We start from the raw sequence: 113,386 nt of genomic DNA, 5'->3' as shown, positions 1-113,386 counted from the left end.
TATTTATAGGGACTAGGCACTAGTCCATAAATAGCATAGGAAAGTAATCTTTAAAAAAAAAAAGTATTCTAGCATATTTATTTCAGTTCTCTCAACAGCCCTGAAGGACAAATAAAAAAATAATTTGTAAAACAGGAAAGAGAGTGATAATTATCTTCAATCACTGATCCCTACCCCACCTCCACCTCCCCCCCCCCTCGGCCCCCACAAAGACCCCAACCTCCTGAAAGTAGGAGAATCTAGGATGCCTTGAAAGATTCTACTTACTGGAAACCCAGTGGCAGGGTAGAGGGACGACAGGCCGGAGGAGGACTTTTATAAGTCTCATAGAAAGTTTACTTATGTTCATTTCACCCATAAAGTTTGGAAAGTTTTAACTCAGAAATTATAACTAGTTTAAAAAAATCAATATTGGATCTTTAATAGAACTTACTTTGGTGGGGAGTGGGGACAATCTTCTATTTGAATCTTAAAGTAGAATCTGTTCAATATTTTTAAATAGAATAATAGAAGTACTATTTTTGAGTCCTAAAAAAATCCTTCCGTGGAGGTTATAAGTGAAATGTTTCACAAAATCCTTTCTTTCCCACATGTTTAACTGTAGTGTGGCGGAAAGTCTATTTTAACATCCTCTAATGTGTATTAGAATACTTGTGAACCTGAATTCTTTACCCATGTTCTGTAATTGTAGGTACTAATGCCTTTAATAAGACTAGTGAACCAGAAAAGTCAGTCAGGAATCGATCTTTTCCATTGCAAATGATTGAAGTCCAATTGTCACAGGGATGGGGATGGAATATACTGATCAACCAGTATTAAGTACTTCTCACCCTTGAATTAGGAATGTACTCACCTGAGCAGTGGCATTTCCCTCAAGAAAATCAGTGAAGACGGGGTGGGTAGGAACCAGCAGATTTCGATGATGCAAACATGCTGTTATCTAAACCGATCTTTTACTAATGAAAGTATACGTTAAGAAGCCCCGATATACAAAGAACCCAAAACAGAAGTTTTGGCATTCGTATTAAAAATGGATTTTTTTTGCCATTATAAACTGCTTTAAAGAATTTTAAGAGAATCAAATTTCCTTCTATATATAAAACTTTTAGATTCAGACCAATTCAACCTTTATATATCCTTATACAAAAAGCATATGGGCTTATACAGATAATCTAGTTATGTTGTTTTCAATACCTCACCCAGTACTGTCTCTTGATCTTTGGGCAGGCTGGGAAACCAATCCAAAAAGTCAAGTTCTTACAGATGAGTGACTTGAAATTTGTTGACTTTCATTTTAACTAATAACTAAAACTAGTAAGTTACATAAGCAATATTACACGAGTTAGAGGATTTTTCAAATTTGGTATTCAGTTAAAATTATGTTACAAGTTTGCTGTAGGCTAATTTAACTTTTACAAAGACTAGGCACTAGGCTGGACCACGTTGCCAAGTTCCTCAAGCCTCAATGTCCATACAGATATTGAGAGTTAGTTAGTTAGTTAGTGAAACCCTTGTGAAGATGATTTAGTATCAGCCTTGTCATTGGTTGACTGATTTTCAATCATTGCTATCATTTGATTTTAATTATAAATTGCTGTTAACCTCAACTTGGGAATTTTCAATTAAGATTTTGGTGGGTTGTTTGGCTAACTCTAATGTATGGCTAACTCTAATGTATACCTAAGACGTCTTTGCATCAAAAATATTTTGGCCTAAAATTTTCTAATACCTACTGTCTGGCTCTTTACAGAAAAAGTTTACTGACTTTTTAAGACATTTATGCCTTGTAATTCAAGTAGGAATTATCCACATCCCCCATTTAAAAACCATAGCATGGTTTGCTAGTGGTGTAACACTTCATTGTTACAACCAAGTTCTTTTTTCCTCTGCAAAGTGGGAGTGAGAGGAATGGGTGAGCCAGCCTTGGATTCCCCAACCTCACTGGCCCTCAACAACTAGCCTGAACAGTAACAATAAATATAAACCTAAAAGATTTAGGTGTTTCCTTTCCCCAGCACACCTAGTCTAGGGGAGTGTGGTATACAAAGACACGCATGCAGCAGTTGCCAACAAACAACATATAAATTACAGTGTAGGAAAGCTCACTGCATTCTTCATTCTCTGTCAAATGATGGGACTGAAAGATTTCCCTCATAAAATAATGAAATTAGAATGGAAAAATGCATTTCTGGCTTCTTGGTGACTATATACTCAGCTTATGCTAATTTAAGCATATTTTAGCAGTAGGAAATGATGATTAATGAACTATGGAGACCACAACTTAAATATACTAACTTTAATTGTTAATGACTATTCTAGTTGTTTGAAAGGCTTGATATTAATTCTTGACTACAAAATTTCAGGCCAACTTCAGCTACAAACTTTATGGGGAAATATCAATGTATATGCATTTTATCTGATATTTAGGATTTATTCATATAAAGATTAACACACTTGATGTTAAAAGCCACCTTCCACCACACACCTTTCCAATTTTAAAGACTACTTTAGAAAAGTTCTTTGTATAGAGTGTCCCAGGGAAGAGATCAATTTACAGTTAACTGCTCCATCCCCTGTGTCTTATTTTTTTAAAAACACATAATCAGCTCCTTAATTACCTAAGTAGCATACAGAAATAAAATTTGAGTTTTAAAAAATGTGAAGCTCTTTGTGAAAACTAAAGTGCATTTTTCTTCTCTGGTAGACATAGCTTTTGCAGATCTTCATTTAATTTGCTGGAAAAAAAGTGATTTAATAAATTAATTTTTAGAAGTGTTCTCCATTCATACTTAGCTATCTGACAGTACAAACTAGCAATAAAAGATAGGTCCTTTAATAAATTTGCAAGGAATTAAGGTCCTAGCATTTATTTTTGTATACCTGAAAATGCAATGCTAGCTTTATATTTCAATTATTTTCTAGTGCAGTACAGATATATAGAAATATTTGAATTATGGATATCCTCTAGATTTTATTGGGAGATTTAGTTTACCAGACTAATCGAAAGGAATGTATTTCTTACAGCAGTTCTTAAATGGAATTAATATTACCTATAATATGTTGATCAAGTGAAGTTAAAAGAATGCTGTGTGTGTTGTTGGAAGGAAGTTAAATTTTTTGGCATACTCTAAAAATCTCTAGAAGCTTTGTGTCATATGTTAAGTCCTCACAAAACTAAGGTACGTATGTTAACACCTTTTTTTGCAAATGAGAAATAACTCATGCTGAGATTAGGTTCACCCAAGAATTTTAAATCTGTATTTCCACTATCTTACTGTTACCCTGTCAATCTTGAAATTCATAGCATTTTAGAGTGAGAACAGGTTTTTAGGAATAATCTAGTCAAATCTTTTCAAAAACAAGTCAAAATAATTTTTAAAGTTTGCCCAAAGGCACATAGCTATTGAGTGGCAAAGCCACCAAGGGCTTATGTGCCCATTCAGTTCTATTTATTACATATTAAAGTTGTACAAAAATATTTAAAAAGCTGTTACGAAGATACACAAAGTGATTTCATCACAGTACTAAAACCAAGTTCCACAACAGAAAAAGGAAATAGTTCTTTTTAAGGGGATGTGACTTGAATTGGACACCCATAGGACACATTAGATGGCAAGCCAGACTTTATGTATGTGTCGTTATTTGTAACACTACTTAAAAAATAAAATCAGCATAAAAATTTATCAGGGAATGGAAAATTAGCATAAGATTTATCATCATTTAATTTTGCAGCCTTGTTAAAATCCCAGCCCCATTATGTGCTGGTGTGCTCCTTTATACAAGTTACTCATGTGTGTAAAGGGTATGCTAATCTGTCCCTTGTTTAAAGGGAAGCATATGAATCATCTAACACAGTCTCTGGCTTTAAGCATTCAATGAATGGGTCACCTTTCCAAATAAGAAACCTAAATAAAGCCCTAAATTCATAACTACATGACAGGTCTAATCTATGACTTAAATGCATAGTACTTTAAACAAGCTAGGACAAAAATAAAATAGCACATCTTGGATCTAAAAGCGAAAAAATAAAGACCATGGTGTAAGCCTTATTTTTTTCTTTACTCAATAGTGCCTTCCTCATCTACATATACTCACAACAAAATACATCTGTGCCAAGACGAAAGTTAACGTGTGTGTATACTATAAGTAGGGCGAGGGCGAGAGGACAAGTCGCAGTCAGCCATAGAAGCATCGTGACTTTCCACAGCCCCATTCAGAGGCAGCAGCTCAGGGTCAACCTAACTAAATAACCTAACTACAACCACCACCACCCCTACCACATGCATACACACACCCTGGCATACAAGCAACAAGCCTTGCGTTTTGTAAGGCCAAAAAAACATCTGAGCCAGCACCTGTATTTTGCAATGACCATTTTTCACTGAATCCAAGAATAAGGACAAAGGGCTGGTAGAGAACCTTCCATTGACAGTTTTGTCCCTGGAAGTATGCCTTATACTTTTGGGCTACCCTTTTTTTATGACTTTTGCTAAATAAAGTGAAGAGTTGGTGTCCAGCAATTGTTAGTAATATTGGATGACAACTAGTGCAGCACTGAAGCTTTCAATTCAGCTATTATCACAGGCAGCTGATAGTACATTAGGGGGAAGAAGGCCTGGACTAATATGTAAAAACCATGTGACTCTAAGGAAAACAAAAACAGCTTTTTCTGTTCCATGGTCCTCTTTAGCTCTGCATCAAAGTTTATACACAGATAGAAAAGTAGAAAGTGTTGAATGCCTGAGCAACTATCTTTCATCCTAATTCCTGTTATTCAAGCTACAACTTTTACCGTATGCATAGGTTTGTGCTTAGTAAAATCTGGTAAGCCCAACATGGAGGTGTCCATGCTAAGCAAGCCCCACCTCAGCAAAACTAAAAACCTAACAAGTTTCTATTTCCTGTAAGTGCCCAGCTCATCCAGAAACCCAAATTAAAATACAGTCAATCAGTTATCACCATCTACCTTCCTCACTCCTAAGCAACCACCTGCACAAACCGTATTAGGAAATGTATTCCGCACTAACCAATAAAAGTTCTTTCCCCTTGTATCTGCTTATTCTGCCTATAAAAATCCATTGCTCTCTTTGTTCAGCAGAGCTCCTCTCTACCTCGTGGCCATTAGAGTTTCCCCAGTTCATGAGTTGATTCAATAAATCTGAAATTAACCAAAATTTGCTCGAGTTTTTATTTTAACAAAAGTGAATTATTGGTTGTTTTAACTTTGATGATCCTCATGCAGGGCAAACTGGGTAACCCAGAAGGAAAACTATCATTGTCCACTAAACAAAGATAACATTCTGCTGGCACACACTTGGATATCATCATGTCTGCTTAAAAGAAGGATGCCTGTATACCAATTCATTTTCTTTGATCAAAATTGGTAGTTAAGAATGCTTAGTTTCATGCATCACTTACCTGCAAGGCCCGTCCTCTGGTCTCAATGGGGAGAGTAAATGCAGAAATGGCACATACAAAGCAGACAGATGAGAAGAGACACAGGGCCCCCAGGAATGATGCACTCATAAGAACCTGCAAGCCACAAGAAAATGAAGCAAGTTATTGTAACCCAAACCACTTCTAAACTGAGCCTTTATGTCAAAGGGAAAATAAAGACAGACTCCACCAAATAAATGATGGCCCTTTACAGCCATTATGTGAGTTGTGCATTCCTGAATCCTAGATCTGTTATTTCTTTGGGCCCTGAACTGGGAATGACATTAACACACACCAATCAGCTTATTTCTCTCCTATGTCCACCCCTTAAATATCTCCAGAGTAAAATTTCAGTGTTTGGGGAAGACAGGAGACCTACCTGTTTTCCGACTGTCTCTTTCATACCAATTCAGCTTGTGTGACTTCTAACCCTTTCATTTCATGCTATAGCCCCTCCCCCACACCTCCATTCTCCCCTTCAGTCCTGACAGAATGCAACAGGAGAAAAGATGTAATCTTTTTAGAAAAGATGTGATCTCAGGGCCTCTGAAAAAATTACTAATGTTTCTGGTCCCTGTTCATAAAGCATAACAAATCAATGTTTTCTGTTTGGTATCCATTTTTCCACAGTAAGAATTGTTTTCTGCTAATCTATTTGCATCCTTTGACCTGGCACTTCTCACCCTTATCCTGGTTAATGTGAATACTCCATCTCACTTTTCAATTTCTCCATCACTGTGTCCAAAGATGGCAAACAGCAATGCGTAATTGTCAACTAATCTCACAACAATAGTTAACCATAAAGTGATTAAGGAACAGCAAATCTCTCTAGAATCACAGAATATTGCAATTTGGAGAGACCTTAAAAATCATCTAGTATAGTGCAATCTTCTGACTTTACAGATGAGCCTAGAGCAAGGGTAAGTGACTACTTTTCCACAGTCACATACAGGTCCCTGACATGCAACCTAGTGTTGTTACCACCACTCAGGTTCCTCTAAAATACACAATAAGGAAGCTCAACCCCTGTGTATAAAGATGGTTGTCTTCCAAACCAATAAATAAATGTCACTGGTCAAATAAACAGAACCCATCATACTAACCTTTTTTAACTGTTTCGTAGTTGAACTGGCAAGTGGTTGGTACTACTCTCTGATTTTGGCTCCTGAAATAAATTATAAAACTCCCCAAGCAGGAGTCTGTATAACTACAAATATGCTTGTTGCTAGAAGGCTGGAGAACCAGGCTCAATAAAGGATTAGAAACCAAAAAAAAACAGACAATCCAAACCACAACCCACCATGCCACAGTGCGGTGTGTGACCAGACTCTGCCTTTGCCAGCACTTAACATTATTGGACACCAAAATTTTGGCGACCACCAGAATGAATTCTGAACTATCCCTATTTCACATCCCTTGCACAAGATTCACATTTGGGTGATGTGAGACCCTGATGAGTTGAGTAGAGGTCACGTAACTACACCAGCCAGGGTCACAAGGAGAGCAACGGCTTAGTCTTTTTTGCTTTCCTATGGGGACACAAGGCTTTGCTTCATACCAGGATTCTAGCAATCCAGGAGATGTCACTGGGTATTCTTCCAGTAAATTCCTTTTATGCCCACATTGACCAACATCAATCTCTATTGTTTGCAAACAAAAATTCTGAATAATACCCAATTATAACAATCATCTTTTAAAATGGTGTTAAAATGCAGATTGCCATGTCCTACTCCAGATTTGCAGTATTGAAAGAAAAGAGATCCGTCATCTCTAAATTTAAAAAGCAACCCAGACAAGGGGCAAAGAGAATATTATTACATAAAGATAAAAAGTTCTAACTACCTGTGCCAGTTTAAATGTATTATGTCCAGCAAAATGCCATTATCTTTGATGCAGTCTTGTGTGGGCAGACGTATTAGTGCTTAGAAGATTGGAATTCTTTGATTGAATGTTTCCACGAAGATGCGACCCACCCAACTGTAGGTGATAACTCATTAGATAATTTCCATGGAGGCGTGGCTCTGCCCATTTAGCGTGGACCTTCATCAGTTTACTAGCACTATATAAGCTCAGACAGAAGGAGCAAGCTTGCTACAGCCAAGAGGGACACTTTGAAGAATGCCCAGGAGCTGAGAGAGGAGCTGCAAATGAGAGACAGTTTAAAGACGGCTGTTGAAAGCAGACTTTTGTTTGCTCCAGAGAAGCGAAGAGAGTAAAAAACCCCCAAGAGCAATTAAGAGTGACATTTTGAGGAACTGCAGCCTAGAGTGGAACATCCTGGGATAAAGCCATTTGAAACCAGAACTCTGGAGCAGATCACAGCCACGTGCCTTCCCAGCTAACAGAGGTTTTCCAGACACCAATGGCCATCCTCCAGTGAAGGTACCCGATTGTTAATGACTTACCTTGGACACTTTATGCCCTTAAGACTGTAACTTTGTAACCAGATAAACCCCCTTTATAAAGGCCGATCCATTTCTGGTGTTTTGTGAAAAGGCAGCATTAGCAAATGGAAACACCACTCAAACTACATGGCAATCCTAAAGTTGTATGCACAGAAAAAAAAAAAAAGAGAGCTTCAAAAAATACATTAAGAGAAAACATGGCGGCATAGAGAGAAGTGGAAAACTGTTAGTCCCCCCAAGAACAATTCATAAATGACCAAAAAACTAGTAAATAACCAGGAATAACTGCGGGGAGACAAACGTGATTGCCCACTCATCACCCACCAACCTGAATTGGGAGGAATGCCCGAGATCACAGCATAAAATCTGTAAGTAAAACTGCGGACCCGCGCTGAGAGCAGAGAGCCCCTCCCTCACAGAAGCCGCACGGTGCTAGAGAACAGCACTCTCTCAGCCCAGCTCCAACTGGGGTTTTAATGTTAACTGCTAAATATAGACATTGAATCCTCAACGAGCAGACAGAGGCTTTTGGGGACAACTGACCTTGGGAGAGTCGGGGGACATATCTGTCTCAGGACGAGAAGCCCAGAGGCTGACGGGTGAACCTGGGAGCTTTTCTGTCCCTTTTGCTTTCTGTGGAGAAAACTGCAGCCGCTTTCAGCCCGCAGCACTTTACAGTAAAGACTCAGCTATTTTAAAATCAAAATACTTTGATCAGCAGAGTCAAAGAAACAAAGAACTTCCTGATAGGCGGTGACCTCTTTGGAGGGGGCATAGCTTCCCAAAGGAAAGGGAGGGGCCCAGCTTTACCGCCCACCTTTCTAGAACCAGACCCCAAAGCCTGGGGGAGGAGAGCCACAGGCCACACCCCCTTACACAGCTGGTGATAGACTGCACCTGCCAAACAGAAAAGCACAGGTGTTATTAATCCTCTAAGAAAAACCATCAGGGGAACCAGATACTGAATATTTCCTCCTTCTGTGACCTGAACCTGTTCTCATCTGGGAAAACCTTATTGGGGTGGCCTAAGAGGTCAGATGCCTAGACAACAGAAAACTACAACCTACACTAACAAAAACGAAGCTATGACCCAGTCGAAGGAACAAACATACACTTCAACTGAGATACAGGAATTTAAACAACTAATGCTAAATCAATTCAAAAACTTTGGAGAATATTTCACAAAAGAGATAGAGGCTGTAAAGAAAACACTGAGCATATATACGGCAGAAATTGAAAGTTCAAAAAAATAACTAGTAGAATCTAAGGAAATGAAAGGCACAACACACGAGATGAAAGACACAATGGAAACATACAACAGCAGACATCAAGAGGCAGAAGAAAACACTCAAGAACTGGAGAACAAAACAACTGAAAGCCTACACGCAAAGGAGCAGATGGAGAAAAGAATGAAAAAATATGAGCAACATCTCTGGGAACTTAAAGATGAAACAAAATACAAGAACCTACGTATCATTGGTATCCCAGGAGGAGAAGAGAAGGGAAAAGGGGTAGAGGCAATAATAGAGGAACTAATCAGTGAAAATTTCCCATCTCTTATGAAAGACATAAAATTACAGATCCAAGAAGTTCAGCGTACTCCAAACAGAATAGTTCTGAATAGGCCTACGCCAAGATACTTAATAATCAGATTATCAAATGTCAGAGACAAAAAAGAGAATCCTGAAAGCAGCAAGAGAAAAGCAATCCATCACATACAAAGGAAGCTTAATAAGACTATGTGCAGATCTCTCAGCAGAAACCATGGAGGCAAGAAGGAAGTGGTGTGATATATTTAAGACACTGAAAGAGAAAAACCTCCAACCAAGAATCCTATATCCAGCAAAGCTGTCTTTCAAATATGAGGGAGAGCTCAAAATATTTTCTGACAAACAGACAATGAGAGACTTTGTGAACAAGACACCTGCCCTACAGGAATTACTAAAGGGAGCAATGCAGAGTGATAGGAGAAGACGGGAGTGTGTGGTTCAGAATACAATTTTGGGAGATGGTAGCCCAGCAATGTAAGTACACTGAACAAAGATAGCTATGTATACGGTTGAGAGAGGAAGGTTGGGAGCATGTGAGACACCAGAAGAAAGGAGGAAAGATAAAGATTGGGACTGTGTAACTTGGTGAAATCTAGTGTTCAACAATTGTGATAAAATGCACAAATATGTTCTTTTATGAGGGCAACAAGCAAATGTCAACCTTGCAAGGTGTTAAAAATGGGGAGGCACTGGGGGAGGGATGCAATCAGCATAAACTAGAGGCCGTAACTAATAGAATCATTGTATTATGCTTCCTTTAATGTAACAAAGGTGATATACCAAGGTGAATGCAGATAAGAGGTGGGGATAGGGGAGGCATGTTAGACACTTGACATTGGTGGTATTGTCTGATTCTTTATTCTACTTTGATTTAAGGTTATTTTTCCTTTTGCTGCTTCCTAGCTGTCTTTTTTTCCTCTTTCTTTTGCCTCTCTACCTTCTTTGACTCTCCCTCCTGCCTTGTGGAAGAAATGTAGATGCTCTTATATAGATAATGGTGAAGGTGGTGAACACATAAATGTATGACCATGCAGAAAACCATCGATTATTTACTTGGGATGGAATGTATGGTGAGTAAACAAAACCATATTAAAAAAAAATGGGTTGATGACAAAACCTCGAGGGCAATATACTGAGTGAAATAAGCCAGACACATAAGGACAATTATTGCAGGGTCTCACTGATAAGAACTAATTATAATATGTAAACTCATAGACATGAAATATAAGGTACCAAGATATAGGATGAGGCTTAAGAATGGGGAGTGGTTGCTTAGTATGAGCAGAATGTTCAACTAGGACAAACTTAAATGTTTGGAAATAAACAGGTGTAGGTAGCAAGATGTGAGAATAACTAACAGCGCTGAATGGCATGTGAATGAGGTGGAAAGGGGAAGCTCAGAGTCATATATGTCACCAGAAGGAAAGTTGGAGGTCAAAAGATGGGAATGTATAAAACTGAATCCTATGGTGGGCAATATCCATAATTAACTGTACAAATATTAGAAAACTCTTCCATGAACCAGAACAAATGTATGACAATACAACTAGAAGTTAACAATAGAGGGACATATAGGGAAGAAATATATACCTATTGCAAACTATATACTACAGTTTGTAGTACTTCAACATTCTTTCATAAACAGTAACAAATTTACTATACCAACACTACGAGTCAGTAATTGAGGGGGGTTGGTTAGTGATATGGGAGGATTCGAGTTTCCTTTTCTTTTCCTTTTTTTCCCCCCCATCTTTCACTTTATTTCTGGCCTGGAGTAATGAAAAGTTTCTAAAAATTGAACAAAAATTAAGTGTGGTGATGGATGCAGAGCTGTGTGAGGGTACCGGGGCAACTTATTGTACACTTTGGATCTTTGGATAATTGTATGGTATCTGAACAATCCCAATAAAAATTTTAAAAAAAAATACATTAAGCAAAAACTGATAGAAATGAATGGAGATATAGACAAATCCATATATGGTTGGAGACTGGAGTACCCATCTCTCAACAATTTATAGAACTACTAGACAAAACATCAGCAGAGATACAGAAGATCTTAACAATGCCATCAACCAACAGAATATAACTGACATCCATGCAACAATAGCAGAATACATATTCTTTCCATAGAACACAGATAGACCATATCCAGGGCCATAAAATGAACCTCAACAAATTTAAAAGAACTGATATTAAACAGAGCATATTCTCTGACAAAAATGTAATCAAAACAGAAATAACAGAAAGGTAACAGGAAAATCTCTAAACACTTCTAAATAATCCGTGGGTCAAAAAAGAGGTCGTAAGAATTAAAAAAAAAATACACACACACACACACACACACACACTGAATGGAATGAAAATACAACATATCAAATTTGTGGGGTGCAGCTAAAGCAGTACTAAGAGGGAAATTTACAGCACTAAAAGCTTACATTAGAAAAGAAAACCTAAACTATCACCTTAACAAACTAGAAAAAGAAAAGCAATCTAAAGCAAGCAGAAGGAAGGAAACAAAAACAAGAGCAGAAATTAATGAAATGGAAAATAATAAAGAAAAAATAAATAAAGGCTTGTTCTTTGAAAATATCAATAAAATTGATAAAATTCTAGCTAGACTAACAAAAACAGAGAGAAGACACAAATCACCTATGTCAGGAATAAAACAGGGGATATTGCTAGAGAACCCTCAGATATTAAAAGAGTAATAAGGGATAAGTAGAAACAACCCCATGCACATGAATTCAAAAACAAATTCCTGAAAACGCACAAACTACCACAACTTACCCAAAATGAAATAGATAATTTGAAAAAACTCTGTAACTATCAAAGAAGTTTAATTTATAGTATAAAAACTTCCACAAAAGAAATCTCCAGGTCCAGAGGGTTTCCCTGGAGAATTGTACTAAGCATGTAAAGAAGATTTAATACCAATATCACACAATCTTTTCCATAAAATAACAAAAGAAACATTTTCTAACTCATTTCATGAGATCAGTAGTACTCTGATGTAAAACCAGACAAAAATAGTATAAAAAAAGAGTGACTAGACTAAATTCCTCACTAATATATCCTCAACAAAATATTAGCCAATAGATTCCAGCAATGTATAGAAAAAGAGTTATGCACCAAGATGAAGTGGAGTCTACTCCAAGGATACAAGGCTAGTTTAATATTCAAAAATCCAATTAGTGTAATCCACCATATACGCTAAAGAATTAAAAAAGCATTATCATTAGAGACAGAAAAGCATTTGTCAAAATTCAACTCTCCTTCATGATAAAAACTCTCAGCAAACTAGGGATAGAGGGGAACTTCCTCAACTTGTGAGAATGAGGTTAAGTTTAGCTTTCACACAGGATAGGTGTGACTTGCAGGGTGGGGCAGTTAAGAAATTGGCAGAAGGTTAAAAAGACAAACTGTACTCCACAGTCAGTCCCCCTGCTTATCCGCCCACTATCCACAGTCAGTCCCCCTGCTTATCCACCCACTATCTACTATCCTTGCAAGGTGGAGACTCGGGGTAGAGTTTCCCAAAATAGCCTCATAACTTGTTACCAAACTAGCCCAGACTGGCTCTAAGGAGGCCTGGGCATAACCATGATAGTCAGGAGTGGAGATTTGTTCCAAGGGTTGCTAATGTTGCAAATTTGCATGGGAAACATATTTCAAATGTTTCCAATTTGGGCAGGCTGCATGTTTCAAATTTGCTGGGCTAGTTAGGCTTGTCGAATAGAATGTAACCTCTGGAGTATCCAGCCAATGGAGAAACAGGGGAGGGACTTGCAGTTAGGTATAGGGAATAAATACTGCTGGGTCTATTGTTCTGTGCACCAACCACCACATTTGGTTGGGTGCCCGTTCTTGCAAGACCGTGAATAAATTCTTTTCTTCTCCACAATCGGGTGAGCGTTTATTCCTTTTTAGGAATAGTGCTTGTTTCTCACAAACTTGATAAAGACCTACAGCTAACACCTTACTTCATGGTGAAAGAACGAATACTTCCCCCTAAAAATCAGGGAAAAGGCAAGATTCGGCTCTCACCACTCACATTCAGTGGACTGAATATTAGGACTGGAAGTCCTAGCCAATGCAATAAGGAAAGGGAAAAAAGGTATACAAATTGGAAAGGAGTAAGAAAACTGCCCGTTTGCAGATGATATGATAGTCTGCATAGAAAATCCCAAGGAACATAAAAGAAGATGAAAACTAATAATTCCAACAAGGTTTCAGGATACACGAGCAACATACAATTATCAATTGTACTTCTATATACAAGCAATGAACAAGTGGAAACTGAAATTTAAAACACAATACCGTTTACAATCACTTTTAAAAATATTTAGGTATAAATCTAACAAAACAGAGACAGGAATTTTAGGCTGATGAAAAAATCAGAGGACAAATACTTGGAGAAACATATTGTATACATGAAGGATTGTCTGACTCAACATAGTGAAGATATCAAGCCTCCCCAAATGGATCTAAATGTTTAATTCCCATCAAAATTCCAGCAAAATTGACTATAGATATAGACAAGCTTATCCTAAACTTTATATGAAAAGGCAAAGACTAAAACAAATTTGAAATAGAAGAATTCATGAGAAGAATCACTTTACTCTTTTTGAAGACTTATGTAGATACATTAATCAGCAGTGCTGTACTGGCAAAGGGATAAACACGTAGACGAATGGAACAGAAAAGCAAACTCAGAAATGGACTCAAACAAGTAATGCTAACTGATTTTTGACAAAGGTGCAAAAGCAATTCCATGGAGAAATGATCATCTTTTCAACAAATTGTGCTGGAGCAATTGGACATACATAGTAAAAAAACAAAAAAAGAACCTCAACCTAAACATCACACCTTACACAAAACCTAACTCAAAATGGATCATGGACTTAACTATGAAATGGAAAACTATGAAACTTTAGAAGAAAATATAAATTAAAATTTTAGGACCTAGAGCTTGCCAAAGAGTTCTTAGACTCACATCAAAAGCTCAATCTATAAAAGAAAAAATTTTGATACATAAGGCTTTATCAAAAGTTAAAACATTGCTCTGCAAAAGACACTAAGAGGATGAAAAGACAAGCCACAGACAGAGAGAAAATTTTTTGCATACCACTTATCTGACAAGGACTCACATCTATAATATATAAAGAACTCTCAAAGCTCAACAACTTTAAAAAAATAACAACAAAAAATCCAGTTACAAAATGGGCAAAAGACATGAACATATTTCACCAAAGGGGATCTATAGATACCAAACAAGCACATGAAAACATGTTCAACATCATTAGCCATTAGGTAAATGCAAATTAAAACCTTAATGAGATATCACTATACACCCACTTGAACTAAAATAAAATAAAAAATTAAAAAATTATGACAATACTAAATGCTGGTGAGAAATGGAGGAACTGGATCTCTCATATGTTCCTGAAGGAATGAAAAATGGCACAGCCACTCTGGAAGATAGTTTGGCAGTTCCTTAAAAAAACTAAACATATGCTTAGCATGCAACCCAACAATCTCACTCCTGGGCTTTTATTCCAGAGAAATAAAAACTCATGTTCACGTAAAAATCTGTTCCCATGTATTCACTTAGAGCAGCTTTATTTGTAAGAGTCAAAACCTGGAAACAACCCAAATGTCCTTCAACCCAAATGAAATGGTTAAATGAACTGTGGAACATCCCCCATGGAATACTACTCAACAATACAAAGGAACTAATTGTTGACACAACTATTTGGATGACTCTTAAAGGCATCATGCTCGGTGAAAAAAAAAAAAAAAAAAAAAAAAACCAAAAGGTTAAAAACTACATAATTCCATTAATATAATATTTTCGAGACAACATAATCATAGTGATGGAGAACAGATTAGTGGTTGTCAGGGGTTAGGGCCGGAACAAAGAGTTATGCAATGAGTGTGACTATAAAGGGTTAGCAAAAGGGATCTTTGCTGTGATGGAAGAGTTCCATATCTTGATTTTGATTGTGGTTACACCAATCTATATATGTGATAAAATTACATAGAACCATGCACACACACTCTCAAACAAATAAGTTCATGTAAAACAGGGGAAATCTGAGTAAGATCCATAGATTGTATCAATGTCCATTTTCTGGTTGTGATATTATACTATATTTCAGTAAAATGTTACCATTGGAGAAAATCGGGTGAAAGGTTACAGAACATTCCCGTACTATTTTTTGCAACTTCCCATGATCCTGTAATTATTTCAAAAGTTAAAAAAGAAAAAAAAGCAAACGATTTTTTTAATTTTGTTTGTTTCTTTGTTTGTTAGTTTTGGAAACCCTGAACTAGGCAATGCTATTAGGAAAAACAATGGATAAACAGGCAAAGCATAAATATCGGAAGGGAAGAGACAAAATTAACATTCATTGAAGATATAACTATGTTTAGAAACAAGAGTAGCAAATGACAAACTATTAGAAAGAAAATAATTTAGAAAGGTAGATACAAAATTCAACAACTTTTCTGTATACAAAAATAAATAATTTATCACCAGCTAGAAAAAGAAAAAGTTCTATCCAAAACAGGAGCAAAAATAAAATGCTTATGAATAAACTTAACAAAAAAGCATATGACACATATAAAGAAAATTATAACTTTACTGAAGGACATAAACTGAACATATTAATTTTAGTTCTTAGAAAAACGCAGTATTGTAAAAATACAGCTCTTGCCAAAGTACTCTGTAACTCTAATGAATTCTCAAATTCCCAGGATTTTAGAATCAATTTGACAATAAATTGATTCTAAAGTTAATTTGCAAGAATTTATATGTAAGAAAAATCAGGAAACTTCTGAAAACAAGTATGAGGTGGAAAAAATTCAAATCACATAAGCAATTTACAAAAGGAATATAAATGGATAAACAAAGGAAAGATGCTTAACCTTACTAAATAAAGAAAAATGCAAATTAAGTCAAGATATAATTTATTGTTCACCAGATTTTAAAACTTACTATCTTTTCTGGTCATGGTGAAACGGGAGAAACAGGGATGCATGTTTATAATATGTTACTTTATTGGGGGAGTGTGTCAATTTGACAAGATCCACCACAGTTTAAAATATATACACCCTTTGACTTAAAAATTAGCCAATAGACTTTTTCTATAATATTCTGCTCTTTCCTCAGACATTCTCCTGTGTCTCTCCCTTACTTCCTACATGTCTATGCTCAAATGTTGTCTTATTGTAGAGGCCCTCCCTAACTGCCCTTTATAGCAGACCAGCCCCATCACTATCTTCGTTTCCCTGGTTTACCTTTTTTCATAGCACTAATCGTATCTGACTTGTTATTTAACTGTTTGTCTTTCACTCACTCCCCACTAGAACATAACCTCCATGGAATACGGGACCTTGACTGTTTTATACAGTGTCTGGAACATAAAAGGACTCAATAACTGTGTGAACAAGGATTAAAATAATTGCACATGAATAAAGAGGTATTGCGTATAATGCTTAATGTTTGTAAATAAAAGAAATAAAATGGAAACAACTTAAATATTCATCCAGAAGGTAATGGCACATTCACACAATGGAAAAGTATGCAACTTCTTTGAAGAATGAAATTGATCCATATGTATGGACATAAAAAGATTACAAGTGAGAAAAGGCAGTTTCAATATATATATATATATATTCATATATGAAGATATGTATGCAGATGTGTGTAAATATGTATAGATACAGAAATATATGTAGAAGACAGTTATATATGTGTGTGTATTTATATTTATATATACATACATTTATGGATAATATAATACATGTAGTACACATATCTAAATATATATAAAATACAGAGAGAGAGAGAATGTACACAGAGAAAAACATCTGGAAGAATATACGCAAAACTATTAACAGTGGTTATCACAGCGGATGGAATTATAGGGAATTTTTCTTTGTTATTTACACATTTCTGTATTTGAAAGTTTTACAAGCATATTTTTATATTCAGAAAAAAATATAAAAATGACTATAATCTTATTGATATAAAATAGGAAGTAAGGGAAAAAATGAACTATACATCTAACAAGAAGTTTAAAAAGAAATTAATAAACCTAAGAAATTAATACAAAAGAATTTAAAGAAGGAAAGCCTAAATGAATAAATCAGAAACAGTTACAAGTAGATATCACACATTTATCAAAGTGCTGTATTATTTTAGAAGAAAATAAACTAGTTATGTATTAAAATGAAAATCATTTAAATGCACAGATTTAAGATTATGAAGAGAAAATAATTACTAACACGGAGAAAATGAAAAGAACCACAAAAGAATACATTTCATAGTTGTTTGCAAAAAATTTTAAAACATGAATAAAATATGTATTCATTAAAATATTTCCTGACCCCTACCTCCCACCATATACAAAAGTCAATTCAAAATGGATCAAACTCTTAGAAGAAAAGTTAAGGATGCATCTTCAGAACCTTGTGTTAGGCAGTGGTTTCTTATACTTTACATCCAAAGCGCAAGCAACAAAAGAAAAACTAGATAAATGGGACCTCATCAAAACTAAAAACTTTTGTATCTCAAAGGACTTTGTCATGAAAGTAAAATGACAACCTACACAATGGGGGAAAATGTTTGAAACCACATATCCAATAAAGGTTTAATATCCAGAATATATTAAAAAGAAATCCCTCTACTCAACAACAATAAGACAAACAACCCAACTTCAAACATGGGCAAAAGATGTGAATTGACATTTCTCCAAAGAAGATATACAAAGCACCAAAAGCACATGAAAAGCTGTCCAACACCATCAGCCATGAGGGATTCTTTACCCAGAACTCCAGTAGACTAGGGATGGGTGCAGCCTGATTGGAAGAGTGAAGGAGGGAGTGGAGGGAAGCAAACGGGCAGAGTGAGGACAGGGAATTCTTTAAAGTAGTTTGGCTGAGAAGAGGAGAAAAGAAACAGGGTGTAGTCAATGAGATCCATTTATAGTTTGTAAACTGAAATCTTAAACACATTAAAATGCAGACTGGAAGAATTCTGCATCAAGGGACAAACTGAAATCACAGGGGTGATACAATTATAAACCTGAAAAACTCAAGCAAATCAAATAAAAAACCATTAGAAATGAGTTCAGTAAGCAAGTTGGTTAAAAAAAAAAAATCAGTAGACAAAAAATCAATAGCCTTTCTAAATACAAAAAGCTAGTTAAAATGTTATAATAGAAGTTATAAATGGGAGAAAGCAATCTATTTCCAATAACAAAAGCCATAAAATGCCTCAAGTACACTTAACAAGAAGTATAGGATCTATTTGAAGAAAACAACAAAATGCCAGCAAGAGGCACAGAAGGAAAACTGAACAAATGGAAGAAAAATCTGGTTCTTAGATAGGATGACAGCACTGTTTAAAAAAAAAAAAAAAAAAAAAAGGCTGTTTTTTTTCCCTAAATTAATCCATAATCCATACATTTAAAGACTCTTAATAGGATTTGTGCAGGCAAGGGAAGCAGAATATAGCTATATGATTAAATGAGTCTAAAGCTTTTCTGAGAAAGAAGGGCAAGAAGATGGGGCTCAAAAAGCCAGTTTTGAAAATGTGCTATAAATCTCAGAGTAATAAAAAGAATATATTAATGGCAAGACCAGCCAGATAAATGAACTAAAATAGTGAGGCCAGGAATAGATCAAGTAATTGTAGGAACATAATCAGACATTTCAAATCTATGAGTCAAAAATAGATTGTTCAATAAATAGTGTTGGGATAACCAGCTTGCCACTTAGGAAATCGTAAAGCTGTTTCTTGCTCTAGACCTCACCCAACAGACTCCAGAAGCCTGGAAGAGGGCCTGTCGGGGATTTCTGCATCAGAGAGTTCTGGGTTTCTTGATCTGGGAGCTGCTTACACATATGTATCCACTTTCTAAAAATTGGTTAAGCTGTATACTCATGATTTTGGAAGTTTGAAGTATGTTATACTTCAATAAAAAGTTAAACTCCCTACCCTTTTCACCCACACCCACCCCCAAAAAAGAATAGGTCACAGAAGGATTGGAAGAAGACACATGTGTATTTTCATAATCCTGGTCTCAAAACCCAGAAATTATAAAGGAAAAGAGTGGTACATCTGAGTGTCCATGAAATCTGAGTGTCCATGAAGTTCCTGTACAGGGTGGGAGGGAAGCATCAACAATGACCAAAGATGAATGGAAAATTGAGGGGAATGTTTGTAATATGTCAGAAAAATGGTTAAAATCCTTAAATCTATGAAGCACTCTTACAAATAAATGTTTTACAGACTGAACTGAAAAAAAAAAAAAGGGCCAAGGATTTGAATGGGCAAGGTACCAAATGTGAAATATCTAATTAAAATATGAAAAGAACACTCAGTATCATTCCTAATCAAAGAAATACTAATTACAATTTAAAAAGAAGTACCATTTATTACCAGTGAGATTGGCAAAGATAAAAAAGACTAACAAAACCATTTGGCAAACATGTGAAGCCACGGGACTCACACACATTGGTACAACCTTCCCAAAGAGAATTTTAGCACAGTGTACCAACATGTAAAAGGAGCAGACCCCATGACTCACCAATCCAGTTTCTAGGAATTTACCCTAATAAGAAGATAATTGCATGGTTGGATAAAAATGTAAACTGCTAATGATGCTGTTATGCAAAATACCAGAAATGAACTGGCTTTTATAAAGGGGATTTATTAGGTTACAAATTTACTGTTCTAAGGCCATAAAAGTGTCCAGATTAAAGCATCAACAAGAGGATACTTCACTGAAAGAAGGCCAATGGTGTCCGGAAACCTCTGTCACCTGGGAAGGCATGTGGCTGAAGTCTGCTGGTCCTTTGCTGCCAGGTTGGTTTTCAAAACGGCTTCCTCCAAAATGTCTCTGGGCTTCTGTCTCTCTTAGCTTCTCTCTCTCAGCCTCTGTGCATCCAGGCTTGTTCTCCCAGGGCATTTCTCTCTAAGCATCTGGAGGTCCTCTCTTAACTTCTCTGGGACAAACTCTGGGCTTCATCTCTTAGCTTAGCATCTCCAGACATCCTTCTGTCTGTATCTCCCAGCGTCTCCAAGCATCTGGGTCTGTGTCAGCTGTTAGCTTCTCCAGGGGGCAAACTATGGATTACAAATCTTAGCTTCTCTCCAAAATGTCTCTCTCAGCTTCTCTGAGCTCCTTGTATCTATGAGCTCACTTAAAGGACTCCAGTGATCTAATTAAGGCCCAATCAGAATGGGCAGAGTCACACCTCCACGGAAATGATCTAATCAAAAGTTCTCACCTACAGGTGGGTGGGTCATATCTCCATGGAAACATTCAAAGGTCCCGCCCTAATCAAAAGACTAATAAGTCCGCCCCCATAAGATTGCATTAAAGAACATGGCTTCTGTAAGAGACATAATAGATTCATAATATTATTTGTGATCTTCAACTAGTGAGATATTAGGTGGTTTTTATTCCACTTTGTAATTCTTTGTTTTTTCCATGTGGAAGTAAAAATGTCATATGTGGTCAAAATTGCCTGAAAATCTCTTAAATCATCCAAAATACAAACATATTTATGAACCACACTTGAGGTACAGTTTTTCAGTAAGTTCATCACTTATTGAAAATCACATATGAAAATATTAAACTGACATACTTTTCATTCCTGTTAACTTGTGGGCTTCTTATGCCATCTACGCATTGATTCATTAGGATTCCATGCTTCATATGAAGGGACATGTGATATACCATTTGATAAAATAGCAAAATCACTACTCAGCTATGAGAACTAAATTGGGATTCTTTGAGGCCCATGAAAGATAAGGGTTTTTCTTTCATCCTTATCTATGGTAGGTTTTTTTTCTGTGCAGAAATTTAAAGTCTTTATGCAGTCAGACTTATCATCTTTTCTTTATCTTTATACTACACAGAAAGGGTCTTCCAGAATTCTTAAATCTCCCTTTACAGGAAATTTACATTCACATTCAATGGCAATGTAAAATTAGAGTTTTATTATAAACTTGTTCCATCCTTATCTACCTCTAGTTCATTCTCTGTACAGTAGCCAGAGAGATCTTTTTAAAATGCAAAACTGATCGTGTCACTCACCTGATTAAAGCCTTTAAATTACTTCCCACTGCTTCTAAGATAAAATCCCAAGTCCTTAATGTGCTTGTGAGGCTCTCCATTCTCTCCCTGTACTGCTCTCCATTTTGGTCAAGATGACTATTTTGTCTTTTGGAACACAGCAATCTCTTTTCCATCTCAGAGCCCTTAGACCAGCTGTTGTCCTACTTGAAATGCTCTTTTCCCTTACAAGGTTGTGAACTTCTCATTCTTCAGGTCTCAACTCCAATGTCAACCTCCCAGAGGGGTCTGTCACCCCTTTATTATATTACCTCCAAAAGCACTCAATGCTATCTGAAATTATCTTAATTATTTGCATATTTATAAGTATTCCTACTTAAATGTAAATTTCTCCAGGGCAAGACCCTTATTAACATCAGGCTCTAAAATTGTATTAATTAATTAATTAATTTTTAAAAAGATCCCTGGCTTGTAGTGTTTGCCAATTTCCATGGTACAAATACTGCCATCATGACCAAAGTCAAGTTACCAACATGACATCAACAGCCTGCAAAATTCCTGAAAATTTAACAATCAGCTTTCACAAGCCAGTACGGACCAGTTCCAACATACCACTGGAATCTTGTCTCACTTATTTACTACTGCAAATAAATAGAACTAAAACAATAAGTGTTGGTTGAATGTTGAATTGGAATAAAATAATTTTTATCTATGTTATCAAACATAGCTTATAGCTAATTGAGTCCTTTTTGGTGTTCTAAGTGCCAAACTGTTTAAGAGGGTATCTAGAATTTGTAGAGAATTACCCTAGAAACAATTTGTTGAGTGGGTCATCAAAATAGATTCCTAAATGAAGACACTCTCCTGTCTCTTAAGAAGAGTCTGTCTACCTGGCTCCTTTTGGAATCCTGAGAGGCTAAAGGATTTTAAATGGATCAAAGAGCTGCTCAAGAGAGAGCAAGCACACAGATTTACTTCCACTTTCCATGTGGAAGTAAAAGTGTCATATGTGGTCAAAATTGCCTGAAAATCTCTTAAATCATCCAAAATACAAACATATTTATGAACCACACTTGAGGTACAATGGGGGGGGGGGTAGGAAGAGGGCCCAGAGAAGTCAGTTTGAGCTGTGTTGTGGTGGAGTTTGAGCTTTACGGGGGTGATGAGACGGAAGGGATGAGACGAGCTTGGGAACAGGTGCTCTGCCACTGGCGGCAGGAGAAAGAAAGTAGACAAAGAGGATTTCTCAGTTTTTCTGGGGGTTATAAACAGACTTCCCTTTGACATCCCTTTGAGAGGCTTTGGTGAAGATTTAAAAAAACTTTTCAATGCTTTGTTTGAATGCCGGACTGTGTTTCTTTTGCTGTAACACTGTGTTAGATCTGGCCGCAAGGGAACACAATCTTGCTTGCCACAGGGCCAAGGGCTCTAAGGGCCTCCCAAGCAAACCCGGGGTGTAGCCCAAAGCCACATACACGCTTGAAGGACTCAGCAGGCCTTGCCTCACTGAACCAAGTGATGCCTGGCTGGGACTAAACCACCTGGCTTCTTCAAGTTACCCAGAATGAGTGCGGAGACAGTCCTGAGCTATACAGCAGGGGGCATTTTGTACTAGTACCAACCTGCTGTATTTTCATAAGTTTTTAATACTTCTGTAGCAAAATTCCCATTTGTTTTCTTGGACTATATACCCACGACTCCTATTATTTCTATTGCCATTAAGGTTTTTAACAACCAGTGTCTTGAAACATTCATTTTTAAAGACATACTTACATTAAATGTACAAATACAGCCATTAGAAATACTAATTGATGTGTAAACATTTTAACTGACTTAATGGACTGTTGCAGAAAGGAGGAAGAGGAGGAACAGGAAGGGGAGGGGCACAGAAGGACAAGAAAAACAGCAGCAACAACAGAGAGAAAGCATAAGCCAATCTCGTCCTTCCTGTTTACAGCTGTGCATCTTGGAGGGTGGTCACAGACTAACCACACTGGGTTCACTCGGAGTACTTGTTTCAAATGCAGGTAGTTGGTCCCCATCTATAGAATCAGAATCTCTAGACGGAGTCCAAGAATCTTTATATTATCAATTATCCTAGTAATTCCATATGCACTAACATTTGCAAGCCACCTCCAAGGGAAGGCTGACCGATTAGCTCATGAGACGGACATCAAGCCCTACTGTGTGCCTGGTGCAGCTCCCCCCACCCAACCCCGGGCAAATACCCTGGCCACGATCATAAGCTTCCCAGACTCTCAACTTCCTACTCCAAACTTGTTAAAGAAAGCAAAACATTCCAATTGCATACTGCTTCATATAACTTACCTGGAGTTCAAAGTATTTTTGTTATTGCAAAATATTTATTTGAACAGCATTTGGTCTTTGTTGTTACTATCATTGTTATCATGATCAGCTAACATTTATTGAGTGCTTACTATTTGTCAAATATTGGACTAAGGGCTTTACATTGTTTTCAATCTCATTTAATCCTCAGAACAAATCTATGTGGCGGGTGTTTCATTTATTCCTATTTTGCAAATGAGGGTTACGCAGAGATGAGGAGACTTCAATGTGAAGTGCTGATAAGTCCCTGGCTGTAGGATGCTACACAGAGCTGAGCCTTATGGCCCTCGGAGACCTGGTCCTGGTTGAGTTCTTTCCTAATCCATGAACCCACCAAAAGCCGTGTGGCTTCCAGGATCAGTACCCACAAGTATAGCGAGAAAATATTCCTGGTGGTTGAGAACCAAGAGGCTCACTTCTAACTAAAGCTTGGGAAATGAGCTTTGCCTTGGTTTGGTCACACTCTTCTTTAGGCTAGGTTCTTCTCTGAAGATGATGAAATAATAAGTATGAAAGAATTTCGAAAAGCAAAAACACAAGACAAATGTTGACCCCATTTTTGTTTAAGGCATACAGGCAAAACACTCCCAAGATAGTTAAAAAGCTAGCGGTGACAAAGTCCGAATGTTAAACTGTAGCAAATATACTTTAAAGTCTGCTCAGCCCATGACAGTCCCATTTTTCTGAAAGTTGCACCTCCCTTAGCTGCATTTATACGTGACCCCAACTCTTGGCCACAACTGATTTAGCTCAAGCGTGGACAACTGACCAGATCTGAGCCAATCAGAGCACCCCTTCCCTGGGATTCAGAAAGGGCTAAGCAGCGTCTTCTGGGGGCTGACTCTAAGTTACATGTTTGGGATTTGTGGGACTGCCATGTCCACAGGCAGGTAGCACACACCGGTTTTCAGGGAGAGAAGAGCAAAGCCTACCTGCTCAGAGAGGTGGAGACGAGTGACCACGAGCCCAGACAGACATGCAGGGCAGGGCCTGCATTCTTCACAGCCTCCCACCTCCTGCATCTGGCACCCCAGGGCCCAGCTGCACCCTGCCTTTTTTGCTGCAGCCAACTCAGAGGATTTCTATTGCTTGTGGCCAAAAGAAAATGACCAGGGTGCTGAGAGGCAGGCTGTCTGTCCCCCAGAGGAACTACCGCAACCAAGAGTTAAGAGTTAAAAAATAAAAATAGTTACTGAATCATTATCTAGTTTCTTTCTAATTTTCTAATATATTTTAGGGTAGCCAAAGTAAATACCTGTAACTCTCTTGGAGTGTAATCTTCATGTTTGTTAACTTTTTGATATATCCAAGAGCAAATTTCTGTTGTAACTCGCTGAACTGTAACCCAGATGCCTTGATGCTCTGATGATGATGCTTTATTGTGTAACTGTATAGTCTCATGATAACTCATGACTGTCCCACTTACATCCTCTTATCTTGTTTTGCAAACTTTGAAGTCTTGTGATCTTGTAGGCAGCCCCTTAATGTTTGTTAATGAAGGAACTTGAGTCAGCCCACCCCAATTCCTAAGCTACCTTGCTAGATAAAGCTAGTTCTAACCAGAATTGGCCCACATGAAATGAGCAGTAGCTTAACGCTTAAACTATGGGTGACTTATACCTTATTATAATACTAAAGATCACACTCTTGTTCATGTTAAGCCACCCTTTTCTTACACACACCCTGTGGCTAAGCAAGTAATCTATCTGCACATGCTCAACAATTAGATTATCTCTAATTTCAACACTTTGAGCCATAATCCTCATTCTCCTACACCTGCCTGCCTTTGTTGGAATATAAAGCTCTCAGAGTAGCCGCAGTTCAGGGAGACAGATTTGAAGCTCATAAGCTTTCTGTTCTCCTTGTTTTGTACTTCGCAAAAAGGCTCATTCTCTATTTGAAGCCCCGATGTCACAGGATTAGTCATTGTGCTCATTGGGCAGCCTACCCACGTTTGGTCCAGTATCACTATGACCCTGAAGGTTACTGTTAGGTAGAACTCCCCACCCCCAATACACACAACCCACCTCCAGCAAATATTCCAGGAAGCTCCCTGCACCCACAACGAACATAACTGTTTGCATGGAGCCCACCCTTAGCTGATGTGACAGTTTGAGCAAGAACAAAAATTTTCCATAACATAACAACACAACCTTCCAGACCTTGAGCAAACCAATCCCCTAACATCAACTCTTCACTTCTCTGTCTTACCCAGCAACAATTGCTCCCCCAAGCCCCCTCCCAAAAGCTATAAAATTATACTCCCACCTTCGCTAGGGGCTGTCACCATTTTTTGACTTCAGCCTGCCTGTCCATAAATAAAACTTTCTCCGATCAAGTTTTGGTCTCTTCTCTTCCCAGTCAAAAAACTTAACAGTTACTACATGTGCCTCTGTTTCCTCTCCTGAAACAAGGTCCCGTCCATGGTTCTAGGTCACCCCTGGATTTTATCCCAGCCTTCGCCTGGTGTGCCCTGCACTGGACTTATTCTGCCCAGTGCCAACTCCCTGTGCCTCAGCTCAACCTCCATGCACTTTTGTGGTCCCTCAGCTGCACAGCCAGATGGCGTCAGGGTCAGAGCCCATCATCATTCAATTGCTCAAGCTCCTCGTGTCGCCCATTTCTTCTGCATCTCCCTCCAACGATGCCTCACCTAAAGCTGGGCAAACCCTGCAATGTGCTCAATTCTCCTGACTGATTGAAAGCCTGGAAGCCTGTATAATTATTAATTTGGCCTCTTTCCCTACCCAAATTCACCCAACAATGGGAAAATGGCACCTTAAGAAAAGTCATTAAGTAAACAGAAATCCTTGGTTGTAACCTTAACCTAAGAGACCCAGGGTCTCTCTTTCTCTGCCTCCCTTAGTCTCACTCCCCCTGCAGAAACCCCTCCCGAGTACCTGTGATATGAACGGGGCCAGCATCGCACCAATGCGACACAGAGAGCCGCTGGTTCCCATCCCCAAGGCGCGGATAGTCGTGGGGTAGACCTGAAGAGAAGGCACAGGGAGCACCCGTTACTGAGTTCACACCTGCTCTCTCTCACATTCTACTCTCACCTTTCTCCCCAGGGCAGATGTTGGACAGAAAGGTAAGCTCTTGAATCACATGGAAGATTCCAACTTTAGAGCTATATATGCAATTGAGGTGAATATTGAACAGAAAGACAGTTCTCCCCAAATAATAATATCCAATGAAATAAATCTTTAACACAGATACAATAAATTGACTAGAGCACCAAGGGAAACTGTCACATGTCACACCATTCACCATATTCTCTTCCAATTCACTTGACTCTTTGCTGTTGCAATATCTTATGGCATATTCTACTTTCTTGATGCAACTTTTCTACATTTAAAATAAAACTTCATTAATCAGCACTTCATTGATTCAGAATTCTTGATAATTTTAATAGGAACTGGCATAAGTTTAATAAGTAGGCAAATATTTATAATTAAGACTTCAGGGAGAATATGTAAGAATATAAAAGAATATATTAATAAATATTTCAAAACTTGGGAAAATTTTGTTTTCATTCTGTACAATACTGATACAACAGCTTTGATCAGTGCACTAAAGCAAAGCATGTAACACCTTTGGCAGCCACATCTTGTTAGCCACAATCTGTCCGAGGCTTTCCTGCTGCCAGAGGATTCTCCTATGTCTATAAGACAAGGTCTAAGGGTCGAGATTTTTTTTTTTCTTTTTTTTCTTCACAAATGAAGCTCCTGGCTATGACTGAAAACAAAGGATTCAGATACATGGTAACTTTCTTTTCTTTGCTGTAATATCAATAATGACTTTGGTTCAAGCTTTGACCCATCTGGGGGATGAAACAATAAAAGACATTCCTTTTCTTGGGCACATATTTTTGAACATTTTTAACAACAGAGTATCAGAAAAAAGTACTAAGAAATTATTTTAAATAAAAGAGCAAATTCCAAAATATAGGTGTAATCAGACATTCCAAATACAATTTTTGAATTATATTTCATGAGAGACTTTTAGGTTTGTAAATTCACAAAATAATTTCAGAAGAATTTACTAGAAATGAATGAATCTTAAGCATATGCAAATATCTCAATTTCCAATTTTTATCTGGGGAGAGAGAGGATGGGAAGAAAGAGTATTTTCCTCTGTGACTTTAACAGTTCTGGACATGCCACATTTTTAATCTGGACAGACCCCTACATTTTCTGTGATGAAAATTAATTCATCAGTCCCTGTAGCATTGTTTTCTCTAGCACAATGAAGGATGAAGCAAGTTAAAATTCTGTTACATTTCCTATTCAAATACTGTTTTATTTCTAGAAATATTAGCTCTTTAAAGTGAGGGTTTATGATGAAATCTTCTGGCTACCTCAGGCAATGCTTTGCATATGGTAGATGCATTAAATAAATTAACGAGTAAAGAGAAAATCGCTTTTATATTCAAATTTAAATCACATGCAGCAAATAACAGAAGGAGAAGGAAATAATCTTCCAAAAGAAAAAAGGTGAAAAAATAGATTCTAATTTCAAAGAGAGAGAAACAGAGGATTTTACATTTTAGCAGCAACATGTTGCTACTTGCCTCTGTTTCTTCTAGAAGCATGGTGCCAAGACAATAAGGTGTCTTTAATGTACATCTTGTTTACTGAGAAAGGGTGACAGTCTTATCTTTCTCTAAGAGACCAGCTTTCAACAGCCTAAGTGGGGGAAGGAGAAATCCGCATGAAATAAACTTTTGGCATCATTTTGATGGAACGCTTTTAGAAAATCGTCAAAAGTCAACAGAAGCCAGAGGTATATTATTTATGGACGGACGCCCTCTCTAAGCAGCTCATTTTTCATACTCTGCTGTAATAAATCCCTTCACAAAAACGAACCTCCGCAGTGTAAATGTAGATGGTGTTGAAGTTGGCAGCCACGAGAGCCCTCAGCATGAAGAGGAAGCCAATCAGTCCAGCTCTAGAGAACAGAAAGGGAGGGAAGTTATGAAAAGCAAATGGAGGGCCACACGTGGCCCAAATCCAAGTACGTTATGGATGCTAAAACAGACACCCCTCCCCACCCCAGATAACTGAGATCCCAAGGGAGGAGCTGCTTCACAACTGGCCTGATGGGGTGGTCCTAAAGCAAATGCCAGACGCAAACCTCTCACCCTCCTACTCCCCACCCTCTCCACTCCCCACCTCTCCCAGGGTGCCATTCCAGCTTGATCCCCCAAGGTAGCACTCCCTCCACCACCATACCTGCCCCCACCCCCAAAAATGAGGCTTACAATGTTCAGAACAAAATGGTATATATTACATTTGAGGCTACTGCAGGGTTGCAAAATAAGAGAGAAAAGAATTTTCACACTACAGTTAGGTTATCTGTATCATTCAACTCTCTTGGCAATGGTCTAGAAGATTTGGCAAGCAACTAGAGATCTGATTCTCCAGGAAGCTTTGCATAAAAATCCCAAGTATTTTGGTGGATGAAGTGAGCATACCAATACCCATATCCTGCAATACCCATATCCTGCAATCGAGGAAGATGGGCAGGGTCAATAGAAGAGAGAAGTAGAGGTGGCAAGTAGGGGGCAAGATGACTTCAGCTCAAACAAGCAGCACCTTTCTCTACTCTCCCTAGTGAAAAGGACTTGCCCCCAACCCCCACTGAATACCAGGGGTATGGAGATTGTATATTTAAAACCTCTGCACAAAACTCAATTGTTGTGAAGGAACCAGAGAAAAAATACCTGGAAGTGCAAATATTGAGGAGAAGGAAGAATAAAGCTGTGCATCCCATGGTAATAGAAAGACTCAGCCGTCTTCCCAGGAAATTGATGCCCAGGATATTTAAAGGATTCACTAGAAAGTAAATGACAAATACAATTTCTGAAACCTTGGAAAGCAGATGGCATTTATCAACACTGGCATGGATCCATCCTTGTCATTTCAAAAAGAAGCAACTTTACCCAAACTCTATGAGTATTTCAGCCAAAACCCAGTTATATTTTCGTCAACTTCATGACTCCTTCAATGTATTTTTCACATTTGGGTCAGAGAATGACAAGCAGTAGTATATATAAAGCATTTTCATGTCCAGAATTCTTAATATATCATGTAGATCTGTTGCAATTTGCCAACTTGATAGAACTATATTTTAAATGTTTTAGGCTGATTTTAATCAAATTCAAGACAGCACTGATTTTTAAGTGCTGTTATGTCTCCTAAAACAGAAATAACACTGCCAATTAAAATCAAACAAGCCATTTTAAGACACATCCCAATTTCAGAGATGTTACAATATTGAAGAAATAAATTGCACCTTAGAATTGATAAATACAGTAAATCAAAGCTTCACACCTCCAGACTTCCCCTCCTTACACTAATCCAAACTGGAGACATGTCACCATAATTTGGAGACTTGTACTTCTACAGGCAGGAGCCACGTCCATGACAAGGTCACACTTCCCTGAGATTCTACCCCACCCAGAGCAGAAGGACCCAATGTACAGAGAGAGGTTTACGAGCAATTTCGCCAACAGTGCTGATAATCATGGTCTGGTAGTCGGAGGGGGCAAACATGTGGCAGTGGCAGGGGCTCTGACTCTCCTCCGAGTCCCCCACGGTCACCACCACCTCGGACTCTGACCGTGAACCACAGACCAGGTCTCGCTCCAGCACCTCGGCACTGGCCAGGATGACCCCGTAGTAGGCGAAAGAGATTCCCAGCCTAGAAACAAGGAGAGAATGTCTTTAGGAAAAAGTTATGCTCAGCCTGAAGGATGGGTAGCACCATGAGAGGTGGGGATAAGCAGACAGGGCACTCCCACTGGAAGGCAAAGTGGAGTGAAAGCCCGACTCACATATCAGGGAGAGAGAGACTGGAGGGTAGTGTCCTCAGGAGATGGGGTGTGGTGGGAGATGGATTTACAAGAGCAGGATGGGACTAGATGGTGGAAGATCCTCTGTGCCAGGCTAAGGACTTTGAAGTCTGGCTTAATTTTCTATGACTGCAGTAACAAATCACCGCAAATTCAATGGCTTAAAACAATATGAATTCATTATCTCATAGTTGCGTAGTCAGAAGTTCAGTGGCCTCTGTGGATTGCCCTTGCTCCCTATTTCACAAGGTATAGGCAGGGCTGCATTCCTCTCTGGGGGAAGAATCCACTTCTAGGCTCCTTCAGTCTGGTAGTTAGAGGGTGGAACATATGGGCGAGGCAGGGGTGCTGATTTCCTCCAAGCCCTATGGCTCCATCCCCAACCCCCAACGCCCCGTGATCACCACATCAGCATCTGAAACTCTGACCCCTGGTCCATGCAGCTGGAGGACTGTTCCCCATTTCCTTGTAGCTTCTAGAGGCAAACTGCATGCCTTGACTCATGGAACCCTCTGTCTCCAAAGCCAACAGCGGTGGATTGAGTCCTTCTCATGCTTCAAATCTCTCTGATCTCCCCTTGCTTTTGCTACATATTTCATTCTTTTTTCTATCTATTCTTTAATAGATATTAAGATATAAAAATCATACAGAAAGTTTATATCAAAGTAAAAAAAAAAAAAAGATTATCAGCCTTCCAGAAGCCCCCTTGTGCCACTTTCAGTCACCATCCCCTTTATTTTCCCAAAGGCACTTTCCTGAATTCAAACACTACAGATTAGTTTACATATCTTCTATCTTTATATAAATTGAATCATATAATATATATTTTGTGTGTCTGGCTTCCTTTGCTCATTACTACATGGCTCATTCAGTCATGACAGGTATAACAGGACATGTCATGTCATCTTGTTTTTACTCTTGTGTAGTATTTTATTTTATGAATATACCGTATGAGTATAGGCACATGTGGGTGGTTTATAGTTTTGGGCTATTACAAGTAAAATAATGCTGCTATGAACATTCTTTTAACTGTCTCTTAGTAAAGATATGTATGCCTTTCTATTGGGTATACACTAAGGAGTAGAATTGCCAGGCGATGCAATATGCATAATATTCAACAGTTTTCAAAGTGGTTGTACTAATTTGAACTGAAATCAGCAGTGTATGAGAGTTGTAGTTACCTCACATCCTTCTAGCACTTGGTATAGTCAGTCCTTTTAATTTTAGCCGTTCAGGTGGATTTCTAATGGTATTTCATTGGGTTTCAATATGCATTTCCCTGGTGATTTTAAGGTTGAGCATGCTTTCATATGCTTATTTGTTATCTTGCTTTTTAAACTTTTTATTTTGAAATAATTTCAAACCTCTGGGAAAGCTACAAAAATAATACAGAGATCTCCAATATACCTCTGTCTTGGTTTGCCAGTCTGCTGACAAATACCACATGATGGGTTGTGAACAACAGGAATTTACTGGCTCATGGTTTTGAAGCTAGGAGAAGTCCAAAATTAAGGTAGCGGCAAAGTGATGCTTTCTCCCCAAAGTCCGTACCATTCTGGTGCTGGCTGCCAGCAGTCTTTGGGGTTCCTTGCCTTGAATTCCTTTCTCATGTCATATGGCGATGCCCTCTCCTTGCTCTTTTTGATTCCACTGACTTCTGGCTGCTCCCCATGGTTTTCTCTATGTCTGAATTTCTTCTGTTTATAAAGGACTCCAGTAACCAGATTAAGACTCTTCCTCATTCAGGAGGGCCACACCTTAACTAAAATAATATCTTCAGGAGATCCTATTTATAACACGCTTAAACCCACAGGAATATGAATATTAATGTTAAGAACATACTTCAACTGGGTACATAATTCAATCTACCACATCTCCCTACCCAGATTTACCAACTTTTAACATTTTGCTGCATTTGATATATCATTCTATCTTCTAAATATTTGAGAGAAGGCTGCATGCATCATGCTCCTTTACCATTTATACTTCCATGTATATTTCCTAAGAACAAGGATATTCATGCAGAATATCTCCCACTTGGCAGCTTGCCTTTGTCTCTTCAAGATATCTCATGACACAGGGTTCCTAATTCAATGTGGTCAAGCATCAATATTTTCCTTTATAGTTAGCACTTTCTGTGTCCTACTTAAGAAATCTTTGCCTATGTCAAGGTCATAAAGATATTCTCCTATATTATCTTCTAGAAGCATTATTTCTCTAGCTTTCCTATTTAAATAAATGCTGCCTGGTGCTCATCTCTATGTATGATACGTGGTAACAGTCAAGATTTGTTTTTTCCATAAGGACATCATGTTGACCCAGCGCTATCCTTTCCCACTGTTCTCTAGCGCCACTTTTCTCACTAATTCAGAATCCATATATTTGTGGATCTGAGTTCTGTATTTGGTTTCATGGGTGTATTTATCTATCAATATCACAATCTTAACTGCTATAGGTTTAAGACAATATGATGTGTAGTAGTGAAAATTCTCTTTGTTCATTGTCTTCAAGATTATGTTGGCTTTTATTGTCCCTTTGCATAATTTTAGAATCAATTTCTCAATTGAAACAAAAGGCTATTGGGAATTTTATTGAGATTGTTTTGTATCTGTACATCAAATTGAATAGAATTGAGAGATATAATTTAGGTTTTCCAATGAATGAAAATTTAGGTCACTTTTATTAGGTCACTACTATTTTTTAGGTCATTTTACTATTTTTCAACAACTTCTTAAAGTTTTCTCTGAGAGATCTGGTACATATTTTGTGGTATTTGGGTGAACCATATGAAATTTCGATTTTTAAGGATCAAAAGGATAAAATACAGGCAATTTCATATGAGTCAACAAAATATTCCATTTTTGATGACATGGAATCATTTCTAAAATTTCATCCTCTAATTATTGCTGCACAAGATTTACAATTATACATTGACTTTATGTATTGCTGTTTATATATATATATACTAAATTTAATTTTATATATACACTAAATATATTGTTGTATATTTATATATTTTATATATTCAGTTCTTTTTCTAGTTTGAGATGGAAGCATAGATCACCGAATTTTACTTCCTTCCTTCCTAATATGTATTTAGAAGCTATATATTTCTTTCTGCTTTAGCTACATCCCATATGTTTTCATATGTTGTATTTTTATTATTCAATTCAAAATTTTCTTAAATATCCATTGGTATTTATTCTTTGATCCATGGTTGATTTAAAAGTAAATAATCATAATTTTATAATTATCTTTCTGATATTGATTTATAGTTTAATTCTGCTGTGGTCAGAGAACACGGACCAAATGATTTCAAACTTTTGAAATTTTTTAGACTTTGTTTTTGGCCCAGCATATGGTTTGTTTTTCAATTTTTATTTTAGTAACATATATACAACCTAAAATTTCCCCTTTAGCCACATTCATATATATACTTCAATGGTTTTAATTTTGGGAAATGTTCCATGTGTGTACTTAAAATACATTTGTATTCTTCAGATGTTGGATGAAGTATATGTCAATTGGGCCCAGTTTATTTGTGTTGCTTAAAATTACTATATTCTTACTCTTTCTTGTCTGATTTTTCTAACATTTAATGTGAGAGGTAAGTGTTAAAAATCCTGCTAAAATGTAAATATATCTATTTCTTGGTTTAGTTAAGTTTTGCTTTACATATTTTGAGGCTGTATTATTAGGTACAAATAAATAAAGAATTGTTAAAACTTTTTGGTGGACAGACCCTTTATCACTATGAAATACCACTCTAACTCTAGTATGTTTCTCTTAATTGGATATTACTGTAGCTAATCTACTTTCTGTTGATCAGTGTTTGTGTGTTTTATCTTTTTCCATCCTATGCTCTCAACCCTTCTGCATTCTCCTGTGTAGAAGGGTCTCTTGTAAACAGCATACAGTTTTTATTATTATTTAGGCTGAACATCTTAATTCTAATTGGAATATTTACCATTTATATCAAAATCTAGATTGGCAGTTATATTCTTCTAACACTTTGAAGATATTCCTTTGACTTTTGGCTTCCATTATTTCTGTTTCTGTTGAAAATTAACCTAGCAATCTCATTATTGTTCCTTTGAAACTAATATGTTCTGTTTCATTTGTTCAAGCTGCTGTTAAGATTTTCTTTTGATTTTCAGCAGTTTATGATATCTAGGTAGAGTTTTCTTTTTATAGTTTTTCTTAAATCTTTGGCTTGACGTCTTTCATAGGTTTTGGAAATTTCCAAGACGTTACCTTTTAAATTATTGTTTCTGCCTCATTCTCTTTCTCCTCTCCTTCTGGGACCCCAGTTGCATGTGTCTTAGACCTTTTCACTGAGCCCATATGTCTCATGATTCATTATTTTCCATCTTGTTGTCACTCTATGTTTAGATAATTTTTTCTTCTGAGTGATCTTTGTTTACTCTTTCTTTCTTCAGCTGTGTTTAAAATGCTGTTAACTCCATCCACTGAGTTTTTACTTTCAACTTTTTTTTAATTTCTAGAATTGCCATTTGAGTCTCTGCCAGAAGTCTTCATCTTGTCATTTAATGACTTAATCACAGTTACAGTAAAGTTGTCTGGTAACACCAATATCTGTATCTCCTTGTGGATCTCTTTCTAATTGTCTTTCTTTATCGAGGTTTTTGTCAATTCTTGTCTTCTTATATGTTTTTAATGGAGTATATTATGTATGAAAAATAATAGAGATAACTGGATGCTCTGGATGATGGTACTGACCTCTACAAAGAATTTAATCTTGCTTTTGGTAGCCTCTAAGCTAAGAGCAAATCACCTTAATTCATTCAAGGATTGAGCTGGTTTAAAGCTGGGCTTCAACCTTGTGAAAACTGGTAGATTTCTGGATCACCCTTATACCTAGGAAATAGTTCTCCAAAGTTCTGCCTGAAAATCTGGGTGTTTCCGAGGGTCTCTCCTCCTTGGTGTGCCCTGAACTCTGATTTTTATCTTCCAGCTTGAAACTGCTGAAAGCACTTCTCAGTTTCCCAGCTACCACTTTCACTTCCAGAATCAGCAATTGCTTTAAGAGGGAAAGCAGCCCCAGATGCTGGGATCTCTCTTGGCTTACCTCTTTTTCCTCATCTTGGTCTTACAAATTCTTAGCACCTTCATAGCTCTAGTGTGCTTTCAAACAGACATGAATTTCACAAAAATTTTTACAGCTTTTCTAGCTGTTCTTAGAAGAAAAGTTACTGTGAAATAACCAAGTCAGCCATTTCTGGAAGCAAAACCTGAAGGCTTTCAAATAACATGATCAGATTTGATGACAGTTTAGTGAAGTATCTGGCAGAGGGCAGAGTATGAAGGCTGCCACAGTGATGGCTATGGGAATCGGAAGGGACCGTTTCAAAGGCTGCAGAGAAATGAAGCAGAGAGAGGACTCCAAGAGACTGTTCTGTTCGATTTGATTATCGGTGACTTCAATGGATCCATTCCTGGCACTTGATAAGAAGCAGCGCCAAGCTGCATAAGGTTTTGAAATGAGCACGTAATAAAAATTTTTAAAAGATGATTGTAGACAAATTCCTTTCCTTCCTTCCTTCCTTTGCGGTTGGTGGGGTTAGAATGGGCAAGACATTTCCATAGGAAGTATTTGGAGTCTACCTCATGTTTCTCTACCCAGTAGCACTCAGTGTAGATTTCCTAAAGCAGCTTTTTTCAATACGCTTATTAAAAACAGTTTTGAAATAATCATATTTCTTACCATATGACCCAGATCTGTAATGTGGTCCTTAGATACTTGGCATCCAAAAGGTCTGCAAATCTTCCTCTTTTTTCCTAGGGTAATGAAAAGGGCGGAGACAGAATACATTTAATAGGTATAGGAAGAGCTAAAGCACTGCAACGGAGAAGTTAGGATTTAGGGAATGATTATGATTACCGAATCATTATATAGATAATCCTATTTACTTTCTGTTATATTGGAGTAGATTGCCTTAATCTCTGATAATGATTATATAGCATTTATCTTATATCCTTGTGATCCTAAAAACCTTGTGACTGACCCTCCTTGTACCACTTTGATCTGGTTTTTCAACTTTAGAGTCTTATGATCACTAAAGACAGCCCCTAATGTTTATTAATGAAGAACCTTGAGTCATCCCAGAACTAACCCAACACAAGTCCAAAGTTATCTTGATGAAGTTGGATCTAACCAAAATGGGCCCACCTGACATGCACAGTAGCTTAAACTTTAACCTCATTATAATACTAAAAATCATGCCCATCATCATATTAAGGTCGCCATTTTCTTATAAACGTTCTGTGACTAAGTATGTAGTCAATGTGTGCATGCTCAATAATCACATCACCGTTAATCACATCATCTAGAGCCATCGTGCTCATTATCCTAAAACCTGCCCATCTTTTGATACAATAAACTATCAGAATTACTACAGTTTCGGGAGACAGATTTTTAGGCTGATAGGCCATGTGATCTCCTGCTTTATGCCTAGTAATACTCCTCCTCTCTTTGAAAACCTGGATGTTGGGGACGCTTGCACCTTCTGGGACACTTGCACCTTCAGCAATGCCGGAAGCACAACATGGCCGCTAGAGCTAAGAATAACCTTGAATAGCGTCAGCCTTCTTTACGGAAGTAGTTTGCGCCAAGAGTTCACACCTAAACAAGTAGCCGCCCATCTACCATCCACCCCAGCAACAGCTACCACCAATCCCAGACCCCCAGCAACAGCTACCACCAATCCCAGACCGCCACCTGTCCCTATTAGCCACCCCCTCTCCCTCCAGGGCATATATACCCTGCCTTTTCAATAAAGTTTTGCAGCTTGATCAGGATACTTGTCTTGCTGTCATTCTTCGTGTCTCTTGTCCCATACCATTCCTCCCTCACACGTATCAGAGCCTCCGTTGATCGTCCCGCGGGCCGGGACAACTGGAGCCTCAGGAATTGGTCAATTTAAGTGCATCAGACAGAGAATGCACTGCTTTTGATTGGTATCAGCACTTCAAATATTTTACATAATAGAAATCAAGACTATGGGAATACTGTGGGCAAAATAACCACTCAGCTCCCATGAGAACAAATTGTCCAAATGAATAATTGTTTTTCAACACATTCATCTCAGCCAATCAGTCTTTTCCAAGCTTTTTATTTTTATTGGCAAGTACCAAAGCTCATTGAATTTAACATTCTAACCCTTTCATTCTTTTCAGTGCCAGCAGGAAAGGGGGTGGAGTAGATAGATGAAAAGTAACTAATATGAAAGGGAAGCCCTTAAAGCTGATGGGAGATTCCTTTAACATTAACATTTAACAAAACATAAAATGTGGGACACTTGTGTGAGGAAAAAGGAGTGGCATAAAATTGAAAAGGGGATAGAATGCTCACTTCCTCTTTTTATATCCAAGTAAGAGCAGTTAGCAAAAGCTTTTCTCCGTAATAGGAACACAAATATTTTTGAAAAAACAAATAAGGTTGGGTAACTACAGTATAAAGAAAAACTTGGCTGGTTTTTGTCCTCAGTTCCTGGAGAAGCAACTTCTGAGTCTTTGGAATTTCCTGTGACAGAAGTATCTTTCTTCCTCTTGATGGGCCCAGAAGCACCCTGATATTCATATGCTAATGAACCACAGGGTGGGACAAGCTGCACTTTGGGTCTTAGGGTGGGGGCTGACCACACCAGAAAGACCACCCCTGTGATTAACAGGTAGGGGCTTTGTGCCACCGCATGTCAGCCCACCTCCCAGGCCTCTGGGAGGAGAGAGGGGCTCAGAAGAAATTCCTGATTGAGAAAATGCATCTCTGGCCAGGAGGGTGATGCTCCACGTGGAGGACACGAAGTTTCCCTTTGAGACCCTCCCAGACCTCACCCTATGCGTCTCTTCTTTTGGCTTATTTGTATACTTTTATTATAATAAAACTATAATTATAAATACAGCACTTTCAGTGAGTTCTGTGAGATGTTCTAGCAAAATACTGAGCCCAGGGCAGCGGTGGGAACCCCCCAATTTGTAGCCAGCTGGCCTGAAGTGCTGGTGACCCTGCAGGGCCATCTCCTAGTGTGTTGCCCTGAAGGTGTGGAGTCTGGCCTGACTCCAAGCAGAGTCAGAATTGAATTGATTGAGTTATTGCAATATTTGCAGTTGGCAGTGGAAGTTGTAGAAGTTTTTGGTAACCTATGCAGTTTACATATGCGATTGAACAGTAATATGTTTTTAAGTGAAGCTAAGAATATTTCAGAAGGCATAATTGAAAGCTAATTACACTTTTCTCACGAATAGACCTGGGAGGGAAGGTGTCAAACAGGAATTAGGTACTTTCTGCAAGATTTTTCTGTAAAACTACAACTGCTCTTGAACAAACAAAAACACAGAATTATAGGTGATCTCTAAAGTGACTAGGATTTTGGCCTTGGGTGTCTCAGATTTTATCCTCACAGAAAGTTAGCATCTGAAGGGAATTTAGAGGTCTGCTCCAGTAGCTTTTAGATTCAGCTCCTCAAGTCATTGGGTGGAGTAGAGCAATAGACACTTGACTTTTATTTATTTTACATACTAGGATTCTGGTTACTCCTCTTTGGGAAACCTCTGGTATAGTCCCAATCTCCCATTTTCGAACAGGGAAGATGAGATAAAGTTATTTGCCTGAGGTCACAGAGCCAGTTGGAAGCAGAGCCACTCTGCAGCCTAGATCCCTTGAGCTCCAGTCTCAAGCCCCACCCAGTCACCTCTGCCGAGTCTCCTTGAGTTTCAGTGTGACTTTGGTCCTCTCACCCCTCAAATGGTACCGGAGATTCAAAAAACTGAGCCTACAGCGAATCACAATGAATCACCAGTTTCCTCCTCAGAAGCCATTTGGTCTGAACCTTTGGCTACAGTGCAAATGGGCGGGTGGACTTGCTCCCCTCCTCTATGATGTGGCCCTTCCTCAGCTGGCCCCCAAAGCCTTCATCTCTCGTGTCTTTGGAGTGAAGCCACAGATGTCCCGCTGCCCACAGCACCTAGTCCGGCCTCCTTCGGTGGCCTTCTGTCGGCAGCCAATCTGACCAAGCCCCACTGCACATTCCTGCCTCTTAGGCGGTGGGTGTCATTCATCCTTCCTGCAGTGCCTGCTGCCCTCTGCTAAGGCTTACTCTCTTTCCGGTGCCGGATCTACAACCTGTGTATCCCCTGAGGGTGGCTCAGACCGCCCTGGCTCAGGGTCACCTACTCCCTGGCTCCGGGCCATCTGTGGTCTGCAGTGATTCTTCCTGCTGTGAGTCATCTCTTTAACCAGATTACAAGCCTATTGCTTGTAGGTCTATTTCCAAAGGGCCTTGCTCAATAAATGGCTGTGAGGAGGACAAGATCACTTAATGGGCATGACAGATGGAGGCTAGAAGCAGAAGGCTTGGGAAAGAAAGCAAAAGGAAGGAGAGAGAAGGATGGAAGAGAGAGGATAGAGGATAGAAAATGTGGAGGGAGGAGGGAATGAAGGAGGAAAGTAATGGAGGGAAAGTGGAAGACATGGGATGTGAAGGGAGGAGGCCACATGGAGGAGGGAGAATGGAGAAGGAAGGAACAAAGATGGAAAAGGGAGTGAGGATAGAGAATGTGCAGGGAAGTCTGAGAATACAGAAGGAGGAAGGAGGGTGGTAGAAGGGAGGTAGAGGAGGGAGGATGTGGATGAAGGAGGGGATGAGAAAGAAGGGTGGAAGAGGCAGGAGGGAGGGAGGGGGAAAGAAGAGGAGGAGAAACTTCCTCCTGGATTTCAGTGGTCTGTCCTGGATCACACACCAAAAATGGTACACTGAGTCCCTCAAGATCATACTGATGGTTTTCAGTTAGTTATGTCTGCTGAGATTTTTTTCTTTGTACAATAACTTTTATTTTGTAAATCAATCAAAATTTTATAGCCACATAAAGATTATGTGCCAGTCTGTACAAAGCGTAATAGCTCCCTTCATTTAATCATAGTTGCCTAGCAACTAATTAGTCCTCCCACCATATTTTGCACAATAAAATGTAATTGTGAGCAACGTGGGAGGAAGATAGAACATATCTAATGCTACATAATAGTAGCTTCCTGAACTCTGAACCCTCAAGAGCTCATTTCCAAAATTCAAAAAATAAGTGACAATGATGGAATCATCCTTAATCCTTTGGAAGAAAGCTCAAATTTCTTGTTACACAATTAGGCTTCGAGAAATGTGTAGTAACTGGGGGAGAGGGGAATCCCCAAAGCAAAATGAAAATACCAAAATACAATTATGAGTAACTATCAAATGCTGCTGAGAAAATACTTGTAGCTGGACAAGAATATTTGCTATTATAAAGGTATCAATTCTCCCTAAATGAGACTATAACTTCAGCACAATCCCAATTAAAGGCTCATACATGATTTTTTGTTTTTGTGGCGGGGTTAGGGGTGGGGATGGGAAGTCTTGACAAAGTGACTCCATGGCTGTTCTCCTCAGAAAAGAGCTTGGAAAATTCTGAAAAATAAGTTTGATGAGGAACACTTACCCTACCATATATGAAAAATGAATTATAAAATATGCAATTAGAAGTGTCATATTTGACCAAAAATAGACCTATCCTATTCCCAACAATTTGAAATGTCCTCTTTATTACACAATAAATCCCCATATATATTTGAATCTACAAATCTAATCATTAGAACAGAAAAGAGTAGTCAAAAATAGATTCAAACATACAAGGGATGGATTATTCAATAAAAATATATCAGTGTAACTGGTCAGTCATTTGGATATGACAAAGCTAGATTGGGACCACGTTTCTTATACTCCAACCCAGATAGACCCAACATTTTAATATTAAAATGAAACTAAATTAACCCACTGGAAAGGAGTGAGGTTCAAATATCAGTTGTGATACAGTATGCCAAGCCCTAACAAACAGCAGTCTCCAAAATACTAAAGAATATCTAGGTCCCTATCAGAGACTCTTTAAAAGTTTCACTTACTAAGTTCACTTTTCGGAAATTTAAATCCCAGAGTGTTCCTATGCCAGATCAATTCCAAAACCCAGAGGCAACAGCTTCTTCAAGAACATCAACCAGGTGCATCCCCCTTAGCCATACTGTCAACACCCCTTTTCAAGATGAACAAGTTAGGGGTTCACTGCCCAGATATCCCTGAAGACTGAGACAGTGATCAAATGAGAGAGGGGGGTAGCAACAGACAAGACAGGATTCAACAAAGGATTATGAATACTGAATCTTTACATTTTTTTTTCTTAAGTTTCTAGGGTACTGGAAGAGCTAGAAGGAAATAACGGATGGTGGAAATGTAACATAACATGCTTTGAAATTTGCTCTATAGCAACTTACTAAATTACACTTTGAAAGTCATCACATTTCTGTATATATGTTATATTTCACAATAAGGAAATAACTGAAATGGTGGAACTGTAACCATAACATTCTTTGAAATTTGCTAACTACTTGCTAAATCATACTTTGAAAGTTATCACTTTTCTGTATATATGTTATATGCCACAATAAAAAAAACAACAAAAAAAAATCAGTTGTGATAAAAATTAAGCTAGAAATCAATAATTAAAAAGACAGCACTGAAAATGTTAATAAATCCAAATAAATACTAGCTTAAATAATGACTAATTTAGGGAAACTTATAAATAATTGAAACTAAAATACTAGAAAAAATGATGTAGAAGGTAAGAATGGGGGGTCAGAGTTAACATTTTTAAGATCCTTGTATGGTTGAGAAGGCAGATAAAAATATTAAGCAACATTAGATATTATGAATGAACATTTTCAATAGTTAAAGACCATCTCTTTTGTAAAATTAAATAAAATACATAAATTTCAAGCCAGTAGAACAAAATATAGCAGAAAGAAGGTAAATTCAATCAATCTAATAACAGATAGGAAAAGAGAAAAGGGAAGACATGGTTAAGAGAAAACATAAAATAAAATAACAAAAGCAAGTCTAATATGCCAGTAACCATATAAGACATAAATGGGTCAAATCTATTATTAAAAGACAACGAATATCAGATTGGGTGAAAAAATAATCAGCTATATATTTAAAATAAATAAATTTAAAGCAAAACAACACAGAAAGGTTAAAAGTAAAAGGCAAGAGAAAGATATACCAGGAAAAGACTAACCAAAGCTAATTTAGGTATACAAGCATGAGAGAAAATAGAATTTAAGGCACAAAGCAATATTGGGATAAAGAAATACTTAAAATAACAAAACTAATCCACACACAAAATATCAGTCTTATACTAGGATGCAATAACAAGACAGCCTCAAAATGTATGAAGCCAACTGTCAGATCTATAAGGAGGAATGGACAAAGCCATCTTCTTATTGATAAACTGTTAGCTCAAGCATGGAAAATCTAGTACAAGTATCAAATTTTTGCATACACAATTAAAAATATACAACACTATATATATATTCACTGATAACACATTCTTTTTAAGCACGCATACATGGAACGTTAACGAATAGTCATGATGTTGAGGACAAATGAAAAGTCTCAATAAATTCCAAATAATCGATACAGAGAATACATTCTCTGACCAAAATGCAATTAAATTAGAAACATATAAAACTCATTGTTTAAACAGAAAATAGCAGAAATTACAAAATATTAATAAAAATTAAATTACTCAAAAACCTGTTGAATAAATGAGCCAAGTTCTGAACTCAAGAAGCTAGAAGAACAAAAGAAATTTAAAAAAAAAAAAGCCAAAGAAAAATAACACAGGGTAGAATTTAATGTGGCAACCAAAAAAATCAACAAAGAGAATCAACAAAAAAAAAGCTTGTTCTTTGTAACTTAATAAAATAGACAAATCTCTAGCAAGATGGATCAATAAAATAAGAGAAAGCGCAAATAAACATTAAAAATGAAAATGGGGACATACGCTGTAGAGATTTTATATCGATAAATTTGAAAATGTAGATGAATTGAGCATTTTCCTAAAAATAAATGGATTACAAAAATTGACCCAAAACTATGAAACATAAGTAGATAAACTCAATAAAAAGTATAAGACCTAAGTAGACAAAGTATAAAACAAAAACATAAGACATACATATGAAACGTAAGATTCAAATGAATTGAATCAATAGTTTAAAAAACTCCTCCCCCAAACTCTATCCCCAACCACTCCTCTCAAAACAGATATTAGGTCTAAACTGTTTTGTAGGCAAGTTCTAACAAATATTCAAGGAGGTAAATTCCTACCTTATATGAATTCCTACGTTTTTTCAGAGATATGAAAAAAAAATTCATTTAATGAGGTTTATAACTTTGATAGTAAAATAAAACAAGACCAGTACAAGAAAATAAAATTATAAAACAATTTCACTTATAAACACTGATGTCAAATCACATGTTTACTTCTGCAAAGTAGGTGGTGTTGTTCCCACTTTATGGATGAGAAGGTGAAAATAGGTCATTGCCCAGGGTCATATGGCTTGTGGCCAGGACTGGGATTTAGACCACAGCTGCTCATTCCTGTCACGCTGCCTCTAGGTGTGGGGCTAGAGAGCTAAGGTCTCCTTCCTTTCGACTTTCCAGGAATCTCCCAGCAGCCCCTGGCTGCAGGAGAAAACCCCGCTACTTGAAACTCACCAGTATGGGCTCCACCAGCTTCCCCTCTGGCATCACTGAGCGGTTCATCTTGGCAATGCGCTCCAGAGTGGCCAGGGCAGCCTGCGTGTTCCCAGTGGAGACGTTGTACCGAGCAGATTCAGGAATAAACTGGGCACAGATTACAAACACATCAGAGCCCCTGGGGTACAGCTGTTGCTCCATACCCTACACTGTCCTGGCTTCCTGAGATGGGAAACGAATGTAGCAAGCTTACAGGAACAAAATGCAGCAGGCATTCCATTGAACTGGAAGTTGATTTGGAACAAAGAAAGGATCTTTTTCTCCTGCAGTCCCATCTTACCTAACAGCTGGGTTTTCACTACGTTTCTCACCAGCATTGCCCAACCTAGTTAACAATGAAATTCTTACATCCAGTCAGTAAACAGCTGCTGTCCCAAGGCTCTGAGTGCCACTCCACCACCCTAACCCTCCCCAAGATCCCCAGACCTCCCCATGATGCAACAACCTAAAGTGTGGAGGTGTTCATCCTGATGGGTGAGGCCCTCAACCTGAGTGTTGAATATCGTGAACATCACACTCAGAAAACAGTATAAGCCTCCACTGAAGCTGGGCACTTGAGAATTAACTTTGTCTCCTGCCTCTGTAACCTGCATCCAATCAAGACCGGATAGTTCTTTCTCCCCCCTAGCAGCTCCCTCCTCCCCATTCCCATCACCAGTGAACAGTTGAGATTGTTCCCAACACCTTCTGACTGCTTTTCTGGCTTGTCACCTCTGCCCACCTGCCCAGCCACCACCCCAGGCACCTCAGTCCCCTCCTTAAACACTCCCAGAGCCCGTGGCCTACAAGGTGCTTCCTAATCTAGCCCCGCACCTGCCTCCCCAGCCTGCCTCCCACGTGCACTCCCTCACCCCCGCCATTCCCGGCTCCCTGCTCTTCCCTAAACATGTTCTGTAGGTCCACACCTTCATGACTGGGCTTATGCTTCCGGCCCTGCCAAAAGGCCCATTCCTCCCTCTTCTGGCTGGCCACAGGATGCCCATCTCACAACCCCAAATCCGACATTATCGCCCCACTGAGTAAATCATTCTTGCCTCTGAGCACCCAGAGAACTTCAGCTGTGACGGCACTTTTCCAAGTCTAGTTTGTACTATCAATTTTTGCCTTCACTACTATTTCCCACTGAGTGGTGGGGAGCTTCTTGATGGCTCCGTGTATCTTATGCAGATTTTTAGCCTGGGAACCTAGTACTGAGCTTGGTACATACTCAATGCAAGTATGATGAGTTAAATGATGGGATTAAGATTCAAAATAATTATTTAAAAAGAGCATAGCTCAAAAACTAACAAATATTGAGCACTTATTATGTTGCAGGCACTATGCAAACAATGTTTTACGCTATTTAATCCTTACAACAGCCTGTGAGATGTGCACTAGCCATTTGGCACAAAGGGGTGGACTGACTTGCCCAGGATGTTGGGGCCAGGACTCATATGCAGACAGTCTTGCTCCAGAGCCAGTATTCCCAACTGTCTCCCCAGAGGCGAATCCAGGAAAGATGGTACACTGGCTAAAACTAAAGGATTAAATTTAACATACTTGAATGCAGAGTCCTACATTTAGATTTAAGAAAATACGTCAACATATGGACCACACTCCCCTTTGTCCAGTGTATGGATGGATGAGTAGAAAAATGGGGGGTGGGGGGGGGGCACCCAGTGTTTTTTTTTTCCAATTTAATTGTTCTTTTTCACTTTAATTTTTATTCTTATTATTTTTGTGTGTGTGGTAATGAGAATATTCAAAAATTCACTTTATGGCCTTAAGACTGTAACTGTGTAACCAAATAAACTCCCTTTTATTAAAAAAAAAAAAAAAAAAGAAAGAAAGAGAATGTTCAAAAATTAATTTTGGTGATGAATGCACAACTATGTAATGGTACTGTGAACAACTGAATGTATGCTTTGTATGACTGCATGCTATGTGACTATATCTCAATAAAATTGAATTTAAAAAAAAGTAAAAAAAAAAAAATGTCAAAGTTTGAGCAGAGGTCTTCAAATCTTGTCCAATACCTGTTTTTGTACAGCCCTCAATATAAGAATGGTTTAAATTTTTAAATAGTTGAAAAAAATCAAAAGTAAAGATAATATTTTGTGACACCTGAAAAAAAAAAAAAAGAAAAAGAAAATACGTCAATTACAATTAAAGGTTTCCAGTAACCTGGTTTGGAAACAACTCCCACAGAGCAGGCCTTGGGGTTGTAGTTTGATTCTAAACCCAACAGGATCCCAACTACGGGATATAGCTGGCTAAAAACAATGCAGGCAAGTCTACATCAACAGAGGCAGATGTCTGCTCACAGCAAGTAACAGGCCCACTAAGACACTGGTCGCAAAGCACCTGAAGGCTTGGGTGTGATTTTGGGCAACAGTTCACTGTCTAGAGGACACGAACAAACTGAGTTTGTCCAGAAGAAAATGGATAGGGCTTTGGGACCAGGTATCCTGTCATAAGAATTGAAGGTATGGAATTGTTTAATTTAGAGAAGGGAAGTCTTAGTGAGGCAAAGATTCTTTAATATTTAAAGGGATGTCGGAGTGAGAAAATAGATGTCTGCTCTTCCAGTGAGAAGTACTAGAAACAGCAGATAAAATTAGAAGAAGGCAAATTTGCTGAACATTAAAAAGAGCTTCCAATTTGCTAGGGCTACCTAGAAATACAATCTACTGCTCCGTACAGTAGTCACACGCCCCAGGCTGCAAATATTCTGGCAGAGACCTGCTGCTATATGGGATATCTGCATTGGGTTGAGGTTTGGAATAAGTGATTGCTAAGGTCCCCTGTGAATTCTGAAATTCTTTTGATTACATAGGGCAGGTGACAGAGAGGTGACAGTGCCCAGTTCAAATGGAGTGCCAACCTTGTTTTTGAACAAGGAACGAGAACCCAGGGGGGAGATTCTGATTCTGTGTTTGAGTAGCTCATAGATAGTAGGTGAGCAAGAGGGCAACCAGAAGGTCTGAGGTGTCCTGAGACAGCCTGAGAACATGCAAAAGTCATCCAATATTGAGCCTGGACCTGACATTATAGGATTGAGAAAGCCTTCTGGAACAAAAGGGGAGAGAAATGAAACAAAATAGTTTCAGTGGCTGAAAGATTTCAAATGGAGTCGAAAGGTCATTCTGAAGATTATTTTTATGCATTATATAGATATCCCTTTTATAGTTTTTAGTGTATTAGAATAGCTAGAAAGAAATATCTGAAACTGTTGAACTGCAATCCAGCATCCTTGATTCTTGAAGATGATTGTATAATTATATAGCTTATAGAGCATGACTGTGTGATTGTGAAAAACTATGGATCACACTCCCTTTATCCAGGGTATGGACAGACGAGTAGAAAAACGGGGACAAAAAGTAAATGAATAATAGGGGGAAGAAGGGTATGGGGTGTTTCAGGTGTTTTTATTTTTATTTTTATTCTTATTTTTATTTTGTGGAGTAAAGAAATGTTCAAAAATTGATTGTGGTGATAAATGCACAACTATATGATGATACTGTGAACAACTGATTGTACACTTTGTATGACTGAATGGTATGTGACTGTATCTCAATAAAATTGCATTTAAAAAAAAAAGGCATCCAACAGGTGAGAGCTGAAGGTTAGAGGGACATAAATAGGGTAGGGCTGCCAGATAAGACTTCCAGGAATAAATGATAACGAGGCAGCTAAAGTTAGTGAAAGACACAAACAGGTTGAGACAGACTCTTGAATAAAGGAATAGGGTGGGCAAGAGAAACATATCTGTGGGGTAAAAGGCCACTGCGATGGCTGAAGGGGAGGACAAGGGTGAGCCTCACGAGCTTCCTCACCTTGAAGGCCATGACGAGGATGATGCCAGGAATGGAGGCCACGCGGATGAGCCAGCGCCACCCAATGGTGGGGATGATCACAGACGCCAGACCAATGATAAGCAGGGAGCCAGCCAGCCAGAACACCTGGGGAGAGAAACCAGAGACTGAAACTCCACCTAGAACAGGTGCTGACCATTTCCTCTCCTGAGAGCCAGGCTGTCCAGTATTTTATGACTTGTAAGATGGTGAAATGGGAAAGACACCTTCACTGAGGAGTACATGAGACAGGTTCTACACCCAGCACTACCTCTAACAAGTTGGATGAATTGGGCAGGTCACGTCACCTCTGCATGACTCAGTTCGCTTGTCTGTAAGTGAGAGCTTCAGCTAAAGAGAAGGTCAGTAATCCATTGAGGTTTAAAAAATCTGTAACCCTTTGAAGTCTTAGACATTGGAAAAGTTCTACTTTTCTTATACTCCTATTTATTTTGTAGAATAAGTAATATATTCACATGGTTCAAGACTCAAAAATTACAAAGGAGAACACTGAGAATTCCCCTTCCCTCTCCTAGTCCCCTATGATCCAGTTTCTCTTCCGAGAAATAAACCAATGTTATCAGTTTCTCATGTACCCTTCCAAAGCTGTTCTAAGCATACACAACCTAATAAGAATATATATATGTTATTCTTCCCTTTTACCACCAATGGTACAATGTCCACACTTTGATTTTTGTACTTAAAAATATTTCTTGGATATCATTTTATATTAACAAATAACATGGCAGCCAACTATAGTCAAGCTCCATTGGTTGGGAATTAGAATAACTCAGTGTTAAAAAGAGCATTATTTACCCCTTCTGAAGACGGGGAGTAAACAATAGCTCTGTTCCATGTGACTAAGATAGAAAGAAGATAATGTAATAAAAGACCTTTTGAGAAGATTAATTAATGGTGACTAGATCATTACCAAAGGATTCTACTTTAAAAATATAACCAGAATGCTTATTCATTCAATATCTAAACAAAAAATAATTATTGAGCTTCTATATCCACAGTGAAAGTATCAATAGAACACAGGCCCAGCTTTCTACAGTCTACAGTGTCCTTTAGAGATGAATTATTTTAGGAGGCTTAATAGTTTGTTTATAGTCACCTGACAGATACTTAAATAATAAAAGAAGACAAAGTATTTGAGGGTTTTTTCCCTGGTTGCTAAATATGTCCAAGAAGATAAATTCCCTCGAAACCCAACCCCTGCCCTCTAGCCACACCCATGAAAAGAAAGCTACACAGTTTTTGGCGGACCAAGACGGCAGTGTAAAATGCTCCAGGGTGCCATTTTCCCACCAAATCTTGGAACAACTAGCAAAAACAGACAGAGATATCTTCCCCTAAAATCTGGAAACTAGTTAATGGATGGAAGTAACTGGGTGAGCTGAAGGTTAGAGAGGCATAACACAGCTTTAAAAACAGTAAGAAAAGCTTACAGTGTGTTTGCTGTTCCCTACCTCACCTCCTGCCTGGCGTGGGAGCACCCACTAGAGGTCCCTTGCCTGGTTCCAGTGGGAGCAGAGTAACCCTTATGTATGCACAGGTGTGCCTTTATGTTGGTGCCAAACAATCAGCTGAACTAGAAAATTCATTTCTGGCTCATCCTTCCAGAATTTGCCACAAAGGCAGAAGCATCTTGCAGACAGCTAAAGCACTGTAATAATAATAACGATAATAATAATAATAATAATAATAATAAAGGACAAAGCAGCTTGGGGCAAAGGATTGCCTGCTTTAAGTCATACAATAGAGTCCCCAACAGAGGGAGAAAATCTATTTCATGGAGACTGGAAGGGGCATTTGAATTCCCATAAACTGCAGAAATTCCTAAGGCCATAAGAAGCACAAGTCTGGAACAAGCACAGGGTCAGAAAAGACAAAGTGTACCCTGCACTTTGCATTTGCCTCAGGCTAATCTTAACAGGAGGACTAAACTCAGAAGGAAAGCCCTGGCCAATGCAGAGCCAATTTGCAAAAATTATGAAAGGTGGTTTGTGAATTTGTTCATTTGCTTTTGTTAGCTTCTGGCATTCAAGGAAATCACTGTCATTTGACTAGCTGGATATAAATTTAAGGAACAGACAGCTCAGAAACTAAATCTCACGTTAGCATACTAAATGTACAGCATACAACAAAAGATTACAAGACTAACAAAGAAACAGCTGCTCTGGAGGGCAATGTGGCAGTTCCTCAGGAAGCAAAGTATAAACTTGCCATATGATCCAGCAATCCCATTTCTGAGTATGTACTCAGAAGAACTGAAAGCAGGGACATGATTAGACATTTGCACACCAATGTTTATGGTGGCATTATTCATGATTGCCAATGGATGGAGGTGGCTCAAGGGTCTATTGACTGATAAGTGGAAAGGCGAACTATGGTGTATACATATAATGGAATATTGTGCAGCTGCAGGAAAAAGTGAAGTCATGATGCATGCAACAAGATGAATAAAACTTGAGGACATGAGGTTGAGTGAAAAAAGCCAGAAACAAAAGGACAAATGTTGTATGGTCTCATTAATGTGTATTAACTATAATGAGCAAACTCTGAGACCTAAATTCAAGAGCATGGGTTATCAGGTGATAGAAAAATGGCAGAGATTGAGCAATCGATACATAAGGAGCACAGAATGTTTAGTAAGGTTGATTGTAAATGTTCAGAAATGGACAACACAATACTAACTGATGGCAGCACAATACTGTAAGTGTAATTAACAAAGCTGAGTGTGCATATGCTTGAAAGAGGAAGGCTAGACTCACATATGACACCAGAAGGAAAGCTAAAGGATAAAAACTAGGACTGTATGACTTAGTGAAACCTAGAGTGGACAATGTTGGTGGTTAATTTTACAACTATAAGAAAGTTCTTACATGAGTTAGAACAAATGTATGTCACTATTACAAGGTATTAATTATAGGGTGGTACATGGGAAAAATACAATTAATGCAAACTAAGGTCTATAGTTAACAGTAACATGAAATATTTCATTAATTGTAACAAAGGCACTATACCAAAACTAAATAATAGGGGGATAGAGGGATTTGGGATTCTTTTTTTCAGAAGAAATGAGAGTGTTCTCATACTGACAGTAGTAGTGAATGCATAACTATGTGATTGTACCAATAGCCACTGGTTGTAAACTTAGGATGAATCATACAATATGTGAATAAAACAGGTTTTCAAAAATAGGGAAGATAAGGGAAAAGGGATGTTTAGGGTTTTCTGTTTTCTTTTTATTTCTTTTTCTGGACAAATAAAAATGTTCTAAAATTGATCATCATGATGAATGTACAGCTATGTGATAATACTGTGAGCCATGGATTGTACATTTCAGATGGATTGTATGGCATGTGACTACATCTCAATAAAATTGCATTAAAAAAAAGAGCTAATGGATATCAGGAAAATAATCAATGAACAATGTGAGAATCTCAAGAGAAAGATAGAAAATTTTAAAAGGAACCAAACAGAAATACTGGAGTTAAAGATCACAATAAGTGTAATGAAAAATTTCCCAGAGAGTTTGAAGAGCAGATTGGAGCTGGCAGAAAAAAAGAATCAGTGAACTTGAAGATAAGACCATTGACATGAGGAGGAATGGAAAGAAAAAAGAATATAGAAAAGCCAACAGAGCCTAAGAGACCTGTGAGACACCATCAAGTGCACCAATATAAGCATTATGGGAGTTCCAGAGGAAGAAGAAAAAGAGAAAGTGGTAGAAAGAATATTTAAAGAAATAAAGGAAGAAAACTTCCCATATTTAGTGAAAGACATGAATATGCACACCCAAGAATCACAAACAACTTCCAACAGGATAAACACAAAAAGGAGAAACATGCCCAAGCACAGAGTTGTCAAACTGTCAAATGCCAAGGACAGAGAGTTCTGAAAGCTGTAAGAGAAAAGCAATGTGTTATGTACAAAGGAGTCCCAATAAGATTGAGTTCTAATTCCTCATCAGAAACCATGGAAACAAGAAGGCAGTGGGGTAAAATATTTAAAGTACTGAAAGAAAACAATTGCCAACTAAGTATTTTATACCCAGCAAGAATGTCTTTCAAAAATGAGGGGGAGGAGAGAACCTAAGATGGCGGCTAGGTGAGACAGTACAAAAAAACACCTTTGTGAAAAATACTAGATAAAAACCAGAAGGTGACCCAGAATACAGGTTTCAGCGATGCACCAGCTGGACAAGGTCTGCTAGAACCACAGGGGCCATACACTTGGTGAAACCGGGAGTCTGCGTTCTGAAACAAGTGAGTAAGCTGGCTGAAAGACCCAAGACCTGTGGCCACGCTGTGGTTGGGGAAGCCAGGGGTTGGCATTTGGAGATGGACTGGTTCTTTTTCTTAAAAAAAAAAGGGAAAAACCCAGGAATGGCTGCAGTTGCGATGGTGCAAACACAGCAGGAGCGGGCTGAGCCGGCCTCTCGGTGTCTGGCGTGGAGGATAGCCCGCTGCAGATTCCCTCAGGGCCAGGGGAATGGAGGGGAGAGCCAGACAGAGAAAGAAACCCCGCTGTTTGCAGCTGGCCCCCCAGAGGGCTGGAGACACTCCTGCCCGGGGCCGTGCCCACAGCCCAGAGCAGCGCCAGTTGTCCCAGAGCTGGGAAGGAGGAACTGTGCAAGGAGTTGGGAGAGGTTGAGATGCCCCATTCAGCCATCTTTGCATCAGGCTGGGAGCGCCCCTGCACAGCCCAGCAGCCCAGGGATTCCCTTGAGGGACAGCGCGCACTTGTGATGTAGCACAGCATTCCCTTAGCAGAGGTCCTGGAAGATCACAGCTGAGAAGGGAGGCCCACTCGGAAAACCCAGGGACACTACGTCAATGCCAGTGGTTTGTGGGTCAGTGACAGAGAGAGTCTGGGGCAGAACTGAAATGAAGGCTTAGATTCTTGCAGCAGCCTTGAATCTCCAGGAACACCTGGGAGGTTTGAATATTAAAGCTGCCCTGCCTCCCTAGCTACCCAGACACACGCCCCACATTTGGGGCAGATGGCTCCAGCAACACACTCAAACTGAGTTTACCAACTGAACCCCACAAGAATCATTTCCCCACACACCACAAGGACAAAGTTGAGGAGAACTGACTTGAGGGGTATAGGTGACTCGCAGACTCCATCTGCTGGTTATTTAGAGAAAGTGTACACCACCAACTTGTATTTCTGAAAAATTAGGTTGGTACTTTTTTTTACAACTTGAAAGAACCCTATCAAGCATAGCAAATGCCAAGAGGCCAAAAACAACAGAAAATCTTAATGCATATGATAAAACCAGACGATATGGAGGACCCAATTCCAAACACCCAAATCAAAATATCAGAAGAGACACAGTATTTGGCACAATTAATCAAAGAACTACAATAAAGGAACAAAAACATGGCAAAGGATATGAAGGACATGAAGAAGACCATGACACAGGATATAAGGGTCATAAAGAAGACCCTAGAAGAGCATAAAGACGACATTGCAAGAGTAAATAAAAAAATAGATGATCTTATGGAAATAAAAGAAACTGTTGGCCAAATTAAAAAGACTTGGATACTCATAATACAAGATTAAAGGAAGTTGAACAACTCAGTGTCCTAGAAGTCCACAGAACAGAAAATGAAAGAACAAAAGAAAGATTGGAGAAAAAAATTGAAAAATCAAAATGGATCTCAGGGATACAATAGATAAAATAAAATGTCCAAACTTAAGACTCATTGGTGTCCCAGAAGGGGAAGAGAAGGGTAAAGGTCTAGAAAGAGTATTCAAAGAAATTGTTAGGGAAAACTTCTCCAACCTTCTACACAATATAAATACACAAAGCATAAATGCCCAGTGAACCCCAAATAGAATAAATCTAAATAAACCCACTCTGAGACATATTCTGATCAGACTCTCAAATACTGAAGAGAAGGAGCAAGTTCTGAAAGCAGCAAGAGAAAAGCAATTCACCGCATACAAAGGAAACAACATAAGACTAAGCTGTGACTACTCAGCGGCCACCATGGAGGCAAGAACGCAGTGGCATGACATATTTAAAATTCTGAGAGAGAAAAATTTCCAACCAAGAATACTTTATCCAACAAAACTCTCCTTCAGATCTGAGGGACAGCTTACATTTTTCACAGACAAACAAATGCTGAGAGAGTTTCCCAATAAAAGACCTGCCCTACTTCAGATACTAAAGGAAGCCCTACTGACAGAGAAATAAAGAAAGGGGAAAGAGATATAGAGAATCTTAACAAACATATATAGAACCTTACATCCCAAATCACCAGGACACTCATCTTTCTATAGTGATCATGGATCTTTCCCCAGAATGGACGATATGCTGGGACATAAAACAAGCCTCAAGAAATTTAAAAAAAAAAAAAAAATTGAATATATTCAAAGCACATTCTCTGACCACAATGGAATACAAATAGAAGTTAATAATTTTTGAATTGTAACTCCACTATTTACTTCCTACATGATATAAAATACACAAACTCTAATGACAAATCAGTGGTTTTGAACTCAATGTAAAATATGTAATTTTTAACAAGAACTATATAAAGGTGGGGGAATGGAGGAGTATAGGAACATAGTTTATGTGTCCTATTGAAGTTAAGTTGGTATCAAAGAAAAACAAGTGCTATAGATTTAAGAGGTTTATTTTAAGCCCCACAGTAAACACAAAGAATTTATCAGAGAATATGACCATAGAGATAAACAGTAGAGTATGGTTTAAGAGAAATGGGGGAAGGGGCAATGGGGAGTTAAGAAATAAGTGTAGGGTTACTGTTTGAGATGAAGGGAAATTTCTAGTAATGGATGGTGGGAAAGAGATAGCATTACAGCATTCTAAATGTGATTAATCCCACTAATGGAATGCTAGGGAGGGGGTGGAATGGGAAGATTTAGGCTGTATATATGTTTCCACAATTGAAAAAAAGAAAAAAGAAAAAAAAAAAAGACAGTCTAAATAGATGACAATTGAATGCCAAGGATGATCCTGGATGGGATCTGAGGATGGAGGAGAGGAGGCTCAAAGGGGCACAGTTGAGACATAAGAAAAAAGAAAAAAAGGAAATATAGAATGTAAGCTTTGTATGAATGTTGAATCTCTTGTACTTTTTAGCTGCGTTTAATGGGACTGCATAAAAGAATGTTCTTGTTCATGGGAATTGTATACATAAATTATAGTGTTTGTCCAAGGATGTGTGCAGCTAGCTCTCATATGTTCAGAAGACAGAGCAATAGATGATGGATGATAGATAGGGAGGGAGGGAAAGAAATAGCGGTGTGACAGCAGGTTAAAATTGGCAGATTGGGGTATCAGGGGAGGGGAGGTCAGGGTATGCTGGAGTTCTGTGTATGGGGTTTGTATTGTTTTTGCAACTGGTCCTATAACTTTGAATTTATTTCAAAATAAAACAAAAATTAAAAAAAAATTATCTGGGGAAAAAAATGAGGGAGAGATTAAGATATTCATAGATAAGCAAAAGCTAAGGGAATGCATCACCACTAGACCTGCCCTACAAGTAATGCTAAAGGGTGTTCTTCAGACTGAAAGGAAAGAACACGAAACAGTGGAGCAAAGCACCCAAAAGAAATAAAGCCCTCTGGAAAAGGTAACCAAATGGGTAATTATAAATGTATGACTGTATTGTATTTTTTGGTATATAACTCCACTTTTTACGTATTACAGTTTTCAAAAGGCATAAAAAGTAATGATAAAACTATAGTTAAGGACATATAATGTATAAAATATAATTTGTAACAAGCACAACAAGAAGGTAAGGGATGGAGGACTATAGGAACAGTGCATGTAAAAGCTATAGAAGTTAGGTTGGTATCAAATAAAACATGATTGTTATAAATTTAGGGTATTAGATTTAAACACATTGCTAACCATGAAGAAATTAGATGAAAAATATGTACAAAAAGAAATGAGAAGGTATTCAAAACTGTACAATATAAAAAATCAAATATGAAAGTAGGTATTAACTGGAAACTTGAGGGATAAAAAAAAGGTATAATTTAGAAAGACCATGTAGCAAAATGGCAAAAGAAATTCCTACTTTATCAGTAGATAGCTTAAATGTAATTAGATTAAACTCTCCAATCAATTGGCAGAATGGATAAAAAAGCATGACTCAACGATATGCTATCTTTAAATTCAAAGACACATGTAGACCAAAAAATGATAGAATGGAAAAAATGTGCCATGAAAATACTAAACAAAAGAGAGCTAGGATAGTTATACTACTATGAGATAAAACAGACTTTAAGTAAAAAAAACTCTTACAAGGGGCAAAGAAGATTATTATATATCAATAAAGGGTCAATTCAACATGAAGGTATAAAAATTACAAATCTATATGCACCTAACAGCAGAGCTCCAAAATATATGAAGCAAATATTGACAGATTTGAAAGGAGCAATAGACATTTCAACATTAATAGTAGGAGACTTCACTACACCACTTTCAATAATGGATAGAACGTCCAGTCAAAAAATCAGAAAGGAAATAGAATACTTGAATGACACTAAAAACCAACTAGATCTAGAAGACATACACAGAACACTTTATCCTAATAGCAGCAGCATACACATTCTTCTTTAGTGCGCCTGGATAATTCTGTACACTAAAACCATATATTAGATCAGAAAACAGTTTCAATACATTTTAATACAATGCATTTTCTCTGAACACACTGGAATGAAGGTAGAAATTAATCACAGAGGAAGAAATGGAAAATTCACAAATATGTAGATATTAAACAATTCACTTTGAAACAATCAATGGAGCAAAGAAGAAATCATGAGAGAAATTAGGAAATATCTTGAGTCATATGAAAATGAAAATACAAGGTTCCCAAACTTATGAGATGCAGCAAAGAAAGTGCTGAGAGGGAAATTTACAGCTCTAAATGCCACTGGCCTTCCTGTGCTGAAGGTATACTTGTGTTGTTGCCTTCATTTGGACATTTTCATGGCCTTCAGACTGTCAATTTGTAACCAAATAATGCCCCTTTATAAAAGCCAATCCATTTCTGGTATTTTGCATAGCAGCAGCATTAGCAAACCAGAACAACTAGCAAACCAAATACAACTGTACATTAAAAGAATTATAGACCATGATCAAGTGGGTTGAAATACCCATATGCAAGGGTATTTAAACATGAGAACATCTATTAACATAATACGGCACATTAATAGAATGAAGGCAGGAAAATACAATGTGATTGCAATTGAAGCAGAAAAGCCATTTGACAAAATCTAGCATTTCTTCTTGATAAAAACACTGAGAAAACTAGGAATAGAAGGAATTTTCTTCAACATGATAAAGGACATAGATGAAAACACCCACAGCTAAGATCATACTAATGATGAAAGACTACAATCTTTCCCTTTAAGATCAGGAAAAGACATGGATGTCCATTATCACCACTGTTATTCATCACTGTAGTAGAAGTTTTAGCCAGAGCAATTAGGCAAGAAAAAGAAATAAAAGGCATCCAAATTGGAAAGGAAGAAGTAAAACTTCCCCTATTTGTAGACAACATGATCAGATATACAAAAAATCCTGAAAAATTCACAACAAAGCTGCTAAAGCTAATAAACAAATTCAACAAAGTGGCAGGATTCAGGCAAAAACCAGTAATGTTTCTATTCAACAGTAATGAACAATCTGAAGAGGAAATCAAGAAAAAATTTCATGTACAATAATAACGAAAAGAATCAAATACCTAGGAATAAATTTCACTAAGGGTGTAAAGGACTTATACATAGAAAGCTACAAAACACTGCTAAAAGAAATTTTTAAAAGACCTAAATAAATGGAAGGATATTTATGTCGGGGATTGGAAGACTGTGCCGGTTTGAATGTATTATGTCCCCCAAAATGCCATTATCTTTGATGTAATCTTGTGTAGGCAGATGTATTGGTATTGATTAGATTGTAATTCTTTGAGTGTTTCCATGGAGATGTGCCCCACACCCAACTGTGGGTGATGAATCTGATTGGATAATTTCCATGGAGGTGTTACACCACCCATTTTGGGTGGGTCTAAATTAAATCACTGGAGCCATACAAATGAGCTGAAAAACAGAAGAAACTCAGTGCAGCTGTGAGTGACATTTTGAAGAGGAGCTACAGCCAAGAGGGACACTTTGAACAACGCACAGAGGCTGAGAGAGTAGCTGCAGATGAGAGGCTGTTTGAAGACGGCCATTGAAAACAGACTTTTGCTCCAGAGAAGCTAAGAGAGGACAAACACCCCAAGAGCAACTAAGAGTGACATTTTTGAGGAGCTGTAGCCTAGAGAAGAATGTCCTGTGAGAAAGCTATTTTGAAACGAGAAATTTGGAGCAGGCGCCAGCCATGTGCCTTCCCAGCTAACAGAGTTTTCCGGATGCCATTTGTCATCCTCTGGTGAAGGTACCCAATTGTTGATGTGTTACTTTGGACACTTTATGACCTTAAGACTTTAACTTTGTAACCAAATAAACCTCCTTTTATAAAAGTCAATCTGTCTCTGGTGTTTTGCATTCCGGCAGCATTAGCAAACAAGAACACATCCTATAAGGATGAGAACCAGATGGTTGAAGACAAATAAGAGAACCACAGGTATGGTTCTATTTCTGTAACTGAATCTGACTGATACACTCTGTAGTCAGAGACTTTTGATATCTGAGAAGTCATGGTTACAGCAAATTGTTGTTTGGAGAGGAGGGTGCTGTAGCTTTCCTCCTCTCCTTTCCTGTGAGAAGAGGAGACCTTCTCCTCTACCCCAGATAAAGCTATGACCCTGTTAAAAGTTCTTAGGCCATGAAAATATCCAAATTAAGGCATCAACAGGATGACACCTGGATTCTAAAGAAAGGCCAACGGCATCTGGGACATCTCTGTCACATAGGAAGGCACATGGCCAGCATCTGCTGGTCTTTTACTCCTGGGTTTCATTGTTTTCAGCTCCTGGTTCCAGTGGCCTCCTCTTTGAGCATCTATCCTCTCCTAGCATCTCTGAGGCTATTTCTCTCTCTGAGCTCTCTTGGCTTTTTCTGCCTTTTATCTTCTCGTAAACTACTCCAGTAAAGAATTAAGACTCACCTTGAATTGCATGGGTTACATCCCCATTGAAACAACCTAATCAAAAGGTCCCACCCACAATAGTTCTGCACCCACAGGAATGGATTAAAAGAACATGGTCTTTTTCTGGGGTACTTAACAGCTCCAGACTACCACAATCTAGGATGTAAAATTTAAGCCCCATGGTAGCCACCAAGAAAAGATCTGAAAAGTATTAACAGAAGGAAATAAAGGACTCTAGAGGTTTCACTACAAAAGATCAACTAAATATAAAAGTAGGCAGTAATGGAATAATTGAAGGTTAAAAAAATGTATAAGACTTACAAAAACCATATAGCAAAATGGCAGAATAAAGTCCTGCATTATCAATAGTTAGTTTAATTATAAATGGATTAAATTCTCCAGTCAAAAGGCAGAGATTTGCAGAATGGATAAAAAAGCATGACCCAATGATATATTGTTTACAAGAGAATCACCATAAATTCAAAGACATGAGTAGGTTGAAAGTGAAAGGCTGACAAAATAAATTATTCCGTTTAACAGTAACAAACAGAGAACTGGGGTAGCTATTCTAATATCAGATAAAACAGACTTTAAGTCAAAAACTGTTAAGAGAAAAAGAAGAACACTACACATTGATAAAAGAGTCAATTCATCAAGAAGATATAATACTGTTAGATAAATATATATATTCCTAACAGCAGAACCCCAAAATATATTAAGCCAATATTGAAAAATTTGAAGGGAGAAAAAGACAGTTCCACATTAATAGTAGGAAGCTTCAATATACCACTTTCGATAATATACAGAACATCTAGACAGAAGAGCAATAAGGAAATAGAAGACTTGAACAATATTATAAACCAACTAGACCTAACAGACAAATATAAAACACTTCACTCAACAGCAGCAGAATATACATTCTTCTCTAATGCACAAGGATCATTCTCTAGGATAGACCATATGTTAGGTCATAAAACAAGTTTCAATAATTTTTTTTAATTTTTAATGCAATTTCATTAAGATATACTCACACACAATATAATCCATCCAAAGCATACGACCAGCGGTTCACAGTATCATCATATACTTGCACATTCATCGCCACAATCAATTTTCAAACATTTTCATTAGTCCAAAATAAAGAAAAAAATATAAAAAAAATAAAAAAGAACACCCAAACCATCTGTTCTAGTTTGCTAATGCTGCCAGAATGCAAAACACCAGAAATGGATCAGCTTTTATAAAGGGGGTTTATTTGGTTACAAAGTTACAGTCTTAAGGCCATAAAGTGTCCAAGGTTAAGTCATCAACAATCGGGCACCTTCACCAGAGGATAGCCAATGGTGTCTGGAAAACTTCTGTTAGCTGGGAAGACATGTGGCTGGCGTCTGCTCCAAGTTTCTGGTTTCAGAATTGCTTTCTCCAAGGATGTTACTCTCTAGGCTGCAGTTCCTCAAAAATGTTACTCTTAGTTGCTCTTGGGGTATTTGTCCTCTCTTAGCTTCTCTGGAGCAAGAGTCTGCTTTCAACGGCCATCTTCAAACTGTCTCTCATCTGCAGCTACTCTCTCAGCTTCTGTGCATTCTTCAAAGTGTCCCTCTTGGCTCCTCTTTAAAATGTCACTCTCAGCTGTACTGAGTTCCTTCTGTTTGTCAGCTCATTTGTATGGCTCCAGTGATTTAATTTAGACCCACTCTGAATGGGTGGGGTAACACCTCCATGGAAATTATCCAATCAGAGTCATCACCCACAGTTGGGTGGGGCGCATTTCCATGCAAACAACCTAATCCAAACATTCCAACTTAATCCCCACCAATATGTCTGCCCCACAAGACTGCATCAAAGAGTATGGCTTTTTCTGGGGGACATAATACATTCAAACTGGCACACCATCCCATACCCCTTATCCCCGCTATAATTTATATATTTTTGGGTGAAAGAAGGGAGCCCACTGCGTCTTTCTGTTCCTGCAAGAAGTTCTTTATTTGCTTTTTAGTACAAGGTTATATAGCATAAGCATTCTTGACTACATGATTGTTTTCCCGTTTCGCAAGGAAACTGTGTTTTTTCTAAAATCACAAGACTTACATGCTTACAGCCTTAGGGAACAAACTTCAGGGTCACAATAACCTTCAGTACAATCTCTTCTAGGCAGGGTGGGAAGCAGAGGCACGGGAGGAACCCAGTGTCGTTCCTTATCATAGTTGCCTGCCTTCAGGCACACACTGCCTTGGCCTTCTCCTAACCTTTTAGGATGCAGCCTCCCTGACTAACTTGCCAAGCCAGGAAACCTTCCATGCCTCCACATTTTTGTTATTATTTTTCAGTTGAAATCATACAAAGTATCTTCTCCAACCAAAATGGAATGACGCTAGAAATCAGTAACAGAGGGAGAACTGGAAAATTTACTAATATGTGAAAATTAAACAAAACACTCAAACAACCAATGGGTCAAAGAAGAAATCACATCTGTGGCATCCTGGGGCTCGGTCCATCTCAGGGTCTGGGAGAGTTCTGCAGCTCTGTATGGGGAGCTCCATCTGGGGCCACGCAAGAGAGGCTGAGGCTCAGGAAGCCACCTGCTTACTCAGTTGAGGCCATGGGTCTCAGATCCCCAGCCCCTCTCTCCATCAATTTCCTTTTCTTTGCTTCATATGATCTAAACCCTCAGTATTGCTCCCCTAGCCTATCTTCACACTTGTGCTCAGGACCCTGCAGTCCCAGAGTCCCCACCCCACCCCCTAGAGCCATGCAAAAGCCACCCCTGTCCCTAGTCCATAAGGTATCTTTGTGCAAATTAGAAAAAGACACTCCTTCCCCAAGATGCTTGATTTCCATAAATTGGACTGCTGTAATAGATTGATTCTGTTACCAGTCCCTTGAATGTCATTGTCAAAAACTGTCATAATAAATAAACAACTTTAAAAAAAGAAAAGGAATGAAGTCCTGATACATGCACCAATAAATATGGATGAACTCTGAAGATGACATGTTGAGTGAAATAAGCCAGATGCAAAATGACAAATATTGTATGATCTCACTTAAATGATGTAATTTGAATATGTAAATTCAGTGTCAGAAACCAGAATAGTTTATCAGGGGCTGGGTGGGGATAGGGAACGGTGAGTTAATGCTTAATCAGTACAGAATTTCTCTTTGGGGTGATGGGAAAGTTTTGGTAATAGTGATGATGGCACCACAACATTGTGAATATAATTAGCACCACTGAATTATATATAAAGATGTGGCTAAAGGGGAAATTTTAGGTTGTGTATATGATACTAGAATAAAATTTTGAGAAAACCGTAGGAATATAGAACATAGTGAACCCTAATACTAACTATCAAAATTATAATAATATTCTTTTATCAAGTGTAACCAAGGAACCAAACACTAATGCAAAGTGTTAATAATAAGGGGAGGGTATATGGGAACTCTGAATTTTCTGCACAATTTTTCTGTAAGCCTAAAACTTCTATAATAAATTATTTTTAAAAAAATTTTTTAAAGAAAAAGAAAAGAAAAAGTTACACCTTTGGCCACCTAAGTAAGAAGATGACCACTGTCATTAAGCTTTCACTACCACTAAGGAAGTAATCAACTCTAGAATTAAAATACCTCTGAATACACACTTCTTCATAAAGGAGACTGAAATCTATTTTAAAGACCTTGCTTAAATCTTGTTAATAACAATATATTATCAAGATCATAGTCTTTCAAAACATAGTTCTCCCAACTCTAGTCCAAGATGGGCACGTTCCTGAACTTCTTTTTAAAAATTCCTATTAGAGAGTAAAGAGGTTGCCCTGGAGGTTACTCCTATGCAAGCTTCAGCTAGATATGCCAAATGGTCACAGTATGGTAAGCCCAAGTCAACAGGAGTCCCGAAAACCTTAAAGAATACCCGGATCCCTATCTGAGACTCTATAAAAGTTTCACTCACTAAGTTTATTCTTCAGAAACTTAAATCCTCCAGAGAACTCTTATGCCAGTTAAGCCCCCAAAACCAGAGGTAACAGCCTCTTAAGAACATCAACCAGTTGCGTCCCCTTTTCCAATGTTGACACTGCTTTTCAACACAAACAAGTTAGGGTGGTCACTGCCTAGACATCCCTGAAGATCGGGAAAGTGACTAAACTAGAGGAAAGGGTAGAAACAGACAAGAAACAATTTAACAAAGGATTATGAATACTGAATCTCTATATAATTTTCTTTTTTTTTAGTTGCTAGGGTATTAGAATAGCTAGAAGGAAAGAACTGAAATGGTAGAACTGTAACCCATAACATTCTTTGAAATTTGTTTTATAGCTACTTGTTAAATTGTAATTTGGAAGTTCTCACCTTTTTGTATATATATTATATTTCACAATAAGAAAATAACTGAAACTATGGTACTGTAACTCATAACATTATCACATTTTACATCTATGTTATATTTCACAATAAGGAAATAACTGAAACTGGGGAACTTAACCCATAACATTCTTTTAAATTTGCTAACTACTTGTTAAATTGCACTTGGAAAGTTACCACTTCTATGTAAATATGTTCCATTCCACAATAAAAAAAAAAAAAAGCACTGACACATGCTATAGCATGTACCTTGAAAACATCATGCTAAATGAAATAAGCCAAGCCCAAAAGAACAAATACTGTATGATTTCACTTACAGTAAATAGCTAAAATAAGCAAATTCATAGAGACAGAAAGGAGATTAGAAGTTACCAAGGGCTGGGGGGAGAAGCAATAGGGAATTATTGCTTAAAGGGCACAGAGTTTCTATTTGGGTGATGAAAATGTCTTAGTTTTGGAAGATGGTATTGGTAGCAACATTGTAAAAGTAATTGATGCCACTGAATTGTAAACTTAAAAATGATAAAAATGGCAAATTTTTTGTTATATATATCTTACCACAATAAGAATATGTATCCCCCAAAAAAAACAAAAAACAAAAAATTCCTATTAGGACTTTGATACAAAAGTCTTGATGTTTATGAGCAAATCTCCCAGAGGAAGCTACACAAAATTGAATAAAATGGAAACTCTCTACCTTGCTAGTTGGACATTACTGTCTCCTTTTTACAATGAAGAGACTGAAGTTTTGAGAGGTTAAATAACTTGCCCAGTGCCCAGCACTAGAAAGTGGCAAGTTTGTCGTGTGAATCCAGACTCTTGAACCCCAGTGACTGTGCCACACCATCCTGCCCCTTGACTTCATGGAGAATCACAAGCTAGAAATGAACAGTATCATTATAGGTTATGATTTGTTCGGGATATGTGGATAATCCTAATATTGACAGCATTAATTAAAACCATGTCAATTTCTTTCATTGTGATCCCTCTAAGAGTTTACATAGAGTAAAATTTTGCCATGGTTTCTTTATCAGTTATTTTTAAACAGAAAATTCACACTAGTAATCTAAAATCAGAAAACTGAAAATGCACTATTATCACATGGAAGGAACTGGCACCACCTAGCAGAAAGCAAGTTAATTGTGAAAAAAATATCTAGGAGGGGGAAATAAAAGCTGTTGTTACTGAAACTGTACAGTCAACAGTTCTACAGCCACATGCTCACATGACACGCTCATCTGCGTATATATTGGACATCCAAACAGGCCCAATAATTGGTGAGCTCCACCCAACTTAGGGAAGAAGGAAAAGAATCATCCTTGACGGCCATTTGATAAATGGTCCAACGTACCAAGAAAGCTTTAATTTGTCACAGTGAGGCACAGTATGAAGGTTATTAGTTTGGGAATCAGAACCTGGATTCTATTTCTACCCTTGCCTTAACTGGCGGTGAGCACGTCCCTCAACACTTCTGGGCCTCGGATTCTTCATCTTGGGGTAGATGGCCTGGAGCTACTTTATAAGTTCTAAATATCTATGATTTCTACAGTTGGTCCCTAGGACCTAGATATGCTATTTCTGGAATAATGTAGAAACTCCCTTGACCTAACCAGAAAATGGGAGAACGGAGCAAGGCAAGAGAGGAAAAGCAAAGGCTTCCAAAGTATAGGTTCCCAGCCAAGGCCTCCCTGGGCAGATGTTTGTGTCACATCTTACTAATTAGCTGCCACTAATGACTTGAAAGGAGCCAGGAGAAGAAATCTTCACCACGAAAAGGGAACATGTTAAACACCAACAGAGCTAAATGTGCTCATGTCTCCAGAGGGCTGAGCTGTTACCGCTATTACGTACAAGAAAACGGCCACCTGCGATGGGCATCCCTGGGAGGAACTCCTTCCTGAAAAAGGACTTTCCAGAAGACGAAAACACTTGACCTGCAGGGGCTTTCCAAGGAAATGAAACAATGGGATGCACCCTACAGAACTGCAGATAAGCTGGTGATAAGTCAGTTTGGGTCCAGGAGAGATAGTTTATCAGATTGGACACACCATACTAACCAAAGTATATCTGCTCTCCCTCCTAAGTAGAATGAAAACTTAGCATCACCCAATCAGAACATTTCCTCACTTGTTCTGCGTTTGCCTATATAAAATTCCCCTTTCCACTCCCTCAGCAGAGCTCCCGTCTACTTTATGGATGAGATGCTGTCTGAATCATGAATCATTCATTAAAACTGTGAGAGCTTAATTTTTACATTGTTAAAAGTCTCTCTTGTGACATCACAAAGACCCCAGATGGTGAGGTTGCACCAGTGCAGCCAAACCAAAGCCAGCGCAAACCACCCTGATGACAGGTAGAAAGGGATCCTGGAGGACCCAGGAAGTTCTTCCAAGAGATATGTGCTAGTTTGGATGTATTATGTCCCCAAAAAGCCATGTTCTTTGAAGTAATCCTGTAGGGGCAGACATATTGGCATTGATTAGGTTGGAACCTATTGAATGAGTGTTTCCATGGAGATGTGACTCAATCAACTGTGGGCAGGACTTTTGATTGGATGGTTTCCATGGAGGTGTTACCCCACCCATTCAGGCAGTTCTTAATTAAATCACTGGAGCCATATAAAAGAGCTAACAAACAGAAAGAGGAACTGAGAGTGACATTTTAAAGAGGAGCTGCAGCTTATAGAGACATTTTGAAGATGGGCGTTGAAAACTAATGCTTTGGAGAAAGCCTTTTTGAAACAGAACCTGGGAGAAAACAGACACCCGTCACGAGACTTCCCAGCTAACAGAGGTTTTCCAGATGTCAATGGCCTTTCTCTAGTGAAGGTATCCTATTGCTGCTGCCTTACCTTGGACACTTTATGGCCTTCAAACTGTAACTTTGTAACCAAATAAACCCCCTTTATAAAAAGCCAATCCATTTCTGGGGTTTTGCAAAACAGCAGCATTAGCAAACAGGAACAAGATACAATTCAAGAGAGAAAAAGACTCCAATGTAGGGGCCAAAAGAAACAAGGAAAGAAAGCATTTCTGGAGAAAATTTTCAGTTTATGAGTTTTGAGTCCCTTCCTCAACAAAAATTCTTAAAGAAAACTTCTCAGACACCTACTTCTCAGGTTTTTTTAATTCAAAGACCAAACATGATCTTGGAAACTATTAAAAAGCAAGTTTTGGGCGGGGCAAGATGGCAGACTGGTGAGCTGTAAGTTTTAGTTACTCCTCCAGGAAAGTAGGTAAAAAGCCAGGAACTGCGTGGACTGGACACCACAGAGCAATCTGTCTTTGGGCATACTTCATACAACACTCATGAAAATGTCGAACTGCTGAGATCAGCGAAATCTGTAAGTTTTTGCGGCCAGGGGACCCGCGCCCCTCCCTGCCAGGCTCAGTCCCGTGGGAGGAGGGGCTGCCAGCTCCGGGAAGGAGAAGGGAGAACTGCAGTGGTAGCCCTTCTCGGAAACCCATTCTACTGATTCAAACTCCAACCATAGATAGACTGAGACCAGACACCAGAGAATCTGAGAGCTGCCAGCCCAGCAGAGAGGAGACAGGCATAGAAAAAAAAAAAAAATAACACGAAAAACTCCAAAATAAAAGCAGAGGATTTTTGGAGTTCTGGTGAACACAGAAAGGGGAAGGGCGGAGCTCAGGCCTTGAGGCGCATATGCAAATCCCGAAGAAAAGCTGATCTCTCTGCCCTGTGGACCTTTCCTTAATGGCCCTGGTTGCTTTGTCTATTAGCATTTCAATAACCCATTAGATCTCTGAGGAGGGCCCTTTTTTTTTTTTTTTTTTTTTTAAACCTTTTTTCTTTTTCTAAAACAATTACTCTAAGAAGCCCAATACAGAAAGCTTCAAAGAATTGCAATTTGGGCACATCAAGTCAAGAGCAGAACTAAGAGAGCTCTGAGACAAAAGGCAATAATCCAGTGGCTGAGAAAATTCACTAAACACCACAACTTCCCAAGAAAAGGGGGGTGTCCGCTCACAGCCACCATCCTGGTGGACAGGAAACACTCCTGCCCATCGCCAGCCCCATAGCCCAGAGCTGCCCCAGACAACCCAGTGTGACGGAAGTGCTTCAAATAACAGGCACACACCACAAAACTGGGCATGGACATTAGCCTTCCCTGCAACCTCAGCTGATTGTCCCAGAGCTGGGAAGGTGGAGCAGTGTGAATTAACAAAGCCCCATTCAGCCATCATTTGAGCAGACTGGGAGACTCCCTACACAGCCCAGCAGCCCAGAACTGCCCTGGGGGGACGGCACTCACCTGTGACATAGCACAGTCATCCCTCAACAGAGGACCCGGGGTGGACGGCCTGGAAGAGGGGCCCACTTGCAAGTCTCAGGAGCCATATGCCAATACCAAAGACTTGTGGGTCAGTGGCAGAGACAAACTGTGGCAGGACTGAACTGAAGGATTAGACTATTGCAGCAGCTTTAAAACTCTAAGATCATCAGGGAGATTTGATTGTTAGGTCCACCCCCCCTCCCCGACTGCCCAGAAACACGCCCCACATACAGGGCAGGCAACACCAACTACACACGCAAGCTTGGTACACCAATTGGGCCCCACAAGACTCACTCCCCCACTCACCAAAAAAAAGGCTAAGCAGGGGAGAGCTGGCTTGTGGAGAACAGGTGGCTCGTGGACGCCACCTGCTGGTTAGTTAGAGAAAGTGTACTCCACGAAGCTGTAGATCTGATAAATTAGAGATAAGGACTTCAATAGGTCTACAAACCCTAAAAGAACCCTATCAAGTTCAGCAAATGCCACGAGGCCAAAAACAACAGAAAATTATAAAGCATATGAAAAAACCAGATGATATGGATAACCCAAGCCCAAGCACCCAAATCAAAAGACCAGAAGAGACACAGCACCTAGAGCAGCTACTCAAAGAACTAAAGATGAACAATGAGACCATAGTACGGGATATGAAGGAAATCAAGAAGACTCTAGAAGAGCATAAAGAAGACATTGCAAGACTAAATAAAAAAATGGATGATCTTATGGAAATTAAAGAAACTGTTGACCAAATTAAAAACATTCTGGACACTCATAGTACAAGACTAGAGGAAGTTGAACAACGAATCAGTGACCTGGAAGATGACAGAATGGAAAATGAAAGCATAAAAGAAACAATGGGGAAAAAAATTGAAAAAATCGAAATAGATCTCAGGGATATGATAGATAATATGAAACGTCCAAATATAAGACTCATTGGTGTCCCAGAAGGGGAAGAAAAGGGTAAAGGTCTAGGAAGAGTATTCAAAGAAATTGTTGGGGAAAACTTCCCAAATCTTCAAAACAACATAAATACACAAATCATAAATGCTCAGCGAACTCCAAATAGAATAAATCCAAATAAACCCACTCCGAGACATATACTGATCACACTGTCAAACACAGAAGAGAAGGACCTAGTTCTGAAAGCAGCAAGAGAAAAGCAATTCACCACATACAAAGGAAACAGCATAAGACTAAGTAGTGACTACTCAGCAGCCACCATGGAGGCGAGAAGGCAGTGGCACGATATATTTAAAATTCTGAGTGAGAAAAATTTCCAGCCAAGAATACTTTATCCAGCAAAGCTCTCCTTCAAATTTGAGGGAGAGCTTAAATTTTTCACAGACAAACAAATGCTGAGAGAATTTGCTAACAAGAGACTTGCCCTACTGGAGATACTCAATGGAGCCCTACAGACAGAGAAACAAAGACAGGACAGAGAGACTTGGAGAAAGGTTCAATACTAAAGAGATTTGGTATGGGTACAATAAAGGATATTAATAGAGAGAGGGAAAAATATGGCAAACATAAACCAAAGGATAAGATGGCCGATTCAAGAAATGCCTTCACGGTTTTAACGTTGAATGTAAATGGATTAAACTCCCCAATTAAAAGATATAGATTCGCAGAATGGATCAAAAAAAATGAACCATCAATATGTTGCATACAAGAGACTCATCTTAGACACAGGGACACAAAGAAACTGAAAGTGAAAGGATGGAAAAAAATATTTCATGCAAGCCACAGCCAAAAGAAAGCAGGTGTAGCAATATTAATGTCAGATAAAATAGACTTCAAATGCAGGGATGTTTTGAGAGACAAAGAAGGCCACTACATACTAATAAAAGGGGCAATTCAGCAAGAAGAAATAACAATCGTAAATGTCTATGCACCCAATCAAGGTGCCACAAAATACATGAGAGAAACACTGGCAAAACTAAAGGAAGCAATTGATGTTTCCACAATAATTGTGGGAGACTTCAACACATCACTCTCTCCTATAGATAGATCAACCAGACAGAAGACCAATAAGGAAACTGAAAACCTAAACAATCTGATAAATGAATTAGATTTAACAGACATATACAGGACATTACATCCCAAATCACCAGGATACACATACTTTTCTAGTGCTCATGGAACTTTCTCCAGAATAGATCATATGCTGGGACATAAAACAAGCCTCAATAAATTCAAAAAGATTGAAATTATTCAAAGCACATTCTCTGACCACAATGGAATACAATTAGAAGTCAATAACCATCAGAGACTTAGAAAATTCACAAATACCTGGAGGTTAAACAACACACTCCTAAACAATCAGTGGGTTAAAGAAGAAATAGCAGGAGGCGGGGCAAGATGGAAGACTGGTGAGCTGTATGTTTTAGTTACTCCTCCAGGAAAGTAGGTAGAAAGCCAGGAACTGCGTGGACTGGACACCACAGAGCAATCTGTCTTTGGGCATACTTCATACAACACTCATGAAAATGTCGAACTGCTGAGATCGGCGAAATCTGTAAGTTTTTGCGGCCAGGGGACCCACGCCCCTCCCTGCCAGGCTCAGTCCCGTGGGAGGAGGGGCTGTCAGCTCCGGGAAGGAGAAGGGAGAACTGCAGTGGCTGCTCTTATCGGAAACTAATTCTACTGATCCAGACTCCAACCATAGATAGACAGAGACCAGACACCAGAGAATCTGTGAGCAGCCAGCCCAGCAGAGAGGAGACAGGCATAGAAAAAAAAAAAAACAACACGAAAAACTCCAAAATAAAAGTAGAGGATTTTTAGAGTTCTGGTGAACACAGAAAGGGGAAGGGCGGAGCTCAGGCCTTGAGGCGCATATGCAAATCCCGAAGAAAAGCCGATCTCTCTCCCTGTGGACCTTTCCTTAATGGCCCTGGTTGCTTTGTCTCTTAGCATTTCAATAACCCATTAGATCTCTGAGGAGGACCCTTTTTTTTTTTTTTTTTTTAATCCTTTTTTCTTTTTCTAAAACAATTACTCTAAGAAGCCCAATACAGAAAGCTTCAAAGACTTTCAATTTGGGCATGTCAAGTCAAGAGCAGAACTAAGAGAGCTCTGAGACAAAAGGCAATAATCCAGTGGCTGAGAAAATTCACTAAACACCACAACTTCCCAAGAAAAGGGGGGTGTCCGCTCACAGCCACCATCCTGGTGGACAGGAAACACTCCTGCCCATCGCCAGCCCCATAGCCCAGAGCTGCCCCAGACAACCCAGTGTGACGGAAGGGCTTCAAATAACAGGCACACACCACAAAACTGGGCCTAGACATTAGCCTTCCCTGCAACCTCAGCTGATTGTCCCAGAGTTGGGAAGGTGGAGCAGTGTGAATTAACAAAGCCCCATTCAGCCATCATTTGAGCAGACTGGGAGACTCCCTACACAGCCCAGCAGCCCAGAACTGCCCTGAGGGGACGGCACTCACCTGTGACATAGCACAGTCATCCCTCAACAGAGGACCCGGGGTGCACGGCCTGGAAGAGGGGCCCACTTGCAAGTCTCAGGAGCCATACGCCAATACCAAGGACTTGTGGGTCAGTGGCAGAGACAAACTGTGGCAGGACTGAACTGAAGGATTAGACTATTGCAGCAGCTTTAAAACTCTAGGATCACCAGGGAGATTTGATTGTTAGGGCAACCCCCCCTCCCTGACTGCCCAGAAACATGCCCCATACACAGGGCAGGCAACACCAACTACACACGCAAGCTTGGTACACCAATTGGACCCCACAAGACTCACTCCCCCACTCACCAAAAGGGCTAAGCAGGGGAGAACTGGCTTGTGGAGAACAGGTGGCTCGTGGACGCCACCTGCTGGTTAGTTAGAGAAAGTGTACTCCACGAAGCTGTAGATCTGATAAATTAGAGATAAGGACTTCAATAGGTCTACAAACCCTAAAAGAATCCTATCAAGTTCAGCAAATGCCACGAGGCCAAAAACAACAGAAAATTATAAAGCATATGAAAAAACCAGACGATATGGATAACCCAAGCCCAAGCACCCAAATCAAAAGACCAGAAGAGACACAGCACCTAGAGCAGCTACTCAAAGAACTAAAGATGAACAATGAGACCATAGTACGGGATATGAAGGAAATCAAGAAGACTCTAGAAGAGCATAAAGAAGACATTGCAAGACTAAATAAAAAAATGGATGATCTTATGGAAATTAAAGAAACTGTTGACCAAATTAAAAACATTCTGGACACTCATAGTACAAGACTAGAGGAAGTTGAACAACGAATCAGTGACCTGGAAGATGACAGAATGGAAAATGAAAGCATAAAAGAAAGAATGGGGAAAAAAATTGAAAAAATCGAAATGGACCTCAGGGATATGATAGATAATATGAAACGTCCGAATATAAGACTCATTGGTGTCCCAGAAGGGGAAGAAAAGGGTAAAGGTCTAGGAAGAGTATTCAAAGAAATTGTTGGGGAAAACTTCCCAAATCTTCTAAACAACATAAATACACAAATCATAAATGCTCAGCGAACTCCAAATAGAATAAATCCAAATAAACCCACTCCGAGACATATACTGATCACACTGTCAAACACAGAAGAGAAGGAGCAAGTTCTGAAAGCAGCAAGAGAAAAGCAATTCACCACATACAAAGGAAACAGCATAAGACTAAGTAGTGACTACTCAGCAGCCACCATGGAGGCGAGAAGGCAGTGGCACGATATATTTAAAATTCTGAGTGAGAAAAATTTCCAGCCAAGAATACATTATCCAGCAAAGCTCTCCTTCAAATTTGAGGGAGAGCTTAAATTTTTCACAGACAAACAAATGCTGAGAGAATTTGCTAACAAGAGACCTGCCCTACTGGAGATACTAAAGGGAGCCCTACAGACAGAGAAACAAAGACAGGACAGAGAGACTTGGAGAAAGGTTCAGTACTAAAGAGATTCGGTATGGGTACAATAAAGGATATTAATAGAGAGAGGGGAAAAATATGGCAAACATAAACCAAAGGATAAGATGGCTGATTCAAGAAATGCCTTCACGGTTATAACGTTGAATGTAAATGGATTAAACTCCCCAATTAAAAGATATAGATTCGCAGAATGGATCAAAAAAAATGAACCATCAATATGTTGCATACAAGAGACTCATCTTAGACATAGGGACACAAAGAAACTGAAAGTGAAAGGATGGAAAAAAATATTTCATGCAAGCTACAGCCAAAAGAAAGCAGGTGTAGCAATATTAATCTCAGATAAAATAGACTTCAAATGCAGGGATGTTTTGAGAGACAAAGAAGGCCACTACATACTAATAAAAGGGGCAATTCAACAAGAAGAAATAACAATCGTAAATGTCTATGCACCCAATCAAGGTGCCACAAAATACATGAGAGAAACACTGGCAAAACTAAAGGAAGCAACTGATGTTTCCACAATAATTGTGGGAGACTTCAACACATCACTCTCTCCTATAGATAGATCAACCAGACAGAAGACCAATAAGGAAATTGAAAACCTAAACAATCTGATAAATGAATTAGATTTAACAGACATATACAGGACATTACATCCCAAATCACCAGGATACACATACTTTTCTAGTGCTCATGGAACTTTCTCCAGAATAGATCATATGCTGGGACATAAAACAAGCCTCAATAAATTTAAAAAGATTGAAATTATTCAAAGCACATTCTCTGACCACAATGGAATACAATTAGAAGTCAATAACCATCAGAGACTTAGAAAATTCACAAATACCTGTAGGTTAAACAACACACTCCTAAACAATCAGTGGGTTAAAGAAGAAATAGCAAGAGAAATTGCTAAATATATAGAGACGAATGAAAATGAGAACACAACATACCAAAACCTATGGGATGCAACAAAAGCAGTGCTAAGGGGGAAATTTATAGCACCTAACGCATATATTAAAAAGGAAGAAAGAGCCAAAATCAAAGAACTAATGGATCAACTGAAGAAGCTAGAAAATGAACAGCAAACCAATCCTAAACCAAGTAGAAGAAAAGAAATAACAAGGATTAAAGCAGAAATAAATGACGTAGAGAACAAAAAAACAATAGAGAGGATAAATATCACCAAAAGTTGGTTTTTTGAGAAGATCAACAAGATTGACAAGCCCCTAGCTAGACTGACAAAATCAAAAAGAGAGAAGACCCATATAAACAAAATAATGAATGAAAAAGGTGACATAACTGCAGATCCTGAAGAAATTAAAAAAATTATAAGAGGATATTATGAACAATTGTATGGCAACAAACTGGATAATGTAGAAGAAATGGACAATTTCCTGGAAACATATGAACAACCTAGACTGACCAGAGAAGAAATAGAAGACCTCAACCAACCCATCACAAGCAAGGAGATCCAATCAGTCATCAAAAATCTTCCCACAAATAAATGCCCAGGGCCAGATGGCTTCACAGGGGAATTCTACCAAACTTTCCAGAAAGAACTGACACCAATCTTACTCAAACTCTTTCAAAACATTGAAAAAAATGGAACACTACCTAACTCATTTTATGAAGCTAACATCAGTCTAATACCAAAACCAGGCAAAGATGCTACAAAAAAGGAAAACTACCGGCCAATCTCCCTAATGAATATAGATGCAAAAATCCTCAACAAAATACTTGCAAATCGAATCCAAAGACACATTAAAAAAATCATACACCATGACCAAGTAGGGTTCATTCCAGGCATGCAAGGATGGTTCAACATAAGAAAAACAATCAATGTATTACAACACATTAACAAGTCAAAAGGGAAAAATCAATTGATCATCTCAATAGACGCTGAAAAAGCATTTGACAAAATCCAACATCCGTTTTTGATAAAAACACTTCAAAAGGTAGGAATTGAAGGAAACTTCCTCAACATGATAAAGAGCATATATGAAAAACACACAGCCAGCATAGTACTCAATGGTGAGAGACTGAAAGCCTTCCCTCTAAGATCAGGAACAAGACAAGGATGCCCGCTGCCACCACTGTTATTCAACATTGTGCTGGAAGTGCTAGCCAGGGCAATCCGGCAAGACAAAGAAATAAAAGGCATCCAAATTGGAAAAGAAGAAGTAAAACTGTCATTGTTTGCAGATGATATGATCTTATATCTAGAAAACCCTGAGAAATCGACGATACAGCTACTAGAGCTAATAAACAAATTTAGCAAAGTAGCAGGATACAAGATTAATGCACATAAGTCAGTCATGTTTCTATATGCTAGAAATGAACAAACTGAAGAGACACTCAAGAAAAAGATACCATTTTCAATAGCAACTAAAAAAATCAAGTACCTAGGAATAAACTTAACCAAAGATGTAAAAGACCTATACAAAGAAAACTACATAACTCTACTAAAAGAAATAGAAGGGGACCTTAAAAGATGGAGAAATATTCCATGTTCATGGATAGGAAGGCTAAATGTCATTAAGATGTCAATTCTACCCAAACTCATCTACAGATTCAATGCAATCCCAATCAAAATTCCAACAACCTACTTTGCAGACTTGGAAAAGCTAGTTATCAAATTTATTTGGAAAGGGAAGATGCCTCAAATTGCTAAAGACACTCTAAAAAAGAAAAACGAAGTGGGAGGACTTACACTCCCTGACCTTGAAGCTTATTATAAAGCCACAGTTGCCAAAACAGCATGGTACTGGCACAAAGATAGACATATAGATCAATGGAATCGAATTGAGAATTCAGAGATAGACCCTCAGATCTATGGCCGACTGATCTTTGATAAGGCCCCCAAAATCACTGAACTGAGCCATAATGGTCTTTTCAACAAATGGGGCTGGGAGAGTTGGATATCCATATCCAAAAGAATGAAAGAGGACCCCTACCTCACCCCCTACACAAAAATTAACTCAAAATGGACCAAAGATCTCAATATAAAAGAAAGTACCATAAAACTCCTAGAAGATAATGTAGGAAAACATCTTCAAGACCTTGTATTAGGCGGCCACTTCCTAGACTTTACACCCAAAGCACAAGCAACAAAAGAGAAAATAGATAAATGGGAACTCCTCAAGCTTAGAAGTTTCTGCACCTCAAAGGAATTTCTCAAAAAGGTAAAGAGGCAGCCAACTCAATGGGAAAAAATTTTTGGAAACCATGTATCTGACAAAAGACTGATATCTTGCATATACAAAGAAATCCTACAACTCAATGACAATAGTACAGACAGCCCAATTATAAAATGGGCAAAAGATATGAAAAGACAGTTCTCTGAAGAGGAAATACAAATGTCCAAGAAACACATGAAAAAATGTTCAGCTTCACTAGCTATTAGAGAGATGCAAATTAAGACCACAATGAGACAGCATCTAACACCGGTTAGAATGGCTGCCATTAAACAAACAGGAAACTACAAATGCTGGGGGGGATGTGGAGAAATTGGAACTCTTATTCATTGTTGGTGGGACTGTATAATGGTTCAGCCACTCTGGAAGTCAGTCTGGCAGTTCCTTAGAAAACTAGATATAGAGCTACCATTCGATCCAGCAATTGCACTTCTCGGTATATACCCGGAAGATCGGAAAGCAGTGACACGAACAGATATCTGCACGCCAATGTTCATAGCAGCATTATTCACAATTGCCAAGAGATGGAAACAACCCAAATGTCCTTCAACAGATGAGTGGATAAATAAAATGTGGTATATACACACGATGGAATACTACGCGGCAGTAAGAAGGAACGATCTGGTGAAACATATGACAACATGGATGAACCTTGAAGACATAATGCTGAGCGAAATAAGCCAGGCACAAAAAGAGAAATATTATGTGCTACCACTAATGTGAACTTTGAAAAATGTAAAACAAATGGTTTATAATGTAGAATGTAGGGGAACTAGCAGTAGAGAGCAATTAAGGAAGGGGGAACAATAATCCAAGAAGAACAGATAAGCTATTTAACGTTCTGGGGATGCCCAGAAATGACTATGGTCTGTTAATTTCTGATGGATATAGTAGGAACAAGTTCACAGAAATGTTGCTATATTATGTAACTTTCTTGGGGTAAAGTAGGAACATGTTGGAAGTTAAGCAGTTATCTTAGGTTAGTTGTCTTTTTCTTACCCCCTTGTTATGGTCTCTCTGAAATGTTCTTTTATTGTATGTTTGTTTTCTTTTTAACTTTTTTTTTTCATACAGTTGATTTAAAAAAGAAGGGAAAGTTAAAAAAAAAAAAAAAGAAAAGAAAAACAAGGAAAAAAAAAAAAGATGTAGTGCCCCCTTGAGGTGCCTGTGGAGAATGCAGGGGTATTCGCCTACCCCACCTCCATGGTTGCTAACATGACCACAGACATAGGGGACTGGTGGTTTGATGGGTTGAGCCCTCTACCATAAGTTTTACCCTTGGGAAGACGGTTGCTGCAAAGGAGAGGCTAGGCCTCCCTATATTTGTGCCTAAGAGTCTCCTCCCAAATGCCTCTTTGTTGCTCAGATGTGGCCCTCTCTCTCTGGCTAAGCCAACTTGAAAGGTGAAATCACTGCCCTCCCCCCTACGTGGGATCAGACACCCAGGGAAGTGAATCTCCCTGGCAACGTGGAATATGACTCCCGGGGAGGAATGTAGACCCGGCATCGTGGGATGGAGAACATCTTCTTGACCAAAAGGGGGATGTGAAAGGAAATGAAATAAGCTTCAGTGGCAGAGAGATTCCAAAACGAGCCGAGAGATCACTCTGGTGGGCACTCTTACGCACACTTTAGACAACCCTTTTTAGGTTCTAAAGAATTGGGGTAGCTGGTGGTGGATACCTGAAACTATCAAACTACAACCCAGAACCCATGAATCTCGAAGACCGTTGTATAAAAATGTAGCTTATGAGGGGTGACAATGGGATTGGGAAAGCCATAAGGACCAAACACCACTTTGTCTAGTTTATGGATGGATGTGTAGAAAAGTAGGGGAAGGAAACAAACAGACAAAGGTACCCAGTGTTCTTTTTTACTTCAATTGCTCTTTTTCACTCTAATTATTATTCTTGTTATTTTTGTGTGTGTGCTAATGAAGGTGTCAGGGATTGATTTAGGTGATGAATGTACAACTATGTAATGGTACTGTAAACAATCGAAACTACAATTTGTTTTGTATGACTGCGTGGTATGTGAATATATCTCAATAAAATGATGATTAAAAAAAAAAAAAAAAAAGAAAAGTAGGGGAAGGAAACAAACAGACAAAGGTACCCAGTGTTCTTTTTTACTTCAATTGCTCTTTTTCACTCTAATTATTATTCTTGTTATTTTTGTGTGTGTGCTAATGAAGGTGTCAGGGATTGATTTAGGTGATGAATGTACAACTATGTAATGGTACTGTAAACAATCGAAAGTACAATTTGTTTTGTATGACTGCGTGGTATGTGAATATATCTCAATAAAATGATGATAAAAAAAAAAAAAGCAAGTTTTTGGTTGCCTTAAGATTTGAAGATAAAAAATCTTTTTTTTTTTTCTAAATCTTTTTGTTACTGAGTTAAGAGACTTAGAGAAAAATATATATCAAAAGCCAAGAGAAACAGAATTCTTGCACATGACACAATCTTACCCCTCTTTAGGGGAATCATTCAATAAATGTAACATTGTTGACAGAATCAGGCCTGCTGGGGGGTTCAGGGGTTGAGTGGATGAAATAACTATCCTCCCTCCCAAGGAGCCTATTCAATCCCTAAATGACCTGTCGGCACTTGGTGGCACATTTCCACAGTTGCAGAGGCAACTGGAAAAAGTCCTACAGATCTGTGGGAGAATGAAGGAAATTAGTAAGAGCTCAGCACACCATAGCTTTTGTAATGGCTCATGCAGTTGAAGCCACAGCCTCCAGCAGAGAACCCAGCACAGAGTAGCTATCAATATTTGTAGGTGAGCTGTTTATTGTTGAGCTAAGAGAATATTCACAAATAACAAAGGTTAAAGACACAAAGGTTGGGGAGGGGTGTACAATATGAGAACTGTGACAAATTAGTGTAGACTTGAACATGGCATTTCATATGGCCACAAAGAGTGAAAGGCTTGGCTGAAGGTCAGAAAAAAAAGATTACCAAAGCTACAATAGGGTCACCCTTACACAAGTATTCAGAGTTTAATTACAAATACATTAGCTCTTACAGTAGCCATACAATATTCAGATATAAAGATCATTAGAAAATTAAGTTAGAGGTAATATCCAAGAAACATTAATCGGTTTATTGCTTAAACTAGCAACACATTTTTCTTTTTTTGTTTGTTTGTTTGATCTTTATTTTAGCCACACATTTTTAAGTTGTAAAATCCAAATTTTTCCAAGAATATGGAATATAATGTGCTTATATATTGTGGTGTCATTCTAAATTAAAACAATCTTAATTGAGTGTTAATCCTATGAAGTGCAATTACCATCCAAAGCTATACAACCATTCCTATTCATTCTCTTGGTAATTTCATTGTTAAGAAACACCCAAAGAAATACTACCTAAAAAGTTATTTGTGCAAAGATATTCATAGCAATGCCTTTACTAATGATTTTTTAAAAGCATAAAATATAAATAACTCAAATGTCATTAACAGTAAAGAATGGTTAAATTGCAATTACATGCAATTTATTCAATTCAATAAACCTCATTATGGCACAAGCATTGCTGTAGATCCGAGGGTATAGTCAAGAATAAGTCAGATAATATCCCTGCTGTCATGAATTTCCATTCCAGGGTAAAAGCAAGTAAACAAACAAGATTATTTCAGAAAGCGATAAGGACTGAAGAAAACAGAGTAATGTCATGGTGAGTGACTTGGGTGATGAGGGATGAACTTTCTGAGATGGTAACAAATAAGGAGACCAGAAGAAGACATTGCAGTATACCAGGAACAGGTGACATGCCTTGGAATGGAATTTTAGTGAAATAGCAAAAGAAGAATCAATGGATTGCCACGTATTTTGGAGGTAAAGGTGACAGAGTGTGCTGATGGACGTGTGCATAGGGGATCTATCACTAGGGCAGACATTAGCGGGTCTTGGTGACTGGTTAAAGGGGGTGATGTAAAGAGAGGGGTCCAGGATGGCTCTTGAGTTTGTGGATGATCAGATGACAGAGGGGATGATATTTGCTATTAACTGGGAGTAGAAACACAGACATAAAGAGTTTTAGGAGGAAGACAATGAGATTAGTTTTGAGTATGTTGCATTTGAGGAGCCTGTAGGACATTCAAACGACTCTTAGATAGTTCGTCACCTGGTTCTGCAGTTCAAGGAGGTAGTTGCAGATAAAGATTTCAGGGATCATAAATAAAACCATTGTGGTGGATGAGATGACCCTGGGAGTCCAAGGTAAATACAAAGACTGGAAGGGAGAAGACACAATCAGAAGGACACCAAGGTATGAAGGGCAGGTAAAAGAGAAAATGTCCACACATGAACTTGGCCAGACCATACCCATTAAATAATGTTAAGTGTAAAATCTAGATGCTAAGTATTAAGGTGTTCATCCATCTTTAACAAAGATCAGAAGAAAACTGGGAGGAATGTCAAGAGTTAGCATTCAGTGTTTGTTAGATTCTTTAAAATTTTTTTCCTGATATGTTGCTTATATTTTATCAAAAAGTTTTAATAAATTTAAAGGTGTTTTCCTACTGTTTTATTTATTTCCAAATACACAATGCATCAGTGGGAAGGGTCCCCTCTTTCCTGGGCCTTCTTAGAGGTCAGGGTTTGGATAATGACGGCACCAAAGATGACGCAAGGGCACCTAACTGATGTATCTTCTGGGTGCAAAGCTTCTAGGGACAGGCCATCTGAGGACTGCGAAAGTTTTGGGAGCATCCTGGTCTTGTCTCCTGGATAAATGGCTCAGCTGGGAGGAAGCAACTGCGCTTTCTCAGACGTGGGCTAGTTATGGACTTGCAGATTTCAGTATCCCCAGAAGAGAAGAAGGGAAAGGGGGTGGCAGCTGTCCCTCTCACTCAACTCATCACCAAATTCAACAAAGTTGCTCTGAAGGAAAGAGTGAAGGAGAACCCACTGAGACTCAGCAGGCAGGGAAAGGTTATCCTAGATGAATTCCTGGGCTTTCCTCACTGGGTTAACCTCCAGGGAAAACAGCCACTGAGGAAGTCATTACTGTAAATACCACTGTTGGATGATAGAAGCCCTGAGCTCTGAAAATCTTGACATTGGTCCCTGCATTCAAGCATTCCCAGTGTTGCTTTGTTGGTATTGAACAAGAGACAGTGTGCTAATCAAAGAACAATCGACCGGCCAGAAGAAAACCCATGTACCCATCCTTTAGGAAACAGAAGACAGAGTAGAATTCATTCCTATTAACCTTACCTGAGACAAGGGTAGCATATAACCTCGATATTTTGTAGGCAAAAATTCAGTCTTTATGATTAGCCTAAACAGGAAGGGAGGAAAAAAAAAAAAAAAAACACAAGAACTTTGTTTTTATAAGACAAAATAATGGTTTGTTTTATACTCATTTCTCTTGTCTTAGAGATAAAGAATTTAAAAATGTAGTTCATTATGCATCAAAATATAATCATTATAGCTAATAGCCACATAAGAGTACAATAAAAAGTAAACTTAACAATTGTGCCTCTGTTTATACTTTCATTGCCACAGTGATGTCAACCTATAGAACATTTGCCAAGCCTGATTCCTTTTTCTAAAAAATACTTGAGAAACTAAAATACACCCAAGAGAGGATAAACAGTTTCCTCAGCTAATGATGACAATAGAAACACAGGTTTCTAATTAAATATTTTTTAACATTGTGAACAGAGGAAATAATGGAATCACATCCCAACAGTTTTCTAATTGATCTTCTCTGTTGCAGTTATTAGCCAGGTTTTTTTTTTTTTTAAACATACTCATTGGGTTGTTCCCAAAGGGATATTTTAAAATTCTATTCCTCTAAGGCCCCAAAGCTCAGAGTGATGCTTAATTTATGCCTTAAGAAAAAACAATTCTTCCCCTAACACATTAAGATAATAATTAGGTGCCTTGATATCTCCTAATATATTCTAAGGATAACTTGCTCCAAGGCACCCATAAGAGAACGCCCTGAGGGGTCCTGTTAATTTAAGAGAAGCTCCCAGAATCATGGATACAATGAAATGCACATTTATTCAAGGGAAGAAGAAAGAGAAGAGGCTTCACAGCTATTCCCATACATCTCACTCTGCTTTGCAAATTCACTTTAGCCTTATTCATGATTAGCTTTAGGAACAAAAAAAAATTAACACATGTTCAGTCTAGCACTCTGCCAGTCTCACCATCAAACATCATTTTGGTGAGGAAATAGCTCCTAGTGGAATAAACAGCCATCACTTAAAACAGCTCAAAAAAACACTTAGCACAAGCAAAATCTATAAAGTTGCAGCTTATTATCCATGGTATTGGAGTATGTGTATATGTGAGTATCTGTGTCTGTACACATTTCTCCCTCAGGGGGTGTGATGGTTAGGTTCATGTGTCAACTTGGCCAGGTGATGGTACCCAGGTATCTGGTCAAGCAAGCACTGGCCTAACCATTGCTGTGAGGAGGTTTGTGGCTGCTTGATAAACCAGAAGGCTGGTTTACTAAATCATCAGTCAATTGGCTGCCGCTGTGACTTAATGATGTCAACGAAGGGTGTGTCTTCTACAATGAGAGAATGGAATCAGCTGGATTTAATCCAATCAGTTGAAGACTTTTAAGCAAGACAGAGAGAGGACCTTCACTTTTTCTTCGACTGACCAGCAAAGCGTTTCCTAAGGAGCTCGTCGAACTTGCCATTTTGTTTCCTGAGGAGCTCATCGAACACATTCATCGGCGTTGCCAATTCACTTGCTGAGGAGTTCATCAGACATCTTCATTGGAGTTGCCAGTTCGCTGCTTGCCCTACGGAATTTGGGCTCGTGTATCACCACAGCTGCATAAGACACTTCTATATAAATCTTATATTTATAGATATCTCTTGTTGATTGTTTCCCTAGAGAACCCTAACTAATACAGGGGGCCTCTAGATAAAAAGATTTACCCTTGTGCATGGCCAGACACACCACAGCCCACCATGGTCCGCAGGAAGACAAACCAGATGTATGAGGGAGAGAAAGAGGTCAGCAAGGAGAAGTAGGCGCCCCACAGGAACGAGATGAGCAAAACCTGAAGCAATAAAAGATGACTTAGTAATGGAACCTGCCTGAACGGAGGGAAAACCTAACACCAATTATCTATATGGGAACAGAAAAACAAAGGTAAAAATCATAGTCTTAAGACCACGACATTGTGCTGACAGGAATTTGAATTTAGGAACAGAAATTTTTAGTTTCAGCCAAATACTTGCTTCTGTGAGATGCTTGCTTCTGGGAGGAGCTAGTCTACAGCTAGCTCACTGATCCCTCACAATTAAACAATTCAATCCATCCCAGTATTTTGTCTGAGCCAAGACACTCCACATTTACATCATTCTTCAACTGTGTCTACCCTCACTGGTGGCAGGAACCTGAACTTCAAATCAGAACTTGCAAATCAAAATGCAAAAACATGCTCCCCTACTTACAGAAATGTTAGGAGCACAACAAAGTAATGTGCTAGAAAGACTATAGGAGAAATTTTTTAAGTTTTTGCTTTTTCTCTTTTTAAGAATAATACAAGTTCACGGTGGAAATTTTAGAAAAATCCAATAAAGAATAAAACAAAATAAAAACCAACCATGATTCTACAACCCAGAGAAAATACCATTAACAATATCCTATTTTCTGTGTCTGTAAGGAAAAACATATTTTTAATAGCTGTAAAAATTCTAGTGGAAAGAGGTACTGTAATTGTATTTAACCATTCCCCTATTGCTGAATGCTAAGGTTGTTTTACATTTTCTCACTATTAAAATAAGCTGTGACATCTCTGTATGTAAATCTTTGTGTCCTCTGAGATCTCAGTAGTCTAGATTTCTGGAAGGCAAATTATCAGGTTAGGAGAACAAATATTTTCAAGGCTCTTGATGGATAGTGCCAAGTTGATCATCAAAAAAAATTACATTCTTAGTATATGAGGCTATCTGTATACTTGCAGAGCATGAATATGTCCATTTCAGCAGCATCCTTTTAGAAAAGAAAAATTCCTTATGGATTTGATAAGGAAAAAAATTCTACCTTGCTATGTAATTTTGCTTTTGATAACTACTGCAACTGAGCATTTTTCAGGGCTTCTTGGCCATTTGTATTTCTTTAATAAGATACCTGTTCATGCTCTTTTTTCCTTCTTCTCTTGAGATACCTGTATGTTGTGTTTGGGGCTTCAGGTGGCAGAGTCCCATGAGCAGCAGGTGTCACAGAGATGTCACAGAAATGTCACAGCTTATTTTAATAAAACCTGCCGCTCAGGGCACTTACAAAAGTTAACAGCAGGAGCATGTGGCATTGCCGGTACCTTATAGTCTTGCAAGCAACGGACTGGGAGGGTCTCTGTCCAGAGATGACTCTGAGAATTTGGAGAGTCTTTCTCCTCTTCCACCTGCGTTCAGTCCACTCCAGTTTCCAGGTGCTTTCATAAAAGGAGTTATAAGCTATGGTTTTAAGGGTAATCCTTTTTTAAGGTCTTGAAAGTTACATCCCTGCTTAGGTGGCCTTAATTGATGAAACTCCTGGTTAGGGTTGCATCAGCCCTGCCAGATGCTGTATTGGGCCTTTTGACTATTATTAATTTGGTAGCCACAATGTATCCTTGGAGTATACCACATGGTGTTTCCATGTTAGTTTGCAAGGGCGTATGATATTTATATATACTTTTAGGGACTTTTAAATATACAGCCAATTCGATTAATGTTTTCTTTTGTGTTTACGCGTAGAAAGGTCTTCCCCACCAGAAATCAGTTAAGAAAAGAAGAGAGCCCTGGATTTGTAATCAGAACACACAGGTTTACGTCTTGATGTTTAATCTTAGGTGGTATGTGACTTTAAACAAGTTGCTTAGTTTCAAAGCTATGCTAAAGTGAAGAAATATGTAGCTGCTTACACTTATACTTGCAAATTTCCACATTCTAATATGTTTTAACTATGCACATGCATCAACTTCAAACCTGGACCACAATGGAAGGGTTGTGGGAGCAGGTACCTCTGGAAAAGGTGACAAAACAAGAAGACAAGTCTGGAATTCAAATATTGGAAATTAAAACTTTTCCCCACATTCTCTCTTGGGTATTGATAGAGAAATACACATGAAAGAGAAGCAGTGGTGATTTTGCCACAAAAGAATACACAAAAGAAAATTCCAAATCATACTTTAGGGGCCAACCTACCTTCCAGCGACCATATCTGTCAGCCAGGAGGCCAAAGAGGATGCTGAATACCATGTAGCCAAAAAACACCATCTGGAGGTGGCAGTGAGAAGAAAAGTTATTCCCTAAGCAGAGTTTTTGTAATATGTTATTTTACTGCTTCAAGTATTCATTCCTCTTACCCAAAAGTCTATTGGAAACATATGAGGTGTAGAAGTTAAAGAACTTGGTTCACAAATCTTTCTCCCCTGACTTCTGTTTAATGATTTCAGGGCTTCAGAGGCTTATGTTTACACTTCTTGTTTATGCCCCGAGGGGAGGCTGATTCTACACCTTGGAGACACTGCCATCAGGTGCTAACTGCTTTCCCTTTGACCCAAGATAATGGTTTTGTCTCTTCTCTGCTCAGATGTATAATTGCAAATTTCCATTTTAATTTTAAAAATATCTTTATTTACTCATACTCTGCCTTATTCCACACATGAGTTGATGCCACTAGATGCTGTCTTCTTTTATGTTTTACAGGTAAACAAACATAAAAACCAATCGGTTATTTAAAAAAAAAAAAAAAAAAAAAAAAAAAAAAGCTCTTCAAGACCATTATAAATCTTAACATAAACCTACTTATTTTTCTTACTTTTTCTTGCAATGGGTTGTGCAACCCTGATAAATAAAATTCAAGGACTAGGATATGATACCAGCATTTTAACTCAGTCTGAGTTACAATCTGATGTCTATGTCTCTAGGCTACTCATTTTTCTGCTTACAAACAGTTTCAAGCTTCAAAATTGCTTTCTATCCAGTAAGATCCCTGACTGATGCTTCCAGGAAAATTAAAAGAAACGTGTTAGCTTGCATTTCTAACACGTTTTCAATGAAAAAGCTGTGTTTCTCTCCACTTGCTTGTTTTGCTTTCTTTTCCTTTCCCTTCCTTTCTCTTGCCAAGGAGGAAAAAACACATTTCTTACACAGGGAGCTATGAAAACCATCATATCTATTCTTGAACTACAAAAGCAATGATTTTTCCCTATGCACTGTACTTTCTGAGGAGGGAGCCAGTACTTTCCAAATAAACGCGGTACCAAAATGAAAATTTAACCAGTCCTCAGCAAAAGGGTAAAAATAAGGACATTGTCATATATTTCGCATAAACCTAAAGTTATTAAATGTGAAGTGCTCGATTTATTATGGGATAATTTTCTTCCTAATTGAAATAACAATGGCACTTCATGGCAGGATTTTCTTCCTCTTTTTGTTTTTCTAATGGCCACATTTAGAAAAACATTTTACATTGTAAACCCTATGTCATCCATTCAATTATTTTTTAAAATTATACTAGTTGGTGAATTTTGAGTGCCTCTGAAATTAAGCCGTTTCTATAATGAAATCAGAAATTATCAAACTCCCTCCAAGAAGAGAAAGGTGAAAAGTTTTAATATCTCTCTTGTTGATGAGACTTAAATAAAAAGAAACAGAGTACAAACCGTCAAGGGTAGAAAGGAAACTAGCTCTTTGGACTTAAAAGACATGTATTTAGATGTGTTGTAAAATACCTTTGTGTTGATAAGGAGAGGAATTGGAACTGGATTAAACTAGGTTAGCTAATTGATAAAAAAAATATTAAATTTAAATTTTACTATATTCTGTTCTTTCCCATAAATGGCAGATTTTTTTCTCTCTTGTTTTCCTTCCATTCCGTGTAAAGAAATAAAGGCTTCCTAACATTGAGTTGTTTACTATTAAACCTGTCTGGCACGTAAACTTTGATTCAAAGTTTGTGCAAACCCCAAAGCTTATAACTCTGTAACCCTTTTTGAGAGACAGTCATAAGCAATCAACTTGAATGCAAAACACAAAGTGATGTGGTGATTAATTCACTATGGTCTAACTAAGTCTCTTCATGAACTGACTTGGCCCATGACTCAAACCCTTGACTCAAGGGTCACTTTCCCTCTTTACTGGGCTCTTGCTAGGGGCTAGAGAGTAAGCAGTTCAGGGCTACACTCCCTCCAGGCCAGGGTAAAGGGGAGAAGGGCCTTGAATGCCAGCTTCAGCCTGCAAACCCATGAGATTTGGAAGCCAATGCACCAAGCGGTGAGGTATCCTCTGACCCTCCGCCCTGTAGGAGAGCGGAACGGGAGCAGCTCCATTCACAGCACAGCAAGCAGGCACTTACCGTGGTCACCAATGCTACCTGCCAATTCTCCAGCTGCCATTCACAGCGGATGACAGGAGACACAACAGCTATTAACATGATCTCCATGGCCTCAGCAACCTGGAGGGGAAATGAGATGTCTAAGTGCTGGCTTGTCACCACTTCTTCCCAGGACTGCGTGTGTCATCCCTGCAAGCCTTAACCCGTCTCTCCCCAACCCCCACCCCACCCCCCATTTACAAAGCACCTATTATGTGTCCACCCAGCACTGCTGGTTGGGTAAAAAAAGCATACAGTAGAACTTTGACTTTCATGGATATAACATTTATGATTTGAACGATTTGAGGGGGTCCCCAAGTTTATGGCAAGCTCACTTGTGATACCACTGATCTATTCAATTGTATTTTAGATACTGTGAAGCTGTTTGGGGGTGAGGGACAGGATAGTCACTTAACTAGTGGATGCACCTAGTTAACCACCAGCATCCTTACCAACCCAGCTTTGTGGTTCTATAATAGTCATGATGAAGATTTTAGGGGGTATCCCTTGCAAATGCATTTTAAAAAGAGTCCTTGATCTTGAGAAGCTGGGATGGGGAGGCAAGATTTCATGAAAGCTGGAAAACAATAAAGCAACATATTAAATATGAAATAAGTAGGTCATTGGTAGGAAAGAATGCCTGTTGAGCAAACTTAGTGTAAGATGTGCTCATTTTTTCAATGTGAAGTTTGAATATCTTCCTGTATCCCTATCTTATGCTCCATTACAGGTTAAGTTTATATCCCAGGGAGAAGAAGAATTAGACGTTGGAAAATCATGGAAAGAATGAAAAGAAATCAATGCTACAATTTAGGCACAGGTAGTCGGTTGAGGGAGGGAAAAGTAGGAGCATGGGAGGAATAAGGCTGGCAACCTGGTCAAGAAAAAGAAAAAGTCTGGGTCAAACCATACTTGGAAACCAAATATGCAAAACAGAAGTGGAGATACATAGGTTAAAGGTGGAAGGGAACTGATAGTAAAACCCTGCTCATTCATACCTACTTGTCCCTTGAAATACAGAATCTTAATTTGGAGCCTAGTAGAGACCTCATCTTATAGATGAGGAAATGTTCTTAGAATAGGACTTTGAGGCAACTTGCTTTTCTCTCTGTGTTGGTGCAATGCTTTTGAGAGGTGCACCAGAAGTTCCCATGTGCTACTTATAGCTTACATTTCTCTTTTTCCTATAACTGTTAGCTGAGTGGAGAGGGTCAGGGCTCTCTAATGTTTACCTGCAGGGTTCCCTCTTAGGTGTCCTTATCCTCCCACCTGAAACCCTTGTTATGGTGAGTACTTGGCCTAGATTTTCTATTGTGTCATAATCACTGGCTTTATGCATCTCAATATAAGGTTCTTAATACAGTCTCACTCCAGTGGTTTTGAATTTGTATATCACCACTGGGAAAGCCCTGGGATGAGCTGTCATTCTTTTTCCCTTAAAAGAGCAGATGGTAGATAACAAACCCTCATCAGTGTCTCTTAAAGGATCTGGAAGTCTGTAATTACAACAAGCACCCCGGGTGATTCTTACACATTAAAAGTTTAAGAACTGTTATGTCTAGTGTTACACAGAATATTATACTTTACTCCTCTTTCCCCAATACTTCCATTTAAACCATTCTTACAGAGCAGAGGCACAAATATTCATTTGCTAATAATCAAACCCCTGCCACAGATAGATGAAAATTATTTTTGGGTTGTCCACCTCACGGCATTCTTCCTCTTTCATCCTCCTGCATCTCTGAATGGACAACCAACACCTAGAGATCAGTGATAGATTCTGTGTGTCCAACAATGCATTTAGCTTTGGAGAATTACACGAGCTCCCAGGAGCACTCACCCCAGTGCTGCCCATGATCAGAAACAAAGCAATGTGGAAACGTCCAAATCCAATGGTCTCCACTGCATCTTCCACGGTGAACGTCTTTGGATCTATCAAAGAAAGGCAAATGAAAGGAACAGCTTCTGGTGGAAAGGGAATGCCTGGGGAATTATTGCTCACTGTTAGGGGTATTGAAAAACCAATTCATTATTATTACAAGAACTAGCAAATACAAGAGGTGGGGGAGAGGGATTAAACCGCAGCTGGAGTGTGGGAGACTTCTATGAGACTCTTACCCTTTGGCTGTGGCTCTGGGGCTGCCAGGCTCAACCTCCGAAGGCTGATGATAGTGACGGGTTCTGTCTGCTTAGTTGCCATGTTCTCAATATTCAAATTCCCCCCACACAGCTTCCCTGATAGAAGTGACACAGGGAAGAAGGAAAGAAACATAAAGGTTTTCAAGTGCACATCATATGGGAGGCATTTACACGTGAGATTTCATTGAATCTTCACAATCTTATGAGGTAAATATTTTTACCCTAATTTACAAATGACCTCTGGAACAAGCCTACTCAGAGTTTAAATTCTTTCTCTGTTAGTTATTAGCTCTGTGGCTTTGAGGAATTTGCCCTTTGTGCTCCTCCTTTCCTCATCTTTAAACTGGGGATAGTAATAGTACCTGACACTCAAGGTTTTTACAAGAATTAAGAGAGTGGACTCATAGAAAGTGCTTAGCGTATGCCTGGCACATACTAAAAAAAAAAAAAACAGAAACAAAAACAAAACAGCTATGTCCTTCTTGCCATCTATTAAGGATGTATTTTGTGCCAAGCATTGTGCTAAGTATTTCACGTACATGGATTATCTCCTTTACTCTTCACAGAAAGTTTGAGGTAGGTACTATTATTTATAACAATTTTACACATGTTCAACCTGAGACTTGAAGAGCTGAAATAGCCAAAATTGGCCATCAGGCAATAGCCCCTGTGGCTATTAACCAAACCTAAGGGGCCAGGGGCAAGTCTTGACAATTTGACCAAGAGCCTCCACTAATTGGGAGTGACAGTGGCCTTTGCTATAGAAAAATCACCACAATAGCCAGGATTTTACATTCTATATTTCCTATGGTTTAGAGCATGCTTGCTCATGTATCATTTTCATTTAACACTGATAGAACCCCATGGAGCATTTCTTTTTCTTCCAACTTTTTAGATTTCAAAACAGATTCCTAACCTTAAAAATCAGAAGAAAATAAAAGAAACCTGTTATCAAGTTGGTGAATTAAACATACAGAGAAAATGTTTCAAATGACTTGAAGACAATAATTTAATTGTATATCCCTAGTGGGATAAATGGAAATCCTAAACTATTCTCAGCAATCATATTGTTAGAAATAATATTGGTATCACTATTTTGAGAGTAGTATATATTATAGGAAAAAGCAAATATTGTTATTACTAGCTATCAAGATTTTCAGTGTAAAATAAAAGAGCCATGAATGCAAAATCAAAGTTATGTAAAAACCTTCTAATTTTTGAATTGGAAATATCAATATGAATTGATTATGTATTATAGCTATCATATATATGGTGTATGGGATGTGTGTGTGTGTGTATCCTAGGCCCATCCACTGAAAGAGCCAAGAAAAGGAGACTGATAAGCACTTATAGAGCCCAGACTGGTTACTTTACCATTTCTTACTAAAACTACTCAGGATCTGGGCAGGAAATAAACAATTTGAGCCTGGAACATCTTGTCATACCAAATAGCAAGGAAGACATAACTGCTGGGGTTGTTACAAAACTTTACAGGATTCAGCTTCAAAAGTTTTCTACTTGCCAAATATGGGACAATGTGAGCATTAAAAAAATAATGACTGCAGAGAACTGAAGCACATCAAAGATGTTAAAATCCATTCATACACTGTGAAACTAAAATGAAAAACTCACTGACCACCTTTGGGAAATGTTAAGACACCAATGCATTATTCTGAAAACTAGTAAATATCTTGTCTTTCTTCTTTAAACTAACTGTACCTCAGTTGGTGGAAGACTATCCTTTACAGAGGAGTTTCAGTTCATACATACAGAAGGAGTGATGGAATTAAGTTGCCACCACTTTGCAACTCCTAATTAAACAATGGAACTAGGCAATAATCATAAAGGCTGATAAACTATTAGGTGAAAGGCTAATAGCTTTACTAAGAGATGATGTCTGGTTTGCCAGAGCTACTATCACAAATACTACACAATGGATTGGCTTAAACAATGGGTTATGGTTTTGAGGTTAGAAGTAGCCCCAAATCAAGATAATATAGCAAGGTTTTCTTTCTCCCAGAGTCTGTAGCCTTCTGGTGCTGGCTGCCAGAAATCCTTGGGGCTCTTTGGCTTGTATCTCATCAGATGGTGGTCTCTCTCCCCTTGTGTCTGCTCTGGTTTCCTCTGAATTCTTGCTTCTCCCTGTGGTCTACTCTGACTTCCGGATTCTGGATTCTTTCTTTATAAGGCCTCCTGTAGTAAGGATTAAGACCCAGTCTCCTTCAGTTGGTCCCACTTAACTAAAAATAACATCATCAAGAGGCCCTATTTACAATGGATTCACACTCACAGGGATTCAGGTTAAGATTAAGAACATGCGTTTGTTGAAGTACGTAATTCAGTCCACCACAAATGGATAAAACTGACAATACCTGAACCCGCTGAAAAATCCTTCTCAATAGGAAAAGTGACTGCTATATTATTGAAAATTGCATAGCAGCCACAGGGGTAATGCTTCATTTCACAAACATTTGTAATGTGGGCTTCTGAATGAATCCATCATGTAGCTTAAGTACTTTCTTCTTCATGAGGATTTTTTTTAACCTTTGACCAAGGGCAGGAAGCACTATGACTTTATCTGAATGAAGCTAGCACAATCATGGATGGGGATAAAGGGACAGTAAAAACTGTCTCCTGGTGTTCTGAAAATTTGTCTCACGGTAACACCATCTGGGCCTGATGGTAGCTTTTTGATATCTTTCCCAATTTCATCCATTGTTAGTATCTTTTAGGTTCACTCTTCTGGAGGCAATTGTGGTAACTGCATTTCCCATGGCTGCAAATGAGCGGACCCTTGCTGGGTAGCCGCCCACTGGCATGTCGGAGGGCCAGGGAGGCAGTGAGTCAGGCTCAGACTTTGTCCCCCACTGAGAGATCCCACCACCACTGAGAGTGAGACATCCTGTGGCTCCCAAAGAGATGCAGTAGGAAGTACCCAGCATCACAGGTGAAGTATTCTCATAAAAAGAAGTTGAACCTGAACCTGATCAAGCCTCTAGATCTAATTACCAGTTTATCCAGGGGATGAAGAAACATGTCAAACTACACTACATGGATGCAATAAGAAAAATCCAGATGAGGGAAATTCTATAGAATAAATAACCCAGCTTCTTCATAAATAAGTGAAGAAAAAAAGACAGAAGAAGAACCTACGGATGTAAAGAAAAGAGACAAATCAGCCAAACATAAAAAAAAATTATGAGATTAGGGGAATTTAAGCAAGTTTGAAAGTTTGATGATATTAAGGGATTATTAATATTAATAATATTAGGTGTGACAATGATGTTATGGTTATGGTAGAATAAAAAGAATCCTTGTATTTTAGAAGTACATACTCAAGTAGTAACAAATAAAATGATATGTCTGAGATTTATTTTAAAATAATGTAATGGTAGGGTGGAAATAGGATACAGAGGAAGTAGGTGAGTGCATACATGAAAAAGTAATGGCCATATGTTGAAAATTGCTAAAAGAGTATGGTGGGCTCAATTTACTGTTTTCTTCTTTTGAGTATGTTTAACAGTTTTCAAACTAAATAGTTAAAAAGAATGAGGTTCCCAAATAAATAACTTTTCCAACATCAGACTATTAGTAAGTAGCAGAATCAGAACTCAAACAAAGGTCTCCTCTTTCCACAACATAACGATAACTGCAGTGCCTGGACCTGGCATCATGGGACTGAGAAAATCTTCTTGACCAAAAGTGGGGAGAGAAATGAAACAAAATAAAGTTTCAGTGGCTGAGAGGTTTCAAATGGAGTCAAGAGGTCATTCTGGAGGGTATTCTTATGCTCTAAATAGATATCACTTTTTAGTTTTTAGTGTGTCAGAATGGCTAGAAGGATAAACCCAAAGCTGTCGAACTGCAACTCAGTAGCCTTGATTCTTGAAGATGATTGCATAACTATGTAGCTTACATGGTGTGACTTTATGTGATCGTGAAAATGTTGTGGCTCACACTCCCTTTATCCAGTGTATGGACAGATGAGTAGAAAAATGGGGAAAAAATTAAATGAAAATTAGGGTGGGGGGGGATGGAATGTTTTAGATGTTCTTTTTTATTTTTATTTTTTATTTTTTTGGAGTAAGGAAAATGTTCAAAAATTGATTGTGGTGATGAATGCACAACTAGATGATGGTACTGTGAACAGTTGATTGTACACTGAGGATGACTGTAGGGTATGTGAATATATCTCAATAAAACTATTTTTTTTTTAAAATAGCCATAGAGCAATTGTATAGCAGCAAATCAAGGTCACTAATTGCTAAGTACCAGCTCTGTAAGTGTTGTGGGGTCTCCTGTAGAGACTTCAAAAGCGGGTCTGATATGTTCTTTGCCTAAGGAGTTTTTAATCTAGTTGGGGACACAAAAGATAACATAAAAACAACTACATTGTAATGCAGACATTATTTGTTTTCTTAAAACACTGTTACCCAGACACAGATATTCCCAGATGGGAGATAGATCAATATAATGCTCAGAAATAAGTCCAAGAAATCCTCTCTCCCAAGGGAGATAGATCATGAAAAGTTTGGAAAGTTATTATTTTCATATAATGGAAAAAAGTCAAAATACTTGGCCTCAGCCCATCTGGGAGAATGAAATTCATGAGAACAGACTGTTCTAGAACTCCTCCTACTGCTCCCTTTCCAGGCATTGTCCAAACATCCTTTTGAGGGGTATTCTTTATTTGTGACATTTAAATAAAGGGATTAGCATAAAAATAACCTTCTTGTGATATTATAAAATGAAGTTCTATACACAATGTAAGTCAACTATGACTTATCATGTTTCTAGATCAGAAAATGAACTATTAACAGATTTAACATAATATTAATCAAAATCTGAAAAATATTTTACTTAAATCAATCAATGAATAATTGTATGACTGGAATTCAAACAGCTGATTCACAGTAGTAAAGAGAGCACACATACTGACTTGCCAAGAGCTGACTGAAATAGAAGTATGAAAAGGAATTAATAGCAATGAAAATGGGAGAAAACAAAAAGAAGAAACACAGCAGAGAAAGACATAAAATGCAACCCACTGTGTGCTGAAGAAAGACTGCCTTGGAAGATGGAGCCCAATTGCTGCTGAAACCCAGAAGAGGCCCTGTGTTCAGAACTGCAGTTTCCACATGGATATGGGAAATGAAAACAGGAACTTAATTGAAGACCAGTAGATGAAGAGACTTGGCTACCCTACCTTTGCTCAATTGCTGATAGCCAGGTATTTACTTCTCCAGCAAAAAAGAAAAAGGAAAAAATGGAGGCACTCTTATCTGAAGTGATTGGATGAAACTTTCAAGCATTACTAAAGACTCCAGAGCTGTACCATCTAATAGGTAGCCATTAGCCACATAATTAGTGTTCCTGTTTGCTAATGCTGCCGTTGAGCAAAATACCAGATATGGATTGGCTTTTATAAAGGGGTTTTATTTGGTTACAAAGTTACAGTTTGAAAGCCATAAAGTGTCCAAGGTAAGGCATCAACAATCGGGTACCTTCACTGAAGGATGGCCATTGGTGTCCGGAAAACCTCTGTTAGCTTGGAAGCACATGGTTAGTGTCTGCTTGCTCCCAGGTGGTGTTTCAAAATGGCGTTCTCAAAAATGTCAGTGTCAGCTCCCAACAGCCATCTTCAAAACGTGTCTCTCAGCTGCAGCTCCTCTTCAAAATGTCACTTTTAGTTGCTCTTGGGGCCTTTGTCCTCTCTTAGCTTCTCTGGAGCAAATGTATGCTTTCAATGGCCATCTTCAAAATGTCTCTCTAAGTTGCAGCAAGCCACGAGTTCCTTCTGTCTGAGCTTTTATACGGCTCCAGTGAACTAATCGAGGCCCACACTGAATGGGCAGGGCCACACCTCCATGGAAATTACCTAATCAGAGTTATCACCTATAGTTGGGTGAGTCACATCTCCATGGAAACATCTTAATCCAAAGGTTCCAACCTAATCAACACTAATAAGTCTGCCTCCACAAGTTTGCATCAAAGGTAGTGGTGTTTTGGGGGCCGTAATACATCCAAACCAGCACAGTTACCATTAAATAAAATTTAAAATACAGTTCCTCAGTCATAGTAGCCACATTTCAAGTGACCCAATATTATAGTCATAAAACAATAAAAATGCTCTGAAAATGGGACAAGTAGAGAACAAGAAAGATATTTGGAAATTAACAATTAAAGTCATATTTTAAAATCCCAAAAAAGGGTTGAAGTATGCAGCTTTAAAATTCTCTTAAGATTATAGAACAAAATAACAAGGGATTTAAAAGATAGGAGATAAAGGATAAGAAAGTTAGGGATCAACCCAGGAAGTCCAATGTTGAAAAATGAGAGTCTGAAAAAAGAACAGAGAAGAAGAGGAGAGAAACTTAATCAAAGAAATTACAAACATTTTTCTAAAGCTGAAGAAGGTCATGTGTATTCATATTAAAAGAGTTCACCAGGTGACCAGTAAAATTGAAAAAGAACCATGATTTACACATTCTCATGAAATTTCTGACAATCAATGATAAAGAAAATGCTATGGATAAGTGGGAAAGACAGAGAGGGAGGGAGAAGAGTTTTCCCATAAATCAGTGAAAATCAGACTGACACTTAACTTCTCATCCACAAAATATCAGATACAAACAGACAATGGGGCCCTGCCTTTGATGGTTAGAGAGAGAAAAGGAATTTGAACCTAGGATTCCATATCCAGCCAAACTTTCAATCAAATGTAAGGGCAGAACAAACATTTTCAGACATTCAAGGACTCAGAAATTTACCTTCCATGTAAGGATCTGACCCAGAGAAAAAAAGCAGGTGAGAAACCCAGAGAAAAGGAAGACATGGAATCCAGAGAAGAATGGAGGTCGTGAAAGAAAATCCCAGATAATAGCTACGCAGAAGGCCTAGAGAGCCACCAGCTCAGGTTGAAGGATAGAAGACGCCAGGACTTCATGCAATAGACAGCATGATTGAGTGAAAGGAAAAATGTGAGGTTACAATAAAGGCATATTATTATTTTGACAACAGAGAAAAATAAAGGCAACCAGAAACTTTAGGTAAAATGAAGAGTTGTATAACTGTCTTGCTTTTCTTCAGAGGATCAACCAAGTTCCTGCTATACTTAGGTTCAGAAAAAGTCAGAGACACTTTTATTTCAACTTTTTAAAAAGAGGACTGGAGATTGACATCAGTGAAAATGACAGAGCAAGAATCTCCAAAAATTCCCTCCTCCATAAAAGCAATGAAAAAACTGACCAAAAAAAAAATGTCAGAATAAACTTTTTCAGTAGTCTGGGAATTAATCCAAATCTTTCAGCAGTACAGGGAGCATTTATTCAAGAAAAAAATAGCTGACTTTTGGTAAAAACGGCACATTTTGGGGCATTTTAACTTGCCCTAGTTTTATCCCTACCTACTTCAGCTCTGTAGTGGCTTTGAAAAATAGCATCTCACATTCTCAGTGCAGTCTGGCAGACATTGAATGGAGCAGAATGGAACTAGAGTGCTTTCAACACCCTATTCCCAAAGAATTATCATTATTTAACCTATCTGGTCTGTCCCTGAGAGACCACACTTACAACATTGCTTGTATTTGACCCATCTTGGAGCTCAGGCTGTGCAAAAAACCTACCCTGGGGGTGTGGGAGAGAATTGAATTTACAAAATAGAGGCAGGTGTTTTAACTGCCTGAGTAATGGATAACAGTTGGGACAAACAATAGACTAACCCAAAAAACTTAGAAAGGAAAAGCTGAGGGATTAATATCCACAGGGTTTTGAAAATCTCAAACATATTGCTGAATACCTAGAGGGCCAATTTCATGTGCTTATGCTAAGTAAACACTTGAGAGGGCCCTACATTTTCATTACCAGGTGACCTTGAGGTTCTGTACAAGCAGAAATGAACACTAAGGAAGAGTTGTCAATTGCCTGGTTGAGTGTTGAAGTCATGCCCAACATGCATACACAGGCTTTTGGTAAAGACTGACAGATTTTTTATTTCCAGGCATTTAAAACAATCTCTGCCCAATCATTAACTAACCACTAAGATAACTAAGTAGAGACTTCAGTGGCCACACATGACAAAGAAAACAGACTTTGCAGAATTAGTTCAGAAAGTCACTTAACAACAAAACTTTAATAAGCAGCAACAACAAGAAACACTGGGAAGAGAGAACAAACTGATTTCCAGAGTTGTACATTATTTAAAATGTGCAGTTCACAACAACAACAAAAAATTATGAGAATTGCAATGAAACAGGGAAGTATGACCCAAAAAAAGGAAAAAAAAAAAAAAAAAAAGCAATCAACAAAAACTGCCCCTGAGAAAGCCCAAATTTTGGACTTTCTAGACAAGGACATTAATAAGATATTTTAAAGATTTCCAAAGAGTCAAAGGAAATCATGTCTAAAGTACTAAAGGAAAGTATGAGAACAATGTCTCACTAAATAAGACACAACAACAAAGAGCTAGAAATTAAATAAAAATAACCAGACATTTTGCAGTTGAAAGCCACAATAATTGAAATGAAAAATTCATAAGATGAGCTCAACAGCAAATTTGAGCAAACAGAAGAAAGAATCATTGAATGTGAGGAAAGGTCAATTGAGACTAGTCTGAGGAATAAAAGGACAAAAGTGAAGAAAATTGAACAGAGCCACAGAGAACTGTGGGACACCATCAAGTATACCAATGTATGCATGAGAGTCACAAAGAGCAAGAGAGAGAAAGGGGCAGAAAGACTATTTGAAGAAATAATAATTTGATATAAAGCATTAATCTGCATGTCCAAGAAGCTCAATGATCTACAAGTAGGATAAACTCTAAGACATCCACACCTTGACATATCATCAACAAACTGTCAAAGGTCAAAGACAAAGGATCTAGAAAGCAGCAAGAGAGAAGCAACATATTACATAAAGAAAAACAAAAAACAAAAAAATATCAATTAGACTATCAGCTGATTTCTCATCAGAAACCAGGGAGCCCAGAAGGCAGTAGGATGAGATATCCAAAATGCTGAAAGAGAAAAACTGTCAACCAAGAATTCTTATATTCAGCAATACTGTCTTTTAAAAAATGAAGGGAGAATTAAGATATTCCAAGATAAACATAAACGGAGAGAATTTGTCACTAGCAAACCTGCCTTATGAGAAATACTAAAGGGAGTTTTTTAGTCTGACATGAAAGGACACTAGACAGTAACTTGAATCTGCATGAAAAAAAACACTGGTAAAGGCAACTATGTAAGAAAATATATAAGAGTATAAATGTACTTTTGATTGTAACTTATTTCTATCTGCTTAAAAAGACAACTACATAAAGCAATAATTATAAATCTGTGATAATGGACACACAATGCATAAAGATTTAATTTGTGTCAATAATAGCATAAAGGAGGGACAGGAAGAAAGCTTTGTAGGAGCAAAGTTTTTGTATTCTATTGAAATTAAGATAGTATTTATCTGAAATGGATTGTTACAAGTTTAAGTTACTTTTTGTAATCCCTGGGACAACCACTAAGAAAATAACTCAAAAATATATAGTAAAAGAAACAAATTAAATAGTACACCAAAAAATATCTATTAATAGAAAATATGACAGTAATGAAGGAATATAAGAACAAAAATGACAATGGCAAATAGATAATACTGAATCATATATTTGAATGTGGTTAAAAGGGAAATTTTAGGTTGTGTATATGTTAGTAGAATAAAATGTTTTAAAAAAAAAATAGGACAGTACAACAAAAACACTGAATCCTGTAAACTATAGACTATAGTTAATAGCACAATCATAGTATTATTATTTCACAAGGTATAACAAATATACCACACTAAGGCAATGTGTTTATAATAGGGGGGTATTCTGGTTTGCTGATGCTGCTGTTTTGCAAAACACCAGAAATGGATTGGCTTTTGTGAAGGGGTGCTATTTGGTTACAAAGTTACAGCCTCAAGGCCATTAAGTATCCAAGGTAAGGCATCAACAATAGGGTACCTTCACTGGAAAAAGGCCACTGGAAAAAAACGTCTGTTGGCTGAGAAGGCAGCGTCTGCTCGCTCCCAGGTTGCATTTCAAAATGGCATTCTCCAAAATGTCAGCACAGCTTTCAACAGCCGTCTTCAAAATGTCTCTCTAAGCTGCAGAAAGCATCTGGGCCTGCGTAGCTCTTTTTAAAATACTCCAGTAAATCAATCAAGACCCATGCTGAATGGGTAGGACCATACCTCATAGAAATGATCTAATCAAAGTTATTACCCACAGTTGGGTGGGTCACCTCTCCATAGAAACAACTTAATCCAAAGATTCCAACCTAATCAACACTAATGCATCTGCCCCAACAAGATTGTGTTAAATAACATGGCATTTTGGGGGACATAATACATCCAAATTGGCACAGGGGTTATATGGGAACTCTGTATTTTCTGCCTGGTTTTTCTAAAAACCTACAACTTCTTTAATTAAAAAAAAAAAAAAATCAAAGACATATAGAAAAGACAGTAACAGTAAATTCTACCTGGTCAGTAATTAGATAAAATACAAGTAGATTAAACACTCCAATTAAAAGGCAGAGGTTGGCAGAACGGATTTTAAAAAACATACATGATACAACTATGTGCTGTCTACAAAAGACACACTTTAGATTTAAATACAAGTAGGTTGAAAGTTAAAAAATAGAAAAAGATATAACATGTTATTGGAGATTGAATCATGTCCCCCCAAAAAAGGAATGTCCGGGTCCCAATCCCTGGTCCTGTGGGTGTGAACCCATTTATAAATAGGATACAGAAAGAGAAGCCATGGGAGCAGCCAGATGCTGGAAGTCAACAGAACCCAGATGAGATAGAAAATGTCACCATGTGTTTTAGTTTCCTAGGCTGCTTAAGCAAATACCATGAAAATACCAGGACATGGGTTGTATTAAACAAGGGGAATTTATTCATTCACAGTTTTGAGACCAGGAAAATGTCAAATCAAGGCATCATCAAGGTGATGCTTTCTCTCTGAGGACCACGCCATTCTGGCGCTCCCTGCCAGTGATCCTCGGTTCCTCGTCACATGGCAAGGCACATGGCAGCATCGCCTGGTCTCTTCCTTCTCTTCCAGGTTCCATTTCAGCTTCATGTTCCCTTTGGCTGTCTCTCTTTTGAGTTTCATTCACTTATAAAGGACTCCAGTAATACAATGAAGACCCATCCTGACTGAAGTCGGCTATGCATTCTTAACTGAGGTGACCTCATCAGTGAACCTATTACAATGGGTGCACACCCACAGGAATGGGATAACTTTAAGAACATGTTTTTCTGGGGTGCATACAGTTCCAAACCACCACACAATGTGAATTTTCATGTGACAGAAAAGCCAAGGAACCCCACAGATTGTCTGCCAACTAGAAGATACTGATCCTGGGAAGAATCAAGACTTCTAGACTCTGAAATTGTGAGCCAGTAAATTGCTGTTGTTAAGTCAATTGTACATCATGTATTTTAGCAGCCAGGAAACTAAAACACAGGCAAAGAGTATACAAAGACTACTGGAGTAGAGATACTAATATCAGACAAAATAGACTCATATAAAAGTTGTTACTAGAGACAAAGAGGGTTATTTTATAAAGACAAAAGGGTCAATCCTTAAAGAATATACAATCCTAAACATATACCACCAACCACAGAGCCCTAAAATACATGAAGCAAAATTGACAACATTGAAGGGAGAAGTAGACAGTAATAGTTGGAGATTTCCATATCCCATTTTTAATAAGATAGAACAACTAGAAATAGAAGGAAATAGAAGACTTGATCAACACTAGAAATGAACTAGACAAAACAGACTTTTATAGAACACTCTTCCCCCAAACAGTGGAATACACATACCCAAAGGCATATGGAACCTTCTCTAGGATAGATCATATCCTAGGTAATAGAACAAGTCTCATTGCAATTAAAAAGACTGAAATTGTACAGAGCATGATTTCTAACTGCAATGGGAAATAATTACATATCAACAACAGAAAGAATTTGGAAAATTCATAAATAGGTAGAAATCAAACACAGACCCTTAAACAATCAATGTGTCAAAGAATGAATTTGGAATCCTACCTCACAACATTTACAAAATTAACTCACAATGGATCAAAGATATTATTAAGTAAAATAAATGGCCTACAGTGGTGTTGCCAGGAGCAAACACTTTTCTGAGAAGTAACAGGGACTTTCTAAAGAGTAAAATTAAAAGGGGGAGCTTTCTGAAGAAACGGAATGTACCCTGCAAAAGTTGCAGCTTAAGCAATAATTGGAAATAACCAATATAAATAGCTTGTTAGAAATAGACAAATATACTGTAATAACCAATCTATGATTATTCTCTGCTTTGTAAGGCCCTCTTTTATAATAAGGAAACTTAAATGTCAGCCAAGTATTATAAATTCCCCTTTAGAAATCCCCTAATAGTCTTTATGAGCTAATTTAATTTGATAACTATATTTAAGCTCCTATTTCAGTTAGAGCTCTCCCTACTTGAGCAGTTTCTCAATAAACCCATTGTATAGATTATTTGTGATTCCAATTTCTTTGACAATGTAAATGAAAGAGCTAAAATTATAAAATTCTTAAACAAAAAACAAAAACAGACAACGACCAGTGTTGGAAAGGATGTGGAGAATTTGGAACTCTGATACATTGCTTGTAGGAATGTAAAATGGTGCAGCTACTATGAAAAGCAGTTTTGCAGTTCCTCAAAAGTTAGATATAAAGTTATCTTAAAATCTAGCAATTACAATCCTAGATGTCTACCCAAGAGAATTGCAAACATATATTGATACAAAAACTTGAACATGTATGTACATAGCAAAATTATGCATAATATTCAAAATGGAGGGGGATGTCCATCCAAGTGGTGAACAAAATGTGGTATATCCATACAATGGAATATTACTCAGCTATAAAAATGAATGAAGTACTGATATATTCTACAACATGTGTGAATCTTGAATGCATAATGCTAAATGATAGAAGCCACACACAAAAGGCCAAATATTGTATAATTCCATTTTTATGAAATGTGAGAACAGAAAATCCATAGGTACAGAATGTAGATTAGTGATTGACAGGGCTAAGGATAGGAAAGAATGAGGAGTGAGTGCTAATAGCTACAGTGGTTTCTTTTGGTGGTGATGAAAATATTATGGAATTGGATAGCAGTGATGATTGCACAACCTTGTTAATATACTAAAAACAACTAAATTGTACACTTTAAATTGTGAATATTTTGTTATATAAATTATATTTCAATAAAAAAGGAAAACTATACTTCCTTTAATTGCAGCAGACTTAAAACCTACCAGTAATTTTGGCCATTTGCACTATTAGAGGATAAAATAATTTAGTTTGGTAGGAAAAATTTTTTTTTTAATTCAGTTTTATTGAAATACATTCACATACCATACAATCATCCATGGTATACAATCCACTGTCCACAGTATGATAACATAGTTATGCGTTCATCACCACAATCTATCTCTGAACATTTTCCTTACATCAGAAAGAACCAGAACAAGAATAAAAAATAAAAGTGAAAAAAGAACACCCAAATCATCCCCCCATCCCACCCCATTTGTCCTTTAGTTTTTATCCCCATTTTTCTACTCATCCATACACTAGATAAATGGGGTGTGATCCACAAGGTCTTCACAATCACACTGTCACCCCTTGTAATCTACATTATTATATAATTGTCTTCAGGAGTCCAGACTGCTGGGTTGGAGTTTGGTAGTTTCAGGTATTTACTTCTAGCTATTCCAATACATTAACACCTGAGAAATGTTATCTATATAGTGCATAAGAATGTCCACCAGAGTGACCTCTCGACTCCATTTGGAATCTCTCAGCCACTGAAACTATTTTGTCTCATTTTGCATCCCCCTTTTGGTCAAGAAGATACTCTCAGTCCCACGATGCCGGGTCCACATTCATCCCCGGGAGTCATATGCTGCATTGCCAGGGAGATTTACAACCCTGGGAGTCAGGTCCCACGTAGGGGGGAGGGCAGCGAGTTCACCTGTCGAGATGGCTCAGTTAGAGAGAGAGGGCCACATCTGAGCAACAAAGAGGTACTCAGGGGGAGACTCTTAGGCACAACTACATGCAAGTTTAGACTCTCCTTTGTGGTAATGAGCTTCATAAGGGCAAGTCCCATGATCAAGGGCTCAGCACATCAAACCGCCAGTCCCAATGTTTGTGATAACACCAGTCCAGGTGAGGATGTCCAACACATCCACACCTTCCCCCAGATCCTCAGGGCTGGGGAGGGGGAGGCTGTAAATATATTTTTTATTATCTGCCCAAATTACTCTGGGATGTGTCACTATTTTACTCCAGCCTATATTAACCTACCGTATCTCACTTCCTATTCAAAGTTCTGTGCAATTGTGGTGTTTGAACAAATCGACTGTAGAGTTGTACAGTTTAGAAAATTTAGATCCTGTATCAAATAGATATCTCTTCCCTTGGTCTCACACGGAAGTTGAAGTTTTAAAACACAATCAGTTTCAACCTTTACCCTTTGGCTTGGCTTGCCCTGGTCTTAACCAGACCTGCTTCATTCATATCACTAATTGAAGTCTGGGCTCTTTTTCAGCTTTTTTTTTTTTTTTTTTTTGACAGTGGCTGTATGCACTAATACTGACATTCATATCTGCCGAGCTCTAGCTCTGAGTTTCAGGTGTCTCAGAGATATGCATTGTTCCAGAGACCAATCAGGTTATACGCTAGGGGATCAGCATCTCAAAGTTTAGAGATAGGCCTTACAATTCAGCGATAGAGTTAACTGCTGTAAGAGCTTACAATCTAGGGACTATTACAATTATTATGTCCATGTTAGGCTATGTTCTAAGATTCAATTCTGAGTTTACACATTGTAGTTAGTCCATATTGGTGAGGCATCATCCCTCTCACCATGTTTTCTCCAACACTTTTACTCCTATATATATATTTTCCTACAATTCTATAGAGTTATATTCACATACCATACATTTATCCACAGCGTACAATCAGTTGTTCATGGTATCATCATAAAGTTGTACATTTATCACCACAATCAGCACTTGAACATATTGATTACTACAAGAAAAATTGTTTTTTTTTTTTAGCAATAAGAAAAAAATGATAAAAAGAAAAATAACATGTCATACAATACAATATACTAGTAAGGACAGCAAATAACACTACTACCAAGAATCCCATAGTCCTCCCCTATATCCCCCTCATATACATTTAGCATTGGCATATTGCCTTTGTTACATTTCATGGAGGTATATTACAATGTTACTGTTGACCATAGACTCCAGTTTGCTTTGATTATGTTTTTTTCTTGAATACCATCCCCCTTCCAACTCTCTACATGGTTGACATTCATTTGCTTTCCCACATGCAAAAACATTTTTATATTTGTATATTTAGTAACAGTCATTGGCCACTCCAGTTTTTGCCATGTTATACAGTCCCAGTCTTTATCATCTATCTTTACCTCTGCTGTCATACATTCTTCTATCCCACCTCTTTCAGCTTTACTCACAGACATCTTTGTTCAGTGTACTTACAATACTGTGCTACCATCACACAGTATTATGCTATCTATTTCTGGATCTATGCAATCAATCCTAAACATTCTGTAGTCGGTAGGAAAATTTTTTAAAATTGCTTTAAGTTCATTTATAACTAAAATAATTAACAAGTTAAATTTATGAACACTCAGTCTCTTTTACCAGTCAAGTCTAATGACTTCTCACAACCATCTAAACATGTTTTATAGTTTTAACAAACATAAACATTTATATCTTAGAGGAGTAATAAACTAATTGCTAGCATTCGAGTGGAAAAAAAAAGAAAATCTTCTTACTATTGAGCAGAACAAGGTTTAATCCGATGTAGAATGTATTTTAACTTAATTAGTTAACTCCGTGGGTCATAAATATCCTGGATCCTTCCCTCCTCTCATCAGTAAAGAGTGGTGATTTACCACAAAGTGAACAAAGGTATTAGCACCAATATATTTGTTTCAGTTTCTCTTGAATTAAGCTGACCCCATAAAGGGAGGTTCAAATTTATGATTTTGTATTTTTCTTGATTGAAGAGGGATTCATATTATTCTATTTTCATAATATGTAGTAAACTGAATGTTTCATGATTTTAGACAATTGATGAACTATAAGGAAATATTATTTTTGGTCATGACATTGGGCCTCTAGAGAAATAAATGTAATGTCAGCATACAACATTTGGTCCTAGGGTAAGCAATATTTACACAGTCATTAAAAAATAAAAGGTTGTTTATTCATTTTCAGGTTTAGAGTCAACATTTGAATAAAGCACATAGGTTGATTGTGACTTCAGAACTGAATGTTAGTGTTAGTACCAGTGAGAACGGGACAGCGAAATTGTACTTGACACAGGTAGGAGGTGGAAGTCCATGAAGCACGGTGGAGGGATAGATAGGCCTCCTGCTTAAAGGAGATGCCAGAAGGTTGGCTGAGCAGTTTCATCCCTAGGATTCATCCTAATGAGATGATCAAGAGTGGACAACTGTATATGTATAGAGAAGATCACGTTGTTTTTAACAACAAAAGAATTGGATACGGCCTGAATGCTCTCCAGTAGAGAACTGACTAAACAGTTACAGCACATTCCTATAGTAGAATGCCATTTAAAAGCCCTTACATGAAAGATTTTTGAATGTTAAAAGCATTTTCATATTTATAGAGATCCAAGTTTATAAATTTTTATTTAAATACATACCTTTATAGATAGGAAGTTTTCAGATGTCCAAAACTGTTTAGTCTTTCAACAAAATTTATTGAACATGACTATGTATCAGACAATGAAAATAAAATGAAAAGAACTTACAGCCTGTGGGAGCCCCTGGCCCCCAAGTATCTTGAAAACTGCACACAGCAGTTTGCTTGACCTAGGACAGCTGAGGTTTGACCTATTCTCCCCGTAATATCAGATGCTAACTGTAATCTACATCCAAAACTACCTCCTCCCTGAGACTCACTGAGATACTGTTATCTGTATAATCCTCCCCTCCTCCCTGTTGATTACAATCAATCCCTCCCTAAGTTGCACAACCCTGCTCCCCCCATATGCTCTCATACCTTGGAATGTGGAGCCCTTATAACCAGCTTATTGAGCCCCCCAAAGTGCAGACTATTTCCACATTGTGCTCTGAACAGGCCACCATTCAGAGCAGCTCCTGAATCCTTCACCACCCTGTAGGTAAGCCCCATAATAAAAGCTCATGTCTGGGAATATCCCCGGTGCTTTCTTTAGTCCTTTGGCTACAAAAGCCCTCTTGGGCCATGACACAGCCCAAGGGGGAATAAAAACAAATATTCAGTGTGATAGACATGGTCATGGGGTTAAGTGGAGGGTTCTCTGAGAATAAGGGAGGGGCCCTGCTCTAGCAAGTCCTGAGACATAGAGGAATTTTCTGCTATCTGGAGGTAGAATAGGAATGCTTAAGAGAAAAAGCGTGAGGAAGGAATTAGCTACAGGGGGTAGAACTGGAGGGTGTTTTTTCCTTTTTTCTTTATACTTTTCTCTATTGTTTGAATCTTTAGAAATACTATTCCTTTAACCATAAAAAAAAATTCTTTTTGGAAAAATAATTGGCCAATGAGGACAGTACTTGACAAGGCTTGCTATGCCACTGCCCTAGATCTGTTCCAGATTTGCCCAGATCTGGAACTGAACAAATCATCAACGGCCCAGAAGTCTGCAAGGTGGCCTGGTCCAAGAGCTCTACTCAAAACAGGGCAGGCTGGGCCCAAAAAAGCCCTCTTGAAAAGGGATAATATTGAAGAATATTCTGAAAAATAAGACCAATTTGAGAGGGAATGATCCCACTATTAAAATATATTACAAATAAATAATGCTTTTACCAGCGTGCCAGAGATATAACAATAAAACAGATATCAGTGGATCAGATAGATCTTACATACATAAATTTAACACACAGCCAGAGACACTACAGCTTAAACAGAATACTTTAAAAATGAACATTATTAAGATAACTGGCTAGAAATTTGGGAGAAAATATTGTAACTGAGAAGTTTAAGATTTAAGGATGATTATGATTACCAAATTATTATGCAGATATTCCTTTTTACTTCTTGGTATATTAGACAGAGGGAAATACCTGAAATCTCTGAAATGTAATCCAGCTGCTTTGATCTCTGATAATGATTGTATGGCCTTTATCTTGTGCTCTTGTGATTGTAAAAACCTTATGACTGACCTTCACTTGTACCCATTTTATCTGGTTTTTTGACTTTAGAGTCTTATGATCACTAAAGACAGCCCCTAATGTTTATTAATAAAGGGTCTTGGGTCAGCCCAGAACTAACCCACTACAGTCCAAAGTTATCTTGATAACTGAAGCTGGATCTAGCCAAAATGGGCCCTCCTAACATATACAGTAGCTTAGATTTTAACCTACAAGTCACCTATACCTCATTATAACACTAAAAATCACACCCATCGTCATATTAAGGCCGCCATTTTCTTATATATGTCCTGTGACTAAGCATGTAATCAATCTGTGCATATTCAATAATTAGATCACCTCTAATTACATCATCTGGAGCCACTGGGCACGTTATCCACAAACCTGCCCTTCTTTTGAGGCTATAAAACTATCAAAATTACTGCAGTGTGGGAGACAGATTTTGAGCCGATAGGCCCTCTGCTCTCTAGCAATAAACTCTTCATGTCTCTGAAACCACGGTGTCTCAGGAATTGCTCATTTGAGTGCATTGGACAAAAAGAATCATAGGGTTTGTCCAGTAACAACATTAAATTCACCCCTTATATAAAAAAGTAAACTTTAAAAATGAAGAGATACATATATAAAATGGAATTGGAAGCAGAGAATATGGTGGCTAAGTTGGGTTAATTATCTTTAAAGAAATAACTTTCTTAGCAATAAACAAAAGTCACAGAGGCAAAGAAACAGATTGCACTTTTAAACATGTACCTTTAAAATGTGAAAGTAGCAAGTTTAAAACTAAAAGAATGAGAAAATGTATTTTTTTTTAAATGCAGGCATCCAGTAAATGTTTATAATAGATATAAACCACAAATTACGAGAAAAAAAATTAAGATCCTAATAGATTAGTGGGCAAATTATATGAACAGAAAACTCACATGAAGATGTATGAACTGTAAACAAAACTCCCAGAAATCTTTTCATCCTCTACAATTGACAAAATTACGGTAATAAAAATATCTTGAGTTGCGATTTCATAACAAACTGTGTTAACCAACACAGGAAAGAAAGAAGAAAGGAAGGAGGGTAGAAGGGAAGGAGAGGTAGAGGGGAGGGAGAAAAGTGAAGGAGGGAGAAGAGGGGGAGGGAGATAAAGAAGGAAGGAAGAGGAAGTAGAGATGGCAGCGTAGGGTAACCTGAGAAAGTACGATTTAACAAATAATTATGATGACTGAATCATTATATAGATGTCCTTTTCTTACCTTTCAGTATATAATAGAATAGCCAAAAGGAAATACCTGCAATTACTGAAACCCACTGAATTGCAAATTGTATTAACCTCATGACTGGCCTTTATCCTGTTTCACAACTTTAGAGTCTTATAATCACAAAGACAACCCCCTAATGTTAATGAAGGAACTTAAGTCAGCCCCAAATTAACCATTGTCTTATTACTTAATGGTTAGCTTAGTTCTAGGCTAGTTCAACTCCTTTACATTTGTGAACTACAGTTGCTAATACTTGTTATTGTAATGGTAACAACTCCATCTCCTCTTGATTTGAATCCGTAAAATCCCTAACATCCTCAGATTTAGGAAGACAGATTTTGAGGCTGAGAGGCCATCTGATTTCTTGCTTCACAATAAGCTCTTTCTCTCTTTCAAAACCAGGTGTCACAGATTGGCTGCTTTGTGCCTGGGGTAGAAAACTCTGCTTTTGTTCCCTATCAGTAGGAGGAACAGAGAGGGAGGGAAGAGGAAAGAAAAGAAGGTGGTGCTCATGGTGAGATAGAGATTAAACTGACTGCATTTCTTCTGTCTTGGTTTACTCATCTGAAAATAAAAATAATCCTAGCTATCTGTGGGAGAAATAGCTTGCTGCCTGCCCAACAAGTCTTCCCTTGTACCTTACTAATGGGAGGTAGCCACTGAGAGGCAGGTAGAGCTGTTGGAGGATGGGGGACTCTAGAGAAGCTCCCCCCCCCGCCTTTTTTTTTTTTTTTTTTTTTTTTTTGCCACTTCCCTCTTCCTCCTTCCTCCTCCCTGGGCTGGAGCTCCAGCAAGCATCTTGGATCATGACACATATGTGAAGATGGAAATTATGGGCTAAGTCTGGCAGAGCAGAAGATGGGGAGAGTCTGGGTCCCTGATAACCGTGGAAGCTCTCCTGCAGCCTTGGACTGCTTACCTCCAGACATCTTTACATGGGAAAAAAAATAAAGCCTTCCCTGTTTAAGCCACTGTTATTTCTGGTCTCAGTTACCTGCAGCTGTGTGCAGTTTTTAACAGAGGAACTTCCCCTCCAGGATGCTGTGAGGTTTAAATGTGACAAGGTTTGTAGAGCAGAGCATGGGGCCCAGCGCATCATAAACAAACAGGATCGTTTTTCATCTCCAAAGAAAGGTATCAGCTATATTTCTAAATGTCTCTATAAACACAAATCAAATACACGTAAGTATCTTTGGAGTCATCCAATATGTATCTCTCCCAAAAGCGAATATTGCTAACATTTTGCTAATGTTAGAATACACTGAGGTCAAATGAAAAATTACTCAAAGGAAAAAGAGGTTATTTGTGTTCTTAAATATGTTGATTTTATTTCAAGCATAAAACATAAGTGGTGTTAGGAAACCCTCACATGGGCTACATTCCCATTGGAAAATAAGACCACAAAACCTCCCCGATCATGTGTATGGCACCAATATCCTACACAAACCAGACACCTCATCTTTCTTATGAGGCAGAATGAAATGGATCATTTTCACCAAAAACACTCCTGTCATTCTGCATTTTTTAAGATTATAAACTCAGTATATTTTAGAGAAAGGAAAAGTCTCCAAACTTCAGTTGACCCAAAGGTCTAGTTAGTGCAGGGAGTAGAGTAGGGGGTGGGAAAAAAAGTGCAGGGAGTGATGCATGACTCACTCAACTCCATTCAAAGCAGCAAGTCAAAGGAGCCAAGCCTTGCCTGGTCACCACCTCAGCTTCAGTGCCTGCCAAGCATAATACTGGTCTTTATAATGCATGTCCCTTGAAAAAGATCAAGGCCCGGTGGGTTCCCAAAGTCAGGGGAAGTTGCCAAGGGATGGAAGACACAAAGGTGCAAGTTTAACTTTACCTGCAAGAGAAAGTTCTCATTTGTGCCCTATTATACGGGGTCTTCAACAACAGAATTCCTTTCGTGGGGGTGTTAATAGGAGATGACCGGGATTTGGGTATTCACACCTGTACACTGTAAAGGAGCTTAGATTCCAAATTATTAAAAGGACACTCGAACATTAACTCAAAATTAGTTAACAGGCATGAAAAGCATTTTAATATTTTTTAGTTTCAGCCAAAGATTCATGAAGAAAGAAGAGGACAAAATGTTGCATCCAGGTGAAATAGGTGAATAACATGAAGGACGTTCCTCAGAGATCTCAATTCTGAGATGGAATGTTGGTCAAGCCGAGTTGAGAGCTTCTATTCTTTGGCTCCGTAAGTCGTTATAAATCCCACCTAACTTAGGAAAGGGAATGGCTGGATGGATGGGTAATCAGACCGACTAGGAAAAGAGGGAATAACACAGGGAAGAACTGATCATCTCTCTTACCACCAATTCCCCAAGACCCACAGTGGTGAAAGTAACCCATGACAGACCTTGATGAAACGTTATCACAATACGAACTGAAATATTGTGGATTTACTCTGAAATTAAAAGACTCAAGTGTTGAAGCTTCTCTACAACAAATTCTAAGGGGCTGGCTGCCACTTTATTCTGTTATATTTTGCTGTACTGAACTTTTCAGCCTGAAAAGGTTGGGCCTCTGTGGATCTTTGTTAAACTGAACTCCTGGTATGTGCGATGGAATTTGTTTTGCAATATCAGCAGTAAAAAGAGTAAACTTTTCATACTCCGTTTGCCTTCACCTGAGCTCTAATAGTCAAAGCCCTATGCAGCAGTAAACATGAATCCAGATGTTTCCCATAAGAGAGTTTCTTACCTCTGTATCTTGGAAATCTTTCCAATATGGGGCCCCTTTGCTCCCCTTTACTGCAGCCAAGTCATACACAGACGTTAGAACACAACTGGCTTCTCAGGAGCTTACTGACTTACCTTCCCAAGAAGCATGCCCCCCTGGTCTTATCCTTCCTGTTCTCAGTTCTGTGAGCAAGATTCTTTAAGGAACAAGCTCACGTCCTGGGCAAAGGAGTGACACCTGGGTTACACCCCTTCTCTGCGGCCCTTCACCTGATCCCTTTTTAAAGGAGAAATTACATGTCTTATTGAGACAGAGAGAGGCTCCTACACCTCTGAAGAAATTACTGTGTGGTTTCCAGGAAGGCTAGGGGATTTTCTGAAAGACTAGGGGCCTAAGCAAGGGACAGAGGGCTTTCAAACGGTGTCTTGAAGACACCACTATGTCTAGAATGAGAGGGCAAAAGACTAATGATCCATCTAATCCTCAGTTTTTTAGACAGTTGTTGAGAAGAGACGGTAAGGAGCTGAGAGCCTGGAAATGGCCCAGTGACCTTGGCAGCATAGGGATTTACTAGACTTCCCATAACCACCATTGCACATAATGCTAGCTTGTTCTTTCATTTGGTCATCCTCCATTAACTGAGCACAGCCTCTGTGCTCAATGTCTTACAGCCGCCTTCCAAGGACTATCACATTCGAGCTGCGCCACAACCCAGAGAGGTAGAGCTCATTATTCCCATTTTGGCAGTGAGGGAAACAGCGCCATTTCTTGCCCAAGGGCATATATGATAAATTATCAGATTTGGAACTCAAAACATATACTTCTTCTAATTTCCAACCTGCATTATTTTGCTCAACCTATTTTAATCATTAAATGAATATTTACTGAACTGTCTAACATGTACTTTAAACTCGGCTAGGCAATTCATGACACAGTCATGGAAGGTGACTTGGAAGCTATCTTTGGGTATGAGCAGTGACACCAATGCCTGCAGAGAGGAATGACAATTCCTCCTGCATGGATGGCAGGTGGGGTTAAAAAAAGAGGCCAACTAGTAGGTTGAATGACCACCCAAGGTTATCAGATCCTACGCTCTAGAACCTGTAAATGTTACATTACTTGAAGAACACGGCTTTTGCAGGTGTGATTAATTAAAGGATCTTGAGATGGGGAGATCAGTGTGGTTTCATGGTGGGGTCTAAATGCAATAACAAGAGTCCATATCTGAGGACGAGAGGGAGACTTGACACAGAAGAGGTGACGTGACCAGAGGCAGGTTGGAGTGATGCAGCCTGCAGCAGCAGAAGCTGGAAAGGGCAGGGAATGAGGGAATGGATTCTCTCCTGGCTCCTCAGGAGGAAGTATGGCCCGGCCAGCACACCTGATTTCAGTCCAGTGATACTGATTTCAGACTCCTGGACTCCAGAACTATAAGAGAACAAATTTCTAAATTTATTTAATTGTATAATTTTCTAAAAAAAATAAGGGGTGGTGGTGGTGTGTGCACTGATCCTAAAGGTGATTTTAAGTTACTTAGCACTTCTGGAATCTTATTAACCACAAAAATTTGGTCCTAAATAAGATACTCTGTGAAAGTACTTTGCAGAGTGTAAAGCCCTACCCAAGTGTTAATTATACTTACTCTGCCGGTAGAGTTACTACAGAAGTTATAATTAACCTGGATAAAGGTCTTTA

General features: G+C 38.3%; 1 protein-coding gene across 4 annotated transcripts; it reads right to left on the bottom strand.

Moving 5' to 3' along the window:
• Positions 1–2,335: 2,335 nt before the first annotated feature.
• On the bottom strand, positions 2,336–109,094 carry SVOPL (SVOP like). Of its 4 annotated transcripts, XM_037836073.1 has the most exons (16): positions 108,993–109,094; positions 89,452–89,568; positions 89,174–89,265; positions 87,316–87,414; positions 85,161–85,232; positions 82,902–83,026; positions 81,211–81,274; positions 48,138–48,263; positions 44,281–44,409; positions 36,408–36,481; positions 30,326–30,531; positions 29,552–29,663; positions 28,695–28,776; positions 26,727–26,816; positions 5,419–5,532; positions 2,336–2,735 (listed from the first exon to the last, which is right to left on the bottom strand). In XM_037836073.1, the coding sequence occupies exons 1-16, from the start codon at positions 109,072–109,074 to the stop codon at positions 2,724–2,726; spliced, it is 1,596 nt and encodes a 531-aa protein (XP_037692001.1). In that variant the 5' UTR covers positions 109,075–109,094; the 3' UTR covers positions 2,336–2,723. The 4 variants fall into 4 exon arrangements, with proteins under 4 accessions (XP_037692001.1, XP_037692003.1, XP_037692002.1 ...); XM_037836072.1 differs by lacking the exon at positions 2,336–2,735 and having other exon boundaries at positions 5,088–5,532; XM_037836074.1 differs by lacking the exons at positions 2,336–2,735; positions 81,211–81,274; positions 82,902–83,026 and having other exon boundaries at positions 5,086–5,532.
• Positions 109,095–113,386: the final 4,292 nt, after the last annotated feature.

Source organism: Choloepus didactylus, chromosome 5 (genome assembly GCF_015220235.1).
Source record: "Choloepus didactylus isolate mChoDid1 chromosome 5, mChoDid1.pri, whole genome shotgun sequence".
NCBI classification, from domain to species: Eukaryota; Metazoa; Chordata; class Mammalia; order Pilosa; family Megalonychidae; genus Choloepus; species Choloepus didactylus.
Note: the sequence above shows the minus strand (reverse complement) of the source record. Positions and strands in the feature narration are given on the sequence as shown.

Coding starts and splice junctions, on each gene's coding strand:
- SVOPL (XM_037836072.1), bottom strand. CDS start 109,074: ATGAGGTTAATACAATTTGCAATTCAGTGGGTTTCAGTAATTGCAGGT. Junction 87,415..89,173: donor TGATCATGGGCAGCACTGGG/GTGAGTGCTCCT, acceptor TTTCCCCTCCAG/GTTGCTGAGGCCATGGAGAT. Junction 26,817..28,694: donor TCTACATTTACACTGCGGAG/GTTCGTTTTTGT, acceptor CCTTCTCTTCAG/GTCTACCCCACGACTATCCG.